This window comes from Ostrinia nubilalis, chromosome 3 (assembly GCF_963855985.1).
Source record: "Ostrinia nubilalis chromosome 3, ilOstNubi1.1, whole genome shotgun sequence".
Classification (NCBI taxonomy): domain Eukaryota; kingdom Metazoa; phylum Arthropoda; class Insecta; order Lepidoptera; family Crambidae; genus Ostrinia; species Ostrinia nubilalis.
The window spans coordinates 14,074,408-14,189,980 of record NC_087090.1 but is presented as its reverse complement, the minus strand read 5'-3'; the positions used below and the strand labels follow the sequence as shown (position 1 = coordinate 14,189,980).

The 115,573-nt window shown below is 37.2% G+C and overlaps 4 protein-coding genes and 1 non-coding gene across 10 annotated transcripts; 4 read left to right on the top strand and 1 right to left on the bottom strand.

Moving 5' to 3' along the window:
• Nucleotides 1-22,335: 22,335 nt before the first annotated feature.
• On the top strand, nt 22,336-22,409 carry Trnat-agu (transfer RNA threonine (anticodon AGU)). Its single transcript has one exon. It is a non-coding gene; the product is annotated as a tRNA-Thr (tRNA).
• Nucleotides 22,410-41,515: 19,106 nt separating this feature from the next.
• Nucleotides 41,516-96,982, bottom strand: LOC135088011 (leucine-rich repeat and calponin homology domain-containing protein). Of its 6 annotated transcripts, none has more exons than XM_063982892.1 (13): nt 96,646-96,975; nt 76,870-77,014; nt 65,910-66,142; nt 65,128-65,264; nt 64,032-64,293; nt 62,223-62,364; nt 61,008-61,082; nt 59,857-60,535; nt 58,141-58,278; nt 56,395-56,472; nt 48,156-48,403; nt 45,387-47,436; nt 41,516-45,148 (listed from the first exon to the last, which is right to left on the bottom strand). In XM_063982892.1, the coding sequence occupies exons 1-11, from the start codon at nt 96,833-96,835 to the stop codon at nt 48,248-48,250; spliced, it is 2,235 nt and encodes a 744-aa protein (XP_063838962.1). In that variant the 5' UTR covers nt 96,836-96,975; the 3' UTR covers nt 41,516-45,148; nt 45,387-47,436; nt 48,156-48,247. The 6 variants fall into 6 exon arrangements, with proteins under 6 accessions (XP_063838962.1, XP_063838965.1, XP_063838964.1 ...); XM_063982895.1 differs by lacking the exon at nt 41,516-45,148 and having other exon boundaries at nt 45,371-45,766; nt 45,990-47,436; XM_063982894.1 differs by lacking the exon at nt 41,516-45,148 and having other exon boundaries at nt 45,371-46,717; nt 47,059-47,436.
• LOC135088358 (uncharacterized) lies at nt 74,896-76,214 on the top strand. Its single transcript, XM_063983208.1, has 2 exons — nt 74,896-75,163; nt 75,502-76,214. The coding sequence occupies exons 1-2, from the start codon at nt 74,983-74,985 to the stop codon at nt 76,047-76,049; spliced, it is 729 nt and encodes a 242-aa protein (XP_063839278.1). The 5' UTR covers nt 74,896-74,982; the 3' UTR covers nt 76,050-76,214.
• LOC135088357 (cAMP-dependent protein kinase catalytic subunit alpha-like) lies at nt 86,274-87,447 on the top strand. Its single transcript, XM_063983207.1, has one exon. The coding sequence runs from the start codon at nt 86,299-86,301 to the stop codon at nt 87,418-87,420; it is 1,122 nt and encodes a 373-aa protein (XP_063839277.1). The 5' UTR covers nt 86,274-86,298; the 3' UTR covers nt 87,421-87,447.
• A 5,688-nt stretch (nt 96,983-102,670) lies between the features above and the next one.
• Nucleotides 102,671-112,356, top strand: LOC135088010 (elongation factor G, mitochondrial). Its single transcript, XM_063982888.1, has 11 exons — nt 102,671-102,839; nt 103,087-103,233; nt 103,498-103,817; nt 104,011-104,249; nt 104,467-104,846; nt 105,207-105,445; nt 105,787-105,948; nt 106,915-107,033; nt 107,717-107,929; nt 110,521-110,722; nt 112,116-112,356. The coding sequence occupies exons 1-11, from the start codon at nt 102,765-102,767 to the stop codon at nt 112,255-112,257; spliced, it is 2,238 nt and encodes a 745-aa protein (XP_063838958.1). The 5' UTR covers nt 102,671-102,764; the 3' UTR covers nt 112,258-112,356.
• Nucleotides 112,357-115,573: the final 3,217 nt, after the last annotated feature.

Here is a 115,573-nt window from a genome sequence, read left to right as displayed (position 1 = left end):
CTGTTTGCTGGCCAATTTTTCGCCTAACTCTACAGAGAATAAAAACTATTTTTGGTCACAATCCGAGGTGTCGATTGAAGGTTTGGCGTTGACCATTTGCGGTTAACGGAATCAATCACCGGATCGCTTCGTGACTGATGTCACAGCGGATGTGATGCCAGTCTCCACGATTTCCTTTTTTCTGCCATCTTAGGGACTTAATTTAAAATAAATTGCTTAGGGCGTTCACTCTGTTTCTTGTCCGAGTGTTTTCGAATAAATCCGATTGTTGGACAAACAAAAAGCGTGTTAAGCAGCTAATTGTCAATCGGTCAGTGACTTTATTCAATCAGAGGTCAAAGGAAACACGAGTCGATACGCCTCTCAATTAGCTGACGTAATTCCGCTTTAAATAATGTGGGACTGATAATTGTAAAACCAATTAATTGTACAACAATGGAAATTAACAATGTTACGCCGGATATACCTACTCGAAGACAACGCGACGAATTAACTGAACTCTTTAACTTAACGTTTACCTCTATGGGCAAGCATTTTAAGGTTTTAAATGACCTTATCTCCTATGGATATTTATGTTAAAGTCAAATACTGAGGTTGGATAAAATCCAAATACGCGAAGTTTTGTATGAACCTAATTTTTACTGCTTTAAAAGTAAATAAGTTAACCAAATACCCAGTTATTGAATTGAAAAGTCAGACTTTTTCGAGAGAAGTTTTAGGTTCGAATTCTTAATAAGATAAAACTTTTTTGTGTTTTTGTTCTCTGATAATGTCTAAAACCAAAGTTGTCACTGAAGTTACAACAACAATAGCAAAAGACGATCACTTTAATGTTACTGTTAACAACAATTTATCCTTAACATCCAACCAATCTGTGCGGTCTGATTCAAGAATCAAGCAAAAAACTGGGACGCATCAAACGCTCGCAAGACGAAACCGTAACTCAATATTTGTTTTAATGACAAATAATTGATTACTCACGGGCCGATCGTGTATCCTCCCAAAAACGTCGTCACGACGTTCTCAGGCACGACTACTAACAAAATTTAGCCCCCTTTGTGCGTCGCGAACAAAAAGCAAATCGAGTTACTTACCGAAAACAGAGAAAATCGACAAACAAACAATATTACCACGGATATTTTGGAGCGCGGCCCGCTCGTGATGATAGCGTTTTTCAGCTCTGGTACCTCTCTACATTTGACCACAACCTCGCGTTGCAACTCATCCATCTCCGACTTCAACCCTGCAGCATTTTAAAACACTCTCCAAACTCTTCGATGTATAACTGTCCAAGTTTTAACCCTACAAAGGATGCGGTCAAGCACCGGACGCGTAAGATTCAATTCTCGGCTCGTCTTTTTGGAGAGTCGGGTTAAACCAACTGAGGCACGCAGCAGCCGAATCAATTGGTCTCGCGCTGGTGCCGAACTGATCAACTGATACTCAAAAAGAGAAAAACCTTGGGGCTTTGGTTTGTACAGTGATTTGTACCGGAGACAGACTCTCTATTTACTTAAAATCTTAACAATGATTTTATGCGGACGATCTTTCAAGTTTCATTACTAAATAAAACTGTTAACCAGCGTTTCAGGTCCATTGTTCTAAGTTTTAGACGGTATGTTAACCTAAAGTAGTGTAGTTGTAGCAAAATAGGTAAGATTAATAAATAGATTTTGCGCTGTCGATTGTTTTTCTATTACTATAACAGACATAGATATTGTTATCAAGTACACATCATTGACATAAGACAAAACACGCAGAGCAACACGAAACGATTTTGAGAAAGTTAGAGAGACTGCTATGTCTCTACATAAATGTGTTCTTTGAATGATTCAAAAAAGAGCAATAAGTAACAGGCAAAAATAATAACTGTCACTACGTCATATTACAGCAGTACATTGAAACATATTTTTTACAGTCCCAAGTTACCCCAATACACTTAAAAGGTTCAAACCTATAATTACCCCGAGACCGCATTATAATTACTTGAAGTATCACAAAGTAATGGCAACATTGTAACTAATTGCAAGTGTCGAGAACTACTAAAGAACTTACAGTTTACACTTAGCTTTTAGTGTGGTGCTGTAAATGTTCTCGTGATAATGATAAAGCTGGTTGCACATAAGATAAACAATATCAAACAAGTCCAGCTGTTCTTGCCTGGAAAGGGTTCGGTATAGTTTCGTTACATTTCTGGAAGGACACGAGTAAGTAAGTATATTGTGTTTTAGAATTAAAATTCTAAAGGACCCATTTCGTACTGAAAATTAATGTTTTAACTTTTCGACCGGATTGCACCGGTCGTGGTCACAGTCTGACTGGAGAAATACTTTAATTTTTGCTTACCTACAGTTGAATACAGGATCTTTTTTAAACTTACAGTTACCTAAATAAAAAGAGTCTTTCCTCCTTTTTTAAGTCGTTCATAAATTACCTCACCAATGTACACCTAAAATAATAAAATCCCCATTTGCTGGGTGTCAATTAATGTGTAACCTGCCTAAAGCCTCATCGCTTCATCGACCGATCGCATAGCTATGAAAAGTGGAAATTATTTTTTGCGATTTCCATACCTATCTATTAGATACTTCTTTCAAGTTAAAAGTTGTTCATGTCTAGGTAAGTGAATTGAATTCACCTTCATGAATACATTGATTGAAATCAACACCCCATAAATGCCAATATTCATAAAAATTTTAGTTTATTTTTTTACGGCAACTTAATACTGCAGTAAAATTAAAATTAAGCTCAACTATGTGCTTTAAAAATATACTTACTTTAATTAATCATTTGTTTTTTTTAATGACACAAACATCTATAAAATGTAATAGAAGGCATCCTGCAACATATTTTTACGTTTCTAGATAATTAATAACAACTATACACCTCCTGAAAAGCAGAAATCCAGGGCGCTTTTCGCTCTACTTATTGTGTCTTTTTCTTTTCTTATTTGTGTACAGTCAGCGTCAAATACTTAGTTCGTGACACCCAAAGTAGTCAAAAAGTTCGCAACACGTCTTTGTTACAATTTGGAATAAGGTTGGTTTTCAACTTTTTGGCTACTTTGGAAGTCACGAACTATTTGCAGTTGACTGTACGAAGTTGAAATTCGATTGAACTCCAGAAAGTAGACTGGATATAACTTGTAAGATTTGATTACAAGGTATTAGACGACTGAGCTGAATACGAGTATAAGCAATTAAAAACAGAATATATCTATGGTAAAAAGTGCAATCTACATAATAGGGATAAGTAACAAGGAATGCGTGGGCCATAGGCACCATAGTAGCCATTCCAGCCGTTAGCCATACAAAGTTGCAGGTAGTTGAATAAACACTGAATAAATCATAGGCTAGTTACGCCTGTCTACGTCGTCACATTAATAATATTTAGATGTATGCGAAATGTAATAACTAACTAAAATGTATGGCGTTTTTTCATGACACATTAGAATGTATGGACTCTGAGCACGATTGATCGGTTCTTCTTCTTTCTTCTCAAAATTTCTTAATAAATTAATGATGCCAAATTCAAAACGGACCTATTTTTCAAACAATTTTTATTGATATTATCTTGTTTTGTTACAAATAACTTTCTTTTTAAGTAAAAATTAAGGTTGGATTAATAATGCTTTTAAATCGGTATCAATGATAAAAGTAGAGATAAGTTGAGAAAATTTTACTATTTTATTAAAATCATTACATTTTCTCAATATAATACCTTTTTTTACCTTATGCACTGTCTAATTAGCAACTTAAATACGCCTTATTTGCATATTTTCAGGTGTCCCTGTGTATAATGTCGCTATTTTACAGTCATATTATCGCGATTGGTCTCCTTAGAACCATATAATTTTTCATTCATTTGACATGAAAAAGTTTAAAAGCAAACCCGGGGAACAGACTAACTACGCTAAGTGACAGGCCACAGAACATCAATCATGGAGTAACGTCACTGTCAGTGTCACACGATTATGCACGCGGGATTAGCGGGTAGAAAGCGGGCAAATCGACTTTTAATTAGTCAGATAAGAACCTCATTACGTCCATGTAGGTTGTGACAACGGACGTGTATGTGTGTTGTTAGGGTTCCTTCGTAGTTGTGGAGAAACCAGAATCCTCTTTGATATCTCGCGAAAATGTATTTTTCTGTGGTCTTTTCAATAGAAAGCGAAGGGTTTTCTGGGCGACATTCAGTTGGTGGTTTCAAATTAAATAGAAAACAAGATAATGTTAAATTCTTACTTTTATTATAGATAAAATAATATGTGTTATTATTACCTATGTTAAGGTTTCCTAATCAGTCTCAAATCAAGGCAATTATACAGAATAATCATGTGTCTCATTGTGTAACCCACTTTATTGTAGTATTTTTAACTTTTGATTACATGAATAACATCCATTCCTGCGGCTCTCTATAAGGCTAATTAATACAGCTGCGTAATTGAAAGTAGGTACTAGATTATCATATTATTATTGAAAAGTGTCGTTTTCAACCGTATTAAGGCCCAGTTTTTTGATTCATAGTTAAAATAACAAATTGTTAAATTTTGCTACTAATGGTTAAATATTAACAAAATGTAAACTAATAGTTAAAAAATGTACTAAAAGTCAAGCTAACCATTGTTCGAAAAACATTTTTTTCTGTTAATTAACCACTTGTCATTTGACATCTGTCAAATTTGACTATTTGTTATTTTAATTACGAATCAAAAAACTGGGCCTAAATCGAACTTTTCATACGGAACCGTTACCCACCGGACAACTTTCGGGTCGCCAGCGGAATTATTCAACATTCATAATATTGTTTCCGAGGCAAGTGAGCGTGGCGCGGTAATGTCATTTTAACGCATGCTAATGCCGTCTTCTCTTGACTTACCTTCACCACAATGGAGGCAGGCTTAGAAGAACCTGTAGTTATTTTTTCAAGGCAGATAAGGCAGTTTTTCTAACAGAATCCCTTAACACGTAAAAACTTCTTTACGCTTATAACACACTAGCGGCTGCCCGCGACTTCGTACGCGTGGATCCCGTTTTACCCCTTTAGGGGTGGAGTTTCGTAAAATCCTTTCTTAGCGGATGCCTACGTCATAACATCTACCTGCATGCCAAATTTCAACCCGATCCGTCCAGTGGTTTGGGCTGTACGTTGATAGATCACTATGTCAGTCAGTCAGTCAGTCACCTTTGAGTTATATATTTAGATACTTTATCATACTTTGACACTAATTGCTATCACAAACTCCAGATGTAGAGAGATTACGTACCGCGAAGCCCACGTCAAAGGCTGTAGTTTGAAAACTAAGTATCACTTCTATTGTTTAAATTTAATGGAGACCGATCATCATCATCAAATTATTTAGTCTCTGCTGCAGGAGTTCTACTGTCATATCCTCTGATATTTGCCTCTGCAAATGGTGAAATGGTGACCGAAAAAAACGTACGTACACATTTTTTAAAGTGATTGAAATTACTTTTCCTAAGGAGATAAAGCATTGATGCATTTTTGGAGCCAAAAGTTTTCATATCATGTTACTTAATTATGTACAGTAATGGCTATCAGTGGCATTTATGTTTTCTCTAAAATAAACTATTTCAAGAACTGGTATTACTGTTCTTTTTTACATTATGCTCTTATTCAGACTACCAGATCTCTCTCTGTATTCGATTGTGAACTCTATCCCGTTGCTCTAGAAAGCTAAATTATAAACCCAACAACCTTTAACTGTTTACTGCACTTTATTAACCAAACACAATGGTACATAATGACGTTACCAACACTTGTTTGCATTACCGTTGTGTAACAAGCGACAGTTCCCATTTACATGGAAAAATAATGATGCTTTTCATATCCATAATATTTTTTGCGAAAACCCCGTAGGCTCTATTTTTTGTTTCTTTAGTATCCCTAGAGCTGCCATACTTTGGACTTGCAGTTGGCAAATTTTAATAGATATGATAATAGTGTCGTAGAACGCTGCCACGAAATTCCGATCGACCAGATCAAGCGCCGCAAGTGGAACTGGATCGGCCACACTCTCAGAAGGGATCCCGATCACATCCCCAAGCAGGCTCTGGATTAGAACCCCCAAGGAAAATGCAAACGTGGTCGCCCCAAGCAAACTTGGCGGCGCACTGTGGCAGACGGGGCGAAGACGATCGGCAAGATTTGGAGCGAGATCAAACGCGAAGCTCAAGACCGAACGCGATGGAGGACTATTGTGGACGCCCTCTGCCCCATCTAGGGCACATAGGACCTTAAGTCAAGTAAGTCATAATGGTGACGTTGTGGAAAACCTTGGGGGAGGCATTTGTCCAGGAGTGGAAGTCATAATAAAGGTAGCGATTATAGTAAAAGTGATATAACTAACATTTTAATAAAGCTTATGTACACACTCTTTACCTAAGATAAAAATTGATCATCATGACACCTCTCTCTTCATGGTAGTTTAATTAAGGAAACTAATGTTATTTAAATACAAACTGTTATGTATGTACGGTATTAGGTAGATAAGCATTAAAACTCACACAACTCAATGTTCATATTCATAAATACCACCAATAATCGTAGACAATAATAATAACGTTTATTCAATTTCCATGGCAAACCTTACCCAATACTCTGTGCCGAGTCGACCAATCCTATTAGAATGGTTTTAAAATATAGTCATAAACTGTTATTGTCTATTACAACAATCGTTAAAACTTATACCATCGTGATTTGCGCGATCCCTGTAAACGTAACACAAACAATCGCATTTTAAAATGTACGAAACAAGAATCAATAAAAATACGTCTAATTCAAAGATTATGCTCATTACCTGCACTTTGGCATCGAGCCAAATGATACGTTGGCCAGTCCCACGGAGGTAATCTCACCGACACATTACGGGACGATTTTCACGGCTAGCTATAATTTAATATGATCCAAAGAAATAGGTGCAATCGGACCTGCCCAGAACTCACAAACGCAAACCACTTTCAACCTTCTTCGAATATTCCCTATTCCAAATTCAAAATTCAAAACGAAACTCACCTCGCAAATGCATTTTAAAGCAATGGAATAAAATTCAAATTCAAAAACAGAATCAATCAAATTCGAAAATTGAACCTTCTAGTGAAGTGCACACGGTTTTCTCGTTTCAATCGGCGCAAATGATCGTGATTTCGATAATCGGATGGTATGTTATCGATCACGACGCTAAAGTTTCGATTCGTTTTGATTGTGGATCAATGCTTGTTTTGATTTCCAATTCGCGCTTGCGCCGTTTGAGCGTTAAATAGCCGCACGTAGCCGCTCTCATTACGCATGTTCGCAATTTTCGATTTCAATTTGGAATTGCATCGTGCAGTTTGTGTGCAGTTATAGCCATTATCAGCTCATTTTATATTAAAATCGTTACATAACGGATTATATAATGTGATCGTGTTATAATATTCTTACAGTTCAATGATTTATCATAATTAATAGCAAGATTAACGGACTGAAAATTTCTCAAAAATCCAACCTGTATGATGATTCTCCATATAACGAAATACTTACTTGAAATATAGGTAAGATGTAACTATTGGTTCGATTTAATGGTTTTTAATTTTCTTTTCTGTCCCTTCCGCATAATGTGGTATAAACAAAAACAACCCTCCAAAATCCAGAGACTACTAAAGCAATTTAACATAAATTTAGGCCTTCAATTACATCGAGTCAAACACGAATTTACCAAAATGAGATAAACGTATTGCATAGTCGTGCATGATTATTAGTTATTACAATAGCATTATGTGTATCGAATACAAAAATACTGATTCTGTAGTGGAATTTGGATTTCAATCGATTATGGTCTCTATGGTACATCACTAAAAAGTTTTTGTTTGAGTGAAAATTTGAAATTCGAAATGCAATGCAAACTGTTTTTGTAAGTTGGTCCCACTGGCTTATGACGATAACAGGTTAAGTAAATGACATACAATGGCCGGTAAAGGCAATAAAAATAATTCGGGACGGACATCTCTTATTACTTTCAAAAATTCAATTTCATTTCCACTCGGGGTTTGCTTTTTTAAACTTTGTCCATTTTATTGCCTTTACGATTGGCGGTGGTTTTTATAATCAACAGATAATTTTTACTTGATGAAGGGAAATTAGAGAAGATAATAATTTTAAAACTAAAGTAGTAATTTGGAGTGCCCATTTTAAAAACATTATGTTAAGGAGATAATGTTGATGAAGAAATAAGAAAGTGTTCAAAAAGTATTTTTTAGTTAAAAACAGTATTTCTTAAGAGGACACATAATATGCGCTCTACGCGCTTCAGCAGGACAGTCTATTAAAAAAAAAGAGAGCCAACACTTTTAGCACGGAGGTTTGTAATGCATTCTTAAAAAGTTATACGAAAGGCACTTTTAAAACTAACTTTCGATTGGAACTGGCATTTAGAATTTGACGCTTGAATGACTTTTAATAGTGAAAAAAAAGGATCAAGGAAGAATTTAGTCGTAACGGCTTTCTGCGCAGGAGATAATGATAGATGATCCTGTACGTGACGTCCGTCACGCGGACTTAAGTTCGATTCCCGGGAATTAAGGTATTTCCGATTCTGAAGAATAATTTAATTGGGTGAGTCAATAAAACTACAATTGGTTTTTACGTATTTTGGCTGACTCGCTGTTTTCTTATTGAACTTACCCAGGGGCGTGTTGTTTAGTTAGGCAATTTATTAGGCAGTGCCTACACAGGAAAACGATACACTTATTGGTAAATTAATAAGTAAATAATGGCATTTGTACATACGAGTAGCTGCTGCAGTAAACTACGCATCGTACATAAGCATTTCAGGAAAACAATTTCTTTTTTTGTCTATTTTAAAAGTTTTTTGTAATATTTACCTATATTCAAAATAGCCCAATACCAGTCATGCTCTAATAACAGGTATAGGCATATAATTTCAGTATGCATTAAAACATAAAATTATAGGACATTTCCATTTATCAACATGAAGATCTCGTTCATTTTCAAATGCATATGAAACAAAAGTGCATCGATAAAATAACTCATAATATGGGTTAATAGTATGACTCCCACATAATCATTGCCGTTAGAAAATATTTGTAAACATTTTCTAACATAAAAAAATTTACTAACAAATGTTGTCAATTGTTACATTTTGTTAGGAACTGTTACATGTTATAAGTGCTCCATCACATTCATCGTACACTAATAGAAAATGTTTACTAACATTTTATAACATTTAAATCTGGTGTTGGCCATAGCTGGGCATTAACTCGTTAATCCGTTAATCGTTACATTTCTATTAACGGATTAACTTTTAAGTTAACTTTAAAAACTGTTAACGGACTCGTTAACTTCCGTTAAATTATCCTAAGTCCGTTAATCGTTAATCCAGTACCTACTATTTACCAAAAAGATACAGTGCAGACACGCTGAAAAACACTACAAAAACGCGTTCTGACAAGTACGATCGGGCTTAAAGAACTTCCAGAACCCAAAACAACAGTTTTTGTAAGTAACCAGAACGAAACGATTTAAAAAATGCTATTTTTTTATTTATTTACAAGCTTTATATTGACTTCACTATTCACTTGTTAGTATGTGTGGGACAAATCTTGCAACTTTTAAGACCAGTTCTCAACCGATTGAGCTGTTTGGCATACTTTTACTTATGTAAGTACGATGAAAATGCAATGTTATGGTACCATTAAGCTGGTCTGGTGATGGAGTCAGGAGGTGGCCATAGGAACTCCTAAATGAAACGGCGGCATCGCATCGAATTTAGGTTCGTTGGATTTGTATTTTCGAGCACTTTGTACTAGATGATGTCCAGGGTCCTGATGATGGAGTCAGGAGGTGGCCATAGAAATTCCTAAACAAAACGGTAGAAACTTATCGAGTTTGGGTTTGTTGGATTTGTCTTTTCGAGCACTTTGGTGCTAAATTGTATTGTAAATGAACCAAGGCTCTGAGATTGAGATACTATAGACTAAGAGCTGGTGAACGCCAGTCTACGTCATTTTTTAAAAACTGAAAGTTTGTCAGCGTATGCTCCCAATATAGGTAAAAATGTTGGTGGATTATGAAGTTTGGGTCATCGTTGTTTTGGCAGCTATCCTAAAAAACTGTCTGGCAAGGAGTTGGAACTGTCAAAACTGTGTGGCTGATGTCGAAACAACTTCTAATCATTGCCCAAATATAATATTAGAAGTTGTTTCGACATCAGCCACACAGTTTTGACAGTTCCAACTCCTTGCCAGACAGTTTTTTTAGTATAGCTGCTAAAGCCACGACGACCCAACTGACAAACTTTCAGCTTTTATAAAATGACGTAGTTAGGTCTGGCGTTCACTATAATAGCTCTTAGTCTACTACTAAAAAGTGTAAAATAAAATTATAATAATAAAATCCTATCCTACTAATAATATTATAAATGCGAAAGTTTGGATGTCTGGATGTTTGTTGCTCTTTCACGAAAAAACTACCGAACGGATTTTGATGAAACTTTACAGTATTATTGTTTATAACCCAGAATAACATATAGGCTATAATTTATGAAGATCTGTGACAAACTAAATTTCACGCGGGTGAAGCCGCAGGCAAAAGCTAGTACTTTTATAAAAACAAGCTTTTATTCTGAAATGCAGTTGTTACTAAAAACGAAAAAAATAATTTTATGCAAGGTTCAAATAATTTCGAAAGCTTGTAGCGCAAACATAAAAGAGGAATAAATTCCGTGCGCGATACAAGCTTTCGAAATTATTTGAACCTTGCATACAATGAGGGTGTTCGCGATTGAAAAATCCGCCAGATGGCGGGACGTGGATGTAGGGTCTGACTGCTGCGTGATTGGTGGATTTTGACATATCTGTCAATGTCATGTCAAAAATAACCAATCATGCAGCATTTGGACCTCGCGTCTACGTATTGCCATCTGGCGGATTTTTCAATCGCGAAAACCCTCATTACGTTTTTCGTTTTATTATCATGTGTTAACGGATTAACGATTAACGTTAACTTGCGTTAAATCTTGCTAAATGTAACGTTTTAACGTTTACGAAGTTAATTTTTTTATTAACGGTTTAACGATTAACGAAGTTAACTATTTGATTAACGGTGCCCAGCTATGGTGTTGGCTCGCAGTTTGGTTAGCGTTCTGAGGGCGTCTACTCGAAAATGGAAGAGGATTTGCTCATTGGAATAGCTTTCATTTTTTGTTTAAAAAATAAGAAAAACCGCTCTTATTGGATGCGCCAAACGCTTAAAGCTAGAGGAAAATATAGTGTTATAATTTGTAATGTAATTTGTTAACTAACGATAATAAACATTTTCTAACATAAAAACATTTTTTCACATTTGTGATTAAATGTTTGCTAACAAATGTTTACTAATGTTACTAAACATTTTCTAACGGCAATGTGGGGGGAGCACAAATAGTGTTTGTGTACAATAGCTACAAACACCATGGCCCACTAACTCCATGGGCTTTATGGTGACCATTCGGAAAAACAACAAATCTGAACGCGCGACGCTTTTCATTAGGGCTGTGCCTTTTTATTTTCTTATGAGTAGATAAATATTAAATTGTTTGTTTATTTGTAATAATTTGTTCTTCTAATGCAAACTTAAGTGAGTAAATCTTTTCTAATTTCCGCTAAAATTATTACTAATTGTAATGGATTTGAATTGAAACTCTCGAAGTTTTGGAATTTTCGTATATTAAAAACATGACTGGCTTAATCCGTGTGAAATTCACACAAAGTCGGACTTGATACTTTTCGCTACAGATTGTTTAATGAACTCAATATCGTCATAAAATTGGCCATTAAATTATTATGACGTATGAATATTTAATACTGTTAAGTTTCATCATAATCCGTTCAGTAGGTTTTGTGAAATAGTAACGTCCATCTATCCTCACAAACTCTCATTTTTACAATATTTAGGAAGTAGAATACGAGCTTAGGAACTCAATAAGCTATAGGTACAATGAGTTTACATTAAACGTCATCGCTAGCTTGAAAGTTACCGCTAGGGGCGTTGTGCAATCTGTCATATATTTCATGTCATGTTATTCAAACTGATCATTCACAGCCACCCCTGAGTGGACACGGAGCTTGCGCATACAATGAAGCGCGCAGGCGCGGGGCAGGCGTGAACGCTCACACAAAGTGAACAAACAAACATCCGTAGGGGAGACCGAGGTGGTTTGTAACAGAGGAGAGTTGTGACATTGTCGATTTGGAACTTATCAACTACTCGAGCTCGTAATTGTGCGCGTTTTTAAGTTAAAGTTTCAAGCTACCAAATGCGCGCTGTTGCGAGCCCGCTGATAGTTAATAGGTTCCCAAAATCGACAATGTCACAACTCCTCTGTTACAAGTCACCTCGGTCTCCCCTACGGCAGGAACCACGCTCACTTTGCACCAATTGCCTACACTCTGCTTCATAACAAATTGATTTTTTATAACAGGTGGCGAGATTATGGGAACCGAGGCAAAAACTAACACGGTCGATGCAATGATTCATGCAGAATTAGAAATACTATTACCCTTTCAAAGTTCTTGCTGATGAGAAGTGATAAACAATGGATATTGGCTGTGATATTAACGATCTGTCACTGCGCATGATTATTAGACATAAATCAACAAGGGATTTTTTTAGGTTTCGACGTGACAACGCAACGCACCGTATGACGACGTTGCAGTTACGATTAGGTACCTATACTTACATATACGAGTTGATTGCTGTAACACTTAAGCTGTACGATCTTAAAAAAGCCATCTACCCATGCATCGTGCTGGCAATGCATAAAACCTGTGGGAGGGAGGGACTACGCTACTTTGTCTGTATTTTCAGATCTAACGACGCTATTGCTGAAAACGAGATGTGTGCATGTGGGCATTTCTACTGTACGGTGTATTTTTTCTCAATTCGGTGCTAACATTTATATTTAGTTTTTTAAGTAGTTTCAATACAAAAAAATAAATGTTACTCCATTCTGAATGTAAAAATAGCATTGTCACTAAATATTGTGAAGTGGTTTATGAGAAATGTTAAGCATCGAATTGAGAGAGCACCGAATTGAGAAAATGAATCACGGAATTGAGAAATGAATCTCCAAATATAAAAATCGCTCCGCAAACTTAGAATTGATGACATTATGAAGAAATACCTAATGTATTTCAATAATTAATATAATAAATTCTTAAAACGTTTTGATATCTGATTGCTGGTCTATTAGTTAGATGGTTCATCTTAGGTTTATGTGTCTGAAATACCAATGGAATAAAACAAAAATCCTAATCAATATGTTTAATTTTTTAAATAAGGAACTATAGTAAATTCTTAATTGTTATATATTATTTTAATTTTATTTAAATAAAACAAATAAATACATAACACAGGGTCTCTTTGTTTATTTATTCTTAACCTTAAACATTAAACAAATATTGCAAAACCCAAGAGCTAGATTGACCTGACACTATACCGAAGATATTATATCGGACGTCAGTTTGTACACGATTAAAATGGCACTCAAATAGCTGAAATACAACAAGGCACCAGGTGTTACGGCATTATAGCTGAGCTTCGCCGGTACTAAAGGCTCTACATAAGCAGTTCAATTCCGTCATTCTCGAAGAAAAAACGCCTCCGGCATGGCACAGAAGTGTGGTGATAGCATTATAGTCATCTCACTTATGAGGCGTGTTTACAAGCTGTTTTCAAGAGTCCTTACGAATCATCTCGCTCGCACACTCGACGACTTCCAGTCTTCCGAACAAGCTTGTTTCCGAAAAGGCTTTAGTATTATGGTACACACACAGGTACGCTACGGCAGATTGTACAGAAGACCAAGGAGTCGCGATATCGGGGATGATATCGGAGTCATGGCCTCCGTAGAGCCTTTCAACAAGTGGGTCTCAAAATGAACATGGACAAGACAAAAATCATGTCAAATGTCCGTGTTGCACCCACTCCTCTGAAGGTTGGAGACTACACTCGAAGTTGTTGACAATTGTGTATACCTGGGACAAGAGTCCAGATAGTTAGGTCCATCTTTGAGAAAGAGGTCTATCGCTGAATTCAACTCAGCTAAGCTTCGCTATTACGTCTGAAATACCGCAGCGTCTTAAGACAAAAGTCTTCTACCAGTGTGTGTTGCCAGTGATGGTGTATGGATGTGAAACTTGGTCGCTTACTATGAGCCTGATAAGAATCAGAAATGTGAATATCGGCAAAAGAACCAAAGTGACCGGCATAGCCCGTAAAATTGCATAAATCAAGTAGCAGTGGGCGGGGCACATAGCTCGTACAGATAATGTCTGTTGGGACTGAAAAGTTGTCGAGTGGAAACCACGGACCAGTGAGCAGGCCCCCACTAGGTAGACCGACGATCTGGTGAAGGTCGAGGGAAGAACATGGAAGAATTATTTTAATAAGATAGCAATAGTGTATTTTTTTTAATGAAACCTCAAAAAAATAGTTTTATTGTCTTCTGTCCAATGACTGGTACGGTCCAATGATTGGTAGTTCACCCTATTATTATGCTCTATTGATTTCATTATTATTTTAAGTTACACAAATAATTTATAGCACAATAAAAGTGTCTATTTTCATTTAATATCAATTCGGTGTACGTGTTTTCTCAATTCGATGCCCCATATTCCGCGGAATTGAGATCCACGGAATTGAGGAAAAATCACATTTCATCAAATTACTCGAAAATATTATAAAGTACAACGATTTCTACCAAACGTAATGGCAGATATCAGTTAAATACTTAATTAATTCAGCAGTAATCTCAATAAATACTTCATGAACATTATTAATGTCGCACACCGGTTTGAGAAATGACCAGTGACCAAAAATTCTGAGTGATTTCAAACCTCTGAAAAATGCTCCTCAAAGCGACTGATCCCTCTTTTATACTGCTCGACCACTCGAATGCAACTGCTAGTTTATGGGAATCAGGCGTGGGTGTTCGTATTGTGCGTTGTTAGTGATATAGGAGCACAAAAGTAAAAATCACGGAATTGAGGCACACACGTCGGACAAAATTTAAATGTATTACTGTATTAAAACCCAAGGACTTGCAATAGAGAAACTCATTTATATAGCTTTATTAACTATCCCTTGTTCTGTGAATGTGGGTTTCATAATGGGGAAGTTATTATTTCAAAATTTATGAAGCAAAAACGAGTAAATTCTGGAAACCGGACACTCCATTTTAGGCCAGATTTCGCCCGTTTTTGAACTTTCGGATTTTTTCAAGGCGAGATGTAAAACCTGGCGGTCTTCTAAATATGCTCTCCATCAAGTCAAGAGTCCTATAAATACGTGTGATTTTTTTCAAGTCCGTACTTCAATTTTAAAGGTAATTTTTTTGCCCCAGTAGGTCGATCGGTCGTCCCCGTAGAAATGCCCATGTGCGACAAGAAAAAAATATCAAAAAAAAAATGGGGAGACGACTTTTGAGCTTTAAGAAAACCTGTGAATTTTATAAAAACTTAGGTACATGTCAGTTAGGTTGATACAACAATTAATAAGGCTAGTTTGCACCATCTTACTTTAACTTTGACAAACGTTAAAAATCTGTCAAATTCCATACAAAATACACCGGTACCTCTAGCACGAAAAACTTTCGACTTTGAATTGTTTGCGTATTCGAATCGCCGTCAAAAGTTTTCGTACGAAAACTAAAACAGCGCCCTTGTGAACGTGTCGTAAAGTGAACTTAGTATGAGAAATGGTTGCACGAAACTTATTTTTGACAATCAAAATTGTCCCATTATCGTTTAATTCGAAGGTTGAGTATCGAATTTTGTCGAAAGTCCTTCAATACTCAATATTTTATTGCATCCATTATATACCTACTTAAAATTAGAACTTCATGCTAGAGGTACGGATAACTTTATAATCACGTTTAAGTTTGGTGGTGCAACTCAGCCTTAGTGTTAAAAAATTAATCACCCTTTCAGACTTATAATTATTTGTTGGTTACACAAACTGAAAAACATTGTAGAAACACCTTATAAAGTCTTGTCCTCCTAGTTTATGTCTCCTCGTACTAAAGTTTCAATTTGTAGAGATAGCATCAAAGGTCCACATTTGAATATTGAATTATATGGCCATTAATAGAACCTTCCTTATATGCGCATCTAATTCTTACAACGTCGACAAATGACCGGTTAAGTCCGCAAACAATCGAAACAAGCTATACCACCCTCGAGCCATCTTAATTATAGTTTACAACTTTTTATCGGAGCCGCCATTTTTTTTCTAAACAATTATCCACTGTTGATACCACAAACTAAACGCAAGTGTTAATTAAGTTAATGCAATTATGAGATCTCTGTTTTATGCCCAGCTCGCTGAAAACTAGCACCGTATGTTTATAAGGATAAGATTCAAAATGGGACTGCAAGTAAAAAACAGCTAATACTGGTAGTATTTTCATGCTTTGCTCAAGTACACACGTCGACCTTTTCAAATAGGGCAAAAAATGTTGTTACACAAGTATTCGAACATTCATTTCGTGAAATGCCACCTGTCAGTGGATGCCCAACATAATAACACTATTTTGACAGAGGCGGGTAAATAGACTATCAAAAAGTCAAACATGATGATAAGTAAAGTAAGGTCTTTTTGATAAAGTGTACTTACAGTAAGCTCCAGCAAAAGGGCTTGCAACTTTTAGTTTAATAGGACTTAAGGTTTTTTCTTTCGCCAGTTATGAAGACAATTCTGTATTTTAAAAGGGATAATCAGGGCTTAAAAACCGTTATCCTGGTATTAGGTAACCATAAAATCCTTTACTAATATAAACGCAAAAGTTTGTGAAAATGACAAATTATCTTGGTAGAGTTGCTGTTAGTTCACGTCAGGCGTCACATTTTTAGAACACACACAATATCGACTGAATTTTGTTCAAGGTACTTTTGTTGTAGTATTTTCGATTAATGGTAAATTCAAATTAATATTTTTGAGTAAGACTGTTAGTACTTATCCATTAAATAATTTAAGTAAGTACTAAAAGCATTTTTCCGTAAAATATCGACTCTAAATGATTTTTAGGAAATGGTTTGCGCAAAAATTATTACTTCAATTGTTTAATTGTTCCATTAACTTAATGAAAGGACTAATTATTGTTTACTCAACAAACACTGAGCCTAAATAATAGGTTCGCCCTATCTAGTCTGGTAATAGACATGGATATCTGTTTGCGGATGTTAGGCTCTACCTCCACTGATAGTGGAAATTATAGCGCGAAGAAGTGATACTTTAATAAGTGCAACCAGGGGTGTTATCACTGTCCGGAATATCCTATATGTAAGGAAGAAGTTCTCTTTACATTAGAAAGAAAGGAAGAAGAAAGAAAGATTACTTCAAAATGTAGGTACTACAACATTCACACTACCTATGTATTACCAAGCTAGTAAACTCTGTTTTGCATAAAACCCTTGCATTTAAAGTAGAGTTACTTTAACTTTACATTGACATTAATATTTTGATTCTCCGATGATAAGTAAATTTACCGAATCAAAGTTCGTGTCAGTATCAGTATCGTCGATATTTTTAATATTCCGCTAGTGATATTGGTAGAAATACATAGATGCATCCTTGCACAAAAATGTTCATTGTATAGTTATTTCTAGGTACTCCCCATATTTCTATGTGCAGTGTTTTTAGGAATTGCTTCCTACTATATATTTTTCGATATCTTACATCTTTCAGTGTGCACTATCCCTAAGGGCCCTTTCCACATCGCGTGCGCGCACACATTAAACCGCCCCCCGCGATTGGTCGGCTCCGCATTGATGTCTCATTTACTGCATTTGTATCGCCACACTATTCTGGATACTCCATTAATAACGTGTAGATCTCTTATCCTTCTAACCTACATATCCACATTTCGTTATCGAAAGTCATATTAGTAGAAGGTAAGGTATTAAATAATACACCGATACCATTTCAGCTCTATTGAAAAAAAAAAGAATGAAACTGCATCCTCTAACATAAACTTTCATGATTACATATTTTTCGAATATCCATCGCTGAACATATCGGTGTGTACCAATCAATCTACTACATAATGGTTCAAATGCAGGGTTTAGGTGGTTTAGGATTGTCAAATATAGGTTTGCAGGTCGGTTCTATTGAACCATTTCAGACGCCTACTGGTAAGTATAAGCTTACAACCTGCGAGCTTTAAATTTGATCAGATATACAGGGTGGAAACGTTAAGTGATCTCACTCGATTATTTCTAAACTATACAAGATATTTCGAAACTTATAAAGTAATATCAATAAAAGCTCCAGAACGAATTAATCCAAAACTGTAACTTTAACTCAAACATACGATTACCAAGATTAGGAAAGGTTAAAAGAATTATCGAGCCTCGCAATTAACCGTTTAGTTGACGAGTAAAACTCTAGTTCGTGTCAGGGAGCTGGCATTAGTCGGCTGTTACTTGGCACGCAATGGGTTAAGTTGAGCTCGGCCATGCTTACTTAGAAGTGTGTCGAAAGTACTTACTTAAGTTAATCATTAAGTAAATTACTCAAGAGAGGTTACTTTGTAATTGGTAGATAATATTGAGTATGGGTGAAGTAAGACATTATCATTGTAACTTAGCAATTTCCAAGTACACAGAAGAACTATGGTGTCGGCAAAACAATGAAATAACTACCTAAATAAAAGGCACTTATACCTATATATTTGTATTTCAAAAATAAATGCACTGTGTGTTATTTGTAATTAGATTATTATACTATAACTAAACTATTTTATTGTGAAGCAATTTTTTATTTTTTGGCTCATCTGGGTATTGAACCTGAACTTGATCTTGAAGACGGTCTATATCTCTACCCACTATACCTATCAGACAGGCCTTACCTAATGGCTTGATGGCCATTGTTTTTCAGTTTTACAAAATATTTTTCATACACGAAAAATAATACAGCTCATAAATGTTTACTAGAATACTTACGTAGGTAGGGAAATTAAATTTGCTCGGATTATTTAGTTATTTCAGCGCGGTTTTATCGCCGGTTTGCATGCTCGCCTTAACTCGTAAAATCAGGCCTAAGGGCAGTACAAGTCATAAGAGAACTAATCCCTTCCAGAACACCTAGCTACCTACCTACTACAAAATGTAATTGTTTCTTGTCTATGACATATTTTAAGAAAAAAAACCAAGTTGAAATTTCATAGACAAAATTGTGAAAAAAGTAACATAATAAGTACGTTGATACAATTAAATTTTTATTTCAATTTCTCTAAAATGTAAATTTGTCTTCAATGTAACCCCTCAAAGCCAATACAACATGCAAAAAAAAATTACAAAATTGTTTTTTTATTGCTTGAAAAAAAAAGACATAAAATGGCATGGAAATCAATTTGTCACTTCTGAGACGGTCAAAAAATTAATAAGAGTGCGACATTTTAACAATTCAGTATGGTACAGTACAGTACAGTACAGCACAGTACAGTACAGTACGGGGATTGATTAGTGTTGTCAACCCACTGTCTTACGTCACTTACAAACTTGCTGAACTTTTAAAAAGTGTCACTATCAAAAGCTCTCAACTTGTACCAATCTTGTAAGTTAGTCCGAATAATTACTACGCTTGCCTTACAAATTGTTAATTTACCATTAACTGGCACTAACTCCGGCCAGCTTGCTATATAATAAGCGGATTTCCTACTAAACAAATAGTTAAATGCTTTTGACAAAGTAATTATTTCGAGAAACTTTAAACTGGTTGGTTTTGAAGTCAGCTTTTAAAGATAGGGTTTTCTAACAAGTTAAATTACTTGCGAATGCAATTTTGATTTGTTTTATTTAGTTTTTAAGATAGGGTTAAATATTATTTGGCAGAAAGTCATGAAATCGTATAAAGCTCGATTATATTTTCCTAAACTTTGCGGCATCTATCACAAGAGAGATGTTGCGAATGTTGTCAATTTTACAACAAGTAGCGAGCGCATAGAATAGAGAACACTTTTTTACCATAATATTAAAGTGACAACAGTAAACAAAGTTCTAAAAGGGTTAGTGTTATCCTGCATTTGATTTCAGCATATGCCCATATTCCTAGGTCACAGACAATAATATCAGGTTTGAATCATTATGAAAAAAAAAAGAAATACTTATGATATATGAGCACGTTAAAGTTTACCAGTCCGATGAAAGCCATTCATATATTGTACCTAAATTTAAGCTCTTACATCTGACTTCAACCCAACAAACAAACTAGTTTAGTTAGTGCTTTAAGAGTCGTCATTATATGAATCTGACCTAGGTAAGTTAAAATATTTCGCTTAAAAGAACTTATTTAAGATATATGGTATGTTGATAAATTAAGCTCGCGTAGACACGAGACATAACACGAAAGCTGGCTTGATAGCCCTTTTGTAGATACTAATTAAGACATAAACCACCGATTGCAAATACCATCTTGACAGCTTTGTAACTACTAATAATGATGCGAATATCGTTTATACTGCTAAGAAATTAGGGGCCATAATGGATTGTGCTAAGATTATTTGTATAATGCATCAGAAATAGGGTTGCCTCTTTTTTGTCTAATGACATAATAAAGCCAGAGATATAAGTGAAAACGCTTCTAAGTGTGTATTCAATTCAATTGCTGATACAACTGAAAGAATTCGTACTAGGTAGAGAAATCTTTATGATATCAATGAGGGTGTTCGCGATTGAAAAATCCGCCAGATGGCGGGACGTGGATGTAGGGTCTGACTGCTGCGTGATTGGTGGATTTTGACATATCTGTCAATGTCCTAATAAATGTAAATGTCTGTCAATGTCAAAAATAACCAATCATGCAGCATTTGGACCTCGCGTCTACGTATTGCCATCTGGCGGATTTTTCAATCGCGAAAACCCTCATTATATCATAAAGATTTCTCTACCGAGGCCTTCCTTCCCTCTTAAGGGAGATTTTAGTTAGTTAAATTAACTGAAAGCTGCTGAAAGTTCTTTAAAAGTTACATTTTATAAGTAGTTTTAAAGTAGAACTAAGTAAGTAACTACTTACATTACTGAGGAAGATTAGCACCTAAGTAGACTCTATATATTTAAAATCTTCCAAAATAAGACCGGTGCACGGTGGACAACCCTTACCTTTTCTAATTCATAAAAGTTATTTAAAAAATGAGGATATTTTTAGTAGGTACTGTAATATTTTATTTTATTCCTCATTGTCCTTGGCGTTGACAACCCTACAGAATCACAGTACAACAATAAACTAAGCACGAATCGCTAATAGCAGCCTAATAAAGCAATATTCGACGCGGCCTGTAATCAACGTAATATTGATTATTACGACCGTAATATCGATTATTACGGCCGTAATAATGCTTACAAAGTCTGCAGTTTAATTAGTGATAAACGTTGTTAATGGCGTGCAGTGTATGATAGCGAACGCAAAGGTTATCAGTGTGGCGAATTTATTTATTTATTAATAAAGATAATACGGATGGCACGTGAAGCTTAACACTGAGGCTTTTTATGTACTTAGTTCTAATTTATTTTTATTCTTTATTGCACCAGCTCAGCCAATTCTCGTTAAGCACATCTTGGATAAGTAGCCTAAAGGTCATAGCAGACTTATCAACTCGGAAAGGGGTCAAAACCGTATTACCTTTCGCGAGCTGTGATCGCCTTTCGCGCACTGTCAACTGCGAGGTGAGGCGTTTACGTTACGGTGCGGATAAGTGTACGTTGCAGTATGGAGTTTCATACAAAGTATACTGACCGCCTCGAGTTGATACGGTTACGATCCCTTTCTGGGTTGATAAATGTGCTTTGTCCTTTATACTTTTAAGGTCGTAGCATTTAGGTATCTAAGAATGTTTTTGGCCTTTATAGTACCTACCCCAGTCTAAGATTTCCCATACTGCCTCAAAGAGAAATCGAACTCACAACTGCAGGCATTCAAGATTTCGCCATTGGACGATCGATTTAGTATTGTAATTTCATATTATGTATATGATATCTTTCAATCAATAATTTGATTATATGTGGATTGAAGCCTTAATATTTCCTGAAGTGGGAATTACCACCCCAATATTATTTCTCCACTTTCTGTGCTCCATCCGACAATCGAACTTAGAACCTCTCTCTCTCCAGCATCCAAATGGTCAATCTATTAGTGTAGCGGAGGCGTTTGTGGGGTGCACAGTAGGGTCAGTAGGGTACTAAATAGAAACACAATAGGTACATTTACAAGCGTCAATAGGGGTGACAATGTCGTGCAAAAAGGACAGGGGACGAGAAAGGAAATTTCGCATCCCTGGCCGTCGGCGCCGTGGCTTAGTTGGTTAAAGCGCCTGTCTAGTAAACAGGAGATCGTGAGTTCGAATCTCGCCGGTGCCTGCTTTTTACATTTCAGCATTGATTACCTATGTGAAGTTTTTTTTTTCACTTGTGACAGATTTTATCAGAAGGTAGAGCTATTTCTTTAGTTATTGTACATTCGTCTGTAGTTGCGTAGAAAAACATTACCTATTTAAGGCTTGTATTTGCGTTATTTTCTGTCTGTGCAAAATAAAAAAAGTTTATAATAAATGAAACGAAACTATGCCTTTTGAAACTATTAAGTTAACAACAATAGACCATCTAACCTTTTACATACACATTCCAATATTCTCCATTTCAATCAATATTTGTGTAAAACCAATTAACAATCGGTGCTAAAACCAATAAACAATTCGTTCTTACATTCAACATTTAATTCGCGTCACGCGCTCTGTCGGTCGCTCAAACAAAGTCGTAAATGGTAACAATAAAGATCAACTCAAACTGCGACACAGAATCGACACTGTCGAAAATGTCCTGGAGAGATCATTTTGTGCCTACCATTTCCAAAATATTTCATATAGTTTGCATATCTAAATTTCTCATTTTAGCTCTGATATTACCCGAGCTTAAACTGTATTTTTTGACAGTATTTTGTCTTAAAATAGAAGTATTTTAGTTAGAACTGTCAATAAAAACACGCCACAAACCTTCTCCGTGTCGTTCCAAGATACAGTTGGAAAACTCCGAAGGGCCATAACAATAACAAGGGTAATCAAAATAATAAATGGCGGGTAGAGCGGATCGTTTTTTGTATCCAATTATTTTTATTGGTGTTCTGTTAATTACATTCTTTGGCAGGGCCTTGCGCGGGCGCTACTCGAGGGATAGCTTTTTTGGTGTGATATTCAGATGTCATTCGAATTTAACGGATTGATTTTTTTTTTCAAAATAGGAGTGCAGATGACGGCACGTCAAGCTAAAAACACTGAAGTCTCAATATACGAGTTGTACTATGGGCAAATTTGCAATATAAATGTGTAGTCTGCTGTATTGTTGTCTGTACGTATCGAATACTTAGATACTATTAGGAGACCAAATGACAATTTAACACCTAAGTTCAAGTCTTATGAAAAATATGTCCCATGAAAAAGGATAGAAATAGAAAGCAGTAGAAATAAAAAGAAGGTACCATTAGATCGATGAATAAAATTGTGCTGTATAGTGATGAATGATGATGTATAAATGAATATGTAAAGTTGTTAAGCTTTACTTATTATACTGAAAGTAAAGAGCTTTTCAGTCCATTAAAGTTTGTTTTAGGTAGGTTCTCCTTTTTGCTTTTTCTCAGCCTGGCTGTCATAGTTTTTCGGTGCAATGGCAGTAAAATCTTTGTTTATATGTTACGTCTCACTCTAGGAAGGCACATAAGAGGAGTAAATCATTGATTACATCAGTCTACTTTTTTAAAAATAAATTAAATATGCGCCATTGACAAAAAAATCGCATACGAAACTGCAGCTGCTCCATAATCGGCCCCCAAATGACGCGCGAACGCATGCACAATGGTCCTTTACCGTCGCCGCGAGTTTTTGCCACCCAATAACTTTTATTGATTGAGCTATTCGCCGAGCCGCGAAACCTTAATGGCCTTTCCGAAGAAAGCTGGAGAAGAAGAAGAACCTTTATTGGGGGCATCGATCCGTTTATTAGTGTCCCTCCAAACTGGATGGCTTGTAATTAGCGCTGATTGAGTTAGCCGGGACAAAAATGACAATATTGGACCGAGATGAAGTAATTTCAAAGTTATAAGCGAAGTTATTCTCAAATGATGTTATAAAATCAGTAACTGCTTGAGCTGAGGTATCCCAAAATGATGTTATAGAGTCAGTAAGTGCGACTCGTTTAAGTTTCACAAACGATGCTTGCTTAAGCGATGTAGCAAATCGAACGCACAGCGTTGAATAGGGCTCTGTTATTGGTTCGCGTGTACTGTGAGACCTCATAGTAATGTTTGTGAATACGGGCGTTAAAGCTTTCAGTTTTTGTGATCGTGACATAGTGCCGTAAATTAATTGATGCGTGGTAATAAGCCGTTACATATTTTAAATGTACTTATCTTAGATCTTATAGACTTATTTATACTCATAAATCTAAGGTGCTACAAATAGTATTTATTTCTTTACTAGCTTCTATCTGCGGTTTCGTCCACAGAATGTAGGTACCTTTAAAAAATCTTAAATTCAAAAAATATGCTGTAAATTGTATCCAATAGAGACAAAGATAAACATTGATTTTCCATTGGCAATTATAGTAGAAGCTACATAATCATTACTTATTAAATCTTGCGGTTATAAATTGACGACAATATTAGGTAGGTGTTTACTTACTTTTTAGGATTTATTTCGAAGAACTCATTGATTTCATCATTGCATTATCAAAATCGATCCCCAAATTATACCCATCTCATTATTCCCAAATGAATGATTTAATTGTGAAAACACACTCGATTACTTTCCAATCTCGGTAATTGTTTTAGTGTCGTTTTCCGACTAACTGTTAATTGGCCGGCGCCCCACAAATTGGTCTAATCACCGTCGAACTTGTATGGGACCGTGAAAATCACTGATATCCCATACTAGTGATGTGACAGTGTCGACAGTTTGGGTGTACATTGTACAATATCGATATTATTCATGCCTGCAGAAAAAAACACTTTTGACGAATAATTAGACATATTTAATAACAACTCTATCTAGAAATCTAGTGATTTCTAGATACTATTTGATAGAGTCAACAGTGTTTGATAGTTGTATAAAACTCTTTATAGTCTTTTCAATAAAAATTAACAAAATACATAATGCTTCTTTTTCGTTGTTTTTATGCATAACTAAGCAAAAAGATAACATCAGATAAACAACAATAATAATGATGTTCTATAAAATTTTCCCAGCTTTTATAAAAATTACCATGTACTTCCTACCTACATACTATTTTTATTCTAGTCACATAAATTGGTGTTGCCAATTCAAGTCGTTCGGCTCTACATAAAGTTTGCAAATTGGAAAGACCATTTCATCTTCCGGTCCACCGGTTCTAATAATGCTAATAGTATTTATTCGATCTGATTTTTTATTTCGTTATTGTATCGATAATTCTAACAGGAATTATTTTCGAGTCTAGACAATTATCGATAAAGTATTTTCTTCACACTATCATATTCTAATCATTTATTGGTCCGTGGAAGATAAAAGTTAATATGAGCCAGTTTATTCGATTTTCGAGAAAATATTGATTGAGGTTATTCAAGGTTAACTATGCTCTTGTGTTGGTAAGTATTTGTTGCTATATTGTATGAAATCAATTAATATTTCTAACGATGCTGTGAAACGTATCTCGGATCGTCGTTTCTACATCGGATTTTAATATCTAACACAATATCGTCTCGCATACAGAAAGGCATACTTTCAACAATAGGTAAGTCACTGTTTTAGACTTCTACTTATTATTATGTAGTACTTAAATGTTTTTTATAAGATAAGTTATTTCCTGAAGTCTCCCTATCCGTATGTTTTTATCCAGCCACTGCCAGCTACTTATCTTTTTAGGTCGTTGGTCCTTCGAGCACGAAAGATTGCTATTTTGCTTTTGCTGCGAAATGGTTTCCAATCAGGATCTTGTTTACTCTACATTTCATCGGTTCTGTTCTGTTCTGGACTATGTCCATTACTCCCTCTGTGGTTAAGGATTCGAGGCGAAGCTCGCTTCCACCTTGCCTAATCGTCACTTTCCATCAGGTGAGATGCAGGCCAAGAGCTTCCTCGTTGTGGATTAAAAAAAACTTCCATCTGCCGAACAATTTCGGTTCATAATCTCAACTTTTGGCCCTTTCGCGTTCGTGCCATACGGTCGGCCATATATGTCCCAACTTCAAAGAATCGTGGCCCCATTAACCACGCCCGCGCCCATAAACAAATTTGTAACAATCAAAACGACCATAAAGCTCAATCTACGAAATTATGTTACAATGGGAACAAAAGCCGGTTTTATTACCTAATTATTTTGATTTGTTTTCTCTAATGAGCGGTCCATGGTTCGACGCTCTATCCCATGTTACCACGTTACCTTTAACCCTTAAAGAAACGAACTGAACTTTATTTTTATTAGCATAAAGCTTGGATTTTTATTTGTGAATGAATTAAGACGCTTGTGTTGGTTTATTATGCGTTTTATTGCCGTCTAATTGGTCCAAACTGCTGCTTTGTTCGATGTCATTTCTGACGAGAAGCTAATGCTGCCATGTTCAAACATACTAACACGGCCAACCGTATGCCTTTTTTATGTGTAGCTCGTAAATGTACGGCGGTTCTTCGTAATGTTAAATGAGCTACACGTAATTAATGTGCCTGCGTAATGTAATTGAATAATAATAATAATAATAATAATAATAAATAAACTTTATTTCTCTTTCACAGAGGTATAAAAACTTATATCTAGTTACAGTAAGTTATTATCATACAGCAAAATACCTTTGTGAGAGACTGGTATCTGTACTAGGGTGCCTAAGACACCCTGTCTAACCGATTACCAGGCCCTCGCCACTACAGACCTAACTACAACTAGATTGGGTACATACTTAATTCATGTGTGTGTGTGTGTGTGTGTGTGTGTGTGTGTGTGCGTGTGTGTGTGTGTGCGTGTGTGTGTGTGTGTGTGTGTGTGCGTGTGTGTATGTGTGTGTGTTTGTGTTTGTGAGTGTCTATATTTTAGTATTGTCCAGAATAAATATTATAATGTGTAGATATATTACGCGAGCGTTTTTAATAGATCCTCCGTCTCAGAGTAAGTGAGGTTTTGTAACCATGATGTTACCTTGGACTTGCATTCGAATTTTGGGAGAGAGTATATTGAAAGTTCACGGTTAATCCTGTTATACAGGTGAGAGCCGAGAAAGCCAAAGAACCTATGAGAAAAATGAGCCCTATATGGAGTACTTGGACATACTTTGTATTTTAAGCGTTTTTGTTGGTTTAAATGAGGATCGTATTCCAAGAGGGAGTGCTTCTTTAGAACAAGTTGCTGAATGAACAATTGGCGAACAGTTAGGACTTTGCATTTCTGGTATAGATCCACCGTCGGATAGAAGAATGAAAGCTTATGAGAGACTTTAAGGACAGCTCTTTGTGCTCGTTCTAAACTAATAAGGTAGGACTTTGGGGCACCACCCCAAGATGATATGCAGTACGTTAAAATTGATTGGCACAGAGCGGCATATGTGACTTTAAAAACCTTATTATTAAAGATGTGGCGAAGATTCCTAAATATGTAAATTAATTTTCGGGTTCTAGAAGTCAAATGGCTGATATGAGCTTGAAAATTAAGTTGATCATCGACTATTACGCCAAGGTAAGTAATTTTAGTTACCGTTTGAAGTTGGGGGCAAGGGCAGTTGTCAGAAGCAGCGTCTAGACAGCAGTGTGCCACCAATTTTTGATTAGGAGCTAAATGTTTATGTTTAAATGCGATGTATTTTGTTTTGGAAACATTTAGCGTGAGCAGGTTACTGGAGAGCCAACCAGTGACAACATTGAATCCTTCCTGTGCATGTTGATAAACCTCATCCCAAGTATCACCATGGAAAATGAGCGCTGTGTCATCAGCGAAAGTAATTATTTTACCATTTACCAAGTGAAGTTGGCAGAGGTCGTTTATATACGTAAGGAACAAGGTAGGACCCAAGATGCTTCCCTGTGGAACTCCATATGTTATAGGGTGATCATCACTACTTATGCCGTCAATAACAACACGCTGAGTACGCTCCTCGAGGTAGCTGGAGAAGAATTGAAGTTGAGTGCCTCTTACGCCAAGGTGTTCCAATTTTTTAAGCAGGATCGTAACCGAGACCGTATCGAACGCCTTTGCTAGGTCCAAAAAAATTGCCAATACTTTTTTCTTACTGTCCATTTTGTCAACAACGTAGTTTGTTAGCTCGTGCACAGCTTCGTTAGTTGATTTATTTTTACGAAAACCAAATTGAGAGCTAGACAGTAAGTTATTGGACTCTAAAAAGTCGACAAGTCTTTTATTTACTATTTTTTCGAGAATTTTTGAAAAAGTTGGAAGAATAGATATAGGCCGATAATTGTCGACACGGTCTTTGTCACCACTCTTATGAATAGGATGTACGAGAGCCTGCTTAAAGGCTAATGGGAAGACCCCTGAATCCAATGCCAAGTTACATATGTATGTCAATACAGGTATTAACATAGCCTTATATTTTTTGATAAAGTCGCTAGAGATACTGTCGAGGCCTGAAGCACAATTATTTTTTAAGGTATTTATAATGATTTCCACTTCTTTTTCATCTGTCAAGAGCATACCTAAGGAGTTAGATTGCGACACACTTAGATAGCTAATGGGATCATGTGATAAATTATTCACAGGTACATTTTCTGCTAAGATTTTACCAATATTTACGAAATGTTTATTTATTGCATTAACTGACTCTTTTGAATTATTATTTGTAACTAGTTCAGAAGCATGACTTTTTTGATACTGTGTGTGTGTAATTTTCTTTATTGTTTCCCAAATTTTTTTGCTATTGTTTTGTGCCTTTTTTATTTCATTTATTTCATATTCCCTTTTTGTTTTTTTAACTAATGTGTTGCAGAAATTACGATAACGTTTGTATGTAAGTTTAAGTATATCATTATCAGGATCCTTCTTCGTTTTCATGTGCAGCTTGTCCCTGTTTTTTAAACATTTTATTAGACCATTTGTAATCCACGGCTTTAGTGACTGCTTTCGTCGTGGAGTTTTTACGAACTTAGTACAGCTATTTAGAATAGAATTTAGTGTAGAAATAAGGAATGATACGGCATCGTTAACATTATGCATAGAAAAAATTGGAGTTAAATCAGCATTAGAGATTGCGGAATCTAAGGCTAGGAAGTCAATCCGCTTTTGTATTTTGTTGTTGTTACCAGGAGAGGGTGGTTGAAAGTCCATGCTCATCAGTATACTATTATGGTCTGTCACTGTGGTATTGGCAACAAAACAACGTACTGATAATTTAGTCTTAATTACAATGTGGTCGAGACAGGTATTCGTATGTGTTGGAATATTGTAAGCAGGTAACATACCGTGTGAAGCTAGCAAATTAAGGTAACTTTGTGCACGATTATCTATAGAAGTACAAGATATATCCAAATTTATGTCACCTGTTAGAATGATATTTTTATAGTTGACTAGATTGAATAAAACTGTATTTAAGGATTCAAGGAATTTATTCGTGTTTTTCTCGCCAGGTGGCCTATAGATGGCAAGGATAACCGTGTCATTACTTAGTTTCACCAACAATGAGTTTGCATCCATGATGTCAGGTTCTGTTATTAAGAATGTGTGCGTTGATTTATAATATATCACCACTCCTTCATTTTGCGTTTTGTTATTAGCTGTGGAGAAGTATCTGAAGCCATCTATAGAAGGAATGAGTTGGTTTTTGTGAAGCCAGCATTCAGTTCAATGAATCAGATTCGGTGTTAATTACTCACTGTCACGTGATGCATCCCCTTTTTTCCCTACCGCCATCAATTTGCTTTGAAGCCTGGAACATGACAAACACCATGCAAGGATCTACAATAATCAAGAAATGTATCTGCATTGCATTATCTTTACCAACCTTAGCTTTCTGGAAAGATTAACAGGAGTATTATTAAATGGTGCTTAAAAATTACAAACACGTCAAAACAACTGGGATTAACTACATAAAGTATTTTTTTAACTTCTCCACTCCCACTTGGGAATCAAAGCCACGACCTTGCAGTAAATAAAGCCGAACGCTCTAACCACTGGACCTGATCTTTTTAAACAAACAATAACAATGGATTCCCAACGAGTTCATGTGCAAAATATGGGTTAAAAATATATTTTAGAATGAGACAGAAGGACGTATTTACTATAGCTAATTTATTAATAACCAATAACTGGTCATTATAGATTATTTATATTGATTTACCCGCAAAGGCGCAGCAGCGAATGGCGCAATAGAATTATGTATACCCGCAATTACTTCTATTATAATTTACGATGTTTTTAATTTATTGCTAAAAATAATTGAGCGTCATGTAATTATATCAGTTAATTGTCGATACAGAATTGCAAACGCTTCGTAGAGTTTCTCGGTCGATGGTTCCAATGAATTTTTATACGGGGTTGCCATATCAATTCATGGAATTTAACAACTTGAAAGTTGGCTACCGTTATTGAAGTAAGCCGTGAGTGTATTTTAGTTGCTGACCAAATATTTCTCAAAAATAAACATACCAATTAATATAGCTTAATAACGTCACTAACGCAAAAGGAAGTAAAAAGACATAAAAAACGTAAGTTTATTATTGGTTTGTACAAATTTTTCCCACCCTGTATAGATGGAAGTCGATTTAATTTCTTATTAATGAATTATTAAATTGTTTTTTCTTCTATAGGTTTGGGAAAGAACAAGTTCGCCGCATTTGTATGCGATCATGCATGGCTCTCTAATTAAATGATAGCAGCATATTAATTAATGCTATATAACCAAATTCGAACGCGTATTCTTGCCAATACTCAAAGAATATTGAACACATATTATAATTTTAATTATAATACTTTGTTATTGATGGCGTTCGCTATGATTTTATAATCAATTTAATACATTATACTGCTCTATTTTAAATAGGTTTAATGAATACAGAGTTTTTTCATCTTTGAATGTTACTTTAGTATCGTTGGAAAATTTTAATATGTGCATATGATCGAAACTGAGACAGTAGAGCGCATAATATGTATATGAATAAACTAGTTCTTAGTTTTTCTTAGTTTTTGTTGCGATTATACAGACCTTTAAATTTCCCACGCTCGTCAGTGTGACGTCATTTTACATGATGCTCGCCAGCACCTTAGAATGATCTTGAAAACTACATGATGTGTCATACTATTTTCACTTGATATTTTTTTCACACCTGAGGACTGAAAAAGGAAAACTGTACCCTGGTTACCAGAAAGCAACATATATTACATTGTTATGCTTGCTACATGAATCACCTACGTGGGTTTTACAATATTTAGTATTTGTATAAGGACGTCATCGATACTGCTACTCGTACTAACATGCGAACTATCTATGTCATGATAAATGTAACCAATCCCTACTGACCGAATGTAACAAATTATTATTTTCAATCCAATTAGGTATGTTAACGCAAATAATTTTCAGTACCTCTATAAACTATTTCCTAAGCAGATATCATTACTAATCCTACCTAATTTATTATTTTTAGCATTGTCAAAGAGTCTATCGTAAGTGATGACAGCCTAATGAGCCGCCCAGGGCCTCCGCCCATCCGCCCACAGCCTTGGGCAATGCAATCGTACTGGCGGTGACAGAATAGTCATCATTTTACTAAGTAGAATAATAGTAAGTTTATTTTATACTTAGATCGTTTGATTCAAGCAAACCGAGTATCATTCTTGTAGTGTGTGTACTTATGAATAATTTAGCGTGTACCGATAACACTCAAACATTAGCGGAAGAATAGTGGGACGCGTCTTCGTGGCTGAAACTTTGACGAAACGATATGTATTCTGAAAATGTAAATCATTTTCAGAATTCTTTGAAACTTCACGGCGTTTTTTATTGCAATATCTGTAGAGTGGCAGAGAGTTTGGTCTTAAAAGAACGATAAGTTCAAATCAACTGACAATTTGCAATCTAAGTATGTATTTTTTACCTATCTAGGTAGGTGGTGAACAAATACAGTTTCTTATAACTCAGGCCTACTTACCTAGCCATAACATTTTTATTTTACTTAACGACTACACATAAAGAGTTGTTACTTTGCATAAAAAGGAAAGAAAATTGAATACGTTGGTTGAGGGAATCTTCGATCGAACTTGAATTCCGACCAATCAAAAGAAATTAGACCAAAAAGCGCATTTCACCTTATGCACGCGATGATACCCAGTGATAGCAATAAGTCCTGCAGCTGATTGCAGCGAGCGCGGTAATGAGGCTCTCATTAAACAATTATTAGTTGCTGGCGACCCGCTGTGCGCACCAATTATATTGCGGGACGAGCTCTTTATGCCAAATGTTTGGGCCAATATTTGACACCATTCCATTTCTTCTAAGATGCTGTTTGGTCCAATATTACATCATGTCGCTTAAAAACGTCTAATTTTTTCAAATCTGCACCAACTGCAGTGCGGGACGAGCTATTTACTTATGCTGCAAATTGCTGCCAAAATAAATGTTAGGACTGAATAATAAAAAAAAATGGATACTAAAAATCACACTCCTGAATCTGCTCTACTTTTACCTCATTAACAAATAATAAGGAAATAATATAACTTCTTTATGTGTGGTTCTTTATTACTGGTCAAATTTACACGGACACTTTTCAGGTGATCCGAATACGAATGTATCTACAAGTACAATAATTTGTTCCAGTTTTTCTAATTTACAAAAAATAATTAAGTATTTTTTATAATTCCAAACGTACGAATATCTATCAGCTTTATTATCCTGGCATTAGAGCTAGTTAGAGATCATATAAATTTATCATTCGGTATTTTTATTAGTATACATTCAATTAACAGCGCTGTTATTAATGCAGCCAATTATACTTGATGCTCAACATCCTTCACTCGTAAATTAGGCAACGATAATGTTAAATTATTTAACAAACTCAATGCCACCAAGTTATTTAAGTCATCCCAAACAAATAACGCCGAACGCGGCAAACACAATAACTCTTAAAAAATGATGTTTCGTACGTCGCCTGTTAAGGCAAAGTCATCAGTAAGTTATAGGGCCGTCCGGCCAGCCGCCATCTTAGTATTGAAATTTAACTTCAATATATTACGTTTGTTTGTTAAGTTAATTGTTAAATGGAGAGGCTCGTTATATCCTCGCGCATATTTTATTGGGGCCCAGCGCTTGCGCTTTCAACCCGTGGGTATAAATTCTTTGATTGTAATACATGCATCCGCTTTTTCGTATAAGACCATAGCCCGCGGCCGCGGCCATAGTGTTTTTCATAATCATTTTTATTAAAATCTCAAACATGATTAATCTCATAAACACGGATATTTATTACTATAATGGAACGTTGTTTTTAACAAGGTCCAGCGTCGGCTCGTTATTTGTTTGAACTTTTGTAAATTAACGGAATTCGAACGTTTCTATCAACGTTTATTTTTAAACAAATATAGTTAGGCCAATTCTGGTGGATCTTGTTAACCACGAATGGATCTCACATAACGTATCTGGGATACGTCCATATTTATTGACAGCGGTGCCTTAAAAGTCTGTAAGTTACGCTGACTTAAACGACCGCGTTAACGTTACAAACCCATTGAATTTTATTTGAGATCCAAATTTTTACGTAAACTCAAACATTTTGTAATCGACTAGAGTCATTTGTAATATAATCAAAAGCAAGGCATAAGCCGATTCGGCATTAGATTTAGAAATACGATTAATTTTTATGATTAAAATTATTAGATGAATTCATTATGAATGCAAATACGAGGCGTTCAATTTGAGATTTAAAAATATATGGAGCTTTTAAAGTTTTCGTCGTGGATGCTATTGGAAAGTTCTCATCAAGGTTTTGTATCATTTTCGTAACTAACTGAGACCTTTCTAAAAATGAATCAATCTATTCCGTAGTCTCAATTATAAATCGAAGGCAACCAAAATCATTTCCTATTTATTGATTGTCGGTTAATTAATAACTAATTACCGATTGACGATAAAATATCGAACTTAATTACGACATAAATTTTTAAATTCAGTATAAAAAATAATAATACGTATTTTTTTTAATCGTCAGCCTAAGTACTTTAATTGAGGTAGGTACTCGTACTTCAACTAAAACAAAAATGCCTTTTTATTGACTGCCGCTAATTTCCCTTTTTCTTTGAGATTGCGTTTTTTCCAGAAAATTATATGAATTTGTTAATAGAAATTTTTTTAATAAATTACTCATCAGAAAACACTTGCGACCATTTTGTCTTTTATAAATGGCAGTAGTATGTTTGACCTAATTTTCTCATACAGCGATAAGTCCCTTGTCAAGTTTTCCTACTTATCGCTACCCTATAAAACCCTGTAAAACGAAATAAATAAGGTGTCGACAGCGCTTTTTACAGCAACGCATAAATCCCGCACGACTTCCTAATCACATAAAACATTTACAAACAGTATTCCGACTATCCTGGCCGCGGGCGAACGAACGAATTTAATTATTCCCAAACTGGCCTCAAAACATTTGCATAAAACAACAATAATTTATCTATATAAGAAATTAACCTCTGCCTCAACTCAATTAGGTCGAAGCAGGCCGCATACTAAAAGGGTTTAATAAGTTTCGGTTTTTTTGTTTGTTAATTTAGTTTTTTAGTCGAACTCATAAGTCAGGCTATCAATTAGTCAATGCATCAGTCCCGCGTCGCTTCGTGACAGAAAGCGTTTAGTTTTAGTTGAGGCGAGGAGTTTGCTCTACGCTTAATCACGTTACGGTGCTTAGGCGCCTAAATGTAGTTTTAGAACGTGTTGAACATCTTTAATGTCGGTAAATGGGTTGCTAGATCCTTATACCTAATAACCTTCCTTACTTATTGTGATGTTAAGGGTGGATTGGACTAGAGTAAATATTAATCTCAGAATAAATCGTCAGTTCATTCGACATTTTGACATATTTCCCATACTGAAACTGCCAATGTGCCAGTTATACCAGGATTTATTCTCGGATAAAAGTTTGGTCGAATCGGACCTAAAACTGAAAGCACTGTTTCTCTAAGTAGAGACCAGTTAATTTTCACCCAAAAGCACTTTGAGAACAGGGACAATGCTGCAAGTTTAGTTACGGAATCAGATACTATTAGGTACTTACTCTACATTTTATAAAGCGCTAGCATCTTAATTCTCAACTATCCTAAGTGTTGAAAGTATAAGGAGGTAATAATAATGAAACTTATTTGAAGTCAAGAAGTTATAAAGCCTTTTAATCTATGTTAGAAGTAAATTGCAATAGCTTAGTTCACCTCATTCTTGTAATTTCTTTATCAATAAAGTACAATCCGCCCACTTATTTATGTTAAGTATAACTGTAAATGCAACTTTTTCCTTAAGAAGGCGCCTTGACTAAATGCTAGTTAAGGGGGAGCAGAATTAAAATAAGAAGTACCCAGAGGATTAAAGCCCACCATAATTTTTGAGGTTGATGATCAAATGTAGCTCTACTTAATTTTAACAAATGCTTGTGTGACATATTATCTTCACTGATAGAATTTGCCATGATCGTTGTTAGGGGTCAATTATAATGTAAGTAGTGTTTAATATCATACCATATTTTCTTTACCTTCTTGATCACCCTTTAACATATTCAGGGCCTATATACCCTGACAGTCCCCAAGGTATCTTTATAAAATTAAAACCTAAACCTCTTTTTAAATGTTTAAAACTCAGCAGCAAAACAACAAAAGGTACCTACCTAGATCTTAGCTATGAAAGCTATTAGAGAAAGCACCTTTATATAGTTAATCTCGAGGAAATCAATAGGCAATAGGCGTTTTTATTATCGTTAAAAAGCCATGCCTAATACTACTTAGTCTTTATTCCAACGCATTTAACTTGACCCCTTAACATTGTGCGCGGACGCATAATTGGAATGGCCCGGGGCGCGGTTATTTATGCGCCACATACATCAGTCGAAAACAAACATTCGGACAATCAGCGCGATGCAAATTGACTAATGCTGGTTACAGCACATAACTCGAGTGTTTATGACGTCGACAAGTTTATGTTAACTGTTAAGTCAATAACAGGAATACAGGTAGTAAGGTTTTACGGTTCATCATCATCATCATTTCAGTTATAGGACGTCCACTGCTGAACATAGGCCTCCCCCAATGATTTCCACAACACACAGGTTTTACGGTTAATAAAGAAAATTAAAAATCCGCACACCTATAATAATTTTCCTCCTTCTGGCGTAATCGGGTAAAAATGGCACTGAAAACCTAGATATAAAAGCCAATACTATTGGACTTGGATTGGTGAACTTTCAATACCCAAATCGCGAAAAACTTTGGACCGGGTCCATTGGACCCTTCTGTTGTTTTGCCCTTCTTCCCTAAAATGGACCATGAAATTAAACCATTGAAAATTTAATGGTTAGGTATTGCAAAAATTTGGCTTTTATTCTTCAGGGAAAAAATGCCCCCCGAAGGCGGGTGAAGCCCTCTGCTCTTATATTCAATTAAGTCTACTTTTGGTGATGAACCAGACACATTCACAGAATTATTATTACCCACTTAGTTATTTAATTTTTAGCGTTAAGAGTTACATCTTAAACTAATTTGAAAATTATAAATAACTTGAAAAAATCGAACTGCATAAGGTGGGAATTGAACCCACGACCTTCCGCTTGCCGGGCGACTGCTCTTCCAACTTCTACCCACTTATTTAGCTCCACACTCCATTATTGTGTGGGTTCTTACAACCACACAATATGAAGAAGAGTGAATTTATAATAAGACCCAGTTACTATTTCATAATTTATGATAAAAACACGATAACACAAAAAGTGTAGGTAACTTAAAGCTCTCACTTAATATTGCTCTAAATTGCAGCCGCTCACGAAAACAAAAAAGAATTAAGAGCCTCAAAAAAACATTTTACACGATCTCCTTTGAATATGTCGCACCAGAGGTGTCGTGTTATGCTAATGTTTTTAAAATAAGCCAACAACTGACACGAGCTGAGCGCTGTCGCGCAGCGGGCGCCGCGCCCACTCCTGCGCAGCGCGCTAGCGACACCTACTGGAGTTACAGGAACAGTATGGGTTGGGGTCTGGTAGATTAATTTTTATGATAAGTTTATTACTAGAATCGGGAACTGATTTTGTGGCGGTTAGGTTTTGATCAGCTAGCAGAATCGATTCGGGTGAGATCCTGGTTTGGCAATACCTATGCTCTAATTAAATTCTGAGGCATTTTATACAGTGAATAAGTTGCTATTTTGCAAGCTAATATAGGATAGCCTAAAGTGATTTCAACTGTGTTGATTTTTGAAGGCCTCTTTATCTAGGTATTTATTAATTATTTAGGTATTTATTTAATCACTTTTAAATAAGTAATTCTTTTTTCAATATGATGATAAAGTATTGGTTAAAATACTACTTACTAAAGTCAATGTGCAAGTTTTTCCTTTAAAACGAATGATATAAATTCGAGAAATACATAAGTAATAAATTATAGACACTAATCCGTCTATCTTAGCTAGAGTACATAAATAATTCATTATTTCTGTGTAAAAGATGTCTAATTTGATCGTAAATTTATTTAATTTACTGCTAAGTGAAACACTGAAGTCATAACTTACTGACATAAGTACCCAATCTAAACTTTAACCTTTAACAAATTCGTTTCTTTAAAGTATATAATTGCTTTTGCTGTCTCAAGCAGGTAATAATTTACTTAACTGACACTACACTCCCACGTAAATATCTTTGACAGTGTATTTAATTGTAAATATTTAAAAAGTAATTAAGTGCTTATAAGTAAAATGATTCTACAAATGGGTAATAAACTCATCAGATATTTTTATAATGAAATAAGTTCTTAGAAGGTATTCTCTTTCAATTCAATAGACACCCAGGATAGAGAGTGAGAAAACAGATCTAAGGACTGACTTGTCTTTTATAACATGGAGTATGATTTAAAGACATTCAGGAATTCAGGATACAAAACAGTGAAGTCAGATCCTAAAAGAGGATTCATTCTTTGCAGTGTGCAAGTTGTATTAATCCTCATCAAGAACTTAACCAGTGACTCTACCTATATTACACCGTCTGGACATATTAGAGTCGATTTAGTGATTGTTTCATTGGCAAATTATTTAGGGACAGTATTACATTGTCTACATTACACTTTTACCGACGAATCAAACTGCAATTCCACAAACATAGGTTCCTTGATAAATTCTAGTCGAACTAAACGTGCAATTGACCTTCACTGGTTGGGTTTTTATTGGCCGTCAAACTGTAGATCCTGGCAGCACGGGAGTTGCAGCGGTGGGAACGAGACGTGTGAATAGTTCCTCTAACTAAACGTGCAATAATATCATAACTTTTGCCAGTGCTACATCCTTGCAGATTATCCTACCATTGTACTGTGCAATTTGTAGATCAGTGTACAAGTGGCGCAGTAAAGTGTTAGTGTTTATTAATTCAATTGTGCCTGTCGCAGCCCACGGCCCGACGGGAGCGTTGCGCGCGCGTCGGTGGCTTACAACTTCATGTGAGGTGGCTATGAATTGGGGTTTAAGAGGAATAGATTTTGAATGGATCGTCAGAATTACTGCCTACTCAATATCTCTGTTTTGCTCAAGATCAGCTGGTAGAGAATGACTTATGGCATTAAGCTCGCCTTTTTGTACTGAACATTGTTATGTGTGTGCAATAAAGTATTTAAATAAATAAATTGCAAAAGTAGGAAGTTGGGATTTGCTATGTTGTTAAATTTCAATCCAGTGGATAGTAGTGGAAAAAAGGAGCGAGGAGTAGGTAGGTATTAACTACCTATGGGAGAGAGAGATGGTTCGTTCTACGAAATGACACTTAAAACTCTATTCAGACTTAGGTATGCCCAAAGTCCTGAGATGTCCTAAATGTTGACATTCAATCAATCAAATGCAATAAGTCAGCGACGTTTGGTAGCATTAGAATACGGGCTTAAACCTAGTAAGTAACTTGAAGTCTTAGGCCCTTACGACAGTCATAATACGACTGCGCAGTTTTTGTTTTCTTTGGGGGATAGCGCGTCTACTAACTTCAATTTAGGAAGAATGAAGTTTTGATTACTTTTAGTGTACTCTTATGTATTTAATCCTTTTATAATTGGTCTCAATTTATTGTCACCCTCACTCCATCCAGGCTATAATGAGCCAACAAAGGCCCAATGTCCCCGTATCTATGACATCTATCGGCCGCGTCCAGACATTTATTCGCACTATCTTTATCAGTTTAATGCCCAACAAAGATGTCCTTTTATTGCAACCTTTCACTTGCAAATTGTATTCAAATATCGATGTGGGATGTCTGGATTATGAAGATAGTCGTAGTTTTGTTTGGAATTGTGTGGACAGTCTTTGTTGTCTATCGCAAATAATTTGGAATTCAAAAGCTATCAGATGATTTTCAAGAACCTGGATGAGGGCAGCGCGGACCAGCCTTTGTCCAGCAGTGGATGTCATTTGGCTGAAACGAACGAACGAGGTATCCGATTGCAAAACATCTGAATCGGCAACTTGTGAAACCAAAAGTTGCAATTTATCTGATAGATCTAGGTAAATGCTTTTCCGCAGTTTTCCGCTCTACATAAGTCATTTCTGTACTCTGTTCGCGGGAATTTTATATAAATTAAACTAAAAGGGTAAAGAACAAGACGTATAAATAGGTGTCGATCAAAGTCAACCCTCATTTTAACATAACTTATTTCAAAGCTTTAATTTCCATTAAGTTCCACCTTTGCTTTACCCATCAACCCTCAAAACGAGGGTGCTAAAGTTACCAATTTTCCGCTCGATTTACCGCCAAAACGTATATCCTCCATAACCAAAAACGCCGCTGTCATGCGAAGCATAGACAATTAAAAAAGAAAGCAACCAATGAGCCCCGATACCCAAACCTCCTTTGTTAGCCTCTAATTAATTACTTGTAAACAAGGGCGATGATTTTACGAAAAGTAAATAATAAAAGTAGAAAGCTAGTAGGCGTAAAATTAACAATGGCCCTACCATTTTTTCGACTGACAACGGTTAATAGTGAATGAATTCGGCTTTATTCGGGAGCTCTTTCAACAATGCCGGTGTTTCCTTCTTTTTGTGAGTCAATGAAATTACAACGAATTGATTTCTTGATCGGATATTAATTTCATGCGAACACATCATTTTAATAGGATTTTGTTACATCAACCTACTACTTGTTAGTAAATAAAAAACTTGAATTCCTTGTAAACAGGATTGTTTGTATTTTTTTTTCAGTTATAATAATTAATTAAAACTTATATCAGTCAGCATCAACGTCGTTATAGAAAGTTTTTAAAACAACATTTATAGTAGGTACTTACATAATTGATTAGTTTTAACTGTATCAGGCCTATTTGACCATGCTATTCTAAATTAAGTCAAAATTATGGTTATAACTACCATGTGCTAAACCCATTATTCTTCATTGCAACTAACTGTTAATCCCTTCCTCAAACAGTTTTTGAGAAATCGAGTAGGTAGGTATTGCTAAGTATTTGTAAAAATTTTGGCTCACGCCAACGTGTAAAGACTATTAGACTATTGGCTTATTATTATTACTAAGAAATTATTTCCATACATTGTCGCACCAAATGTCTGACCATCATAGCAGCTACGGAACTTTTTTCAGTAGCCACCATACACCATACGGCCGGCGCCAGCGCACCCAAACGGCGTCAAAGGCGTTCCCGAAACTTGCTAGTCAGCGCTTGCCGATTAGACTCCTCTAGTACTCGGCACGCCCCACCGGAATATTGGACGTAATTACCCCGCTATAATACCCGTCAGTTACTTGCAACTTTTTCCTAAATAGATTTTGGACACCGCCTTTTTGTAACTAGATATTAGCCGCTTGGTTTAAAAGGGCGATTGATATTCAAATATTTGCGTGAGGTGAAATGATTGCCTATTATGGAGTTGAAATGAACTCGGAAGATATTAAAATATGACTTAAGGCACGGTCAGGCGCGGTGCCATGTACAATATGTATCGTCAACAATAGGTACATCGAGTAGTTAGGCAGTACAAAATTCACGCCCGTATTCACAAACATTACTATTGAGGTCTCACAGTGCGCGTGGACGCACAGGGTGACACACGAACCAATCACATAGCTCTAATCAACGCTGTGCGTTCGATTTGCTGCTTCACATAAGCAAGTATCGTTTGTGAATACGGTCGTCAGTATAAAAAAAACTACAAAAATACCAAACGGAGCATAAGTCGCGTTTATCGTGAAGAAAATCGTCGTCGTGTCGTGTCGATATGACTCTGATATTGTGATCAATTGTGATCGATAAAATTATAATAAAGCAAATGAAACAAAATGTATTTTGAAAATGTATATGTTTTATTTTATCTACATATAAACACGTGTGTAGGATACGGTTTTGCCAAATAATACTTACTTCTAAGAGACCAGTGCAATACACAGTGTTTTAAAAAGAAAATCCCTCAACCATAGTCTTTGGCACATTATCTTTGAATAGGACAAAGACTCGATTCCGACATTCAGTTCTTTTATACTTAAACTTATATTATACACATTCCTTCATAGCTTCTATACATAGACGATGTTTTAGTCTCAGAAAAATAACATATTTTCTTATATTGACAGGACCATTGCAAGTTCAATTTTGAATAAACTGATGTTAAAATACCGACAATGTGTAGAAGCCAATTTATAGGTTGATAGATACATTAAATACGATATAGATAACGACTACAAAATGCATACAAATATAATAATTTTATATCCTACATTTATACCTTGTGGTAACACAAAACAAAGAAAATTACATCTTATTTGTTCAAAATTAATTACATTGAATATTACAAAAAATATGTGGGATACATTTGTTTATTAAGAATACCTATTTTACATTGCAATATATTGACACATAATTTTAAATATCTATAAAGTAATGCCATTTTTTGTTCGCATCAAGTTTCATTCAATAACAAATCATAATGTATTAGCAAATAAAAATCATAAAGCTTTCCTTTAATTAATTACAATATTTTATCTTAATCATAAAAACACAAAACTTTGACTTACCTTTTATTTTACACAAGTATTGTGACCCTAACTTAGAATTGACTACATTAATGTGACAAGAAAAAAATATCCTAAAATACATTATATGAGTATTATAGTATTACATAATGTCCGCAAATCGGTGGTAAAGGACAGGATATGTTTACATTTACGTACAGTATTATAATCATCAATATTTACAAAGTTTGAGATAGAAAAATCATTATACTTTCATTGATATTACAAATTGAAAAGAAGAAAATCATTTTATCAAATAACTTATTAAGTATTCTATGCCGTCGAGTAAGTGAAAAAGTTCACTATTATTATTAACATGTGAAAAATAAACACAACCAAAAAATTTTATCATCTTTTAAAAAATCTTTTTACTGAAACAAATACGAGTATGTAGGTACCTATTTGACCGTACATTTTAAACGGATTTTTAACCTATATTTATTTGATCAATAGAATAGAAAATAATCTAAAAGTGACTAATCAAGGTTCACTATTATTTATACTACATTTTGAACCATTGCGAATTTTCTACAGGATTGCACAGCCAAAATTATGGTACAATAATCACATTCAGTTAAATCCATTGGTTCTTCTACTAATGACTTTGCAGACTTGGCGTAATAATAATTGATACTTTATAAAAAATCACACTACTGACATATCTTAAAAGCAGAAAAAATCTACACAAGATACGACAAGTACTTTTTTTAAATAATTTGTCACTTATTTACCTTATTGGTTATAGACAAAATTTAAAGTAGAATAACAATATTTTTCATACCTTAGTAAGGCATATACAAATCATCAAGAAAATTAATGCTATGCCAAAATTACATTGGGTGAAGATTAACTTTTAAAAAGAAAATGTTCTTTTCATCAAAAGTTTCAACACTCACTCAAATAGATCATGGGCATTTAACAAGTAAAAAAGTTTTTAAGCCATTTAACTCATTTTAATGACACAAAGAATGAATTATCATGAAGATACTCTTATAGTAAATGTATAAAAACTTATGACGTAGAAGAGGCATTCTGCCTCAATTCATAGACGTCAGTTCAAATTCGTTACTATAATGACAAAAGCTATCTTACTAAGACACTTCATTGACTACTTTGGACATTACGTACAGTCGGATTCAGTGTGATTTGGTATTTCATTAACTTAGATTATGTCAAAAATATCACTTCAAGAAAAGTTTGCTTACTGATACGACAAAAAAAACCTTTTATAAATCTGTCTATCTTTGTTGAATCCGACTGTACATCGGATGAGGCACTTCACTATTCAACAAATTGCGCTAAACGTGCCTACATACATAACATGTGTAAATGACAGGTCGAAAATTCCCTAGTAAATTCGTGATTGTTGTGCAGAAGATCAGAAGCACCTTAAGTGGTTGTGACTACGAGCTTAATGGTGACAAACACCATCCTTACACCATAATTTGACTCTATTCATGTCTTGTGACGACATTATGTGTCAACAAACTGGAGAAATATCTGCGTCTCATCCAAAAATGTAAGGAACATGGTCCACTCAATTTCCAATGTTTAATATGGCTTTTTTTTACTGTCTTTTAGGTTAAACAATGTAACCAATGTCTGCAATGGACATAAGAGCGTGCACCGTGCTCATGCGCTAATTAATAGCGATATTATTCTACAAAAATTCAAAGTCTAAGTCAAAGTCAAGTAAGCACACACGTCAAGTATCAAACACGTTAGAATACACTATAATGGTCAAGGTAGTATAGCTTACAATATAGGCTATTGCTTTAATATCTTACATTTAAATTCATTCCGTTATTTAGTCTAGAACCATTAAAATTATGTTCTTAGGATTGTCTACATAGATATAGGAATTCAAACGAGGAAATTACATGGGGAAGACGTACACAGAAGCATCTCCTTGAAAAGGTTAAAAAATATAATCACATTTGTTGCCTGTAGGCTTTGGTATTGCCATAATAAACAACATTCCCCATGTAATATTATTAGAATTGGCAAATACTTATTTTATTAGATTCCTAGATGGGTAAAAGTCGTAAAAAGTTTATGTAATTGATTCATTCTCAGACCAATCAGAGTACAACACTATTTAGTGATGTTTTATCACCTCAAGTGAGATCAAGCAGTGGAAAGTTATATAACTTTACAAATGGTTTTTTTTTTGTAATTTGCTTGACTTGATCTAATTCGAAGTGACGTCACTCTCTCTACAAGCAGTTCTAATGTAGGGTCGAATTTCCTAGTAATAAATGACATTTAACTTTGATACCGCACATTTGGGACTAAAATTACTTAGCCGCCAACTGGTATCAATTTCTCAAAATCGTTCGCTTACTTGGCCACAGATCGGTGGGCGTGCACCTTCACTCGAAATATAGAAACTAGCACTCACAGAGCACACTATGTGGCAGTTTGGATATAGTTTATTTTCGTTTCCATTGTCTCCTCGATTTCGGAGTGTAAAATTATGAACGAGGGTGCTAGTACGACTGTAATAATAATTTTAGACTGTGTCTAAGCGCTTTTTAAAGGTATCTCGCAGAAAATAAATTACTTTTATGTCTATTAGGTTTCAAAAAAATATTTACAGCCACGCGAATCCTTGCTACATTTTTCGGGCACTAGGTGACTAAACCTAAACCCATTAGGGTAAACTATCCGGTAATGCGATAATACCTCGCTTTACGGACGATCACACTTCAAATCGTCTCAAATACCTTTTTACGTATACTATATAGAGAGATGAAGTGGATTACAGCGCCAGTGCAAGGTTTGGCCACTAGTTGGCGCCAGTGGTAGTATCGACAGTGCCCGATCATATCGTTAACCAAATTGTTCGATACACTTATTCACTTATCCATAACTTTTGGTACACCTAGAACAAATCGTCTCAAATACCTCTTCACTTGTACACTAGAGCGACAGAGTGGAAAGCGCAAGCTTCGCGGTAGATGTCAGACGGCATTGGGTAGAGAAACTTTGCTATCTTATGGTAAGCTACCGGGTGGTAGTATCGACCAAGTGCTCGACTAATATTATCAATATTACAAGTTTCGCTTCACTTTCGGATACACTTATTTAACTTTTGGTACACCTACAAGAACGAATCGTCTCAAATACCTCATCGTCCGAATACCTCTTCACTATCACTTCACGGACACTAGAGCGACAGAGTGGATTGCGGCGCGAGCGCAAGCATCGGACACTAGATGACGTCATAGGGAGAAACCTTGCTATATTAGTAGTAATAGCTTCACATTCAGACACTTATTTAACTTTTGGTACACCTAGAACGAATCGTCTCATACACATGGTCACTTTACGTACGTCGTCTCAAATACCTTGTCATGTACACTAGAGCGACAGAGTGGATTGCGGCGCGAGCGCAAGGTTAGAGCGCTAGATGACGTTTGAGGAAAGACACTTTGCCACATTAAGGTATCTGGTAACGCGACAGTATTTCCTTCACACACTTATTTAACTTTTGGTACACCTAGAACAAATCGTCTCAAATACCTCATCGTCCGAATACCTCTTCGCTATCACTTCACGTTCACTAGAGCGACAGAGTGGATTGCGGCGCGAGCGCAAGCATCGGGCGCTAGGTGACGACATCGGATATAAAAACCTTGCTACACTAAGGTAAACTACCCAGTAACGCGACAAGACAGTATCCCGCTTCACTTTCGGATACACTTATTTAACTTTTGGTACACCTAGAACAAATCGTCTCAAATACCTCTTCACTTGTACACTAGAGCGACAGAGTGGATTGCGGCGCGAGCGCAAGCATCGGACACTAGATGACGTCATAGGGAGAAACCTTGCTATATTAGTATTAATAGCTTCACATTCGGATACACTTATTTAACTTTTGGTACACCTAGAACAAATCGTCTCATACACATGTTCACTTCAAGTACGTCGTCTCAAATACCTTGTCACGTACACTAGAGCGACAGAGTGGATTGCGGCGCGAGCGCAAGGTTAGAGCGCTAGATGACGTTTGAGGAAAGACACTTTGCCACATTAAGGTATCTGGTAACGCGACAGTATTTCCTTCATACACTTATTTAACTTTTGGTACACCTAGAACAAATCGTCTCAAATACCTCGTCACTATCACTTCACGTACACTAGAGCGACAGAGTGGATTGAGGCGCAAGCGCAAGCATCGGGCGCTAGGTGGCGGCGGCGGAAGGCGCGGACGCGGCGGGCGGCGCGGGGTGCGGGGAGCCTCGCAAGCTGTTGTGTCGCCGAAGGAGCTCGGTTACTGTGATGGCCACTTGACGGTGGTAGGGGGTAGAACAACTCTTTCAACGGAGCGGAACCTCAGATTAGTTGACAGTATCGTGCCCTATCATAATTAGTAACAGCATTACAAGTCTAGCTTCACTTTCCGATACACTTATTTAACTTTTGGTACACCTAGAACAAATCGTCTCAAATACCTCATCGTCCGAATACCTCTTCACTATCACTTCACGTACACTAGAGCGACAGAGTGGATTGCGGCGCGAGCGCAAGCATCGGACGCTAGGTGGCGGCGGCGGAAGGCGCGGACGCGGCGGGCGGCGCGGGGTGCGGGGAGCCTCGTAGACTGTTGTGACGTCGAAGGAGCTCCGTCACTGTGATGGCCACTTGACTGTGGTGAGGGTAGAAGAACTCTTACAACCGAGCGAAACCTCAGATTAGTTGACAGTATCGTGCCCTATCATAATAATTAGTAACAGCATTACAAGTCTAGCTTCACTTTCCGATACACTTATTTAACTTTTGGTACACCTAGAACAAATCGTCTCAAATACCTCTTCACGTACACTAGAGCGACAGAGTTGATTGCAGCACAATCGTAAGAATCGGGCGATAGATGATGGTGGTGGAGAGAAGACTCTTTTAACTGTGCTAAACAGGTGGCAGTATCAGAATGCCCGGCTAACATTATCAATATTACAAGTCTCGTTTCACTTCCGGATACACTTATTTAACTTTTGGTACACCTATAACGAATCGTCTCAAATACCTCTTCACTATCACTTCACGTACACTAGAGCGACAGAGTGGATTGCGGCGCGAGCGCAAGCATCGGGCGCTAGATGACGTTTGAGGAAAGACATTTTGCCACATTAAGGTATCCGGTAACGCGACAGTATTTCCTTCACACACTTATTTAACTTTTGGTACACCTAGAACAAATCGTCTCAAATACCTCATTGTCCGAATACCTCTTCACTATCACTTCACGTACACTAGAGCGACAGAGTGGATTGCGGCGCGAGCGCAAGCATCGGGCACTAGCTGACGTCATAGGGAGAAACCTTGCTATATTAGTAGTAATAGCTTCACTCTCAGATACACTTATTTAACTTTTGGTACACCTAGAACAAATCGTCTCATACACATGTTCACTTTACGTACGTCGTCTCAAATACCTTGTCCTGTACACTAGAGCGACAGAGTGGATTGCGGCGCGAGCGCAAGCATTGGGCGCTAGGTGGCGGCAGCGGAAGGCGCGGACGCGGCGGGCGGCGCGGGGTGCGGGGAGCCTCGCAAGCTGTTGTGTCGCCGAAGGAGCTCGGTCACTGTGATGGCCACTTGACTGTGGTGAGGGTAGAACAACTCTTTCAACCGAGCGAAACCTCAGATTAGGAGACAGTATCGTGCCCTATCATAATTAGTAATAGCATTACAAGTCTAGCTTCACTTTCCGATACACTTATTTAACTTTTGGTACACCTAGAACAAATTGCTTCAAATACCTCGTCATGTACGATAGAGCGACAGAGTGGATTGCGGTGCCAGCGCAAAGTTCAGACACAAGATGGCGGTCACAGGGAGAAACCTTGCTATATTACTAGTAGTAATAGCTTCACATTCGGATACACTTATTTAACTTTTGGTACACCTAGAACAAATCGTCTCAATTACCTCTTCACTATCACTTCACGTACACTAGAGCGACAGAGTGGATTGCGGCGCGAGCGCAAGCATCGGGCGCTAGGTGGCGGCGGCGGAAGGCGCGGACGCGGCGGGCGGTGCGGGGTGCGGGGAGCCTCGTAGGCTGTTGTGTCGCCGAAGTAGCTCGGTTACTGTAATGGCCACTTGAACTGTGCCTTTGCCCTCGAGAACGTCGGCCGCGCAGCACATTAGTTTCTGGTGGGAAAAATATATAAGTAAGCGATTTGTTAAATATGTCATTGATATAGAAACATTTCAAGATATCGCATGATTTATCACATCATTTCTCTCGGCGGCTTTTACCCGTGGTCCCCCCAACATGTCCCCCTGGTGGGTCCACGGGTATTTTTTTTTACCCGTTGTCCCACTAGGCCAGTAGAATTAAACACAAAAATTGATTAAATCGGAAATAATTCCTACAAAAGATTTTTTTACTTTAATGGCTTCATTGGTTGCCCATTAAGACTCTCCTAAGTTTTCGACTTCGACGGAGTTGTGCTTAAGTGGTGGGGGCCCCCGAAAGGGGCGTTTTTTCGGTTTTCCGGTTATACCGCGTAAAGGACTTACCCTATCGAAAAGTGGTCTTCATGACGGTTGAAGGGCACTTAATCCTGCATTGAATAAGACCAAATTCAAATGTTTTGGATAAACCGTTCCCGCGCTAAAGTTCGGAAAAGTAGAAAATATACGTATAATTAATGACCCTCTCCACGTCCAATGGCTTGTTACCCACAGGCTTCCAAGTCTTGAAAAGGGCCACCTCAACCAGTGTAACCCTATCAAGGCTTACGAGCTTGATGCGCCTATCCTTGTGCGTCCCAGCCGTTCCTTAACTGCGGTTGGTGCACCTCTTCCTTGCACTCTCCTGAACGACCCTGTGTTACCTACTGTGGCTGTCCCTCTTCCTTGCAGCCTCCTGCACGACTACGTTGCCTAGCCGTATGCCTGGTCCAAGGTTCGAGGCCACAAAATCAACAATAGTTTAAATACTATTTTCCGTGCTTGCAACATTTTTCTTTACTGCTTCGGCTCTATTAGTCGTAGAGTGATTGTATATATCCTATAGCCTTCCTCAATTTATGAGCTATTCAACACAAAAATTATTATTTCAATCAAACTAGTAATTCTTGAGATTAGCGCGTTCAAACAAACAATCAAAAAACTCTTCAGCGTTTTAATATGAACTTGTTGTTGTTGATTTTTGGCGTCAAACCTTAGACCAGGCATACGGCTAGGCAACGTAGTCGTGCAGGAGGATACAAGGAAGAGGGGCAGCCACAGTAGGTAACACAGAGTCGTTCAGGTGAGTGCCAGGAAGAGGTGCAGCAACCGCAGTTAAGGAACGGCTGGGACGAACAAGGATCGGCGAATCCAGCTCGTATGCCTTGATAGGGTTACACTGGTTGAGGCGCTCCTTTTCAAGACTTGGAAGCCTGCGGGTAACGAGCCATTGGACGTGGAGAGGGTCATTAATTATACACATATTTTCTACTTTGCCGGACATTTGCACGAGAACAGTTTGTTCAAAACATATGAATTTGGTCTTATTTAATGCAGAATTAAATGCCCTTCAACCATCAGAAAGACCACTTTTCGATAGGGTAAGTCCTTTACGCGGTATAACTGGAAAACCGAAAAAGCGCCCCTTTCGGGGGCCCCCACCACTTAAGCACAACTCCGTCGAAGTCGAAAACTTAGGAGAGTCTTAATGGGCAACCAAAGAAGGCATTAAAGCAATAAAATCTTTTGTAGGAATTATTTCCGATTTAAAAGCTAATTCTACTGGACTACACCGTTCTGAACAGTGTTTGCCAGTGGGTCTACGGGTATTTTATTTTAACCATGGTCCCACCGCACTAAGTGGCAAACATTGCATGTCACCTAGGTATCCCACTGGCAAACACTGTTCAGAACGGTGGGACAACGGGTAAAAAAAATTACCCGTGGACCCACCAGGGGGACATGTTGGGGGGACCACGGGTAAAAGCCGTCTCTCGGACCGAATATTAAGATATTCCGTTTCACAATATTCGAAAAAAAAAAAAAAAAAAAAAAAAAAACTAAACGAGATCAAGTTAACGGTGAAACTCGCTGGATTGCGACTCTCCCTCGCACCTCCCCTCGTTCACCCCGTTCGTACGTCGATGTGACGTCACGTCTGCCAAGTGCGCAGTTAACTCGATCGGGTTGTACTAGACTCAAAGGACTTCATTCATGAATAAACGTCGATTTAACTGTACTTGAATAGCTTGTGGAATTAGTTAAAAGAAGGGGAAAAAGAAAAAACAATAGTAAAATGGATCTTGACCGTCACAAACTTCAAACTTTTCTGTATGTTGATGATTGACATTAAATAGGACTATAGTCTATCCAATATAGCTTGATTAGAATGACGGCTGTCAAACGAATGTGACTAGTGCTGGGTATGTTTCGTACGGTTCACATAGATGTATCGATAAGTTTTCGAAAAAATGATATAAAAAAATGCACCCAATTTTTCTTCATATCTTTATTCATAAAAATGACAATTATGATTTAAATTTAAAGACAGTAAAATTTAAAATTCATGTCAAGGGTGTACAACCTAAGTCGTAGTCATTATCATCAGTGTTCTTCAGTGGTTTTTTCCTCTCGCTAGAGGGCGGTGGGCATCTCTTCTAGAGCAACGGTGCTATGAATACCCAAAAAATTACCGGTGATTGATTTCCGATGTTTGATTATTTAAGAATGAAATGTTTTTTGGTTTTTAATAGTGAACATTTAGAAAAACGGATAACTTGACTTAAATATGTTAAAAAATTAGTTAGAAAAAATTTTTGTTAAATATGTTAAAAAATTAGTTTTAATTTAATATAACATTTGTCGATATGTCCCAACACTAACATTTTTGTAACTCGAGATAACCTTGTAGAGACGTCGTTAATACTCTAGCTTGATTTTTATAATTTCGAATTACTACTTATTGGTGTAATTTAACGCTGCATTTACACGAAATTAACATTTTTATTGGAAGCACTGTCGTCGAAAATATTGTTTGTAGGTCAGACGTGAATTATTTCTTGTCCGCCAATATTTAGCTCTCATTGATCGCTACTACAAAGTTATGTCGTTACTTTTGATGGCACCTGTCATTCTAATCAAGCTATATTGGATAGACTATAGAATGTCAAATGGTTATGGTTCAATAATACACCGTAAGTACCAATGAAAATGTTTATTTTAAGTAGAGAAAAACATTGTAAGTACATACAAAAAGTACATCATAAAACATTTTGGAAAAACAGTTACATAATATAAAAAAAGTTTACTTATAAAATACTATATTCGTAATGGATATTAAGAAAACGCACGTTAGATGCAATAAGTTTAAAGAATACATAACATGACATAAAACCGAAACTAATTTCCCTTTCTGTGATTAAACAATACTATAATACAAAATTAATTATTTTGGCCGATAGGAGTGTACCTTTTATAAACAAAATATATTTCAGCTGCTGATATGTTAGTTAAATAATTTCGTAAAATAAAATTCCATATTTAAGTAAATGTGTCAGTAATTTGTAAGGCTCTGTTTCAGAAACGCAACAAAGAAAAATAAACGAATTTATGTAACCATATTTTTTGTATTTATCATCGAAAAAGGTACACCATTATCAGCGCCTATGAACTACACAAATAAGTACCCAAGCACCACAAGCTAATAAATATATTATTATGCTATATGTACCGTTTTAAATTATATATTAAATATTCTATCTTATGTTATCAGCATTGTACTCGCAACTTTAAAGCTCAAAATAACGTTATAAACAAAAGATATCAAATCAAATTAAGAAATTACGAAATATAGATTAGATGACACATAGTAAGTACATATAAATATGGCATATTTTATACATTTCATAAAGCGTTTTAAGGTAGTTTTGAACAAATATCAATCATATCTTTCTGCAAAAAATGAGTTTATGTATGTATAGCATATAATGAATGCCAGTCAGAAATGAATTTAGTTATATTCGAAATTGTTTACATATTACATACTTAAATAATAAGGCATACACTGTAACAGAGTATCAGTAAAATGGAAGAATGTAAGGAATTTAAGATAAAACAGATTTGAATCGCCTATTGCGCATCATTTTACAAGTACACAATTTACAGTCTATGTATAATAATATATTAAACATCTTTGGAATGATAATAAAATCGTACAAAAATAACTCATCGTTGCATTCAAATGTCAAAGCATTTATGCAAGGAGAGTTATTAATATTTATGTCAGGTTTTTATAATCGACGAATTGTAAGGTCATTTTTTCTCTATTAGAAAAACTTCGTCTGACATATTTTTCAGAAAACAGAATAAAAGTAAAGTTAAATTTGTCGTTCATACAAACCTGACTGTAGTAATAAATGCAAGATACCATCAACAAACACTTTTTAAATGATTCTCCATAGAATTCGTTGGCATCACAAGTTATTGGCATGGTTAGGAATACTTTTTTATGTTATGTTAGTTACCTATGTCTTTTAAAATCCAATTATTATGCGAAAAAAGCCTCAAAAATTCAAAATACTGTCTAAATATATTACTAATATAAATTGGACCAAGTCTACTTTAAACATAAAAGCCCATAAGTGAAATTAACGATGCAGGGTTGAATGAGTAAAGAGGTTATGTCGGAAAAAAATAACTATTGTTTATGGTTAAAGTAGTCTTTGGTCGACCACATCGAAATCAAACGAAATGTTTGCATTAATAATACAATAACGATATGAAGTTTCGATTAAGGCATACAATTCTTATTTGATAAGAAACGTTAAAATACGTTAAACAGCTAAGCTACGAATATTTATTTATTTATCTGCTTACGACTATCTCAATACCATCCGTTTCGTACTCTTGGTATAATTCATAATACTTATTGCACCAATATTTTCTGTCATTGTACCTTAATTTTGGATTAATATTGAATTATCTTTGTTTCTATAACATCGTCCTCAGTTCATAATAGTAATATTAATTATACTACAAAAACTACATAATGTATAATCTTTATAGTATAAAGATGCAAAATTTCAATTTCATCGGTAAATTGGTGCAAAAAATACTACATTTTGTTAGTGTGGTATTAGTATACACTACAACTAGATAGCTTCGAAATAGCAATGACACACCAAAAAAATTAATTTTATGAAAGAAAAAACGTATAAAAAAAGACTTCTCTCAAAAAGTTCAGAACAACAAACGCACTGAGATCGTGGGAATAGTGTAAAATAAATCAAACAAAACACACCAAAACACAGGACATAAAAAAAAATACTAATTGGCAAATTTCTAAAATACCTAATCTATAAACTTAATTAAAAAATTTAAATGCCTCAATGGGAATGAATTTATCAATTTAATTGGAATAATGTATTTGAATCTAATTCAACCAATCGTACTAACCAATCGTTTTAACCAATTCATGTCTACGTCAAATCACACAAGCCAATTCTCCCTTTACAAGTCTTATTTTTCCAGTACAAATGCATCAAGAGTTCCTGATTATATTTCTATCATCGACACAAGTTATTCGCTTACATTTTATTAATATAATATGCTAACCTTACTTGGGTACACATAGTAAGCGCGTATTCCATTTTAGCAATTGTATCAACGAATTAAGGAATTCTGCCATTGTTCAAAGCCGTATGGCAAAAAGTTGAACACCAAAAATACATGGTTAGCTGAATAAAAAAAAAATAATGAAAAAAGTCTGCATCACTCAATTAATTGTGTAAAAAAATCTTTGCATGTCTGCAGTACATTGTTACTGGTAGCCAGCCAGTACCCCTAAAGAAGTGAGAATGTCAAAGTTCCACAATAGGTTTTGAACCGTACATCAAAGACATAAAGGTCAAATTCATTATGGTTTTTTTTTAAATTGACCGGTTGGCCACTGATATTTCACTGGACAGGGATAATAAATAGCAACACTAGGCGGAGTCTTCAGAAAACTGGTAACACCAATTCGCTCGTTAGCAATTGGCATTGTTATTGCACTGCATATTGGTTTTTATGTACATCACACTTCGAAATATAATTGCGTAAATGCATTATCACCATGAAAAAATCCTATAAACCATCAAGCGTAAATACAAGTCTTCCAGATCAATACCGACGAGTTACATCAAGCCTCATACAGTCTAGAATGCACTAGATAATACGAAAAAGCAGCCTCAAAATCTAATTTCAGACTACGTTCACAGTTTGACTGTGAATATGTAAGGCAATAGCGTGGTCCAAGCAATTCAGTAAGTTAATATTTAAATATATTAACTTATCTAAATTGTTTTCGCACTAAGTATACTTATGTTACTGGGAATAGTTGCCATATTTAGTGTAGATTATAAATTAAGTTGATAGAGGGACAGAACTCACACTGTTTTTTCTTCAAATTGTTTCCAAATCGTACATAAATTAAATGCCAAATATTCGTAATGTATCAGAAAACACAGTGTAACTTTTATCTCACATCGATAAGTATAAATTAAAAATAAGTATAAACTAGTTCACGCGTCCCATCCTTCCATCCCAGACTTACAAAGGGTACATAATAAGTAAAATCGTAGATATAAGGAATGTGCCGAGGCACAGGCAAGTGAAAAGCAGTCTGTTCTCATTATCCTTAGCCGTTTCAGTCTCTGTTTTAAGATCCCTGTTCAGATTGTCCTGTATGTCGAGATTCATCTTTCCCCTGTCGTAGCGTTGCATATTCTCCTCTTGCGATAATTCTACTGGAAAATCCACTTCATCCGTGTCGTAAATTTCAAAATTATCGCTTCGGAGGACGTGATCCTTGTAAAACGGTTGCACAAATTGAACTCTGTTGTTCTGGTAATACGGGCCACGGCTCCGCAGTCCATCGCCGTAAACCGGAGAATAGTGGATGTTTTGTGGTGATTCTGTGTTGTTGTTTTCGTAGTTCAATTGAAACTCCTCAGACTCATCAATGGTGTAGTTGCCGTCAGAATAGTTGAAGTTGCTCAAGATTCTTTCTTCGGAGTACCTTCGGAGCTGCCGTTTGTAGTAGTTGACTTCGACGCAATCGACCGAGTTGTTATCGTAGTGTGTGTAATCGGGGTCTTGTACGTATTGGTCAGAGGGTCGAGCGTACGGGTCGCCGATATCGCTTTGGTCGCGGAAAGGGGGCGGGGCGTGACTAGGGGGCGTGGCGTGTGCGAGGAGCGCGACCGCTGTGCGAGCGAGAGGCGCGAGCGCGGCGGGCGCGGAGTCCACGCCCACAATGTCCTCGGGCGAGCACACGTCCTCCTGCAACACACGCCACCCGTCTCTTTTAATAAGGGGTCATCCATAAAGTACGTCACACGTAAAGAGGGGGGGAGGGGGTCGACAAAGTGTGACATGGTGTGACAAGGGGTGGGAGGGGTCCAAAGTTTCGTGACGTCACATTTCAAAATCTAATATATCTAGAGGTACTAATCGCGTAATTTGAAATATAAATTGAACTAAAAAATACCCCCACCACTTAAGCACAACTCCGTCGAAGTCGAAAACCTAAGAGAGTCTATGTGCAACCAATGAAGCCATTAAATCAATAAAATCTTTTGTAGGTATTATTTCAGATTTAAAATCTAATTCTACTGGCCTATAATGCCGCCAAACGCAGCGTACCTCGCGCGTGATTTTATTGTTTCTATTTGTTGCTATTTTTTTGTTAATTTAATAATTTTTCGATGTGAAATTGCAAAACATGTGACGTCACACTAGGGAGGGGGGGGACCCCATTTCAGAAATGTGACCACCTGTGACAAGGACGGGGGAGGGGTCAAAAAATCATAAAATTCGTGTGACGTACTTTATGGATGGCCCCTAAACAGTCTTTTGTTCCGCTCGCAAAAGGATATCGATACCCTGTAACACTCGAAACGGACACGGCGATACGAATAATATATTAAACGGGGAAAGGTCAGTGGGGCACAGTAAATCAAGCACTTTTTATCACCGCACAAATTACGCCGTTATCGGAAATAATGAAAGCATCATATTTATCAGTGAAACTGACAAGATAAAACGATCATGCAAAATAGCCGAACCGTTCCGTGTGATGTTCAATTACGGACTCTTTACGAACGGAAGGTTAAATGAAATGTTAAAGAATATGAAATAATGGTTACCTCTTCAACTCCAATTTTTCGACACGCTTCCAAGAAGTTGTCCACGTTTCTTCGACACCTTGCCATTGTGAGTTTGGGCTGAAACAACAAAACAAATATGAATTACAGTATAGGGAAAAAGTAGAATATGTTTTAGGCAGGGACGCAAGATACGCGTAGGCAGTTACTTGCGATAGTACTCGTACCAGACCTGCAGAGCACAAGGGGATGCCTAGCCTGGGACAATACTGTATCTGCAGGGTACAAGGCAATATCGCACCTATACAGGATTAACTTTTTAAAAAAATAAAACCGACTTCAAATGCGTGAACACAAAAAAAAACTAAAAATTAAAAATATTGCGTATAAAAAAGTTCATCCCCAATTTTCCACCCTTGGGGGTGAAATATTTTCTTCAAATTCGCATGAAACCACCCTTTTGATAATACCTATTCAACAAAAAAATAATCGTTCAAATTGATTTATAATCAGCGGAGATATTGCGTATAAAAAAGTTCATCCCCAATTTTCCACCCTTGGGGGTTGTTTTTTCTATTATTAAATTTAAATGGGACCACCCTTGAGGTATTACCTATACGCCGAAAAAAAATTTGTTCAAATCGGTTCATAATTGGCGGAGTTATCGCGTAACAAACATAGAAAAAAAAAAAAAAAACATACGGGTCGAATTGAGAACCTCCTCCTTTTTTGAAGTCGGTTGAAAAGGGGATACGTTACCTGCGACAATACCGTACCCACAGGGTACATTTATAGAGGTACCGTGGCTAGAGCTGATCTGGGAGTGACATCTTCAATCGTCTCTACTGTCTGAAGCTTCAAGGGGTACCGTGCCTGCAGAGTACAAGGGGGTGTCTATCTATCGATCTACGTCAGCCTTTGGGGTACGTCTTCAAACATATGCCTCCTCTTCAACCTTCAACCGACTTCTGTCCCTGGTCACTTGCATCCCATTTATTCCATCTTGTTGCCTGTCATCTATCTTTTACGCAGTTTTCCTCTACCGCGGGTGTTATTGCGGGGTCTCAACTCCAAGCTCTTTCTGGCGAGGGAGTGTAATACCTACGATAGCAGTATACAAGTGGTAATTACCTGCGCGGGCGAGGGCACATGCACGGAGGCGACGGCGCGCGGTCGAACGTGGTTGGCGAGATGACACAGCACCACACCGTCGCATAGAAATGGAACCAGCTGTTCCGGGAGCGACATCTGCAAGTGTCTTTACTGTCTGAGACTACAAGGGACGTACCTGTGACAGTACCAGGCCCGCAGAGTACAAGGGGGTATCGTACCCGTGACAGCACGAGACCCTCTGAGAACAACGGGTTACTGTACCTGTGACAATACCGTACCCGCAGGGTGCATCTATAGAGACACCATACCTGCGCGAGCGAGGACATCTTCATCTCTACTACCTGAGACTACAAGGGACGTACCTTCGACAGTACCCTGCCTGCAGAGTACAAGGGGGTAACGTACGAAACCGTACCTATAGAGCACAAGGGGATATCTATCTATCGGTCGTCAGCCTTTGGGGTACGTCTTCAAACATAGGCCTCCTCTTCAACCTTCAACCGAATTCTGTCCCTAGTCACTTGCATCCCGTTTATTCCAGCTTGTTGCCGGATGTCAACTGTCCATCTTTTAGGTGGTCTTCCTTTGCCACGGGTGTAATTGCGGTCTTTACTCCAAGCTCTTCCTGGCAAGGGGGTGTAATACCTACGATAGCAGTATACAAGTGGTAATTACCTGCGCAGGCGAGGGTACATGAACGGAGGCGACGGCGCGAGGTCGAACGTGGTTGGCGAGATGACACAGTACCACGCCGTCGCAGAGAACCGGCGCCAACTGTTCTGGGAGTGACATCTTCAATCGAGTTTCTATTATCTGAAATGTACAATTAAAAAAATACTTTAAATAACTTTAAGAAGTGTGGTTCCGGAAGAGTTGAATCGGATCACCCCCACTCTTTCCGTAAATGTTACAAGAGGGGACACACATGCGACTATCATTGCTAACCCATCTGTCTAAAATGGGGAGTGTAAGCCAAATCATTCATTTGAATAGGGTGAAATGAGTGGGTTGTGCTCCTGCAGTGGAGTCTAAATGACCTAATGGAAAATAATGATCGTCTGTAAAATGTAGCCGTCTACACAGAAGTTCAGTAGTGAGAATAGTCAAATAATGATCGTCTGTAAAATGTAGCCGTCTACACAGAAGTTCAGTAGTGAGAATAGTCAAATAATGATCGTCTGTAAAATGTAGCCGTCTACACAGAAGTTCAGTAGTGAGAATAGTCAAATAATGATCGTCTGTAAAATGTAGCCGTCTACACAGAAGTTCAGTAGTGAGAATAGTCAAATAATGATCGTCTGTAAAATGTAGCCGTCTACACAGAAGTTCAGTAGTGAGAATAGTCAAATAATGATCGTCTGTAAAATGTAGCCGTCTACACAGAAGTTCAGTAGTGAGAATAGTCAAATAATGATCGTCTGTAAAATGTAGCCGTCTACACAGAAGTTCAGTAGTGAGAATAGTCAAATAATGATCGTCTGTAAAATGTAGCCGTCTACACAGAAGTTCAGTAGTGAGAATAGTCAAATAATGATCGTCTGTAAAATGTAGCCGTCTACACAGAAGTTCAGTAGTGAGAATAGTCAAATAATGATCGTCTGTAAAATGTAGCCGTCTACACAGAAGTTCAGTAGTGAGAATAGTCAAATAATGATCGTCTGTAAAATGTAGCCGTCTACACAGAAGTTCAGTAGTGAGAATAGTCAAATAATGATCGTCTGTAAAATGTAGCCGTCTACACAGAAGTTCAGTAGTGAGAATAGTCAAATAATGATCGTCTGTAAAATGTAGCCGTCTACACAGAAGTTCAGTAGTGAGAATAGTCAAATAATGATCGTCTGTAAAATGTAGCCGTCTACACAGAAGTTCAGTAGTGAGAATAGTCAAATAATGATCGTCTGTAAAATGTAGCCGTCTACACAGAAGTTCAGTAGTGAGAATAGTCAAATAATGATCGTCTGTAAAATGTAGCCGTCTACACAGAAGTTCAGTAGTGAGAATAGTCCCGAACCTTAACTCCAATACGTTCTCTTTGGGTCGTAGTTGTTTCAAACTTAAGGATCTATCTATCTTTCTAAGGGCTGATTTACCATCGTCGGATAACTTTTAACTGAGGACCTAGTGTGTTTCTATTAAACATGACATTAAATGTATGACGGATTGTACAGCGCCCTTAGCGGGAAACTTTCAAAAACTAAAATTTTCATACAATTTGTTAGGCGCGTTTAAAAAACTCACACTCAGCCCACTGAAGAATAAACTTGTCATTTTGACATATTTCCCATACTGAAACTGTCAATGTGCCAAACATATTCTGAGATTAATATTTACTATTGTTTGGTGGAATCCACACTAAGATAACAATAAAAGATACGATAATGACCAACTCACCGTCCTCAACTGCTGCAGTAATTCTTCCTCTTCCTTTTGCTTATCGAACTCCCTCTTCATGGTGAAGCTGAGTTTATCCGCCGCCGCCTCTTTATTCCACGCCATCTTGCCCGCCGGCTTCGGAGCACCTTTCAAGTACGACACGCTTGTGGTCAACAGTCGAGCGCTGTCCCCATTCACTCGCGGTATACTAGACTTCCCTATGCTATTGTACCCTAGTGTACTAGTCGGAGATTTTGTAGGAGACGTGGGTTTAATGTACACTTCGGTTTGACCGTTCACTCGGTTGTAGTCTACGTTCCCATTGACGCTCGAATACATTTTGTTGACATTCCGAGATGGCACAACTTTCTGCACTGGTCGTTTGTTTTCCTCTTTCTCATTATTCCCGTTCTGACTCTGGAATCGTCTGGGGGTGGAATGGAGGAGGGGGGAGTTTGGCACTTGGGAAGAGTTAGGGGATGAGGTAGAAATGCTAGCGTTGGAAGATATGGATCGGGTGTAGAAACTAGGGGATACGTTACTGTAGCCGTTGACTGGTGAGTGGGGTGAGGACTTCGCGTGGACTGGACTCTGGTTTAGGGATTGGGGGGAGGAGTCCAGTTCTGGCGAAGGCTGGTCCGTTCTGGGTCGGTAGACGTCTTGCTGGCGCTGCTGTCTTAGGGCTTCTTTGTATTGTCTGGAAACATTTTTAATGATTGATTAGTGATATTGTGTAAGTGGGGGGTGCAGCTTTAATAACACTTAGATATTATTAGTCACTGTCATCTCCAGTTTAGATTATTGTATCAATATTTACAATGACAATAATGCTTAGTAAGCACATGTAGATAAATCATTCAACAAAAACCATTTCTGTAGTGAAATGCAGATAAGGAAGGGGCGAGTCACGTGACCATGCCGCTTCTCATCTCCCATTCAATATCCCAGAAACAGTATTTGAATGGTGGGACGAAAGTTAGTATATCAGTGCATTAGAATAAAGCAATCTCATTAGTAGCAGGACATTGTTATTTACATATATTATGATAAAATGGCAGTTATGAGCACCCAATGTTAATCTACCCAAGTGTTATTAAAGTTTTAGCGGTATACAAGCAAAGTTAGTGCGGGCATGTGTGCGAATGTTGTGCATATGAATGACCATGTACCTGTATGTTTGTTGATGGGCTACTTTACTCTTATCGTCGCCATTGGAAAGGTTCCCATCGGGCGAAATACGTAGGCTGAAAGGGACAACACCGGGGTTAATAAAAAACAGGTGAAAAAAAAAGATAAAAAGACAAAAAATGAGACAGAGGAGCGATAGATGGCGGTGACGTATCTAGAGTTAGTTTTTACCTCTGGATCGGCGAATGCAAAAGAAAAAATAAAATAAATTAACGTAAATAACATAGCCAATAGAGTATCTAATAAATACAATCTACATCTATGTTGTACAGTCAATAGAATACTAATTGATGATAATGACGTGTAATCCTTTAGCTGGTGTTTTAATTAAGTCCCGTTAGGTTGAATCTGAAATAAAGCGCCAAGCTATCTCCCATTTTATGTATACCAAAATTATTTTATTCTTCTATGAAAGAAAAATAAATAAATAGCCAAACATGATCCCCATACATATACCAAGTGTATTTTTGATATTAAAAAGGTTTGACGCTTATGTACTATCAGCGAATAATGTCAACCATAATGAAGTTAACAGTGAATTAGTCTGCTTAATATCGCCAGTCATTTTCTATTACAAACTATCATTATTTTGTGATTAGTGTCCATCAAAAGTACGTTTATTTCATCTTATCAGACAACTGCTAGACGTAAGCCTCTTCCAAGGAGCACGATATTTCCAAATTCTAATATAAACCAATGAGGGTTTTCGCATATGAAAGATCCGCTAGATGGCGAGACGTGGATGTGGGGTCTGACTGCTGCGTGATTGGTGGATTTTGACATATCTGTCAATGTCATGTCAAAAATAACCAATCATACAGCATTTTGACCTCGCATCTACGTATTGCCATCTGGCGGATTTTTCATACGCGAAAACCCTCATTCTGATAGCTAGAATACATCTTTAACATATACAAAATGACAAAATAAACTTGTCCATACTACCTATCGGCTGTTACGATTTGCCCATGCAAACCGATTCCCCTTCACTTCCACCATGGAAGTTTTTGGGAAGATTTCGAAATTATTTGAAACGATTTGAAAACGAATATTACACTGCCTATAGGCCCAGCGTATACACTAGGAATAGCGTAAATGTCGGACTTCCATGTCTAACAATTTGTTAACACGTTGACCTCAAAAAGATCTTAATACCTTCACAAAGAGCTCCATTATACAATATAATCTCAACTCACCCCGATAGCAGAGGAGTGAGCGGCGCTAGCGGCGTCTCACTCGACAGAGACTGAGCCCGCGACAGCGCTGCTCCTGGAGACAGGGTTGACGGTGTCGATGGCGTCGACCGGCCGGAGCCCCCGCCCCCCGCTTCGCCGCCTCCTGTGGTGATAAAATGATGATGATAAGATGATGATGATAAGATGATGATGATACACAAGCTGAGGGGACAAGGATGCGCTTGAAAATGGCACTACAACTCTTAGGCTGAGTTGCACCACCTTACTTTGACCATAATAAAAACGATAACCGGTGTTTTTGTATGGAGTTTGACAGACATTTGACGTTTTTCTCAGTTAAAGAAAGATGGTGCAACCCAGCCTTAGTGAGCTGCCACACTGGCGGATTGCAAGCGTTTTCAAAGCGGAGCGGTGACGCAGCGAACACGAGGCGAAAACTCTAGGCGGACGTTGCGCATCCGCGACGTGTTCGCGGCGTCGTCGATCCGCTTTGAAAACGGTTGTAATCCGCCAGTAGGGCAAGACAATGAGGGCTATCGTTTTTATACTTAACAGTTGACACCCCTGGCGATTGACAGGACCTTACTCTACAGTGGCGCCATCTTGATGAGTGCAAATGCGATAGTCCTCCTACCACTTTAGCGCTCACCAGTTGGTGCCACTGTCTTCGCTACTAGCAAGTGACAGGACCTTACTCTACAGTGGCGCTAACTGGTGAGCGCTAAAACGATAGCCCTCATTAGGGATAGTCATAACAGGCGTAAAGCGCGCCCAGAACGCAATAAAATTATCGCCACCTGAGTCTGTTGATGATGACTCTTAGTTAGCCCGTGGAACCCTAAGCGGTCGCTTGAGACTGCGGTAACAATTGATTTCTATTGTCTCTCGATTCGCTGGTAGTTGAAAGGCTACATGCGCTTGAAGATATAATTTTGACCCCAACTAGCGCTTAAAAGTGGCAAATACATAAATAAAAGAGTATGACTCAAGTATTAAATAAGACAGTGAAATTATCATTGTCTGTTGATAAATTCGAACAATCAAAACAAGATAAAAACCAATAATAATTTACTTTTAATGATTCTGCCTCTGAACTACATTATGTCCCCAAGGTAATATTCAAGAAATACCTATGACTTGCTTGCAGCAGTTACATTCCTTTTAAAGCGATGATTGTATCGATGCGCAAATTAATCATAATAATGAAGTCATTGTAAGCAATGCGCATTTTAATAATTTCCGTTCCGGATAAGCGAGCGCACAAAAGTGCGACTTATTCAAATCAAGAGTAACGAACTGTGACACGAAGTAAATTGTCATATCTACAAACGTACTCCTATTATAGTTTGTAAATTGTAACTTATGTTAAACCAATAAAGATTATTTTTAAATGACAGAACGCTTGCGCCAATTTTTTTGATTCTATGACTTCATCCTGTCGTGTTGTCTGGACTAAATGATGAGTTTAACAGCTAAATCTAAATTGGATTTATATTCTGAATTATATTGGGTAGGTTATCTAGGATTTGTCCACTTTATCTGCTAGCAGTACAACAACCGCCTTTATACGAAAACGCAAATATTCATAAATATTATTGAGTATACGCCAACCTGACTCGGGTGTTGAAATTGCAGCCATGACCAAAACTTTTCCATAAGAAGTACCTATTGAGATGTATCATCGTCCTGAAACCAAAAAGCCTTTGACCTGAAACCCTATACCTCTTCTGAGTTAGGTTGCTCCATCATAAGTAATAGACATACTGCAGTGAAAAGCCCACACTCAACCTAAATATGACCACAACTCACCATCATTTGACCACCTCTTGTCCACACCGTCCGTACTGTATCCACTATCCACCACATGCCTCGGCTTGTGCCTCAAGCAGTCAATGGTAGCGTTTCCCGATGTAATCTGATGGTTCGCCGACTGATTCGGCGAGTTGTTTATGTACGAACTGTGTTTGGCCGTTCTTCGGGTCTCTTCGATTCTTTTGTGTGCCGGTAAGTTATCTTTGTTTGCCATATTCTCTAGGTATTTGAAGATGTGCACGCGCCCGCGCATGCAAATCTGAAATAGGAGAAGAAATTGCGATTAGTTGTGGTCACCATAGTAAAAGGATACCTCGACTTAGAGCACGTGATGACGCGTTATCTGGACCAGCTCTTAGTTTGGGTTAGGTACTTTAGTAGGATTGTTGATGAGAGGAGTACCGCTAAGAATGTAACAAAATTGAGATTTATTAGGAAGATGATAAGAATCTTTATTATATTAGAACTAGGCTACACGATTTATTACACAGATAGGTTTATCAAAGAGATTCCTCGAAATAATTGGGCTAGTGACAGATATTATAAATGTATACACTATACAGTCTCCAACATTAAGAATACAATATTCTGTTGCAAAATCGCACCTATTAGAACGGCATAAGATGCCACAGTTTTATGTGCTGTATGTACATAATCAAATTAAAACAAATACACGTATGGGACGCATGCCAGAGCTCAGATGATATTAAGATTGGCATTTAGGTCTTGATTGTTGAGATCGGCACAGGGTCATTTGTCTTGATGCATACTGCATACAAACAACAGGCAGTAACTAACAGGCAAACCACGTTATTTATTGATTCGGTGGTTTGCAATTTGTAAATGCCCACTGTTTACCTCGAAATTAATAAAACAGTTGTCCGCTACTGTTGCAGTAAAAACTTGAGGGCATTAAGGGCTGATTTTTCAATCGTCAGATATCTTTTATTTCGTTATTTTGACACATTTCCCATACTGAAACTGTCAATGTACCAAGTACTTCAGTTAAAAGATATCTGACAATTGAAAAATCAGCCCTAAAGGGTTTAATTAAAGGGTCTGCAATGTTTATTACTAATAAAGATGGACATACCGTAGTAGGCGGGGAGACTAGAGGATTGTTGTCCAGATTCAACGTGACGAGTGTGTTCATATTCCGCAGCTCCAGCGGCAGTGAGGATATGCAATTACAGCTGACGTCCAAGTGTTCCAACCTAAGGTATGTAATTTCTGCAAAATAGAAAGGTAATTTTGTAATTATTCGATGGTTTAAACACTGGGTTTAACAAAACTGCGTGGGGCTTGTTAAGTGCCGTTAACGTTTGTCATCACGTCATTGCGTCTAGGGAACTGCAGAGGTTCTACCTCTTAGGTATTAAGTTGTCAGGGTGTGTAATTTGCAGTTAACGTCAATAATTATACGCCCTTACATTATTGGGACAGGCCTGTGTTCAACAAGTCATCCTATAGCTGAAATGATGATGACTTAATAGGACCTTTTCCAAAAGTACTTGATATTTGTCTTGAAAACGCGTTTAGTTTTCAATGAAAATTTCATCAATTTGCAGAACCATTGGCGTCAAAACACACAGGCCTATTGCTGTACCTATTATTACTTCCTATAACATCATGGATATTTTACGTTTTAGCAGGTCTTAATAATTTGTCTCAATATGGCGGTATTAACTAGCCAAGAGTCAAGTTCATAATACTCACGTAAAGGTAATAGTCCTAACTGATTGTGGCTCAAATCTAAAGCCCTCAGTCCAGAGCAGTCTCCCAGAGCCAACGGGACTTGCGTCAGCCTGTTGTTGGAGGCATCCAGCTCTGCAAGTGACTATTCCTAGCTAATAGTTCCAGTTCATAAATACTCACGTAAAGGTAAAAGTCCTAACTGATTGTGGCTCAAATCTAAAGCCCTCAGTCCAGAGCAGTCCCCCAGAGCCATCGGGACTTGCGTCAGCCTGTTGTTGGAGGCATCCAGCTCGGCCAGTGACGTCATCTTGCCGATCTCCTTCGGCAGTGTGGACAGCAAGTTGTCGGGAACTAAGAGCACCTGAAGCGGCATCTGACATACTTCTCTGGGCAGCTCGGTGAGCTGATTTGAACTGTGGACAAGAAAAGGTAAAGTTATGGTTAGTGGTACTTTAATTCTGCTACAATATCTAAACAATATGGCTACTTATTTAAAATTTTTCTTGACAAATGAACAAATAGGGTGACGCGATGAGATCCGACACCACTAGAGATCTAACCACAACGACTTTGCCAACGCAAGTATTAATATCGCAACCTTCACCTCGGAGGATAGACATAATTCTCATAAATAATGTTTCCTTGGATAAAGAATATTATCTTTCAAGGTGTCACCCTCAATTCTGGTTCCCCGTTGCATGACAAACGCGAGTATAGTCCGTAAATTTTAATTATCGTCAAACGCCAAAACTAATTGTGCGCCCCACGATAACCTGACGTCCATATAGCACGCAGACACTCCAAAAGCCAACAACCTAAAATGTAAACAAATGCACGCAATCGAAATTTGTTATTGGTGGCTATTTTTAACTGGAACATACTTAGGCATAAGATTGCATGTAATTAGATCGGCTGTAACATAAATCGCTCGTCGCTTAACCTAATAGACGCGGAGTTGGTGCCAAGAAAACTTGTAAACACCCAGTTAATCTGTTTGTTAGAACTGAACTTCCCGATGCAGTGGAACGACATGAAAATGCTCTCGCATTTTATATTGACACAGTTCAGGAACTGGAGCGAGATAAATTGGACGCTCTTTTTTCTTGCGGGGATAGTGTTGATACATTTGTAAACACGACCCTACACGTGGAGAGCTGCGTAATAATAAAGGAGATAGGAGTTGTTATGAAACTGCTTATCGTAGTGCTGAATAATACATTCTTTGACTCCGTAAGTAAGTATACTGGATAGCTCCTGTCATCAGTAATCAAACACTTAACCGTATAAGTAGAGTACCCAGACCCGGTACACCTGATGTAGCAATTTAGACTTTCATGCACCCCTGAAGCAATTTTAACTTCTCTTGTCTGAAAGAGTTTGCATAATTTTACAAATTGCATACCAAAGTGGTATTGTTAGACGCACCCTCGTCTGCGGAAATTTTTTGTACAGACCATTATCGGGCCCGTCTAGACGCGTAGACATGCCTGAATCTAGATTCAATACAGCTAGACCGGGAATCAATAATAGAACGGAGGTGAACGGACGTGTCTTTCTTAGCCGCATATACGGAGCGGATTCAACGTGTCGAGACTTGAAACTCATGCCATTAGTATAAATACTACAGCCTTTTAGTAAAAATTAGAAAATAATAAGCACGAAAAGCAAGCGAGAAGCTTGAAACCCTCAAACGATGCTTCACCATTAAAAGCATGCTTTTAATAAAGCTACCTGTTATCATGACAGAAGCCACTCCAGATAAGATTACAAAGTGGTTTCTGCAATTGAAATACTGTAGAATAAAGGGATCGTTTCTTCATTGCATATTCCCTTGAGCATTTCACAAAGCGTTCGTTCATACAAAACGATCTTTGACGATGTAAGCTAAAAATATATGTTTTGTAAGATTTCCCATTGGGATCCGTTAACACAATTCCGAACCAATATCGTTCCACCATATAAGGCAACCAAGCAGTTACATAAAGAAACCTGAGGCCAAGTTGTCAGTTAATGTAAATAAGTTTTCTAGACAAGTTTTTTGCTTTTGAACCCACTTTTTACATAGTTAAACTTGGATGGAGTCGAACATTGGCGGGGCGCTGAAAATGGAACAAAAAGAACCAACAGCGCGTGACATGGCGGAAGAATAGGCGTAATTAATTACATAATTATGCATGGAAATAACTTTAATCTAAATATCTTTCGCATTTTGGTACTTCATTCAAAACAATTCTATATTTTATCAATGTGAATACAATACGTATGGGACACAACTGGAGTAATGGACGAAGAAAAGAAATTACGAATTCAGTAATGCTTTCTTGCATTTCAAAACCACTTTCAGTGTCACGGCAAACTTGCCCGGGGCCACTCCCACGCCAAATTAGCGGGTCTATGATGACACTCGCCCACGGGAGCCGTTTATTGCCTCAGAGGGTCGACCCTCAGCTCCCTGGACATTTGAAACATTCGCGTAGGCGCACCGTTAATAATTCAAAGGTTTCCCAACTTGGTTGATGTGCAAATTCTGGCCGCTCATATGATTAAATCAACGAGCCGTACTCCGGGCAATCTAATTTTGTCCGGAGTATATAATTTATTAAAAGCGTCAGGCATTTAGGCTGAAAGGTTTTGCTGCAATCCGCACTCATTAACAATTTATCGGAAAATGCATTTATTTCGCCTGAGTGCAGATGCGTTTTGGTTTAAACAAATTTCAAACTACTCCTGCCCTAATGAAAATAAATCTAACATCGTGGACGTTCAAGAAAATAAGTGTCTATCAATGTCTCCACAAAACGGGGATTACTAAAGCCCCAAGGTTGAAGGTTGAAACAAATCGAATTCGTTTGTATTCCTCGTTCCCTATAGCATTAGGTGGGACCTTTCCCCTCGTAGGTGATTCACTGATTATTTGCACGGCCAGTGGGTGTTTCAAGGTCTGCATCATATCGATTCACTTCCTACAGTAGGGTCGGAGAGGGATGACAACAATTCACATAATGACGACCTTAGCAAATTAGTTCGCGTACTAACAAGGTTACTGACAATAACAACACGTCCTTTCTCATATTATTTAGGAATTATGAGGGAAATAATTAACCTTCTATCGTAGGAAGAAGAGAATAACAATTAGAGTTCGTTATTTGCTTGATCACTAAACAATGGCCATGGCTGATTGGAAATGGAGTCTTATCACGACCGTGTCTGCTAATTTCCAGATTTACAAATTGGTTTCCGAGTACTTTTGTCCATAGCATGTCGGATTGTTGTCTTAGGTCTACACAACAGATGAAAATGAAACCGCAAGTTTGGACACGATAAGTTTTACAAATTCTAAAGCTATCACGATCGTGGGAACTGCGTGGGATATCCAGATAGAATTTCGATGAGACACAAAAAAATATTAACATAGAACTGTTTGTTATCGCTTTCGTTTTTCTGTTAGCATGCAAAATAACCTGTTTCGGTAGTCTGATAATTGATATATTGAACAGCATTCCAGATAATCCTGTTTTAAGATAAAATTAAGAAGTCTTGATAGAGTTACTGGTTCCCAAACTTCCATAGTTTCATTAGCAAAAGGTAAAACTTGGAGTGCAAGTGTGATTTTGTTCCCCAGTCGACGACGTACATGATGTCGTACCCTGCGTGCCCAAACAACTGCATGCAGGACGATTGAGTGAAGGCTACTGACAATGTCACTCTTGTGCCGGAGTTTTGGGCTGACGCTGCGTAGGTTTGTTGTCGACACGACAAGAAGATTAGCAAAAGGTATTATTACGGCTTCGACATGTCACTACATAATACTAGAAATTACTGATTCCTAAAACATTCTTCCTTATTTCATCCTATTCCAGTTTTATCTTTGCGACGAAGTAGCGTATTTTTAAGGTATTCATCTCTACCTTTACCAAAATTTGCTGAAATAGAGGTATTATTTTCGCATTTTACCATAAATTGTTACCTGAATAGATAGATCCTCTAATACAATCAGTTTGGCGCGAGTGTTCCATATTCGAAAGCTTGGTCGTGCGCACGCGCACTCAAACGTCATGGCCCGTGCGCACGCGTCGAACCGCGATCACAATGCGTGAGTTAGACCCAGTCAGTGGTTTTATGACGGTGATTTACCGATTTTGTGGGCATAAATAGTATTTTGATTGTGCTATACCCGTTCTACTAGGCGGTTTTACACATTCGCACTACCAATTCTTAATGCAGGCGTAAACAAGTGTGCTGTTGAGTAAAAGTTGAGTCATGGCTTATGATTTTATATTGGCTAGGGGTATTCAAACATTCAGAATATGCGGAATGGACCTCTGAAAAATATTCACTGTGGTGCTAATGTGCTAGCGTGAAAGTAACGTAAGAAATTGCTGATTGGTTAATTTAGATAGAGATCTTGGAGGTTCTACTCTAGCTAACACTGGCGCAGACAGGGTTGTCAAAATCTTTACATGAACTGTAATCTTTCCTGCCCCAACGGCCATCGTCTCTACGAGCTATGTGCCCCGCCCACTGACACTTGATTTTAGCAATTCTGCGAGCTATGTCGGTTACTTTGGTTCTCCTGCGGATCTCCTCATTTCTGATTCGATCACGCAGGGAAACTCCGAGCATAGCCCGCTCTATCGCCCTTTGCAGCAGTGGACGTCATTTGGCTGAAACGAACGAACGAACTGTAATCGGGTTTTGATAAAGGCAGTAGGTATGTAATCAGAATCATATGCACGGACGATAACTTTCGATCAATGTTGGGCTTAATAATCCTGCCAAACAGTCTTCTCAAGACATACTTCTCCTTTTACACTTATCCTAGAAATAAATTCTCATTTGACACCGCATTGTCCCCCGTTCAGCGAAAGCTCCATAACAGAGTAAACACAACATTTTATCGTAACTACGCGAAACAGTAGGTTTACGATGCGAGACCGATGTTTGGCGTTTGGTATTACACAAGCACAATGTTCCTGGAATATAAGCTTGCGCTAGATTTCGATCGCATGCAAACGAATGATATAACTTGAGGTGCTAACGGTACACTTAGTTCGTTGTGCGTGTGTGAGAATTAGGAAATAACATGTAGGTGACAACGAAACAAGACGAACCTCTGTCTCATGTAATGCCAAGATTGTTTCTTAATAGTTTAGGACGTCTTTTAAGACAATGACATGTCAAAAATAGCGGACGCTTCTGTCATTTTCAATTTGGAAACGTTAAAAAGGAAGTTATTTAAATTACTTTTGCCAACCCTATAATTTTAACACTTTTTAAATTGATTGTTCAGAAAGATAGACGTCTCATTTCTGCGTGCCAATCTAACGGCGGTTTTGTTTGGCACTTAATCATGTACACCACGTGCGAGCCGTATACGGACATACCAAATCTATAAAATAGTTAAACGCCAATTTGAACCGTATGTCTATGAACACTAGGAGTTGTTGCCAACCAGTCAATACCATACAACCGGCAACACACGGCCGTGACATCTCCGGTCGTTCACCTCGCACACTGATCTTTTTGTCGACCTACAAACAAACTTACTTCACATTCCATAAGGGCTATTTTCGCTTTGATATAAAGTTATGGGTTATTATGGGCTATTAAAGCATCGTAATCTCTAATGCAACCGAGATAAAACCGTAAGAATTTTTGAGTATAAAACTATCAACACCACAGGTGCACACTTTATAGAGTCCATTTGTTGCCAGATATTGTTGCTGTAATAGGTGGGTTCTTTCCTATTAATTTATCTATAATTACAAAACTGTAATTATGAAATCGCAATTTAACACAAACTGTTCATTACAAATCCAAAGTAGCTGCATTCTGACACAGATTAATTTAACTACAGGCTGTCGCCACTTGAAGGACTTTATAAAGGATGGTTGGTTAGGGTAATAGATAACACTTAGTAAGAGTTGAACGCTCATAACTTAAGCTCTACTTTGAAGTAAATGTAAATTACCTATAACAAGTTCAAAACAAAATTATGTCGAGATATTCTGAATGAGAGACCGCAACCAGGGCAAAAAGCAAAAGGCCCTTAAATGGTATAATCATAAAAGATACTCGGATCGACAAAACGTTTGGTTTATTTCCAACGTCATTATGGCCATCTCGGTGGATGGTCCGCGGAGATTTTGTTATTTCTGGCTTGGGGGCAACGTCATTTCAAAAGACAGCCATTTCAATGTTTCAAGTCGCTTTCATCCTCTCTCAGGCATAAGAACTAACAAAATACAATTAGAGCTACACTGATTCAAAATAGCAATCAAGTATCAGAAGCGAAGTAAGTTTTAAATGTGATTAACAGTAATTGAGTTTAGCAAGTTGTAGCGCAAGTGCGACAAGTAAGACTGATTGCTTTCATAGTGGATCCTTATTGCTTACAAACTGAATTAATGTATCATGTAATATTTTTCCAGGTTTATGTTTCTAACACGATAAACATATTAATTAAATGTCCAATGGTTATAATGCCATTTTGGTTTAGTGCTTGGAGGGACTATCGACCCAAACGAACAGATTGAAGAATAAAAAAATGATATTGATGATGAGTGAGGAAGTGAAGAGGAATCCTCCTTTGCCTTTGGTAAATTAGAGAGGGTCGTGCTTCTGCAGTGGAGACTAAATGACCTAATGCTGATGATCGATGATGAAGACTTCAGTAATTAGGACTTAAGATCCTTGAAAATAGAAAGTCCGAAATGTGTACCTACTTGCTAATTGGTGTTACGCGTTCCTATCTAATATTAGAGGTAGATGTATTCTCATAAATAAAACACTGGATACTTAACTTTCACATTATATTGCCTTATTTTAATTACAATTCATCACTTTGCACAAAAGCGCGCGGAGTCGTCTCCGCGCGTCCCTCTATTCTGACGTTTGATTCTCGTGTGACATTGACGTTGTCACTATGACAGCAGCTCATTGGCTATAATGATACCGCTATTTTAACGTTTTACATTTTTCACAATTGACACTAAACAATACTATTTTAGGACATTATACCATTCGCTGTAATATTATTTGGCTTTACAAAATTGATATAAAACTTGTATGATTATTCAAACATGTGGAGATACCTTTACTGAGAAACGTGGCCTTTAATATTCAAGTGGGTACTCTGGCAGGCAAACTAACGACAACCTAGCCTGCCTACTTAAATATTTCTCTCCCTTAAAAGGGGTCAAAGTTTGTATAATAAATCCTTTTTGCCTGAGTATATCCAGTAATTTGCTTGCTCAGTCAACGTTTGAGCTACATTTCTAATGAGACAGGATGACTGTGCTAGGTGACCCAGTTTAAAGATTAACGTTAAACCCTCATTCGAATGCCCGACCTCTTTTTAAATACTGTTGAAGAGACTACCTAAATAAAAAAGTACGGCAGGCATGCTGAAGCTAGCGAGAACTAATTGACAGAAATACAGATTAGCCCTGGATTTAAAAAAATGCCAAAAATTGTTTTAAGGATTTCTCACACTGGGATGGTCTGCAGTCAGGTCAAAGGGAATGTAGATTCAGAAGACGTCCATCCAGTGTGGCAAATTAAATATCTATGAATGCGTTCACTTTCCGACAAATATTGATTGTTTTCAATATGGGTGGCGTTTTCCCGACTGCCCGCGGTGGAAACTGCCTCTCACTCTTCTGCCAAAGGTTGTTTTGATCGTGTGGATGTACAGTGCATCAGACTATAATATTCTGTTGCAAAATTGCCTCTATTGCTAAGTACATAAGAGGTCACGTCCTCACCGTGTTTAGTTTGGCGTGCCACCTTCTTTACCAATATCCGACATCGTAATTAATTTTTCTCGATGATTTACTAGCGTATCCAAGAGAGGACTCGGACAAAATATCGATAACCCATCCCCACGGGGTGTGATCCATCTCCCGCGGCCGCGTATGTCCGCTTCTAGCAGAAAAGATGAGAAAATAGACAAAACAGTATTTTATTTAAAACTATTTTACTCACATAAGTAGTATTAACTAGGAATTTTCTGACGTTTATGAATAGAGAATGGTTGGTAACGTTTATTCATGTAGTACGTAAAATGTCACGTAGTAGTTATGAAGGTAGAGCATATGAGCCAGTTTATTTATAAACACCCATTTTGCCATTATGTTATGTTGGTCTCCAAAACAGGTAATCTTTTTTTTCAATAACTGCTGCACTCGCGCCAGCTGTGTGCCAGAGCCCTAAAACTCCAAGTTTCAAAGTCAAAGGCTATAATAACGTACAAAATAGAAATAAAACGTTGAAACGCGAGAGAGTCGATGTATTGCGGTTGTGGTCTGTCTGCAGACGCCAACACGGAGTACGGACCGAGCGTTTACTTCCACGCGCCGCAGGCTAGCCGCGCGCCGTTCGATAACGCGCGTTTGGTAGGGTGACCAAGGTTTCAGGTATTTTTTGTTATTTATTGTGCGAAGTTTAAAAAACTAACGCTGATGGAAAACCTAGTCCTAAATTAAGTCAACGTTTATACAAAAGAAGGCGAAATAGCTTACACTTCACAGACACTTCATGCGTGAAAACGCTTTAAATATTCTTGCACATTTGTCAAGCTGAAAGCTTTATTATGGCGTTTTATTTTTGCAAGTTGCAAAATTTGAAATAATGGGTGTGTTTTATTTACATCACAGGCAAATACGCTCGTTTCAGCCAAATGAAGTCCACTGCTGGACAAAGGCCTCTAAGGACTTTCATAACGAACGACCGGTCATGCGCTGCCGCATCTACGACCTTGAGTTATTTAATAAAATTAATTAAATAATTAATTTACTCTTTAATAGCTTTTTTAATTATATTTAAGACCAACAAGTATCCAAGAACTTAGTCTGAAATAAGTAAATAATAAAAACGTAATTGCTCGATGTAATTAATTAGGCAATGTTTTGGAAATCAACAAGGCCCTGTACGCCTCAAGTTCAAGTCAAGGTAAGTACCCGTGTTATCAATGTATGTAGATAGGTACGCAACACGATATGTCAAGAAGGTCAGCAGAAGAATTAATTAAACTTCAAGTACGAAAAAAAGAAAGTTTTTTAGATACTTCGTGAAAGGATATCCACCCTAACGAAAACAGGCGGCCATTTTGGAGTTTAACCGCAGCGTTCGCGTTCCCCCGCCGGCAGCGCGTCAGTCGGCCGTCGCCCGCCCTTTCAACTGTACGAACGGCGAGCACGCGCGTTCGCACCGCGCCGCTAACGCCGCGTCGACGTTTTTTTTTATCCACGTCATGCAGTTCGAATACGACCCTGAACGACTGATAGAAGAGGTCAAGAAACGAAAGGGCATTTGGGACTTCGAGGACGCCGATCATCGTGCCAAAAATGTGCGACACCAGCTATGGACAGAGATCGTGAACGAACTCCTGCAATCGGACGTTAAGATCACGAAGAGCGAGAGGCGCGAACTTGGTAAGCAATCTAGATGTAAACACACTGAAAAAAAGAATACAATTTTTGCAATGCCGTGCGCTGTGCCTGATAACTGCACATAGTTCAAAGTCGTAATTTGGCGTTCATGTGGCGAGTTAGTTTTATCTTTATGTAGTTAGGTAGCTACCAACCTACTGACTGATCGAACCGTATCGTTTATTCGCGTTCTTATGCCTACGCGTTAACGTCGAACAACCGCGAGTGTGGTATATACGGCGCGATGCAAAGTTTACCCACGTTGTCAGTAGATGTCACTAGCAATATAAACAAACTACTCGAGGTCAGCTTTAGTTAATTTTAATTTTGTTTGTTGACAGAAATTCAACTGCAGAAGAAATGGAAAAGTATCCGAGACTGTTTTCAAAAGTACATACAGAAGCCGAATAAAACGAGACGGCCGTATATTTATTTCAAGCAGTTACAATTTCTTCTGAAGTCCGATACACCAGCGGCACAACCAAACGAGGGGGAAACGAGCGAATCTGACGAGAATTCGAAGCAGTCGAAGAAGTGGACGTTTAGGAAGAAATTGAAGCTTGCAAAAGACGCCGAAAGTTCAGAAGACGACAACTACAATTTGGACAATGAAGAGTCTAGGGATTATTCAAACGAATGTGCTGTTGAGTACGAGATGCCTGTTCAAGTGGCCAAGATCACGCAACCTGCTGATGAGTTTGCCTTTGCCAATGTTGATGCACATGGTTCTAAAACGGATAACGACGATCCCGATAGACTGTTCCTATTATCCTTATTGCCACATCTGAAGGCAGTGCCTGAGGAAAACCGCCTTAATGCCAAGATGGATCTAATGCAAGTACTGAGAAATGCAAGTTATTCAGTCTGTCGGGACCAAAAGATCTTTTGACTACGATCTCTTAAGTAAAAGTGTGATAATTTGATTACCTAATTAGTTATCGTTGATATAGATAATATAGTTTATAAGTACATACCTACTTCATTACGGAGTAAACTAATTAATTGCATTGTTAATTTGCATTCCAGGTTTTATTAAATTTAATATTCAAATTAACTTTGTTTTCTTGCATAATCGATTAAATATAAACATGAATTAGTTAATGACTTCTATTAATCAACATGCATGATCTTATATCCGAAACCGAAATAAATGCATGCTCAATTTTTATCATCAGGCGAAAAATAGGCAAGTACAATTTGCAATAAGTAGTCTGCTGTCAATTGCTGTTTAAAACTAAATACAAAAGCCTGAATAAAAGAACCGTGATCATGTTAACTAAGCCTATCAATACAAAAATATTTGAAAGTATCAAACTTATTTGTTTGTTAACTAATGAGGTTAAACAACAACACACCAACACCTTTTTTGCATAAAACTATCCTATGCTATCTGGTAAGAAATAAGAAGAAGTTATTTAGATCCACATTATAGATTTACGGACCAATTTGGAAGATCGCGCGGGGCGCTTAATAATGAATTAACGCTCTCAGTATCTGATTGAAGTACCAAACAGACTAAAAAGTAAAATATAAACTAAGACTCGTAGTAAATGATGAATGAGAGTAGTAAATATGTTTAAAAATAGCATCAGGCTACACAATGAAATGCTTCGTGTAAACATAGCACTCCAGTCTACAGACAATGAGACTCACTCTAATAATATTATTGTATTAGTAGCCGAATTATAACAATGATGTTATAATCTTACCTGAGATCTAAATAAGTTAGCGACTGCAATCCTCCGACTGTCCCGGGAACACTTCTGATGATATTTTGCGATAACAACAACTTTTCTAAATACACATAAGTAGTCACTTCATCGGGCACTTCACTGAATCGATTCTTCGATAAATCTGAAACAAAAAACGAACAGCTTAGTTATCATACAAAATTTTAATCTCACTAAGCAACCTTACAAAATCCTGTAATATTATTACCGAAAGTGAACCGCAGTTATAATACCTCAAAGCGAGGGGAGTGGTGACCGTTTGAGGGGAGGAAATAATATTTTTTCTACTTGTGACACGGTTTATGGGCAAAGTAATTGCCGCCACGAAAATACTCGGAAAGTAATGGGACTAAAACTTATTAACAAGCAAAGTAATATAGTAGTAGCGTGGATATACCAATGCAACTGAATTGGACTCTGCCTTCTTGCAAACGATGTTTACATTGATGAAAATATCTTTTGCATCAAGTTCCTAACTGCTAACTTCGAAATAATGTCAAAGATCACAAAATATTAATCCTGTCTGAATGAATCCTGTCCTGTCAAAATATTAACCGGGTCATTCCATGACAAATGTTACCGAGGGTGAAAAACTAAATATGTTCTTTTCGCATTAAATCTGATGAATTTTGAAAGTAAACATTCCAAATTATAATGTGCAGCAAAAAAAATCTGAAAGAAACAAGTAATTTTTAAGTTATTATTAGTCTTCAAAGTCTATACTTAAGTCAACTGTCTGAATGATCATTTTCTCTCTAATTATTGGTAATACAATTTTAAAAAAACTATCAATCTGTGAAACGTTTTGCCACTATATGATTCGAGGGTATTTATCATAGTATTGGTAGATAGCGTCATAGTCCCAAAAAAATTGATAATCATCAAGTTTTAAGTGTGTGTTTTCTTGTTACTTCGGCAATGTAACACCCGAAACAGAAAAACAGGTATTTGTTTTATTATTGTACCTTACACATGGATTAGGGTAACAATATTTGGTAAAAGTAAGGTCATGGTAGTAATGATTTCAAATACTAACTAATATATGAGCATGATACTAATTTAGTATGTTTCTTTCTTGATTAAAAACTGTAACACCCGAAACGTTTCGGGCATTACATTTTTATTTATATGTCGATAATGTGTGTATATTGCTTGGAGAAGTGTAAAAGTATTACTGTGAGGGTCCTTTGACCTCCCACTAACGCTGGCATCGGAAAAGGAGTATTATTTCTCAATTTAAGACTTTTTTGAAATGTCAACTTAACACTAAAATTAAGGTATTGCTAAAAAGTGTTGATGTTTGACATTTCCAATAAATATCGTAATTAGAAATTAAAGTAATGCTATTTCAAGCCAAAAACAATAGAAAAAGCTATATTCTGCGGAAAAATTAAACTTGAACTTTGTTTATTTTTTAAAAAAAGCTGCTTCGTAATTTCAAACCAGAATTCGCTCTATTTGTGTTTATTTGTTGTACTCCTTATTTTGTAGTACCTAGAGACTAAAAAAACACCGATTTTATCGATAAACCGCGTTGAATTTTCGTACTCGTAACACCCGAAACAGAACCATTGTAACACCCGAAACAAAGAAAAAATGTATAAAAAAATAGTAAAACGTTTTATTTAACAGTGATTGTATGTTACATGGTTTGTAAATTTCATACTTTAGAAGTCCTGTAAGTTTTAGGTATGATTCCTTAAGAAAATTCGCTAAATTTCGAGTAAATGCAGCAACAGTCAGAACATAGAGGCAAAATCTCGTAACGCCCGAAACGCACACTTTTCGACTCATATTTTCGTTATCCTACATTCTAAGCTGTACAAACTTTATTATTTAGATAAAACAACTAAAAACGGACAGATTAAGGCACTAACATTATTAAAATACTATTTCAAAATACATGAAATTGTTGAATATGTGTGTACGAACGTAACACCCGAAACGATGGAATGACCCAACCCTCCACTATAGTGGAGGAGGCTCATAGTCCAGCAGTGGACTGTAAAGGGCTGTTGATGATGATGATGATGAATCCTGTCTGAACAGTCGACAGTTGTCCATCCATCAGGCATATTATCCGCAATAGTTGCAGCGATAATGAGTAGCTACTTTTAAACCGGTGCATATTACACAAGTCTAATTGCGAGCACAACCAAGCTCTTGCATTAGAATAACGTGGATTAATAGTTCCAGCTTCACTTTGCGTTATGACAGTGAAGCATGTAAAACCCATTATACTAATGCGTAGAATGTTTCCCTTATAATAGCGAGATCTGTAAACCAGTTGATAAGTTCGTCGAACCTAAAGGGTTGGATGTGGTAAGATCGGATACCGACCGCAAGTAGCTTAACAAGAATAGTGATTAAGTAATCACAAGACTGTGCACAAGATTTGCATAAATCAAGCTATTACTCGTAATCCAAACAGCGCTCTCCGAATAACAACAGATATGGATGGCAATTTTGTAACTTAACATCGAGTTGAAAAGTGCAACAACTCGCTGTTCCTGGAAAGGATTCCACAAAAACGTAGATAACGCTGCATTGATAATAAAAACCATTTCATGTAATGCAAATAATAACACTTGTAGATAAGATATCGTAGTACTGAATGTTTTTCTTAGGAAAGACGATTACCTACAGTTTATTTAATGGAATTCAACAAAAACGATAAAATGTTCTATCGGAAGGAGGCGGAACGAAATAGAGCAATATGTCATCAACATACAATGTCATCTAGTCGGGAATGTCGTTTTGTCATGGACTTTTCTCATATCTGGAAACTGGTCGAGTGGCATTATTTAGATGAGACTATTTCTATGAACAGGAAAAAGCAAATGTTGCGGTAGGGACTAGTCTATTTGCGGATCGCATTCTGAGTCTCGAGCGAAACGTCGAACAAAATTCATTCAATGTTATTTCTCATCCATTACCTTCAGAATACATTTGAAATAAGAATCACCTTTCGCATATAAATGCCCACAAATTGTGCTGGAATTCATACAAATGGTCGCTTCCAGTTACCATGCCAGTATTTTAAGTTGAATTCGATAAAAGTGTTTAGTCAGCCCGAGCCACGCGATGTGTGTCAACAACACCGACCAGAAACAGGTTTGTTCCCCAGTTATTTCCGTGAGATTTTTCGTTTTGACAAACGGTGATTTCTCTATTCGATATTAAACTTCATATAAGGACAATGCTCTGAAAACTATATTATACCCAGTTATTTTAATTTCCGTACCTAATTACAGCAGAAGCAATAATGTAATGGAACATTATCCCTTGGGATGCCGGGACATTTTAATCAAGAACTAGGTCGACAACAACAGGCGTTCGCCAGTCAAGCTTACTAGTTTCACTAGTTTCTTTCAAGAGAGTCATTTGCTGGACGCACAAAGGAAAGAAAGCAAGGTTCGTAAAGACAAGACTGGTATAAAAGGGTTCTGTTCCTTCGTGACAGGCTGGATGATAAAAGGGGATCTCCGCAGAGTTAATGACAAGAGACGGGGCGACAATGAAGACGAGCCTTACTACTTGAGATTTGATGAAAATTTTAGCGAGTTCGGGAAACTTAGGCATGTTCTCGAGGCGTCAAGGCAAAAGTTTGAAACCTTGCAAAGTGAAGGACGTTTTAATACAGTATTGATTTATTTCAACACAACCATGCACGTATTCTGATTGAACCATTAATTTTATCGAGTTAACAAGGTCAAACGATTATAGTCACCGATCAATTGTTACGATTGCTATAATAATATCGTTAGTCGCGGTATGCTGAACTTTCCTTAAATAGATTACAATATGTGTGAATGTGATGAATGTTAGTTTCATGAGGCTAATAAATTAATTAGTTGTTAACCTATTACAATATGGTTGTTGTCATGGAAATAGATGGCAAAGGACTTTACTAGTTGTACCACGAATAGCAATTGTCTTAGGTCGCACTTTCATTGATCAATCTCTTACGTTTGAATAGTGTGTTAACGGCTTTAGTGTAAACACTTAGCCCCCACTTCCATTTCCTGTGGATATCGTTAATACTCGGTTATACACTATAGGCGTAACTACGAGATGTTATGATTCATTCGGGCTGAGTGAGTAACCTCGCAGACGCAGACAGATAACAGAAATGCATGTACTTTGCTAAGAACAAATAAATAAACTATGTGAATCCCCTACATAGATATTTTTATGCATAATATTTTATGGACTTTTCTAAAGCATAATTTTACTAAACGACAAATCTCTACATTTTAATGGCCACTTAGATACTTATCTGTCTTTAGTTATTTAAATGGAACTTGGACCTCTTGATTAGACTTTATCAGGGTTTTTAGTTTTTGTTACAAATAAATTGGGTTGAAGGCTAAGTATTAGTTTACTTTGATTGACAGAGATGGTAGAGTATTGAAGAACTGTATCGTAAGTCAATATTAAAAAGAACTCTACAGTTAAATTTGACGATGGCCAATGGTCACAAACTAACTGGAAATACCAGATTCATAATCAATCATGATCAATTCCTTTTGCTTTGATAGATAATTTTATGAGGACAAACGATTTTACTAAAGAAAATTTTAAATACTAGAACAATCAAACATGACCCAGCATAAACGCCAAAAGATCTGTGCAAGACTGCCCAAAGTTAAAAATAAATAATTGAAGTACAAAACGGAGCTGCTGATTTGATGATGTAACACCGGCAAGGCGGCGAAGGCGATCGTTAATTTTGTTAACTGGAACGTACAAACATCATGTAGGCACCAGCAAGTCAACATTACGACTCTTCCGATAATAGTTCTCAGTTGGTTAAATATAATTTTCCTGTCTCATATTAATCCTATTAAATACTTGAAGAATATAATACACAATCCCGAACGATCCATTTTATGTGTCACTCTTTCAACGCGTATCCAGCCCAGACTGCTATTTTTAAAGTAAAAGGTGAGATATTTTAACTTGACGAAGGTACGCAGAGGGTAAAAGGGCATTTGATACGCATCGACCGTGAACCTTTGACTGACACCGTGTAAATAACAGAGGTTAGCACTTAATAGAAATACGAGAATAGCCCCATTAGGAACAGTGTCACCAGTCACTACAATCAATTTTGCAAGAGATGCCTTGAATAAACCATCCAAAACCTTTTGCGAGATAAGAGGCTTTAAGATACAACGTTATCATGAATATTGAGTCCTCTTCAAGATTTATTAGTCACACAAGATAAACAAAAGAATAAAATTCATTTGCAGAGGTCATATCAATCATATCAGGCCATGCCAGTTCTTTTCCGAATTGGCACACTTGTTGTTATCGCGCGTCTTAACAACACAAATCATTTCAAAATGCTATTATTACTTTCATTTGTTAGTGTTACTTTCTTGACGTCAAACACATGTGCGAAATTACCAAGCATTAAATATCCGCGAGGCGAATGTGGTGAAACAAGTCCGTAGTCTAGTTTTTGCGATACCTAGTGTCCTCGAAAAATAACCGTCATCAGCGAGCACATGGTAAGCTAACGAGGCCCATTTTTCGACACCAGTTGATTTTTCCTGTATTTTAAACGTGTCATCGGAATGCGTAAGAATAAGAGGTGAAAGTGCAGCATTTTGAGGTCTCAGTTCAACAAGGCGATCATATTGGTGGCGGCGATTCTTTTGTATTGTACCAATTCTTTAAAGTTTAAACTAAGCGTCAGTCCTATCAACTCCTATCTCTTTTCTTGTTGACTTATTTTATGTTCTTTTAATACAACTAATAAAGGAAAGTCCCAGTTTAGATCATGCAGAGGCTATCCCCATTATAGTATAAAATTTCTCATTGAAAACAAACGAAGGTATTGCGATAGTTTCTTGAGCTATATCAAAAAGAAGCCGAATGCGCCATGCTGGTGACGCACACTGGTTCAAGAAACGATAAAAATGGAATTAGCGATTTATTCACTTTTTTCGATGGTATCATGTGTAGAATGTCATAAAAAACGTTTTGTTTAAGTTATATTTTTCTGAGAAATGCGTAGTTTTTGCTATATTACATGTTTTGTGTTTTATTTGTATGAAACGTTTCCTTCACGAGGCTCTTATTCAAAATGTTAAAGTTTGTTAGATATGACTACTTATAGGTTTTAAAGAGTCATACTAATAGAAGCTAATACAGTAACAACTTTGTCCCAGTGCGTCCCCGTTTAGGATATAAGTGATATTTTCTAAGGTACGAAAAAGTAAACAAAATATATGGATATAAGGCAACTTTATGATAATTTATTGATTTTCTAAAATAAAAAGAAGCTAACAATCATTCCAATCTTAATCATTTATTATTCAACATCATCATCAACATCTATAAATTCAAAAGTTTCATCATTATTTGAAGCTAGTAAATTTTTAACTTCATTAGGAAGAGGAGATTTTGACTCACACTCATTTTTGGTCTTATTGTTGACAAAAAAGGATCCGAAGAAATAAGTATATTATTTAAAATATCACGATTGGTCACTTTTCGGTTAAATTTACGCGTATGATTCTCTCTGATCTTTATTCCGCGATTCTGCAACTTCTTCCGATAGTGCTCCTATTGGCATAATATCTAAGTAAATTGAGTGAAGTTTTGGGGGTTTATTTGCTCACCGGAAGCCATAGCCCTTAATAATACAGACAACCTAGGAATCAGATCTTGACTAACTCCAGTGATGTTGGATGTTTTTTCTGGATCTGCAAAAAATCTACGCGCAATATTTCCGTTGTTTGTTGTTCCAGCCCCTTGCTGCACAATATCTATTAGCAATCCAGGTTCATCGCGAAACCGTTTTTGTATTACAGCTGTTCGTTTCTCCATATTTGCTTTTTTATTTCCTCTTGCTGTCCAAGTTTTAAATTCTAGTCTATAAGTAATGTGTAATATAGTCTCCATAGCCCGTATCCATGCGTGCAATGAAGATAGGCCATACTTGTACCTACATATCGATCCTACTTAAAGATCTTTGTTTTAATTTTGTTAAATGATTCATGTCAGTTGGTTTTGCTTTGCACTTAGATATTATGCCAATAGGAGCACTATCGGAAGAAGCTACAGAATCGCGGAATAAAGATTTTAGAAAGATCAGAGAGAATCATACGCGTAAATTTAACCGAAAAGTGACCAATCGTGATATTTTAAATAATTTACTTATTTCTTCGGATCCTTTTTTGTCAACATTAAGACCAAAAACGAGTGTGAGTCAAAATCTCCTCTTCCTAATGAAGTTAAAAATTTACTAGCTTTAAATAATGATGAAACTTTTGAATTTATAGATGTTGATGATGATGTTGAATAATAAATGATTAAGATTGGAATGATTGTTAGCTTCTTTTTATTTTAGAAAATCAATAAATTATCATAAAGTTGCCTTATATCCATATATTTTGTTTACTTTTTCGTACCTTAGAAAATATCACTTATATCCTAAACGGGGACGCACTGGGACAAAGTTGTTACTGTATTAGCTTCTATTAGTATGACTCTTTAAAACCTATAAGTAGTCATATCTAACAAACTTTAACATTTTGAATAAGAGCCTCGTGAAGGAAACGTTTCATACAAATAAAACACAAAACATGTAATATAGCAAAAACTACGCATTTCTCAGAAAAATAGAACTTAAACAAAACGTTTTTTATGACATTCTACACATGATACCATCAAAAAAAGTGAATAAATCGCTAATTCCATTTTTATCATTTCTTGAACCAGTGTGTGACGTGCCAAGACGCGATGCGGACTGCGGGCCCCGGCAACCTTGACCGGCGACTCCACCGCATAAATCTGCCCAAACACTGCACTCAATAGGTATTCGAATCGCACAGAGCAACGTACGCGGGGCGTGTTCCTCATTAATTTCCTATTCAATTTCGAATTCAACGGACAATGTGCTTTCAACTTACGTACTTCGGCGTAATAATATGGCGCCAGTTTAGTGAGAGCCGCTCGACCGAGACTCGTTTTAAATGCAAATTCTTTAAAATCTACCAGTATCATTAGCGTGAGGTTCGAGGTATTTTAAAATTATTAAAAAACGTACGCAAGGTCATTGGTACAACTAATTACATATTTTTTACTAACTTTATTATTTCCTTGGCCTTTCAATACCAAAATTGCTTCTTAGTTTATTACGAATCTGGGGCCACGCTATCGTACCATTACACTGCGATTGTATTACTTCTTCTATGCAAAAAGAGGGCGCTCGATATCTCCGTGTTGGCAAAAACAAAACGTTCATTTATATCGCACACGATCCGTCGGTATCGGCAGCACGTAGTAGTAAGTGATAGCGCAATTCGATCTGGTTACGATCATCGCTATTGTGTTAATTATGTAGAAGACCGACCCGATCGTGTGCCCCCGTTCGTGTAGCAGCAACAATTGCAATCTATATACGGTTACATTGCTCAATCAATATATCGCGTTGCAAACTCAATTAATTTTCGCGGACGGCCATCTGGCTCGAAGGACTAAATTCCCCGAACGTAGCTAACGTAGTGCTCACAGCGGATATGTGGCCCCGTGCGTCATGCTCATAAAAAATGGCAAGTGCGACTCCGTACGCCAAGTGGGTCTCAATAACGGTACAATAACGAATACAAGATGCTAGTTTATTTTTGCTATTGCTGGCCTACTATAGCCAAATATGATCTAATAGCTGCGATTACCGTTCGAGGCGGTGGGTGATAAAAGGGAGTGGATACAAAATAATATAGCAGTAGTGCTTTTCAAACTATAGCTAACCAAAGATGTAGTTCATCGAATTGTAAATGAGTAAGCTTTTGATCGATAAGCAATGTTTAGGCACATATTGTACGTTATGGGAAAATGACCTCATTCAGCCTAAAACTTATCAGCAAACTTAAGCCGTATAATATTGGAATGATAACACAAATATAACGTCGCATGTTTTGAACAGGAAACAAAGAGCGATCAAACTATGCCTAGATAGAGCAAGTGCAACGAAGTTGAAATGAGCTTTGAGTGTTGGAAGAGGAAGAGGGAACGGTAAAGTTTTGTGTATGTTCCACGTGCCGCCTGATCAATACAACAGTCGGGACGGCGACCGGCTGTCGCAGCACGCCGTATCACCCCAAACACAGCTGATTCCTCCCCTCGCCCGGTTCGTTCACCCCTCACTCCGCACTCCTTTGCACCCTCTGCTACTTTCGATCTCGCCGAAAACATTCGCAACGGATTTTTGTATCCCCATCGTCATTCGCAAACGGAAATGGGGAATTTCCTTAAATATTTTATAGGTTTACGTAACTTCATGTTTATGTTTGAAGATATATTTTAGTGTGATAGGTATGAACCTCTCATTGACTTGCGAATCGCGATGGCTATGGGCCAAAATTTGTCTACTATGTCAATAACCCAAACAAGATGTATTCCCGTAAGGGTTATGGCCCTTCTAAAGATATTTTATTATACAAAGCAGGCCCACAGACACTGATGGAAATACAGGACGGATACACGGAACAACAACAACAGCAGTATACGAAATACTTAAAGCAATTGAGAATTGAATTTCAACAGCGTTGGTGTAAACCGCCACAGTTCAACATAGCATTTTCTGAATTGGAACGCGTCAAAACGTTGGGCACAGGTGCCTTCGGAAGAGTAATATTGCTCAAACATACAAAAAGTAACAAATTATACGCAATGAAAGTGTTGGAGAAAGAGAAAATAATTAAAATGAAACAAGTTGATCACACCTTGTACGAAAAACGTATTCTAGAGGCAATAAGATTTCCGTTTACTGTGTCTATGGAATTTAGTTTCAAGGACAACAGTTACATTTATTTCATAATGACCTTCGTACCAGGCGGTGAAATGTTCACTCACCTTCGTAGAATGGGTAAGTTTGAAGAGCCTTTAGCAAAATTTTACGCCAGCCAAGTCGTTCTAGCCTTGGAATATCTGCATTTCTGCAATTTAGTGTACCGAGATCTAAAGCCAGAAAATATACTGATTGACAAAAACGGTTATTTGAAAATAACAGACTTTGGTTTTTGCAAAAACTTACAAGGAAGGACGTGGACTCTGTGCGGTACACCAGAATATTTGGCTCCGGAATTAATTTTGAGTAAAGGGTATGGGTTTTCAGTAGATTGGTGGTCATTTGGAGTGCTTCTTTACGAGATGAATGCTGGTTACCCTCCGTTTTACGCTAACGAGCCTATGAAAACATACGAGAAGATCGTTGCCGGTAAATATAGATGCCCCTCGAGTTTCAACGCCGATTTAAGAGATCTTGTGAGGAACGTGCTTCAAGTGGATATCAGCAAGCGTTTCGGCGTTATGAAAAATGGGGTGATGGATTATAAAAATCATAAATGGTTCAAAGGGATAGAGTGGGAGGCTATTTTAAATTGTCGATCCCAGCCACCCTTCGTTCCGAAATATAGATCACCGGGTGACACTAGTAACTTTGAGCGTTATGAAGAAGAACCGATCGTTCCTGGGTCGTATTGTCGTTTTGAATCGGAATTTATGGAGTTTTAGCCGAAATAAAGTAGCGGAATGTATTCATTAGCATAATTTTATTTACAAGTCCCACACACACTGCATAATATCATTTTTATGAGTATAATTTTCTCAATTTCTCATGCATATTTAAAGTGTACTTTCTAAGATAATATTCTGATCGTAGGAGGCGGACAGAACACGAACTACGCGAGTTAGTTTTAAACATCTACCTATAAAAAAGAAAGCCCATTACAGGTGTAGAGTAGTAGCTGCGGAAACATAAAAACTTAGGTACCTAAATCTCAAAACACCATAAACATTTAATACCCTCTTCAAAATTGAAAAGAAACATCCTCATCCGATGTACCGTCGTGTCCCTTCGTTTTGTTTGGATGGACTTGATTTGAATTCATAATACAGCACGTGCGTGAGGCTCCCCTCACGATGCGCAGGCGCACAGGACTGTAATGATAGGCGCGAGGGCACGCGACGACACCGTATTTTTAGAATATGACATTGTCTGAACGTTGGATCTAATTATTGTTGTAAGGCCTTCTCTGTCATTCTTGTAATACTTATAATTTACTCTACTTTCGTAAACTACTTCTTCCTAACATTTATGGCTAAATTAATTTTGTATTTACTCCTGACACGAAAGCGGTTTGAATTTTATAAGATCCCTGTATTTATGAATTCTGAATACATTTTCTTTACCAGCACTGGAAATGAACCAGTCCTAGAGATTAAATATGAAGTCAACCAACAAAACCAACGCGTGGAAAACTAAAAGACGTAAATGACTAAAACCTATTTTGTTCTTCTGCCAAAAACATAAACTGGGTGTAGTATTGGTATTTCAACATATTAATGGCAAACAAAATATTGCGTACGTCAATGAAGCAGACAACACATAATATTTACGCTCTAAATATTACAAGCTGCCATTATTCATAGAATGTGATTGAGGAAAACTAACGTGGGACGAGCAAATACTTTAAGGCAAATATGTACCATGTAGGGCAAATGATCACACGTTTGTAATGTCTCATTTGAGACCTCCGGAGGAGGCACATTAGCATACAAAGCCCTGTTATTAACAGTATAATAAGAGTTTACCGACAAAGGTCATTTCAATAAGAATTAGAATGAGCTGTTGAAATAAAGTCGATAAAGTTTTATTGACTCTATAGTTAGTTACTAGAGTCTAGAGCTTCTAGAAGCTGCATGTTGATTCGAATGCACGGCATCTTTCCAAATTAATTGACCATTTTACTACCAAAATGCCAGATTTTACGATGACAGAGGAATTCAAACAGATGGTAGATCTCGTAAATTTTGCCATTCATTCGCCATAAAATGCTCAAAGTTCATCTTGAGAAAATAAAACATTTTATAATGCAATTTTAGTTTCCAGTCGCGTATTATACAGAAACAATGGCAAGTCCTGGTCATGAAACCCATCCCGTGGGTCAAAGCCACCCGACTGGAAAGCAAAGGAAGTGTATATCCGTCTCAAGATTGATGAAGATGCGTTGGCAGGAAATTGCAATTCCTAATGGATAGATACTTTACTGCTAAGAACGCCATTTAAATTAGCCAGACATTCATTTGCTATGGATAATTATGTCGCCATTCTTGCGTTCTGTTTTACTTGAATACAAACCTCTATTTGATACGCTCTTAAAACAGTAATTACATTTGAGTCAAAGAAAAATAAACAAAACTTAATAATAAGCTATACTTACCAGTGAAAGTGTTGGTGTTTTCTTTAACATCCAATAAAGGCTGCATAACAATAACAATAAATCAAACAAAGATCTTAGCTTTGTTAGTGTTTCGCAAAGTGACTTTGGCATTTATTTTCATTCAGATACAGTTTAGTGAAATTGTGAAGAGCGTCCATTTCCAAATGGCAGTGGGACAACAGACAAGCCTCGCTTTACAAGTACAAAAGTTCAGCAAGACAAATGTCCTACCAACAATGGCATTTCTTGCGCAAGAATCTTGCCCAACCCATGTTTTGGCTCGCGACGTTTAAGACGTTGGGAATGTTTGTCTAGGTTCCTTTGCAAATATTATGATTTATAAGTGTCGTCTCCAACTGAAGGTTGATGTCTAACAACACTCAGGAAAGAGACAATTTTGAGAATAAACTACCAAAGGCCGTATCTACCGCTAATTGTCTGTCGTTGGAATTTTATCATAAGTGTGACGAGTGATTGCGTTCTAGAGTGGACTGAGTAGAGTAGTATGCCGTAATTTGAGCAATTTATTTTCTAATGCAAAAGATTATAAAACAGAAAATAGGTGAACAGCTTTGATGGAATTATTTAAGACATCCGGATTTGAAGTGGGTGCATATGAAAACACGCTCGCTTTTGGAACACAGCCAGCTTTTAGGTCATGACTCGAAGTGTTTGACGCTAATATTCAATAGCGTATCCGAAGCTCACTTGTGCAAGGTGTAATAGGGTTAATAAAATGTACAGACGGTTACACAAGCTGGCGTAAAACACGTTACATAACCGCAAGGGCTTTGAATGCTCGCTCGACAAGTTATCGTGTATTGATAGGGAGGCTAGGAAAGTTTAGATGTCCTTGGGCAAAATGTAGTCCATTTTATATGAGCAAGAGGCAAAAAGCTTTGATATAAATATTCGTAGTTCTGAACTAAAAATAATTATGAGGTACATTGTGCTCCTTAGATAAAGCTTAAACCATTTAGATGCAGACCCATATAAAATTAGTCTTTATTGAAAACTTCTACGAGCACAAGGTCGTGGGTGCGTGATGATTAAATAATCTGCAAATTACTGTTACTGAAAAATTAGAAAAATAGGTTAAACGCTGATGAAGAAATCTTACAGCCCTAGCCACAAAGGAGCTTTCGAACAGTTGCTCTCGCCTGCAATGTGGGTCAGAGCCTCAGAGGCCATGCAGCCTCCGATGCAGCGAATCGCAAGGGCTTGACGAGAGGGTGCCTCAAATAGGTATGGGGGACAGTATTGATCGTCAATTGATTGAACGACAAAGGGTCATAATAAGATTGCCTTCAGTCTATTATTACGCCTTTGACGTCTTTATCGCGTTACTCATTGATAATGAAAGTGCTGACATGACAGTGTAAAACAAAACCATCGAAGTTAAAACCGAACATATTGGTCAACGTTATCTGACCTAAATATAAACCAGTTAGTTGGATGACGAATTATACCATACATAACGTAATGATCATTTATTGCTATTGTCATTACCAGCTCGTTCTCACCAGAATGTATTGTTCCGAATTGTAATATTCAACACTTTCCTGAGTTAATTTTACTTATGTTATAATAATAGTAACTATTTTCAAATACGGTTTGTTATACCGGCGTAACTTTTGCTTTTAAAACGTGACGCAATTACGTGTGCAAATGGTAAACATTAGAACAAGAAGTCATTCACAGCGTTGTGAACTCTGAACAACAGTGCTCTGTTGCGGATCGCCCGATAACCGTACGCATCTTGATCTTGCACTGCGCCGGCACATGAAGAAGTTAAATTAACACTGTTAATTTAATCAATTCATTTCCCACGATACCGACATGATCTTAGAAACTTGTTTTATTTCTACACGTTCTTGCTTAGGTTCAGTTTGAGCGATTTATGTGGTTTAGGTTTTTAATCTCTTAGAAAGTTTGCTGTAGCGTGATCTGATTCTGCATTGTATGAGCTTTTAATGTCAACGCGAACAAAAGGCAATATGTCATTATACACACTTCACACTCTTCAGACTATGATGGAAGGTCGATTGCCTTGGTGGTTTCGCATAACTGCGGCATATATTCCGTGACTGCGGTTCGGATCTCGATGGGGACGAATGTTATTGTTATGAACACGAGCGATGGCATGAATATGTTTGTTTATAATACGTTATCTAATCGCCATAGTACAAGCTCTGCTTGGTATGAAAAGTTTAGTAGGGACTATGTAATTAATGATAACAGTAAAAAAAAATGTCTGGGTCAACAGCGACGCTGCTTGGGATTCACTTTTACATCTAGCAGCATCGTTTCAATGAAATATGTTTCTCCTTGGAATAATCATAGCATCAATCGTACTACATACTGCATAATGCAAAACGGAAACTGCTAGGCTGGCAAAAAAGCAAATACACAGCAAGCCTACCTATGTAAATTCAACGAGACATGGCGAGGCGTGATTGCAAAGGAAGCTCACCACCACCTGCATACTAATTCATTACAGCAGAACATTAACCGACTGAATAAGAAGGCCAGCAGCCAGTCTTTGTTCTTAAACAACAACTGTACTACCATCATAGGCCGGATAATGTCGATCAGTATTCTTGGCAACCAGACCGAAGTATGAACCTCGAATAAGAATGATGTATTGTAAAACTCAGCTTCGCCAAAACTATGGAGGGTTTCATTAGGCAGACCCAAATCAGATGTAGATATACGTATGAATATTCTAAATAGGTACTCTATTACACCAAGTTTGCTAACCTTTTGGTTCAATTGACCATGAGCGCTCAGGTTAACGAAGCAGCGAAATGGAAAATTGAAAGCGTGCGATGCATTCTAGTACCTATCGTAACGCTCGAACCATGTATCCTTGTAAAAATATCGCCTGAGAAAAAGGGCACAGGGATAATTTTACCTCCGTTAAAAGCCACCCTTGAAAGGATCTGTTACATATCCAAACATTTCTACGTCTCGTTCATCTTGTTTGTTTACTTTTTTTTCTAATGCGACTCCCACTCGTCCACCTACACAAAAAAGGCAACGTTACCTGCTTCACGTCAGTCACCATTGAAAAGGGAATCGTAGGAAGGGGCTCCAACATAACTGTATGACGCAGTTAGTTGGTAACGCCACTTGTTGCCTCATTTTAATTGCGTTCAAATAGTTCCTTTTGAAAGGCTTTGCAAGCGGTTTGTTTGGGTCAAAATGTATGGCTTTAAGGTTGATATTGTCCTTTTTAACTGCAAACTGTGTAGGCAGTGGACTGGAATTACCTGGTTTGTTATCGTCCCCCCGTATCCGTGCGACGCTCGGCCGAGCCCGCCGGTGCACCTGTCGCTATTATTGCGCCTTTCTGCGGTAAACTAATATAAAGTATAGGTTTCATACGTGGATGGAAGCGTAAATGTAATCATTACTGCACAGGGAAGTGAATTATAACTAGAAGCTTTGAACTTAGATGAGAGGAATCTCGGGGAACAACTAACGGATGTGATAAGATTACAATTATTACAACAACTGATAGAGGAAGATGAACATTTACATAAGTAAAGATTAGAGATAGGTACAAGAACAAGATTGGCAAATAGGACTGTAGCTAATGCAAGGTTAGGAGCTGCAAGAATTCGTATGGCTCATCACAGGCGTTGTATTCGGGTGGATGGAAGAATAGTAATTGTACATAGGTATAACCAGCCTCAACTGCGCACAATGATTTCCGCAGTTCGTCGAATGTTCCACAAATTGGGTGATTGGATAAGAAGCAATTTGTAGATAGTTAATGACTTCATCCAACTATCAAGTAATTGTCGTAGAGACACAAAGAATTATGTTTTTGATGCACCACGCCCAGACTTATCGCGCGATAAGATGCGTCGATAAGATTGTTACTCTAGTTAGATATAATTGCTACTTTCGTCACATAAAAGGCGCTAGTCAGCTTTCCAACTAGAATCGAATGAGGTTCGCGGTTTAATAATGCAATTGATAGTTTTCTTTAGCAATTTCATAGAAGATTTTTGCAATTTATTGTTAACAGCTGGTTTCTCTTTTATAATGTTATTGCTGGTGTTGATTTATAGTCGTTGCCATACTTAGCAAACTAGCATTATTTCTAGAAAGGACGTTTCCAATCTTCTACAATATAATTTGAACTTTCTTAAAATGAAAAGCAAAATAAATCTTGATGCTCCCTTATCAGTAAATAGAATTTTCCATTTAAATCGGCATGAGGAAGTAACAATATCCTTATGTACACAGTCATGGTGATTCGTGCCACACATGGAACCATTATTCTGCAGGTGGTCGTGATCTTCCGCTGTATGAAGTAATATTAAAAATATGTTTAATGACATTTGCAATTAAAAAAGATCTTAGCTATGACATCATTAGGCGATCATAACAACAATACTACGTAGTTACACCTGAGCCCCTAAGGTAAAACTCATACAAAAAGGTAATTTTCTTTGCCGATATTTTGGACAACATCTTTACGAAATCTTAAACCAAAGTAGCAGAAAATGTCAGAAAAAACTTCGACGTTAATTTCGTCTAGTACCACGTTAGCTTTGAATCCGTAAGCCATACTTATTGAGGCGCTACATGTACGTACAGCACACTTAATAAAGGAACCTTGTAACTTCGCAAGGCCCTCCTCTAGACACTACTTACAGTATGACTCAGCTACACGCTACAGCCTTTGGCAATTCAATTTAGAACCAAAGCTTTAGCAGTCTTAGAGTCTTGCAGTAATTTTGATCCGGGACGTAAGAAAGTTACCATTTAGGATGAATTTGGCTGAAAAGAAGATCGGTCTTCTGAACTTAAAACTCATGAAGTATTTTCGGATCACGGACTTGATTTTCTACTTACGCTGTTCCTGACTATAATGATCATGGCACCACAACCTTGCTTGATGTTTTCTAGTCTCTCTCTGGCATCATGATTTTTTGAGCTTAGGAGAGTCGTAAATCTATATTAGCTTTCGCCCTGGATTTAATTAAAGATTTACCTACGTCTAAGCTTGCGTTCTCAATATTAAGTGTGTTAAAAGACAATGCTTCGTGTTCTCACACTCGATAGCATACGACAGATCAATGGTATAATTAGATTGACGGGGACGTCTTATGCTTGTGCCATGAACTCTAACGGTGATCGTTGAACTACAATCGATCGGAGAATGGGGGACTTCGTACTGAAAACAAACATGCACATACTGCGCACGGTTTAACTACCTATTATTTCTATTTAAGTTATTAAATAAAATAAATAAAAGTTGGAGTAACTTATAGAAAGAATAAGTAGAAATAGAAGGAATAGGAAAAGCCCATCAGACTAAATTTTTGTGGCAAAATCGCCGAAATAAGGCACTATTATGTTTAGCTTGATATACTGTCGTCTGACCATTCACCCATGGCCCCAATGAGAAAGGATAATAAGGTATGTCTGGAATCAAAGTAATCTAATAGTTTTCCCTTTGATTAAAGGGCAGTTCGAAGGTTTGTTTATCTCTTCAAAGGTACCTACATACGTAAACGCAAATTACTAACAACAATGTTAATAATAAGGCCTGTATTTTTGGAAGAGGAAACCAAGAAATCGTGCCTTCTTTCACTGAGCTTCACAGTTTGACACTTGCATTTGTGAAACCGCGCGATGTATATATATACAAATGACTTTGTATAACCTGCAGCTGCCCATGCTGTTACTTTTTTCGTAAAAAATGAAAAAAGTTTGCATAATATTGCTCTCGTTATAATTTCATCAGGTGAAAATATTAGGCAGTATGTATTATGCAGCTGTTTCGATAAGATGCGTGCGCGCATATAAACGGCAGATGCTCTCATCTTGTGCTAAAATTGAAATTCTACAGTTTTCGACTATTTTTAAGCCAAATATGACATTAAAATATCCTTGCACGTGTGAAGAAACGCACATAAACAAACTAGGAATGACAGCTCCATCACCTACTTCGTTCTAACAATAACACAGCATAAATTTTGAACAGTATTTCATACACAAGTGTGTAGATCTACTTATCCAGATGTTTTTTCTGTCAGCATGGAGATAAACAAACTTCGAAGACAGTTGTGAGAGCGTAAGGGCTTGGTCGTCAGTTACGATGGAGAATGACGCCCACGACTTTAATATGAACAGTGGATATCTCAAAATGTTACCTGTTTTTAGGAACAATGTAGGTATGTAGCTTTATAAATATCACTGGATGAAAACTATTTAAATAATATTATATTAGATAATGTATAATTTAAAACAATGGCAAAGAGGACACAGGACCTTAAGTCAAGTAATTAAAGCACAATGGCAATACAGGTAGGTCTTTGACTAAATGGCTAGATGTAGATTTACCATTTTTGACAAAAACAATGATCCAAGACAATCAAGATAATGCAAATGAGACGTTATTGCAGCAATATTTTTAGTTGGTACACTTAAGGTTGAAATAAAATAATGTAGCAATTAATCATATAAATAACCATTTAAAATATTCTTGTGTACCCCAAAATGGGCAAAGGGCATACTAAATCGAAAATTACTTATCAGCCTTGTTTGAACAGTATTAATGATACCAAAGTTAAATTGGATCACTTTAATTGAAAGCAAACAAGCTCATACAAATATCCAATGGCTAAAGTTCCCAATTTAATTATCTAGACATAGCGGACGGACATTCAGCGATCAGCGAGGCTCGTGCCACCCCAACCCCTCAACTCTCCACAACCACCCACTTTGACTAGATGTACTATAGCTTATTATGTATCTTTTAAGGGGATAAATTATCATAGGAACAAAAAATCTTTAAAAAAATATGATTTATGGTACTGAGCAAATTAGCCTTGTAAATAGAGACTAAATTTGAAAAGCAGAAGAGTGAGGTAGTTTAGTTATTTAATTGGTGTAATTCATTGAAAATAACTTGTTTAGAAATCTAGTTTAGATATTGGTAATCTAACTAAGTAAAGAAATTTATAATTTGTATTGTTGGTAATACAGGTAAATACCTAAATATTGATGCTATCATTGATGGTGGAACATTCATCTTCAGAACAGTTTACTTACTGGTTTCCAAGAATTGGCCTGCGTTCGAACTTCCTTTATCAAGACAACATCTCTCTTCCAAAAGTTTCTTAATAAATCTTACTAAAATCTTGAAAACTTTCACCATTCTTGTAATGATGAAGATTATTCAAAGTTAGTTTGACTAAAAGGTACTGAGATATAAAACATAGTTACTAAATAATTGTCCTAACATGATTTAAAATAACAGCTGTATTGCAGATATTTAGTTTTCTATGATTGATCTCTAGATCGATGTTCAAACATGCGGGACGCGGATACATGCCGGCAAATAAACAAAGTACCTCGAACTCTAGAAATGAATAAAACGATAGTAAATACTCAACTAAGGTGTACATACGGATGATATGTAGTAGTAGTAAACATTTACTACCTGTAAATACTACAGAAATACAGTACGATTTATTTATAAACGCAGACTTACCAGCCACAACTGTGTCACTCAAGTCATATTTCACTGGTTTCGGGAAGTCTCGCAACTTACGTCCACTTAATTTTAATTCACCACTCAAATAAGCATCTTCTAAAATTCTTTCTAACGATTTTGTTAACTGACTGTGAATATTATTGTGCCCATTCATATTTACACTCACGCACGGCCCCAACACGGCCATATTCCATCAGGTCAAAACGAAACTGACTTTTTTGTCTATGAATAAACAGAACCATTTCATTGGCTGACTGGAATGCTGCTAACTTCACGTTCCACGGATAAATGAAAGTTGTCTGTGGCTTATGTTGTAGGCAATATGTGAAATCATACTTTTTCAAGAGACTAAATGAAAAAAGGTGTGTAACTAAAATGCATGCATAGAGATTGCATTATTTGCATTAGATGGCCATTATTTTATTACGGTGCTGTGCATAACCTGAATGTCTCCAACTTCCTCATTGGCCCTAGAGCAATTCCAAGTATACCATCAATAAAAGCCTAATTAGAGTCATCAAACCTCTCAGTCATTCAATTAGAGCCATTAGAACTTCATAACTATGAGTTGTTTTCTATGTGTAAGCTGAGGACACGTGTCTCCAGCTGACACATCTGTATCTTCGTAAATATTTATGCTACGATAATGTATTATACCTCAAAAATTACAGTCGAATCCAAATAGTAGGCTTTCCACTTTTCAAGACTTAAGCTCAAATACTGTTAAAACCACGATCAAAAAACTATGTGCGAGCTGGAGTACCGTGTCTCCAGCTTACACATCTGTATCTTCGTAAATATTTAAGCTACATCAATGTTTTATATCTCCTAAATTAAAGTCGAATAAAAAAACCCGACTTCAATTCTTTCAAAGCTTTATTTCGAACCGTTTTCGAACTACGAACCGATACGTATGTGTAAGCTGGTGACACGTAACACACGGTGGATTATTAAAACCGTATAAGTTAGAGTTGCGTTTTAAAGATCAAATAATTCGTTATAATTAAAGTACACACGAGACATAATTTCAAATCTCTAGGCCTCTTAGTTTCAGAATTAAGAGCCAAAAACTATTTTCCCGCCAAATAATTCAAATAATATGGGTCGACTGCGACGTTGCCGTTCCGTGCGTCCACTAGAGCAGTCGAATTTGAACCTAAAAACTAGTACTGTTTGAATCATTTTTATTTGTAGTTTAAATCATTTAATTTCGATTATAAGAATTTTAGACTAGGAGCCGGCTGATTTCTGTATTGAGTACCTAATAACCTATAAAATATTTTGATAATAAGTTTTTATTTTGATCACAATGTTTTATTTAATCGAGGCAAAAACATTGCATCTATACTAATATTATAAATGTGAAAGTAACTTTGTCTTGCTTTCACGCCTAAACCACTGAACCGATTTTGATGAAATTTGGCATAGAGATGGTTGAGTCCCGGGAAAGGACGTAGGATAGATTTTATCCCAGTGTTTGAAATATGATAAAGATTTTCATCATTATCATATCATCTGAAAATTATAAATAACGAAAAAATCGAGTTTTCGGGTAGCCCTAGTGATACTCTACCTCTGGGCTTCGGCTTGACAGTACTTTTTGGGAAACCTTGTACAGGTGAACAATGGTGGCGCCCCCTATCAATGTGTTTGGTGGGACACTCCAGTATATAATAGTAGTCTTTGGTGGGACAGTTCTCACAGTTCAGTTTAGTGGGTCTTTTATAGCTGAGACGGTTCATTGTTCAATACAATCAATTCTTTCCTCTCTATTATTTTAGGTGCCTTATGTACGTATAGATTACGCACCATTCTTTTTATATGAACGTAAGGGTGGGATTTAGGGGGTCACAAAACCGGTTTTACCGAAACCGAAAAAAAAACTGTATTCAGACATGGCAAAACCAGGTTATTCTTGGAAATGTATAATAGCTAGAATGAAATACTAAAATAACAATCAAAAACGTTTTTATTCAGCTTGATTATTATCACAGATCAATTAACATTTTTAATAATTAAGGTAGATACATTTTACTAGAAATCCGATGATCTACGTTCTTGTCGGGTATCACTAATGAAATAAAATTCCTACTTCATAAAACTAATTAATCAGGTAAATTATTTATCACAGATCGATCAACTTTTAATAACCTAGGTAGGGTAAGGTGGGGCACAATGTTACACGGGGTACAATGTTACAATGCATATTTCTCCGTCCCTTTCTATTAGTTGTATGATGTTGGTATACACGTTTGTCAAGCTCATAAGAGCTGCTGAACTGAGCCGCTGAACATCATACAACTAATAGAAAGGGACGGAGAAATATGCATTGTAACATTGTACCCCGTGTAACATTGTGCCCCACCTTACCCTATACTTTACTGTGTAGTAGAATACTGGTGATCCACGGTCGGGTCGGGGAGGTTTCCGGCTCTTTTTTTTTTTTGAAGGGACGCGCGCTGGTAGCTGGAGGAGCTTTTCCAGCTTCACCGGGCAGAGTGGCGAGTACAGAAGGTACTCTAGCCGTTTGGCGATCGTCGGTGCGCGTGCCGACGAGGCCGAATGTGGGGCGTGGGCTTCGCGGAGCGAAAGCGAAGACGTTCGCGATCGGGCCGTAGATTCCGGCTACTGGGACCGCAATTAACTGGGACAGTGGTCCCAGTCGCTGGATCGATAAAAATTAGGTAAATATTTTTCTTCCAGCGACTAGGTTCACTCATAGGTAACTTAAAAAAATATATTATTCAAGCCAAAATCGGTATCGTACTAAAAGGACAATGACCAAAAGTGGTCCAAATGTCCACCACTAATGAGACCTATATTGGCTTATGGTCCATTAAATAGAGATTAACTTTCAGTATGGGACGAAAAATAAATAAACTGTCAGTAAAAAGTTATGACTGTATGAAAAATTGTAGTAGTTTACGCGCTAATCTCAGGAACTACTGGTCCGATTTGAAAAATTATTTTTGTTATGGATAGCCCATTTATCAAGGATGGTTTTAGGTTATATAACATCACCCTACAACCAATAGGGGCGGAGCAGCGACCACCCGACCATAATTCCAATATTGTTGTCTTTCTTCTGAGTTCTTTTTTTTCTTTTAGCGAGAATCTAACACGGCACACTAAGCGACATGACATAATATGCATAGATTAATCCGAAACCGCCAGTGGGCGGGGCACATAGCTCGTAGAGACGATGGCCGTTGGGGCAGAAAAGTTCTCGAGTGGCGACCACGGGCTGGAAGACGTAGCGTGGGCAGGCCTCCTACTAGGTGGACCGACGATCTCGTAAAGGTCGCGGGAAGAGCCTGGATGCGGGCAGCGCAGGACCGTGCATTGTGGAAAACCTTGGAGGAGGCCTTTGTCCAGCAGTGGACGTCATTTGGCTGAAACGAACGAACGAACGAATCCGAAATGTGCGATGGATAGAATGATATCAAGAACATTAATTTTCAGATGAAAAGGTAAAAACATGACTTTTCATTCAGTCATAACTTTTTACTGACAGCATATTTTTGATTGCGGTTTGGTTATAATGAATCAGTATTTAGTAGACTATTTTACTACATAGGTGGTGGTTGACATTTGGACCACACTCCATACATTTTTGGTCATTGTCCTTTATGAATGGTCCCAGAAAAGTATTTAATTTTTACTGATCTGGCGATTGGGACCGCGGTCCTAGTTGATTGCGGTCCCAGTTGGCGGAAACCTCGGGTCGGGTATCACTCATCCATCAGAGATTCGTAAATCTAATTAATCTATTTAATTACCACAGATAAATCATATTTTACTAACTAAATCACCTAAAAGTAACCTTTTCATTAGTGTAACCTAAAAGTAAACCAAAGCAGTTCAAAAATCAGCTAAAAGGTTACAAAAGTAACCTTCTGGCAACACTGACTGTTTCTCAATATTGCAGTCAACTGTCATCTTTTTTTTTAATACAAGTTTTACGGCTATGGATATAGATCCTTACGGCCAATTCTGTGCAAATGCTGTGTTTCGTCTATTTTGTGATGTCTTAGTAGTGATTGTGATTTGTGATGTTAATGTTGTAAATTTTTTTTTTTCAACAAAAGAAGAAGAATTCAATGAGGGCTTTCGCGATTGGAAAATCCGCCAGATGGCAATACGTAGACGCGAGGTCCAAATGCTGCGTGATTGGTGGATTTTGACATATCTGTCAATGTCATGCAAAATCTGTTTGTAACCATAGAGCAAAATACAGGGTGGAAACGATAAGTGATCTCACTCGATTATTTCTAAACTATACAAGATATCAATAAACTAGTTATTGATCCTGAAAGTGCTTCATGAGCTCTATCAAACGGTATTAATAATAGGTTACAGAATAAACTGGATCTATCCGAAACTTCAATGTTTCCAGCTTCCATACATTTGGTAAAGTCACATTATTTTAAAAACTACATATGAAATCGTAAAACTGATTACTGATTCTAAAAGTGCTTCACAAGCTCTATCCAATGGTATCAATAATAGGTTACAGAATAAACTGGATCTAACCAAAAATTCAATGTTTCCTTCTTCCATACATTTAGTACTACCACAGTCATGACACTCATCTCTTGACAATATTATAGCAAGTAAACCAATGTTTTTCATTAATAATTTAAAATAAGAATACAATTTACGAGTTTATTTTAAGTATTTATTATTAAATTAAAAAAATTACACTTCTAATATTGTGTGTCTGGCATACATTTAGTATGGAAGCTGGAAACATTGAATTTTCAGATAGATCCAGTTTATTCTGTAACTTATTATTGGTACCGTTTGAAAGAGCTCATTACGCACTTTCAGGATCAGTAACCAGTTTTTTAATATCTTGTATAGTTAAGAAATAATCGAGTGAGATCACTTAACGTTTCCACCCTGTATAGTTGTTGCCCATTTTTGCCACTTGACGTGGCAGAATCGTGGGACTTCACGGTATTTAAATAAAAATTAAAGTGGTAGCGTTTAGAAACGCCACAAATATTTGAGTCTTTGGAAACAAGTTCGTTATTATACTTGTATATTAAAATATAATTTTGTTTTACCTAGCTTTTTCTTATTAATAAAATATAGGTTATTAAGTACTCAATACAGAAATCAGCCGGCTCCTAGTCTAAAATTCTTATAATCGAAATTAAATGATTTAAACTACAAATAAAAATGATTCAAACAGTACTAGTTTTTAGGTTCAAATTCGACTGCTCTAGTGGACGCACGGAACGGCAACGTCGCAGTCGACCCATATTATTTGAATTATTTGGCGGGAAAATAGTTTTTGGCTCTTAATTCTGAAACTAAGAGGCCTAGAGATTTGAAATTATGTCTGGTGTGTACTTTAATTATAACGAATTATTTGATCTTTAAAACGTAACTCTAACTTATATGGTTTTAATAATCCACCGTGTGTTACGTGTCACCAGCTTACACATACGTATCGGTTCGTAGTTCGAAAACGGTTCGAAATAAAGCTTTGAAAGAATTGAAGTCGGGTTTTTTTATTCGACTTTAATTTATGAGATATAAAACATTGATGTAGCTTAAATATTTACGAAGATACAGATGTGTAAGCTGGAGACACGGTACTCCAGCTCGCACATAGTTTTTTGATCGTGGTTTTAACAGTATTTGAGCTAAAGTCTTGAAAAATGGAAAGCCTACTATTTGGATTCGACTGTAATTTTTGAGGTATAATACATTATCGTAGCATAAATATTTACGAAGATACAGATGTGTCAGCTGGAGACACGTGTCCTCAGCTTACACATAGAAAACAACTCATAGTTATGAAGTTCTAATGGCTCTAATTGAATGACTGAGAGGTTTGATGACTCTAATTAGGCTTTTATTGATGGTATACTTGGAATTGCTCTAGGGCCAATGAGGAAGTTGGAGACATTCAGGTCTGTGCATAGTTGAAATTATCGATTTGTTTAATTTTATTCTTTGCGTAATAAATTCTGACAATATAAAAAAGACAAAATGTCAATGTCACATTCACGATTCCAGTCCATTCGTTCATTCTAACCTCTTTTAGATTCTCAATAGAAATGAGAAGTTTTGTTCTGTGATATTTAATTTATTAAATTACCAAAATGACTATATTTAACATAATACGCGCAGTGAACACATTAAAAAACACCGGAAAGCTGAACTTGGGACAAATTGAGGTAGGTAACTTATAGTTTTTTAATAATTAAGTTTCATGAAATCATTAATAAATCTTTACGTAATATCATAAACAAATCTTAAAGTATTGAAGTAAATTAGAGTTCTGACTGATTTCCCGTATATTAAAGTGATTCCCTACAATATTCCTGCTGAAAAGGACTCGTCTAAAATATATTAATAGGTTTTTAAACATATTTCCAAGTGGGTTAATTTTCTGAAATTTTTAGTACATTATTATCTTTTCAGGCCTATTCATCATACGTCAAATATGCTGAACACAAGCAACTGGAAAGGATTCGTAACATTGGAATTTCTGCTCACATTGACTCTGGAAAAACCACACTGACAGAGCGGATACTGTTTTATACGGGCAGGATTGATTCTATGCATGAGGTAAGTAGAATTATTGAGTTAATTATATTCTAAATCATCTCTAGACATGGAAAATGATAAATAAATAAATGTAATTATTTCAAACAACCTTTTTACTGTAATTATTTTTTATTTTTATATCTGCTTCACATAATGTTTAGCTCAGTGCATCAAAAAGTTATGGTTATTCCAATTAGGGTCCCTTATTATGGAACACACACATTGGGATCTTTTGTTTCCTGTTTCTTTTTAATATTTATGGAATCTTTTATCATTAAATTACAGGTCAAAGGCAAAGACAATGTTGGTGCTGTAATGGACTCAATGGAACTTGAACGTCAAAGAGGAATCACTATACAATCTGCGGCCACTTACACAATATGGAAGGACCACAATATCAACATTATCGACACTCCAGGACACGTGGACTTTACCGTTGAAGTCGAGAGAGCTTTGAGAGTCTTGGACGGTGCAATTCTAGTCCTCTGTGCAGTTGGTGGAGTACAGAGTCAGACTTTGACAGTGAATAGACAGATGAAACGGTACAGTGTACCATGTCTAGCGTTTATAAATAAGTTGGACAGAATGGGCTCAAATCCGGAAAGGTAATATCAATATTTAAAAATGTTCAAAGACATAATTATTTAGTCAATCCTATTTTTTATTAAAAACTTTTTTTTTAAAAGCTATTTATAAAAATAGCCACAAAGATATTTTACAGTAATTTGGCACTAGGTAGGTGTTCTAAAGTTTCGTTTATTAATCCATCCATTAATGTATGTTCTATTATGTATTCAGGGTGTTAAAACAATTGCGTTCCAAAATGAATCACAATGCTGCCTTCCTCCACTTGCCCATTGGTCTGGAAAAGGAGTGCCAAGGGATTTTAGATCTTGTTGAAGAGAGAGCTGTTTACTTTGATGGTGATTATGGTGAAAAGATCAGATATGACGAGATACCCCAGGACAGACGAGCGGAAGTGAAAGATAAGAAGCATGAGTTGATTGAACATCTTTCAAATGTAGATGAAACGCTTGGTAAGATAGCAAAGTTTAAATATTATTTATTGCCATTTCTAAAAGCTGGAAATAATTTAAATTGTACAAATGACAGCACATCAATTTGAACATTGTGAAGTCTTATGACATTGTAACATGGGCTATTTTTCAACAAAACTTTATCGTCTGACGTGCTTTTGGCTGTACTTGCTTTGTCCTACATGATTTTAAAATGAATTTATTTCTGTGGTTGCAGGTGAATTGTTCCTTGAAGAAAAAACCCCAACAGTTTCTGACATCAAGCAAGCTGTCCGCAGAACGGTTCTAAAGCGCTCATTCACTCCAGTCCTACTGGGCACTGCGTTGAAAAACAAAGGAGTCCAGCCCCTCTTAGACGCTGTACTAGACTACCTCCCACACCCAGGAGAAGTAGAAAATACAGCTATAGTGAATGAAAAGAAAGAGGGTGGGGGTGAAAACATAATCTTAGATCCTGCTAGAAACGATAAGAAGCCATTTGTTGGGTTAGCTTTTAAACTGGAGGTCAGCAAGTTTGGACAGCTGACGTACCTGAGGTGTTACCAAGGAATGTTGAAGAGAGGGGATTACATTTACAATGCTAGGACCAGTAAAAGAGTAAGTTACTGAACAAATTCTGTATCATCCATTTTGATCATGATTATTGACTTTTGTTTGAGTAGTTTTGTTATTCATATTTAGGACTAGAATCTATATGGCTACACCCATTCTAAGTCTATCTGAAAGATATCTTAGCAAAAGCATAACACGTTTTTCTCACACCCATTTATTACTGGCAACACTGAACTGTCTTGCTTGTATGACCATTGAAAAAAATGTATGTTTCCATTAATATTTTTTTGTATGCTCATAAAGGTTATGTACCTAATTGTTTTCTGAGTAAACCATGCATGGATTTATGGTCTCTTTAAACTCCCCCTCCTTTATACGACTAGTTTAATATTAACATTGTTCTAGGTCAAAATCTCTCGCTTAGTCCGAATGCACTCAAACAACATGGAAGAAGTGAATGAAGTGTTCGCAGGCGACATTTTCGCGTTGTTCGGCGTAGATTGCGCGTCCGGAGATACATTCGTCAACGACAGCAAGCTGGACTTGTCTATGGAGTCGATACACGTGCCGGATCCCGTCGTGTCTATGGCTATCAAGCCTAAGAATAACAAGGACCGCGATAACTTCTCTAAGGCTGTTGCGAGGTGAGTGTACTGTCTGAATAATATTTTAGTGTGCCAAACAATAATGAGGCTTATGTAGATGTATTCTAGACATCTAAAATGTTGGAACGCACTGGAGTGCACGCACGCACTGCACTACACTTCATTTACTATGCAGCGATGCTTCCTGCAACGCCGCTCAAAAGCGACACACATCATCTTCAATAAAAAAAAATATTTAAGGCTTATGTGCCGTGCCGTGCAGCGCCGCTCAAATGTAGCCTGACCCTGAACGCTCTGAAAGTCAAGATAATGGCCGTTATTCTGGGACGGGTTATCAGAGCTAAAAACTCTTAAAATTATTAATTACTTTCGGATTCCAGATTCACCAAAGAAGACCCCACATTCCAATTCCGCTACGACCCAGACAACAAGGAAACCATTGTCTCTGGTATGGGAGAGCTGCATCTGGAAATATACGCGCAGAGAATGGAGAGAGAGTACAACTGTCCTGTGGAACTTGGCAAACCCAAAGTAGCTTTTAGGTTAGTTTTATTCATTTGTTTTTAAATTTCATGTATGTTAGTTTATTCATTTGTTTTTAATTTTTTTTTTCATGTATAAGGGCCTTGGCACACTGGCGGATTACAAGCGTTTTTTCCGCGGAGACGCGGCGTGTTCACTGCGTCACCGCTTCGCTTTGAAAACGCTTGCAATTCGCCAGTGGCAGCTCACTTAGATAAACAATTTTGTGGCATATTTTATTAAGATCTGAAGAATGAGAGGCATGATGGTATACAAGTACACAAAGTGCTTTTTTGGTATTTTATGTTTTAATATGCTTAGACTAGCTTTTGCCCGCGGTTTCACCCGCGTGAAATTTAGTTTGTCACAGATCGTCATAAATTGTAGCCTGTATGTTAATCTGGGTTATAAACAATAATACTGTAAAGTTTAAACAAAATCCGTTCAGTAGTTTTTGCGTGAAAGAGTAACAAACATCCTGACATCCACACATCCTGACATCCACACAAACTTTCGCATTTATAATATTAGTAGGATAGATGATACTAAATAAATCTTTTTCCATTCTATTCTAAACTAGCTGACCCGGCGAACTTTGTTCCGCCTTAATGGCAATAAATAAGCAGACTTTTTTTTAATTTCAAACGGGATAAAAAGTATCCTATGTCCTTCTCCTGGCTCTAAACTACCTCCCTGACAATTTTCAGCTAAATCGGTTCAGCCGTTCTTGAGTTATAAGTGGAGTAACTAACACGACTTTCTTTTATATATATAGATTATTTCCGAAGCAAGTTAGGTCGTTCGTTCATTTCAGCCATTGACGTCCACTGCTGGACAAAGGCCTCCCCCAAGGATTTCCATAACGACCGGTCCTGCGCTTCAAAAATTTTAATCTGTTTAATTTTGAAACCTGTTATTAAAATTGATATTTCAAATATCTTCAGCATCGAAACATTATAATCACTTATTTTCTAATATTCTTTTAGAGAAACCATGATGTCGCCTTGCTCATTCGACTACCTTCACAAGAAACAGTCCGGAGGCGCGGGTCAGTACGCCAGAGTCATTGGCATCATGGAGCCGTTGCCGCCACAGCAAAATACTGGTAAGTTCATTGTCATCATCATCAGTTTCCAATGCAGGTACACGACCTTCTCTAATTTATTACCAGAGGCAAATCAAATGGAACATTTCACATATTGCTTAAGCTTCAAACACACCAACGCGTGCAGATCGCCATCGCCGGCGCGATCAAAGGCCAATGACGTGAAAAGTGAAAAGGTGAATGCGCGACCTGTGACAGTTCACGCGACCTGATGACAGTTCACGCGACCTGATGACAGTTCACGCGACCTGTCATTGGCCTTTCATCGCGCCTGCGATGGCGATCTGCATGCGTTGGTGTGGTTGAGCTTTACTCTCCTCTTAGTCGCCTATTACGTCGAAAAAATCCACGGGGAAAATGGGGATTTTCCCCCCTATTCTACTCTCCCATTGACATTGTAATGCGAAATCACCACAATAAAAAATATTCTAGCGCAAAGTATAAAGCATGTTACATCGATGGCGCTACATTCAGGTTAAAACTGTGGTATTTTAATATGGTTAAAAATGTATTATTCACATTTAACCCTTAATAAGGCAAGGCCAGTCGAAAATTTTCATTGTTTTTAGACCTTAAACAAGGGTGTAAGGTTGAATTTAAGGTGACAACTATATTGCCACAGCTTTATTAAGGGTTAAATAATATTATGGCTATTATAATAATATGCCTACTCTACTTTCCAGTGCTAGAATTCTCCGACGAAACAGTGGGCACGAATATCCCTAAACCTTTCATACCTGGTGTCGAGCGTGGCTTCCTGGACACCTGTCAGAAAGGCTACCTAACTGGACACAAGATCTCCGGAGTGAAGTTCAGGTTGCAAGACGGTGCTCACCACATTGTGGACTCCAGTGAATTGGCTTTCTTCTTGGCGGCTAAAGGAGCTGTTAAAGATGGTAAGAGATTTGATAATCTTTGTTTGTTGTTTAGAGTTTAGAGGATGACATGGGGATCCTATGTTCAACTCCCCGTACAACCAAACTGTGGAATGGACTGTCGTCTGCGGTGTTTCCGGAACGATACGACCTGCAAGCTTTCAAAAGGAGAGCGTATCTTCACCTTAACCCTTCATTCGACGGAATTTTTTTTTAGTCAAATTTATAAAACAGTTACTGATTTCGTTTCTTAGCTTGTATAGGACCCTAGAAAAAATAACCAAAAAAATTTACCTATTTCAGTTTCCTGAAAAACCTATGTCCATTATACTGGACGTTGCCAAGTTCTTAAGAAAGTGACTCTCTCCAACCATGTCCAGTATACTTCCCGTTGTCGAAGAGACAGAAAAAAGAAACAAGTGGTTCCGTAATAAAATATTAATTATTATCATCATAATTTCAGCCTTATGACATCCAATAATTAACATTGTCCTCCCCCAATGATTATCAGGTTGGCAAGAGGGCGAACAACCGGCCAATCTGATAGTCATACTGTATCCTGCGCCTTCCTGCTACCTTTATGGGGTCATCTGTCCACCTCGTGGGTGGACCTCCCACGCTGCGCTTATGGGCACGTTGCTTCCATACTTGAACCTTGCTGTGGCCATCATCCATCAGTTCTGCGTGATGTGTGCCCTGCCCATTGCCACTTTAGCATGCTAATCCATAAGGCTATATCAGCAATTTTAGTTCTTTTACGGATTTCCTCATTAGATGTCGTAAAGAAACACCAAGCACATCCATCTCCATATCCCAGCGTGATATAGAGAGGGCTTATGTTGAGAGGCGACGTTTCAATAGGTACCATTATGTGATTACTGGTAACACATTTGGACCTGTTGCTGATTTCTTTTCCTGTACTTGGACCGCCATCAAGGTGGCGTTTGTGCAAGTACTTCAGCACCAAGGGTCAATACGGTACTTCTCTGAAAAGACTGAAGCACTGCTCAAGCTTCAATCAAATCGAAAGCCCTCTCATAGTCCACGTACGCCAAAGTTAATGGCAAGTTACACTCCTTGGTCTTCTGTATAACCCTGCCGCAGCGTATGGATGCGGTTTATGGTTACAAAGACTTCTTGGACACCGGCATGTAATAACCCTCGCAAAAAAGCTTGTAGATATGGCTCAGAAGCGACATGGGACTGTAATTCTTCAGTAAAGTGCTATCCCCTTTCTTGAAGAAGGGTACCACCACGCTTCTTTTTCATGCCTCTGGGGTTATTTCCTCGAGTAAGACAGATTTAAAGATTTAGCTGTCTACATCCATGCGTTCTTTGCATGAACTGATGGAAGAGCAGAGTGAGAAGGACAATTTTCTCCTCAGAACCAGTATCTATATGAAAAAGAGTAGTTTTAGGCGGCACCAATGCTACTAAGGCTTGTTTTTAAGACTTGAAACTCTGAAAAACGATACATAGTGAGGCAGAAAACATTTTATGTATGGATCCCTAAAATAATATTAGGAAAAACCACAAAACTTAATTCTTTAGTAATTTGGCAACGGGAAGAATACTGGACATAGTATTTAGCAGTTACTTTACTAGTAATTCGACGACGGGAAGTATACTGGACATGCAAGTTATGGGTGTCGTAAAAAGAAAACAAAACTCTGTATGACAATAAATACATTGTAAGTAGCTTCGCAGGTATGCTATCTATAGTTTTCAATAATATTACAAGAATATAAGCTATAAAATAATGAATAAAATGCAATTTACCAAGAGCCCGCACAGCGGGTCCATCCCCCCCCCGTCATACAATTGGGGATTGCTCGCGTCCCATCGATATTGGTGCCTTGCTGATTTTTGACAGCATAGTTAGATAGTTTAGGGAGCCAATGAACACCTTGAGTTCAAGATATACGGTCAATTTTTTTATATAGATTTTATTTCGTTCAATGGGAAGTATATCGCACGTCGTCAAATTAAGGGTTAAAGGCCGGCAACGCACCTGTAACGCCCCTGGGACTACGGGTATCTATGGGCGACGGTAATCACTTACATAGATAGGATGGATAGGTCAGACTTAAGTCCTATTTAGGTCATTAAGGGTCTCCTGGGGTCGGCTTATTCGGCACCAAGGATATAGGTCCCTCGAATCCAAGCACTTGACCACTTTATGGATAGGATTTTTGCGGATGATAGATAAAGGTTTCCCTTACCTTTATCTATCATCCGCAAAAATCCTAAGCACAAAAAATTCCGACGGGTTAACGTGCACTGCGCTCATGCGCGGCCCTATATGAGATAAGATAGGTCATATAAAGTGGTAAAGAAATAATTTTGCAGATATTAATACGAATGAGCAAACCTTTTACGTGTTTCCTATCAGAAAGATATCGGCACTCAAAGTGAAATTTTCTGTACATAAAACTTGTTTTAATAATCTTTCTGCCAGGAATCGAACCCGAACATAAAAAGTGTTTTTTTTTTCATTTCTGTAATAGCATACTGATACTATTGCAAACATTTGATATATTTTCCTTGTAAAAATAATTAAGCCCATCTGAAGGCTATCATCAAATATTAACAATCTACCCATCTTTTCCCAGTATTCGACGAAGGCGCCTGGCAAGTCCTCGAGCCGATCATGTTTGTGGAAGTGACGTTGCCTGACGAATTCCACGGCGTCGTCATCGGCCAACTCAACAAGAGAGGCGGCATCATTACCGGTACCGAAGGAGCTGAAGGCTGGACCACTTTGTACGCTGAAGTGCCTTTGAATAACATGTTTGGATACGCTGGAGAACTCAGGTGAGTTCTTAATTTGCAGTTTTTATGGTTACATTAAAGAGACCAGTGGCCTAATTCACGTATTTTGACAGTCAAGATCTGACAGAGCTGACGTTCAGAAATCGTCCCATTGTAAAACAGTTCTAAATCCAATACGGATTTCAAGATCAAGGGTCATTTTCGATAGAACGATTGCTCTATAGCAGGGGTGACCAACCGGTCGATCGCGAATATTAGTCCAGTCGATCGTGGCAAGGCAAAATATACTACATGATTGTGTACTAAACTATGCTGTTTCATTTAAGATTTCAAGAAAGTGGTGGTAGTAGGTGTAAGTGGTAGATCGCCCAGGGTTTCGTTAGTAAACAGTAGATTTTATGTCTAATTAAGTTGGCCATCCCTGCTCTATAGAATCGTAGTTCAGCGATTTGTTGTCATTGAAGTTTTGTTACGTCGTCCCATTGAAAAACAGTTCTAAATCCGTATTCACAAGGGTCATTTTGGATAGAACGATTACTCGATAGGATCGCAACTCAGTGTTTTGTTGTTGAAGTTTTGTTACGTGAATAAGGCTACTGTGTGCTTACCATGAGTTTACGTTAGGTGTGCTCGCTAGCGAGTGCGTCTAAAAATCTATTAAGATTTTAGTTCTTGAGAGTAGCCGCTAGGGGCGCTGTACAATATGTCATACATTTAATGAATTTTTTTTACGCAGTAGCGAGCGCACCTAACATAAACTCATGGTAAGCACGCTGAGTAGGTAGCCCATTGGTTTGTTTACTACCACTGTTACCCATTGCAAGTGAGAATAACTTTTTAAAGTTAAGGAACCTTGTGCGCGGTATGAATGTGGATGGGTGACCGTTTTCCATCGCTAGCTCAATAAGACAAGGACCTCTTATTTCGCATATTTATCTCTTATTCGGCTTTTCCAACATCCTCAAGAGTGGGGGTGGTCCTAAGCTATGCTAGAGATGTTATTTATGCTGATATATAACTTTATACAGGATGTTAGGTAAATGGGTATATGAGCCGACACTAGCCCATGTTAACATGGGCATATAAATGGTATGGTGAAGTCAGAAATTTGATATCATCATTTTATTTTTATTTTTTTAAATTTTCATACAAAATTTTCATTAGGTTTAAAATAGCGGGTTTGGAACGCATTGCGCATTGCAAAATGATGATATCAAATTTCTGACTTCACCATACCATTTATATGCCCATGTTAACATGGGCTAGTGTCGGCTCATATACCCATTTACCAAACACCCTGTATATTATTTTTGTTTATCAATGTTTCTAAACGTGATAATGATTTCAGAACATCTCTACTCAATCACCCTTAATCTTTTCACAGATCATCGCTCTTAATTTCTGTGTTTTAAGTTAGATAATTTCATCTTTCCAGGTCTGTAACCCAAGGTAAAGGCGAATTCAGCATGGAATACAGCAGATACTCCCCCTGCCTCCCCGATGTCCAAGAACAACTCATCAGAAAACACCAAGAGGAGATGGGCTTCCTCCCAGACCAGAAGAAGAAGAAAAACTAACGTTAGTACTCTCTAGCTTAATATGTAATAGGTATTGTTATTTAATTTTATTTTAAGGGTAATTTTAACTCGTAAAATTATATGCGAATTTCCAATTTATCAATTGTTTTATTGCTGATTATTTTCTTCTTTGTGGTATGGGTTGTTTTTGGCTAAAATGACTATGGCTTAAAGAATCCATTGTTACTGAGTAATAACAGTAATAATATTTATAGTAAAATCTATAAATATTCACATAATTATACTATATTATTAACAGTCTTCTGTTTAGTGAAGACCGCTAAAAGTGTTTGAGATCATCCACCTATGAGTGAACGCATGTAATTATTAAAATTTCTGAGCGAAGCGATTAAAGTCGCTTCTCAAACTAAATTATAAATAAACATCTTGAAAAAATCGAGCTGCCTAAGGCGGAAATCGAACATAAATCGAGTCGTGGGATTCCCGCCTTAGGCAGCTCGATTTTTTTAAGTTGTTTATTTATGACGCATATTTGTGTGAGGGTACTTTTCATTACGACGGAACTTCTTTAATAATATGTTTTAAGCCAATGATCGGGCTCAACAAACTTCAATACCTGCAATGGGCCTATATGCAGTGGATTATGGGATAAATAAAATAAACACACATATTGCACATATTATAATGCACGTTTATAAAAATCCATTTATTCATAACACTCCACAAATATGTCCAAAACAATACAAATCCTCGTAACAAACGCTCCAGGTACATTAATAATAATTGGGTACTTATAATGTAAATATCTTAGTAGCTATTTGGTGAATATACACCTACGTCCTTTGCCACTAAGGTCTAAAGTCTAAAATTCCAAGGGATTGGGGACTGAATTAAATATTTAAACACATTTTATAGCAATAATGTTCTAAGAACTATAAATACAGCATTTTTAGGGATACTTTATTGACTTTTTACTGGAAATTGCTCGACGGTACATAAAAAATACCTAAAATTTCTCTCATTACGTAATGTATTGTTTTAAACAAAAGAAATCAAACAAATTCCACTCTATAGTGACTTGTCTTAAAAACTTCGTAGATTCTACCTTCCTGAACAGAGTTTTTAGACCTTTATTTTATGAAAATCTGTAATTTTCACACAATCACCTTTCTTGTTACATTTCAAACCTTGTCCACCCGAAATAGGGTTCAAATATTATAATAACATTTTTTGTTAAAGGGTTGATAATTTTGGCAGTATCAGTACACTCGTCGGCAAAATTAACTTGTCATTTTTACTTTCATTCAATATGTAACTATAAATTGGAATTAAAATAGGCGGAGTGTCTTTACCGAATTTTTGATATTTTACCTATTTAAGTACCTAATTATACGCTGCTGACTAATTTCCAAACATTATTTAATTTCTTACCAAGAACTTTGAATAATTGTGTTTGAGTTTTACAGTATTAGTAAATAATTGAAGATGTATGTGTAATTGGGGCAAGATACAATAAGTATGGTATATGATATAGTGCGAGTATGATTACTGAGAGATAGAAAGATGTGTTTAAATAGTATTATCTATTTACGGCTATGATACTAATCTATTTACGTTATTATGATATAACAATCTGTAAAAATCTAACGTCTAATGGTGTTTTGGTATTGGCACTTCGTTAAATCTGCGCGTGATAGGTTTCTATATCTAATTTATATTAATTTAAATAAATTAAATTTTATTATCTTCTTAGCTTCTCAAGGGAAACGAAAATACTGCTGGTTTCAATTACTTTCACTCGATATTATCTAAAAAGTAGGTATAGATCGTTTCATCCACGAAGACGCGCCCCACCATTCTTCCGCTAATGTTTGAGTGTTATCGGTACACGCTAAATCATCTATGAGTGTTCACTACAATAATGACGCTCGTATTGCTCGGATCAAACTCCCCGCACCCCGCGCTTCCTTCGACCAAAAATTGGTAGAGCAGGTCTTCGTGGATGAAACGATCTATTAATAAGTACGTTATGTTTATTATGACTATCTGTGCTCGTTTCGAGTATTTTAATTGAAGTAGGATTTCTTATGAAATTGCATGTTCAAGTCTCTAACGAATTTAAACCACCTAATTTTGGTAACTACGTTAAGTACTGTTTCTAATTCAAATAACACCCTTAAATTATATGTACACGATTACAATAATTATTTAAATAGTTTGTGCTAAAATTTCAAGTTTCCTATATAAAAATAATTGATTAGGGCTGCGTTTCCACTAAAGATGCGAGGAAAATACTTAGTGGTACCATTCAAACTTTTATGGACCTTTTCCATCGAAGCTAGTTGGTATACTGACTGTTGTTCAGCTGTGTGCTCTTGCTAACTACACTAACTACATCGCCTTATACGCGTGCGTAGGTTAGGTTACATTATAATTTAACTACGTCATATTATAATCTGACGGAGTTCATAATTTTACGATGACATAAACATCTCAAGTTGCTAGTATTTTTCATTACAGCTGCTCTAACCAAGTCATAGAAAATGAAGATATGTACCATCTTAGACTACATCTCACTTAACACCAGGTGCGATTGCGGTCAATAACCTGCCTTGTCTTGCATAAAAGAAATGTACTGATTATTCCTAAATCGCGCACATCTTCGGTGGAAACGCAGCTTCAATGGTGGTTATTTATTTTTATTAATACATACAACAAACATGTATTCCAAGGTTAAAACAGTTACAAATTACCAGTAAAATACCTACTCAAAAGGTTGTCTTACAAAATGTACCTATAACCACAGATAATATACTCAACATCAAATAAACCGCACCTTCCGCGACGCGAACTTTAACGATTTTCTTCTGACACAATCATGGTGCCCCAACAATATTGGTGTCATTTGAAAGCCCAATAAATATCCTTAAAGAAAAACACATTTAATTTCTTAATAAATGATTAACATATACCATAAATGTGACTTGAAAAAATACCTCACTTTGGGCCCACCTATGGGATCAATTAGACCAATTTTTATGGTTATAAAACCAAATAATGATCTCACGTGTCCTCTTTAACAGATGGATAGCGATTAATCCCAACTTAACAGTTTTATAGCCATAAAAGTTGGCTCTAGCGTAACTACCTATTTTTTGAAGAAGTGACTCTGGATCCTTCTAAAGACACATTTTTGGAGTAAAAACCTTTCCTTTAATGAAATGAAGGTTAGAACTAGGCTTTCAAATGGTGCCAATATTGGTGGGAAGTGGGGAAGCATACGTTTGAAAATGCTTGTCGCGGGAGGTGCGATTTATTTGATGTCGAGTGTATAATACTAACTATAAAACTATGC

Coding starts and splice junctions, on each gene's coding strand:
- LOC135088358 (XM_063983208.1), top strand. CDS start 74,983: ATGCAGTTCGAATACGACCCTGAACGACTGATAGAAGAGGTCAAGAAA. Junction 75,164..75,501: donor GAGCGAGAGGCGCGAACTTG/GTAAGCAATCTA, acceptor GTTTGTTGACAG/AAATTCAACTGCAGAAGAAA.
- LOC135088011 (XM_063982889.1), bottom strand. CDS start 96,835: ATGGCCGTGTTGGGGCCGTGCGTGAGTGTAAATATGAATGGGCACAAT. Junction 77,015..96,645: donor GAGTGACACAGTTGTGGCTG/GTAAGTCTGCGT, acceptor TTTTTGTTTCAG/ATTTATCGAAGAATCGATTC. Junction 64,294..65,127: donor TAGTCTCCCCGCCTACTACG/GTATGTCCATCT, acceptor CTCCTATTTCAG/ATTTGCATGCGCGGGCGCGT.
- LOC135088357 (XM_063983207.1), top strand. CDS start 86,299: ATGTATTCCCGTAAGGGTTATGGCCCTTCTAAAGATATTTTATTATAC.
- LOC135088010 (XM_063982888.1), top strand. CDS start 102,765: ATGACTATATTTAACATAATACGCGCAGTGAACACATTAAAAAACACC. Junction 103,818..104,010: donor ATGGGCTCAAATCCGGAAAG/GTAATATCAATA, acceptor TTATGTATTCAG/GGTGTTAAAACAATTGCGTT. Junction 104,250..104,466: donor AAATGTAGATGAAACGCTTG/GTAAGATAGCAA, acceptor CTGTGGTTGCAG/GTGAATTGTTCCTTGAAGAA.